Source organism: Lytechinus variegatus, chromosome 9 (genome assembly GCF_018143015.1).
Source record: "Lytechinus variegatus isolate NC3 chromosome 9, Lvar_3.0, whole genome shotgun sequence".
NCBI classification, from domain to species: domain Eukaryota; kingdom Metazoa; phylum Echinodermata; class Echinoidea; order Temnopleuroida; family Toxopneustidae; genus Lytechinus; species Lytechinus variegatus.
Window position 1 is genome coordinate 8,931,145 of NC_054748.1, and position 131,769 is coordinate 9,062,913.

Here is a 131,769-nt window from a genome sequence, read left to right on the forward strand (position 1 = left end):
AAAGTTGGTGATGAGGTACTGGTTCTTCTTCCGACTGACCATAACAAACTTCTCATGCACTGGAAGGGTCCCTTCCGCATTGTCCAGACCCAAGGACCCTTTGATTACAGAGTTGATCTAGGCAAGAGAGTGGCAACCCTCCATGCCAACCTCCTCAAGCAGTATCTAAGACGTGAAGCTGAGGAACCAGAGCAGACGAATGCGGCTGTGGTGGACTTGGTTGCGACCTCAGTTATTGAGGACGAGGATGACTCAGAGGTTGCTGGGAACGACAACGGCAAAGGTACTAGCAAGATTATATCCTCGCCTAGCCCTCTTCTACACCTTCCTAGTTTGCACAGAACGCAAACATACTCAGATGTTCAGGTATCCAAGGAACTTTCTGATGAGCAGCACAGACAAGTGTCCTCCCTTCTGCGAGAATTTGATGACATACTCACTGATGTCCCAAGTCTCAGTACAGCTGGACATCATGACATCCAGCTCATTCATGACGTGCCAGTGAAAAGCCGACCCTATCCACTGCCTCATGCTAAAAGGCAAACCGTCAAAGATGAGATAAGGGAGATGATGGCTCTCGGAGTGATTGAACCATCCTGCTCTCCTTACGCTTCTCCAATTGTCTTGATAAGCAAAAAGGATGGTAGTATTAGGTTTTGTTGCGATTTTAGGAAGATAAACGCCATCACTGTTCCAGATGCAGAGCCCATTCCGGACCAGGAGGAAATATTCGCCAAACTTGCAAACGACAACTTCTTTACAAAGGTCGATCTCACAAAGGGGTATTGGCAAGTGCCGCTAACGGAGCAGGCAAAGCCAATAACTGCCTTTGTAACCCCCGATGGACTTTATCAGTTTACGTCCATGCCATTCGGGTTGATGAATGCACCCGCCAGCTTCAGTCGCTTGATGAGAACAGTCCTCAGGGGTCTTGAATTTGTCGACAATTTCATTGACGACATCCTCGTGCACACACCTACCTGGGATCAACACATAGAAGCTCTACGATCTCTGATGGTAAGACTGAGGGAGTCGAACCTCAAGGCAAAACCCAAGAAGTGTTTTGTTGGATTTGCAAAAGTCGACTTTTTAGGTCACCAGCTGAGCAGAGGGTATCTTCGACCACTCCACAGCAAAGTAGAAGACATTCAGACGGCTCCAAGACCAACCACCAAGAAAGAGCTACGTTCGTTTTTGGGATTGGCCGGCTACTACAGGAAGTTTGTTCCCCACTTCGCTACAACTGCTGTCCCTCTAACTGACCTACTGAAGAAGGGGAAACCAAACATGCTTGACTGGGACGAGGTACATGAGAACGCATTTACCAGTCTGAAAGTGATGTTGACCAAAGAACCCATTCTTCACTTGCCTGATGTGAACAGACAGTTCATCTTGAGGACGGATGCATCAAACAAAGGGGTCGGAGCAGTTCTCCTACAAGAATTTGATGGAGAGAAGTTCCCGATAGCATATGCTAGTAAGAAGTTACTAGTTCGGGAACAAGCCTATTCAACCATCGAGAAAGAATGTCTTGCGGTTGTTTGGGCTGTGCACAAATTCGAGACCTTTCTCTTTGGTCGAGAGTTCATACTCGAAGTCGACCACCAGCCCTTGTTGGCAGTTCAGAAATCTAAAGTAGCTAATGGGCGAATCCTTCGTTGGGCATTGGCTCTCCAACAGTACAAGTTCAGAGTCGAAGCCATCAAGGGGCAAGAAAATGTTGGCGCAGACTATCTGAGTAGGGTGTAGGATGCAGTGTCTCAATAGTAGAAACTTCAGGAGTTAAGGTTTATGTTTTGCTATAGTTCCATGTCCCCTGCTTAAAAACTATATACTTCAGGAAATTTTACCTTTGAAAAATTATCTTAAGGGAGGGGTAAATTGTCAAAGTTCGCCCCTGCGCGCGTTTAATCGCATTCCAGTACTAGTGTCCTACACTATTATTAGAATTCGATGCGTCCAAGCGTACAATTATTCGGTGTCGCTACGTCAGGGTGAGCATTTATCGCGCCACGTATGCAGAATGCTAAAAAGCCGTGTACAGGAAAGGCCGTACGTGTGTGTGCAGGGCAAGTGAGACCTGGGCGTGGTGTAGTGGGAAGTGAGGTAAAGAGGCTATGGAGATTTTTGGTCAGAATCTAATGTTTTCCCATTTATTTAGCCGTCAGAACCAAGTCACTTCAAGGACCACGCCAACGCTGTTCTGCAGGGTTTTTATACTTTAATTTCGCCGAGATAAACTCTCATTCCTTGGTAAGTTGAACTGGCCTATCATTTAATCTATATCATGTACATGAATTTGCTGTTAAAAGGTTGGATGCATTTATCCTGAATGGTAACTTAAATGCTCATTTGTTATTTAAACACGCCAGGATTTTCGAAAACTTATCAGTCCTGTAATTTTTGTCCAAATGTGCCGAATGAGGTGTATTACTGACTGTTAGAGTGTGACGTACGTAATAATATTACTACTAATAATCATGATAATAGGCATTTAATTAGCGCCATTTATCTAGAAATATTCTATTCCGTGGCACGTTGTGGAACGTAGGACAAATATTGATTACTTCTGTCATAAAAACCCATAATATGGGATATTTAGTTTCCTATGTATCAGTGGATTGAGTATGAAGTATGTATACCACATTGATTGTGATTCTTTGTTGTAAATTTTTTTTTTATTTTTTTTTTTTAGAGAAATCAATTCAAGAAGTATATATTTTTTTTCTTAACTGACAGATAAAAGGATTATAGAATATTTATGTAAAAGAAGAATTAACAGAAACAGTAATTCCCATTTCCACAGTCTCATTCCTTGGTAAGCCTGTGATACTAGGCCGCCATTTGTGGAACCAGTTCCGTCTGCATGGTGAATGACTGGAGGAAATCTTTCTCGGATCTGCGAGTGAGATAATTCGACCACCCCTTGACATGCGTGAAGACGTCTTAGTCCACAATTTGCTTGACAAGATCGACGTCATGCTTACAGCTCAAAGATAATTACAGTATATTGAATCATCTACAGACTGCTAACCTGTATGTATTTATCGCGAATGTGACTCTTTAATTCTTTTTTTTACATAAATATTCTATAATCCTTTTATCTGTCAGTTAAGAAAAAAAAAATATACTTCTTGAATTGATTTCTCTAAAAAAAAAAAATAAAAAAAATTTTACAACAAAGAATCACAATCAATGTGGTATACATACTTCATACTCAATCCACTGATACATAGGAAACTAAATATCCCATATTATGGGTTTTTATGACAGAAGTAATCAATATTTGTCCTACGTTCCACAACGTGCCACGGAATAGAATATTTCTAGATAAATGGCGCTAATTAAATGCCTATTATCATGATTATTAGTAGTAATATTATTACGTACGTCACACTCTAACAGTCAGTAATACACCTCATTCGGCACATTTGGACAAAAATTACAGGACTGATAAGTTTTCGAAAATCCTGGTGTGTATAAATAACAAATGAGCATTTAGGTTACCATTCAGGATAAATGCATCCAACCTTTTAACAGCAAATTCATGTACATGATATAGATTAAATGATAGGCCAGTTCAACTTACGTTTATCTCGGCGAAATTAAAGTATAAAAACCCTGCAGAACAGCGTTGGCGTGGTCCTTGAAGTGACTTGGTTCTGACGGCTAAATAAATGGGAAAACATTAGATTCTGACCAAAAATCTCCATAGCCTCTTTACCTCACTTCCCACTACACCACGCCCAGGTCTCACTTGCCCTGCACACACACGTACGGCCTTTCCTGTACACGGCTTTTTAGCATTCTGCATACGTGGCGCGATAAATGCTCACCCTGACGTAGCGACACCGAATAATTGTACGCTTGGACGCATCGAATTCTAATAATAGTGTAGGACACTAGTACTGGAATGCGATTAAACGCGCGCAGGGGCGAACTTTGACAATGACCATTTCGTCTCATAACCAGTTGGTCTATATTTCCATTCATTCTGCCCAATTAACACTTAGTCTAATTAGACTAAATGGTATATGGACTAAATGGCTATTGGACCAACTGGTTATTAGACGAAATGGTGAGTGAACAAAATGGCAACTAGACCATGTGGATAATGGACAAACTAATGGTAGACCAAATGCTAGTAGACGATTTGGCAATTGGACGAATTGGCATTGGAATCATTGGACCAAATGAAGATGAACCAATATGTAAAGTACATTCGCAACATCAATAAAACTGACAATAGTAAGAATGTGATATAGGAAGGCCTATTTTCCAATCCTATATTGATCGTAAGTCCTCTGGGATTATATATCCAAATTGCTTCTCACTTACAAACTCATTGTAGAACATTCTTTTATTCATCTTAATACCCTTTTTTCTCCGCTTCGGCAAATTGTTGAAATGAATTGAAAAACATTCGTTAATTCGAATGGGAGCTAGAAAGCGGAAGACCAAAAAGGTATTTGAAATCAATGAATTACTTCTGGCCGGAAACGTTTCCAGTTCTATTTCAAACATTACACAGGAATCGGGAAACCTCCAATTTAGATTGATGTCGTTTACACGTAAAAGCGTAATTTTCTTGAGTTTTTTTTTATTGTGCGCGAATGTAATTGTGAAGCTTTATTGATTGCTTGACTCCGTGGGGACAGGGCTACGCTTATCCGAATTTCTGGAGCTAATCGCCTTATTATGCATTTATCTGATCCCACCTAAAAAAAAGAGAAAAATACGAACTGGGATTAAATAAAGATACATTTGACTCCAATACGTGGAAATGACGAAAGTAAGCCTGCCTTGGTTTGCATTTTCATTCATAACGGAATAGTTTTCTAGGATGGTAATTGCATTAATTTGTAATAATCCACCTAATCTCTTTATATTTTTTCTTTTACAGAAAGGTTTACGCAAACAACATTCTCCGTAATAGAGTGATTTCAAACTATGTAACATTACTGGCGATATTGACATGTTGACAAGTGTGTTTTAAAACGTTAAGATGCACGCGTATAGTTGCCGAAAGTGTCTCTCAACGTTATCATTTATAATCCAGATAAGGAAATGGAACTCTTCAAAACACGTTATTTTCACTAAAGAGAGTTTCTTGATAAAGTATTACCTAATATAGAAGGCCTTTTAAATATTTACCTCCGAAAAGCCACAAACTTTCAAAGTAAGGATAGAAGATAAATAGGTCGGATAAGTCGTAATAACGTATACTGCTGTTACCATGTAATATCCTTCTCATTCGTTGTTGATTTTAAAAGCAAGGTATGATGAGTTTATACCACTTGACGTACAAATTTCCTTTACATCAAGCAGACGACATAGGAACGGAAGATAGGTTTGTTGTCGGATTCATTGGCGGGAATAATTTCTTGGTTCCGAAGCGCGCTTCGCTGCCTCCACGTACTTCGCAAGATAACGTGCGATAAGGCACTTGGCCTGGGACCGGCGAACTGTCAAGGTGAGGACACTTGTTGCACTTTTGATTCAACCTTAGCCTGATGTCAAGGCCATTGAATTTTATCTTCCCTCATTGCACAGCAGATGTCTGGAAGTGGAGGGATGATGTCTTTATTTTCATAGAGTTTGACCTATTTCTTTATTTTAGTAGAATCTTGTATCATTTCGTCGTGGTCTAGTGATTCTGACTCTCGCCTTTCAAACAGAGAGTCGTGGGTTCGAATCCTAGCCACGGGGTCCTTTCCTTCAGCAGGAAATGTTTCCACACCGTGCTGCACTCGACCCAGGTGAGGTGAATGGGTACCCGGCAGGATTATTTCCTTGACTGCACCGAGCGCCGGTGATGGTAGCTCGAGCTAAAGCCGGGGTAATAATAGCAGCGCTTTGTATCCTCAGGCAAAAAGCGCTTTATAAATCCAGCTATTATTATTATTAATATTTCAAATGAAATGAACTCGGGATGTGACTGAAGAAAAAATGAAATCCTTTCATGGCCGAGTGGTCTTACTTTTTCGTTTTAGCCGTCTGACTATACACTTCAAATTCTGAGGTTCGAATCTTTCAGATGTTGACGTAAATGATAATTGGCGCGCGTCTACAAAAGCCTAAAATGCAAACACATCCATTCAGGCGCGTAGCCAGGTACGATGGGTACCCCCCCCCAAAAAAAAAGAAGAAAATGGAGAGAAAAGAAAAGCGAAGGAACACTAAAGAAGAAAGGCAGCTTCGTGCTTCTTTTCTTTTTCATTTTCTTCTTCTTTTTCTTCTTCTTCCTCTTCTTCCTCCTCTTCTTCTTTTTTTACCTTTTCTTCTCATTCTTCAGAGTGAAAGCCTAAACCTTAATAAAAAAATTAAAAAAATTCTCTTGAATTCCATGAGTCGCAGAATTTCTGCGCTTCGCGCGAGCAGGGAAGATCTTCTTCCAAACATTGTCTCTCCTACCCATTTTTGTGTACTCGTTATCATTTTTTTTCTAACCTTAGAAAACTCAATTGAATTAGATTTAGGTAATAGAAATATTCTAAGTATATTTGGTTGAATTTGATAAAATATCAACTGGTCAATGATGAAACATCCTCCCATGAAACCTATGGTGGATTTGGGTTGTTGCTCTCGACCTTTTTTCTCTCTGCCTCACTGCATAATCTCTTTACCAAATGAATAATTAATTGTGAGACTTAAAGGTCAAGTCCACCTCAGAAAAATGTTGATTTGAATCAATTCTTTCTTTCTTCCTTCCTTTCTTTTTTCTTTTTCCTTTTCTTTTTTTTTCTTTTCTTTATTGCGCCATGAGCATCTTTTTATGATGGATACCGGCGCATTACAAATGTTCATATTATTATTATTAAAATCAGACAAGCACAATGCTGAAAATTTCATCAAAATTGGATGTAAAATAAGAAAGTTATGACGTAACTGGCTCGTTCATATAACTATTTTGCTGAAAATAAGCGACACTTTAAAATGCCATAACTTTCTTATTTTACATCCGATTTTGATGAAATTTTCATTGTTGTGCTTGTTGAATTTTTCTCTTTTTATTCAAATCAATTTTTAGTTGGGGTGGACTTGTCCTTTAAATATTTTGCTTATATTTCAAAAACAGTGAGAGGCCTATACACAACACATTCACAGTGATATGCAAATGAGAGAGTTGATGAAGTCACTCACTCACCCTTTCTTTCTATAATCATTATACAAAATTTCAGTTTTTGCAGATTTGACAATAAGGAATATTTTCATCGAATCGCAGTAAGTAACAATAATCATGATAATCATGAATATGGCAATTCCAAGTTTCAAGTTGGAATCAACTTTGCTTCTAAATTTAAAATATTTGAATCATATTTGTGATAATGATATACTGAAGAAAAGTGAGTGAGTGGCGTCATCATCGGGTCGCTCGTTAGCGTACCTACCAGGATGTAACTGTTTTTTAGAATTCGGTGAAACTTGAAAATGTCATAGAATTAGGTGGAAATTTAAAATGTCATAACATTCTTACTTTACAAGATATTTTGATGCCAATGAAACTATAGCCATCTAGCCTTTTATATTGTATATGCACAATTTGATGGCTGATCTTCTTGATCAGATCGATTTTCAGTCGAGAGTGAAGTGTAGATACTGGTATGGACGAGTCCGGTACCCCCGTTTCTGTGGACCCCATTGATACCACGGGTCATTCCCGCCGAGCTCCGGGCGCTAAGAATCCCGTTCCCTGTTACGATACTCGGGCTTAAAACATTTGCTCACTGAAACTCAGAAGTGGTTTTTGTTTGCATTGTTTATGCATGGAGCTCGCTATACTATCGCAGCTCCATGGCTAATGCCACGATCGTTGCTTCATGTAATGATGTAGCATAATTATATTATTAAAGATTTTAAACGTTCCTTCTAGTTCTGAAGGGAATGATTTTTGCACAATTTGATAATGTCTCATGTGCCCAGAAAGTCCTGAGCAGAGGTCGTGATGCACAGACAGACTGAAGACATGACGAATATTTTACAATCATGAAAGAAGTTATTTGGAGCTAGTTGGAGTTATTCTTGAAACTCCTTAGAATCCTTGGAATAATAGCGTAACCATGGCAACCAAATTGACATTACTATTAAAACCTGAATCAGGGTTCCAGAGAAAAAACATCCTTCATTTATATTAGTTACATCAATATGACTTATATTATGGACACTATTAATGTTAATGTGATAAAAGGAGACTTCGCATAGCCCGAATTATTTGGAATTATTAGATTTTATATCATGAAACTGGAAAAAAAAATATGGCAAAATGCAGGTATATAGGCCCAGGGCCCCTAGTGATCCTCCAAATTGCATGTCTCACGTCACAGATGCATTGATATACATATCGTCATCACATTCTCAATCAATGCATCGTGACAAAAAAAGTGTGTTCTCTTTCAAAGTATAGCTTGAGTTGTTCCAAGAATGCATGGCATATATGGACATACACACATATATCTTACAAGACAAACTTCCAGGCTGAGGTTATTAACCTAAACTAAAGGCTACAGATTTCAGTGTATTTATTTAGATTTTTATATATGCAATTCAACGAAGTGTAGCTATTCTTCCAGATAATGGATACGGAATTATTTGTCTGTAAATATTGAATAATGAACCAGAAAGAAGAAATGATCAAAGTGGAATAAAGTTAAGTATGATGAAACTTGTGAACTTACCGATGATTGACGACCGTCCTGATCCACTGAAGACAAGCTGATTATTCCAAATGTATAGCGATGATGCCCTTATTCAAACTTAAAATCAAAGTGATGTAAATGACCTCGTTCAAGTTTTTAAACTGTACAATGGTTCTACCACTAAAAACAAAATCGATGATTTAACATTTGCTTAATAAACCGTGTTGATGGTGATTTCAAAACGTCGAAGTACTTCAAACGCAAAATAGTGAAACTTTATAAAAAGTATATATATTCAAATGCGAGTGTTCAAGATGAAATTATTCATTTACCATAACAGCGTGAAGAGACCACGAAATAAATCTCCCAAAGAAATTGAAGATGGTGTCCAAATCTGTGCCAAACTTGAATTCCTACGACTGACGTGAGTTCTGAAATAATCCGATGGTCCAACAAATGCTTTCGTGCGATAAATCAATCAAACGGATGATTTGGTAAATTCTTTTTTGATAATTGCCAATACCATCCAGCCCAGCGAAACTTCCAAACTTATCGCTCCCGAAGTTCCCCGAGAAAGGACTTCAGTGTACGCCTCCTTCCACACGAGTGCTCAGACCAAAGTTCGTGGGTGACGACTTTCTTCGTACCTCGTCGCTCTGTGCAATGGGCGTTACAGCTGCGTGCATTGCCTGCAAGATGCGTGGGGGATTTTTTGGCAGTGACTGTTTATACGCCGAGCCTCGCACTCAATCAATGTTTAGAAACTTCCTCAGCTCTGCTTGGTTTGGGCCTGGTTGACTTGTTCGATTTTCACAGTTCATTAGCGCTCGGCAAAGGATAACTTTGTCCGATGTCTTTCTGCTGTTTGCACTTTTTCTCCGCATACCACCATGTCTGGGATTTATATCTCAACCTTTGCTGCCAAAAAAGGAAAGAAGCAAGACATGCTCTTTATTTTTTTCAACATTTGATTCCTTTATACTTACTGTCCCCATTTTTTCGTGTTAAAATATTGGTAGGATGACCATATTTGAATTATGTCATTTCTAAACCTTGGTAGTTTTCCATTGATGAATCATGATAATGACTTAAAACTTAAAAACTCTGTATGAACATAAAATTATACAAATCGCCATCATTTGCTCATCATTTGAAGTAAATTGATTCGAGGGCTTGTGTTACAGGGAAAATGTCCCAGATAAAAAAAAAATGTCTACGCTTTCAAATTTCGAGACATTTGGACTGGAGAGGAATTAAAGTTGATATCTTACAAGGTGGCGTTATCCCACCGCTGCCGTCAAAAACCTAACCCTCAATTTTCAACACAACTTCTACTTAGTCATTTAGTTGTAGGTCTTACTTCATCAGTATATGATTAAGCCTACACCATGAACATGGATCTTCTATTCTAAAGACCTTTTGTGGGGAAGAAACAATGGCCGGGCATCGAACCCATGACCTTGGTATAATATGTATGGGTTCCAACAGTCTTTTTTCTGTAGTATAACCAAAAGCCCAAAATTGCTGTTCGCTGTCAATGCAGTTTTCAAAACCTAGGTCTACTTTTAATGTTAAGCGTGACAAGGGTTGACCCAATGAATTCCGGATCCTTTACTTCCAACCTCAAAATACATTGCCCTCGTATGAGCTCGATCCCTTCGCTCTGTCGCTTATATGCATTTCGATCATTTTAGGTACCTCCTCGGTTATGAAAAAAAACATGCGTGCAATACATAGTCATGATAGAATCATGGTATTGTATTTCTGCCTACAAGGTTGTAAACTAATTGTCAAGATTGATCAATGTAGGTTATGAATAAATACAAATAAATTACTAAGGCAAACATTTCCATATTTCTCTATTTCAAATATAAGTAAAGTTGTAACCAAGTGTTTTTCTTTTAATACCTGCACTACTCTGTTTAAGCAAATTATTTGTTTAAATGGACACAGTTTAAAAGTTCAGCAGTGCGTACAGAATTCAAAAGGGAAAGTGTATTGTATGGATTGACCTATACTTCATAATTATATCCTGCATTTTCAAAGACCTCCTATCCGAAAATTCCGATGAATTACTTGGAAATCATGGTGCAGGTTTTCGTTTGCACAATTCTCCCTCTGCATAATGAATTAAGACACTATTTCTTCAAGTTATACCGTTGCACTCGTGATGTCATAAAGGAGATTAACAACACGAGAGACCTCAAGAATAAGTAATCTACGTTATTAATGTCGGTAAATAATCATGATAATACACTTACCACGTTCACCAAACGCATTGAGAGTGGTGATCAGTGATAAAGCCTAGAAAGTTAAATAAATCCGTCTACGGAATGGATTATAACAGTCTCCAACACATAAAACATCCGCGGTGCATTTTGACCGTGATCTCGCAGACTGTCAAAAGTTCTCCTGGAGTGATGACGAGGGAAAAGATGGTAATGACATCGATGATTACAGTATTAAATGTCGCAAACCACTTCGCTTCACCGCTCGGAGTAACCCCACACGCAAGCGAGACCCGCCTACCTCATCATCGGGCTACGGCCCGTCTGCGCTCGGCGTGGAGGTCCGCTAATTAATTCACGGGGTTGGGTTACGAGCCGCGAGGCATGGAACGATTTCGAGAGATGAATGAATGGTCCAACAATATTACCCTTTTTGTGGGGTGTGCGTGGATGAAAGGGGGTAGCTTGCTGGTATAAACACGTTTTTTGTGTCCTCTTTTAATGTATTCACATAGTCCCTTTGTAGCAAATCAATGAATTGTGAAATTTGAACAAATTACGGGAACAAAGTTATAGATGTTAATTTTTGCCGGATTTTTTGGTCTGGTTTGGATTTGAAGAGTACGAAGTTGGTCAAAACTCTATATAAAGTGAGTCATGGAAATATCAATGCAGACATTCAAAAAGTGCACCATCAATTCGTCATTTGGTCATATTGTTGTGGAAATATAAGATCATTAATATCTCCATGATCAGACCACTATAGGAACCCCACAGTAATGATCTCTACATAACCATTACACTCGCCACACAATCCATCATCGTCGTCGTTGTCATCATTGTCAACATTATTCATGACCACTGGCAATCTCCGACCTTTTCATTAATTTTCTTCTTTTCATGTAGTATTCTGGAACCAATGATTTCATTGTTGTCTCACCACGATCGTGACCACCAGCACAGTCACTAATCAATGTCGTTACGAATCGTACCACATTTGGCGTTGCAACATCTAAACAAGACATTACCACCATCGGCATGGCACCATGATGACTCCTGTAGTCATTTACACTGCTAGGCTATCATATAATTCACTATACCATGTCCATAACTAATATCACCACAACCGTCATCATCATCAACTTCATCACTGGAGGTACAACCATCTCAACCACCACAATTACCATCACCACCATCACCACCACCACCATCATCATAATCATCATCATCACCATCACCACCATCACCACCACCATCATCATCATCTAAATCATCGTCATCATCATCACCACTACCACCAACACCACCACCATCATCAGTCATCATCGCAATTACTATCATCACCTGAACCAACACCACCACCACCTCCACTTCCGTCATCATCATTACCATCGCCATGTCTGTCATCATGATTATCATGTCTATCATTATCATCATCGTCACCATCATCATCATTACCATCAACAACTTCATCATCTCCATCACCACCACCACCATCATCAGCACCATCGTCATAACTACCATTACAAAATTACCATCACTACATATTAAACGAAAAAGGACATTATCACATCAGGGAATTGTCCCTGATCACATCTTAAATATCATATTATTTCGTTATTCCTTTAGTCCCAAAAAGGTGAAACACAAGCATATGTACTTAGAACCTATTTCCTAAAAGTTTTCATTTTCTTTTATTTCGTTTTTTTAATTATTGTTTCTTTTTTGTTGCCCAAATGCCCTATTCTTTGGTAAAGCATCGACGAAAGTGTGAAATAACGCTTTTTCTTGGTTTTCTCATGGACCTACTACTGCTTTCTCAAACCTTGGTTTTCTATTCATAATAGCAATTGATGAGGAGAGATACACGTTTTCAATGTATAGGGTATATCAAGATGACAGCTGGCCATTTTACCTCTAGGGGTAGATGTTTGGATTTTTCGCCGCCGAAACCCAGGCGAGATGGTGACAGTGATCCCATATATTAGCGTCTCCAGGCGTTCGTCGCGAGATAAAATTGTCTCCTTCTGTTATCTTCTCGAAGTAAATAGACTTGTTTATGAATCTCACCTTCCGTGATATGGTATTATTCCCAAATCTATAATTCAACCATAGGATTGATTTGGCAATTGCTTAGGTGGTACCAACTACCATTTTCGCATATTGTCTACACCATGGAAGGTGTGACGCGATGGTGGTTACACCATTACACCATGGTTCCACCATCAACCATATTCATTATGGTTCAACCAGGGAATTGCTGGTACGATCAATGGTGCAACAATTTCAATTCTTTTATTTTTCATTTCCATTCAAAACATAATACAAAGTAACATAAGACAATACAAATCAAGTACAATTTTACAGAAGGGCATTCTTACTTCGCAAAACAATCGGTGGTACCATTAATGAACCTCTCCATGGTTTCAATATTTCGATATTTGGATGTATACACTGGAATACACTGCAAGACCAATTGGTATGAATACGCTGATGAAGGTTTTTTTGTGGTGCATGACATTGGCAACAATTTAATGGTTCCAACAAGGAGCCACACCATGGTTTCCATCCTCATCATGCCCATGATGACATCATGGTGTTGGTTTTGTGGTGCATGACACGGATGTGTCACCATTCATGGTTGTAATGGTGCTCCGGTGGTATACGGTGTGCTATGGTTATTCCATGAAGCTATTAATAGCTCCATGGTTATTCTAATGGTGCAATACGGTACCAATGGTACCAAATCATGGTTATGCATGATTAGTGGATAAGAGTGGAATCAGGGTCTTGCTCTGGCTCGGTTGTGGTTGCAGTATTGTGACGTCATGTTGATCTAGCTTTCTGTGTCGGGAGTTCTGTTTTTTTTTCGTTTTACTAGAAATCTGACTTTTTCTGGCTTCAAATCATAATGGCACACAGGTGTTACATATTGGAGGTATAAACATCAGTTTTCAAGCGGGCCTATCCGTTCAGAATCAACAATTGGTTACTTGAAAAAAGTACAAACTTAAAGTTCACTCCCGGCTAGATATGAGCCAGATCAAAACACAGATACGCGAGACATATCTCTCTCTCTCCCTTCAGTTTGTAAGAAGAATGTAGAGATAAAATGGGGGGGGTATGAATAAAGAGACAAAGATAGAGAGAAGCTAATCGCATAACAAATGGTAGAAATGAAAATACAAGATGAATGCATCTCTTTAAAAGGTCGGCAGATGAATAGGCTCTCATTGAAGTCGAGCCGAAGAGTGGCACAATCAGATTTTCACAATGCGCTCTTGATTACCTCAAAACGGTGTGCAGAAGAATGGCAGCAGTGGGATGTGCGCGTTCACATGGCCATTGTCTTGAGAAATATACACCCATCGATGCGCCTCTTCTCTGTGTTTCCATAGCGCGCATCGGCGTTAGATTGGTCTTCGACTGGCAGTCTAGACGGGCCGGTCTGAAGCGGTTGTGTTGGAGCTGTGAAAGAGCGTGTTTAGCGGAAAGTTGTGAAAAAAGGAAGTGGTACTTGAAATGCAAAGGTTGACATAGCTTTAACACTTTATCTCTTTAATAAACCCATGGTAGGTGCATGATTAACCAGACCGAATGAATCCCTCTTGATTCGAACATTAGATGATTAAATACCTATACTTATTTCGAGGAGTTGCATATTCTGTGTCATTTGTGATGCGAAAACATTCCAAGGTGTATGGAGAGTCTTTGGAATATATGGCGGTGATGGTGGTGGTGGTGATGGTGATGGCAATGATAATAGATAGGCCTATTGATAATACTACCAATAATTGTCGCAACAGTTACAATGATATTAGTGCCAAGAATGATAATACTAACGCAGTGGTAACGATAATCATAATCGCTATCATTATTCTTTTCACACTGTAAAAAATGAAGTGCTAATTTAGCACTTAAAGTGCAGTCACTATACAAGCACTGTAAGTGCTACATTAGCACTTCACCGGCACAGAAGTTTTTGAAAGAACGTCATAAATCTCACAAAGACAGATGTTCGTTACGTGGTTAGGTGAATGTCACTGGGAACTAGAAAGACTATCAATATGTGTTTTCTTTACATCACATCTTTTTGAAGATTTTTTCCACCACAAAATATATTGAAATCAAACCTGTAGGGGCAACACATCATCACCACACTGCAAAAATGCCGGTGTCAATAACACCAGCCGGGTATTTATATCGGTCCACACCAAAGAGGACTGGTGTTGAAACAACAACAGTTTAGCGTTAGGCTGACACCAATTAGTGTTAAGCCCATATCGGTTTGATTCTTATTTGGTGCTGTTTTAACACATCTCTGGTGTGGACTGATATACAGGCTGGTATTAAATTAAAACCGGCGTTTTTGCAGTGCACCAAGAAAAAAAACCGTACAGCTAATGTACATAAAAACGTCAAACAAACCCAAGTTCTGTCAGTCACGGTGATTTATTTACCCCTTTCTACCAGGGGGTATCGCGTGTTGACAGGCGCCACACCCCTTCCCAGTCAGAAAAGATTAACTAAAATATGTAGAAACAAAACCCCCGTGGTTATTACAAGACGGTGTAGATAACGGTCAACGCATTGCGTCTACCGATTGCGTAACACCAGGTCTCGTGTCATCAGTAATAGGCTCCCCACAGGATTTGTTTAATTTATTTTTTTTTATATAGTTTCAAAGTTTCACAACAGTGTTTTGTTTCACGCGTGCATAAAACCATGGACCTACTATCCTTTTTGTTTTTACCTCCATTATAAATAGATCCATGATATGAATAAAAAAGCATTCCGTTGTCGAATTACACATACAAAGTGTTTTCCTATCTCTCTTTTCAAATGAAGGTGTAATGGCGATATCATGGGGCGTAATGAGGCGACAAAATAATGCGAGGTTGTGGTTGGGTGCAGTGCAAAACTTCTGAAAATCTGCAATTTGCAGACGAGCGATGCGAACGAGCAAAAATTTAACATTTCGAAGTGTTGTTATTGGGACCTGTATAAACGCATGAATAGGTTAACGAACACATCGATGGAACGATTTGGGGTCTGTCTCCTCTAACATACAACAAGAGGATAGAATGAGCTGATATGTTGTTATAATTGTCACCAAAATAATTGAAATCTTATGTTTGTGTCAGTGTTCTAATTCATCATCACCTTCATCTTCACAGTTGCGACCGTCGATATCATCTCCATCTTCATTACTCACATTCTGAACTGATATTTTTCCTTGAAAAACTATCCCCATTCTGCTTTAATATATCTAGTAAATCAGTGAGTTTTCCTCCCGGGTTAAAATTTTCAAGTTCAGCTTACAATGATGACATTCCATTAGGCGAATTGCGAATGGTGTAATATACATTTTGATCTATATTCATGTCAATAAGGTAATAACCCTATTATATTGCTTATATAGTAAAAATGTATTGTGAGCGAAAAAAGGCAAATATAAAAATCGAATCAAATGAATGAAGAAACGCTCTTTCGTAAATGCAGATAATTAGTCTAAAAACATACAATTCATTGTAATTTTCTCACATTTTCAACCACATGTATCATATTGATGTTTTCGTCTCTTTTTTAACATCTCGTCCGCCCAACGCACCCCCCCCCCCCCTCCCTCGTTTCCTTTTCTATCCTCTCTCTCTCTCTCTTACCAAATGAGTTGTGTTTATCGCCTGTAGGAGCAAGAAAAGACTCCAAAACAAAGGGTGTTTTTACTGCCTATTGTCCGCCATTCAAAGTTCGCGCAATGTAGCCAAGAAGGGCATGGCTAGCCCGCCCGTGCCCCGACGGAAAACGGAAGCACCTCGTATAACCTTACGCTCCTTCGCCCGGGGCTCGAGAGAAGCGTGTATGAATGAAGGCCTTTTCTTTTTATCCCATTTCTCCTTGCTATTTTCCTCTCCTTTTTAACTTCCTCTTCATTGGCAATGAATAGTTAAAAACATACCCCATTTATGAAATCCTACACAAGTGCCAAGTAAAGTTAGGCCTATACGATAAAAATATTAATATATTAATTCATAGAGACACATCTGGTCCGTTGCTAAGAGAGCAGTTGATGGTATGAGCATGGAGCTATTACAGAGATATTTTTTTGAAGCCGATCAACATTTGGAATAATGATGATGATGTTGGTAATAATAGTAATAATGATGATAATAATAATAATAACAAACAAAAATAATAATAATAATGACAGTGATGATGATGATCTAATTAAGATGGAAAGTACGCTATTGTTTTATTATTACTATCATCATCATCATCATGATAAAACAATAGCGCACTTTCCATCTTAATTAGATGCTCAAGGCGCTTCAGAGCAAATCACATAAGGGAAAAACGATATATTGCAAGTGCGAACTATACACTGATACAAGGATAGCCTTCAAAACATTTGTCCATCAAAAAAGCACAATTTCACAGGTATGCTGCAGTACAGTGCAAGTCTACCCCAACAGCAAGAAGAAATCAAAGAAGTGTGTGTATTTGAGTTTTGTCAGACGTGTATCAATCAGATATGATTATTTACGTCTGGGACCGACCTTTAACGTCACCATCCGAAAGACGTGACCAGGGCTCGAACCTCGAACCTCTGCATCAATTTGTAACTTCCCCACAGCTTGGATTACAGGCGCACGCCACAACGCCCACAACGCCCAGAAGCATAACGAGGAAATTGTTATGAAGTTTGGACGTAAATTTTTTTTAAAAGTTGACATATATATTATTCAAATTTCGCTTAATTTTCACATAACTTATATGAATAAGAGAGTCCACGATGCCATTCACTCTCTCTTTCCTTTAATATATTAATTATAATTGTTTTAATTTTTTAATTAAACAAAAATATATTTTTGAACGATTCGACAATTATAAGAAGACTCTTGACATTTGTCTGCTCAGTTGCTAAATTGAGCGCAGTTCTTGTAGGCCTATATAAATAGTAAAGGCTCTATTATTCCAAGCCGACACGCATGTATTTATTTTCATTCTTGACTTAATTACAAATGTCAAACTAAATAACACTTTGCATTCAAAGATCTCACGTGTGGGTATTTACAGGCACTCTGAATGTATTTCTAAATGTAGGCCTATTTATTATCATCAAAATTGCAACCATTTCATATCATTGCCATTGATTAGCATCACTCTTTTATTTCTATTTTTTTTAACAAATGCACAAATAGTTACCAATAATGCATATAGCATTTCCATTCATTTGAAAGCAGGAAAAATAGCATTGTAGATTAAATGCCTTGCTCACGGGCATAGGTGCCGCGGCCGGTGATCGAACCCCGGACTTTCCATGTATAGCCAGGCGCCTTATACCACCTATCCACGGCACCTCCACCGTTTTTGCTGTTTGTAGTTTTTTTTGTTTTGTTGTTGATAATGATTGTCAAAATCATTTTTATTGTCGGTGAATTCATGCAGGCGCGTACAAAATATTCAAATATAATTAATTACTTGGGTACCGAAATAAATTTTCTTTAATAGAGCAAATCTGTCGAACACTTGTGGGCTCACAAAATTGTTAAGGACATAATCATTCATAAAATATGATTTTGGTTTGATTTGACTGTTTTCTTCTGGATTCATATTTTTATGATAGGCCTGCATTTTTCCATAACATAGCAAACGTATATATTAAAAACAAAGTATTCTGGGGCATGCATCATAGAGAAAAATATATCGTTCTAAATAAAATATGATCTACAGTAAAATTATTAGAACAAACACAATTTGCAGGAGACGGGTTGCCATGGTAAGCAGATTGCTTGAAAGAAATAGCTGTTCCTGAATGGGAATAGTGACAATGGAATTTTAAGAATTTAGGTAATTTATTTTTAGAAGATATTGATGACGATTATTTGATGGAATCTGAAACAAAGTCCAGATGATTACGTAATCATACGGACTGCACACAATCAACACTTTCACGCAGCCCTCGTAGCGGCTTTTAAGTGACAGCGATCCGTCAATCCTCAATCAACAATGCTCAATAAACGCCCCTATTGTGTCGTCACAATTAATCTTATTAACTACCGAATCAAGTAGTATAAACTTATGTACCACACACACAAACATAACATACACTAGTTTTTGTCCCACACAGCACACAAATCACACTTGTGTGGTAATATTGGCGACAAGCTTACTACGTGTTGATACCCAAGTGGACAAAGGGATCAACTATTCATTGTCTATTAGCGCTGGTTAATTACCCGTGAAATCGATTGTGTTATGTTAACGGCGTCGATACAATTAGCTGAAGAACACTTGTAAGAGAAGGCATTATATTATGAGAAAGTTTCCGACCTACGATAAATACATGTATTGGTAAGCACTTATGAAGGGGGTTTGAGGGCAATACCCCTCCCCCAAAAGTTCAACTACCAGTAAAGGAAAAAAAAGGAAGGGAGAGGAAAAATGGGTAATGATGCTATTTCCTGAATATAACAAAATATACCACAAAATTAGATTTTCACTTATATAAAAAGGTCAACATTTTTGCTTGCTCGTTTCGCTCGCTCTAGACTTAAAAACATTAGGCCTGTGCACCACTCGCGCCCTTTCTAGCCCTCAATTTCTGGTATTATTACTGTCAGGAAAAAGATAGCAAAGCAAGGAGCTAGAGAGAGCTAAATGCATGGGGGATAAACGATTTGAAGGGAACGGAAAGGAAATAAGATCGAGGGAGAGAGAGTGGTGGGGGGGGGGGGGGAGACGCAGACAGAGAGGGAAAGCGTAGAGAGAATGTGAAAAGGAAGGTATACAAATACAGATTCAGGGGGCATGATGGGGAGGGGAGGGAAATGGGATACCGCCTACAAGAATGTTCGAGGGGGTAAGAAAGAGAGAGAATGGGGGGGGGGGGGGAGGAGGGGGGAGAATTTTCTAAATCAAATAATACTTGTTCGCACATTTTCAACAACAACACTTGGGATTGACAGGGGTCTTTCATCGAAGCAACACGCCTCTATTTTCCACCCTATTCAGCTCTAGTCAGACGCTTAAAGTTAAAACTTCCTGCCCCCTCGGCGGATTTCTTGCACAAACTGTCAACTTTGTTCAAGTTTAATGCTAAACTCGAGATGCTGAGCCGATGAAACAGAAAACCCAACTCCATCCCCGGGACCGTAAAATGAGAACAACCCATTTGGAGCTCTGCATCAAACGGCGTTAAAGGGAAAGTAGATTCATATTTTTATAAACAATGTTATGGATGTTACACACAGCAAGAAACTGTGGTATGAACCGATGTCCATGGAGGACTACGCCACTATAATTTACTGCAATGTTAAATTACAGTGTTCATTCAACACCAATAGATGTTATTACAACACCTGCGGTTGTTAAATTTACAGATTTGGTGTTCATTTAACACCCATAGATGTTATCACAACACCTGTGGTTGTTAATGGACAAGTCCACTCCAACAAAAACTTGATTTGAATAAAAAGAGAAAAATTCAACAAGCATAACACTGAAAACTTCATCAAAATCGGATGTAAAATAAGAAAATTATGGCATTTTAAAGTTTCGCTTGATTTCACAAAACAATTATATGCACATTTCGGTCTGTATGCAAATGAGGAAATGATGACATCACTCACTCTCTTTTTCTTTTGTATTTTATTATATGAAATATGAAATATTTTTATTTTCTCGTCATTGTAATGTGAAATGAAGTTTCATTCCTCCCTGAACACGTGGAATTCCATTATTTTAACATTTTTTTGCTTCAGGCAAGGAGATCCAAATCGTCAAATTCGTAAAATTCGAAATATTGTATAATGCAAACAATAAAAAACAAAAGAAATAGTGAGTGAGTGACATCATCAACTCACTCATTTGGATGTAACTGGCTCGTTCATATAACTATTTTGTTAAAAATAAGCGAAACTTTGAAATGTCATAACTTTCTTATTTTACATCCGATTTTGATGAAATTTTCAGCATTGTGCTTGTCTGATTTTTCTCTATTGATTCAAATCAACATTTTTCTGAGGTGGACCTTTAGACTTACAGTGTTGGTGTTCATTTAACGCCCATAGGTGTTATAACAACACATTTGGTTAAATTTACAGTGTTAGTGTTCATTCAACACCCATAGATGTTATTACAACACCAGTGGTTGTTAGTGTTCATTTAACACCATAGGTGTTATTACAACACCTTTGATTGTGTTACTTTAACCTCGACTTTAACACTCTTTGGTCTGCCTCTTTAGATGCAGACTACTATACCCCTTTCCAGAATATGTTGCACTCTCTGAAATTATAATGGTTTATAATAAGAGTGAATTATAACTACCAATTACTTACGTATGAAACGGTCTTGCTCCTTGCAACAACATACCAATAAATTATTCAATAATTATCCAATAATCAATCAATCAAATCAACCACTCAATCAATACACTGAAAATCCTGAATATTATTGTTCTTCGGTATTTAGATCACCGAAGAACATTATTGCCTTTCCAGAAAACGGGAAGCTGGGCCTCGATGTAAAAAAGAGTTCCTCATAGGCCTAATGCAAGATCGTTAAGTGGGTGAGAGCATGGACTCTCTACCTATTTCCATGCAATGTTATAAATACTTCACATTTTAAAATACCCAGATTTTGTCATTTGCATCCGATTTTGAAGGAGTTTCCAGTGATAGACCCACATATATTTAAAGGACAAGTCCACCTCAACAAAAACTTGATTTGAATAAAAAGAGAAAAATTCAACAAGCATAACACTGAAAATTTCATCAAAATCGGATGTAAAATAAGAGAGCTATGACATTTTAAAGTTTCGCTTCATTTCACAAAACATTTATATCTTGGTCGGTATGCAAATGAGGGAAATGATGACATCACTCACTCACTATTTCTTTTGTATTTTATTATATGAAATATGAAATATTTTATTTTCTCGTCATTGTAATGTGAAATGAAGTTTCATTCCTCCCTGAATGTCGATTTCCAATATTTTAACATTTTGTGCTTCAGGCAAGGAGATCCAAATCGTCATATCCGTAAAATTCGAAATATTGTATAATGCAAACAATAAAAAACAAAAGAAATAGTGAGTGAGTGACATCATCAACTCACTCATCTGGATGTAACTGGCTCGTTCATATAACTATTTTGTTAAAAATAAGCGAAACTTTGAAATGTCATAACTTTCTTATATTACATCCGATTTTGATGAAATTTTCAGCATTGTGCTAGTCTGATTTTTCTCTATTGATTCAAATCAACATTTTTCTGAGGTGGACTTGACATTTAAACTTACAGTGTTGGTGTTCATTTAACGCCCATAGGTGTTATAACAACACATTTGGTTAAATTTACAGTGTTAGTGTTCATTTAACACCCATAGGTGTTATTACAACACCTTTGATTGTGTTACTTTAACCTCGACTTTAACACTCTTTGGTCTGCCTCTTTAGATGCAGACTACTATACCCCTTTCCAGAATATGTTGCACTCTCTGAAATTATAATGGTTTATAATAAGAGTGAATTATAACTACCAATTACTTACGTATGAAACGGTCTTGCTCCTTGCAACAACATACCAATAAATTATTCAATAATTATCCAATAATCATTCAATCAATCAATCAAATCAACCACTCAATCAATACACTGAAAATCCTGAATATTATTGTTCTTCGGTATTTAGATCACCGAAGAACATTATTGCCTTTCCAGAAAACGGGAAGCTGGGCCTCGATGTAAAAAAGAGTTCCTCATAGGCCTAATGCAAGATCGTTAAGTGGGTGAGAGCATGGACTCTCTACCTATTTCCATGCAATGTTATAAATACTTCACATTTTAAAATACCCAGATTTTGTCATTTGCATCCGATTTTGAAGGAATTTCCATGCAGTGATAGACCCACATATATGTAAAGGACAAGTCCACCCCAACAAAAACTTGATTTGAATAAAAAGAGAAAAATTCAACAAGCATAACACTGAAAATTTCATCAAAATCGGACGTAAAATAAGAGTTATGACATTTTAAAGTTTCGCTTCATTTCACAAAACAGTTACATCTTGGTCGGCATGCAAATGAGGGAACTGATGACATCACTCACTCACTATTTCTTTTGTATTTTATTATATGAAATATTTTTATTTTCTCGTCATTGTCATGTGAAATAAAGTTTCATTCCTCCATGAACACGTGGAATTCCATTATTTTAACATTTTGTGCTTCAGGCAAGGAGGTCCTATTCATCAAATTCGTAAAAATTGAAATATTGTATGATTCAAACAATAAAAAACAAAAGAAACAGTGAGTGAGTGACATCATCAACTCACTCATTTGGATATCTCGTTCATATAAATATTTTGTTAAAAATAAGCGAAACTTTGAAATGTCATAACTTTCTTATTTTACATCCGATTTTGATGAAATTTTCAGCATTGTGCTTGTCTGATTTTTCTCTAATGATTCAAATCAACATTTTTCTGAGTTCGACTTGACCTTTAATTTGTATCTGCATTCAATGTTAGGATGTAAATCGCCTTTAAAGCTAAAGACGAATTTAAGAAAATGAAGCTGGAAAACAGGGAATTTAACGAACATTCGGAATCCCTCATTGTACGTTATCCCCTGTCAGAAAAGGTCCTTGCTTTTTTACCACATTTTGAAATTCCATGTTTTTATTTTACAGAGAACATTAACTATTTCACCTTGTCTTCGAGTTTAGTTTATTGACACCAGCATTAAAAGTGCAAATACCTTTCATCTTTATACCAAAGCTGCTGGATACACGCAAATACGCAAGGTGCCCGTCTTGATAAATTAAACGCGTCCATACATTAATAAGTGTGTCCATACATAAACTTCAATCCCATTAGCCTGCTTGGTTATCATTCTTCCATCCCCATGCGCTGGCTTTCTTACTACTATACTTCAGAATGGAAAGTAGCGTATGGACACGCGAAAAAATTAAACTAAGAATTATGATCGAAGTTCAAATTATTATGCCCGTGTATAGCTATAGCCTACACTCTTAAAGGGGAATGAAACCTTTGGAACAAATAGGCTTGTGTAGAAACAGAAAAATCAAAGAATGAGAATAAAGAAAGTTTGAGAAAAATCGGACAAATAATGAGAAAGTTATGAGCATTTGGATATTGCAATCACTAATGCAAAGGAGATCCTCACACTGGCAATGCGACAAGGATGTGTGATGTCACTGATGAACAACTTTCCCTTTGGTGGACTATAAAATACCCTCAAAATGTATCTTTTTGCTTTTTCTTATGATGATACAAACTCTTTATCCATTATGTATTCTTAAAAACATGTATTACATGCCCTCGTGTAGAAAGAACAGTATGAGTTATGGATAGATGCGATAAAAGAGGCAATTCAAGTGAAATATATACTGAAGTAATGGGGAGAGTTGTTCACAAGTGACATCACACATCTTTGTCGCATTGCTCATCTGCTATCTCCATAGCATTAGTGATCGCAATATTCAAATGCTCATAACTTTCTCATTATTTGTCCGATTTTTCTTAAACTTTCGTTGATCTGTTTCTTTGATTTTTCTGTTTTCACACAAGCTATCTTGTTCCAATGGTTTCATTCTCCTTTAAACACAGTAAAATTTTACCCAATATTGTGTAGAAAGGGAAAGTGCATGTTTGCTGTATCTTTTTTTCACCCCATATTGGGCTATTTCAACGCAACATTTACAAAATATTGGGTATCTTTTTACCGATCCAACATGCATGTTCCCATTTTACCCAATATTTGGCAACCCCTTTTTTAGAGTGTGTTACACCTTAATCCCATACACCCTTCCGATCCATAATTAACTGCAGGCCTACATGCTTTCCATTTTGTTATTCATGCATGCTGACCGGAAAACTCGACATTTTAGCCTCCCCCTTTTTTATCGTCAACAGAGAACATCCCTCTTCAATACAATATGAGCGCGAAGCGCGATCTTAAAGGTTTTATACGAGGGTGACCCGAAAGCGTTATTTAAACATCTTTGTAGGGAACATGTAAAGATGAGTACGATACGTAACTCAGTGTCCAAAAAGTACGTATGAATACGCCTAGAAATGAAGGGGTACTAATGATTGATCCAAGTTAAACTTAAACAATGAAATCGGCCGTCTGGCTTGTCAAGGGGTGGACGGTCGGTGGGTATAAAAGGGGGATGACCGTTCCGGTGCGTGGGTTGATGGGTGAACACGGCATCGGGATGACAGCATCTATTATGAGTGGGACTAAACAGCATTAGCCGAAGGTCTCCATGCATCCTCTGGATTGAGACGGATGAAGGCCCGAGAAAGGGAGGGGGGGGGGGGGTGCGGTTGGAATTGGGCAGATGTATTTACATGGCTATACAATTCAATTCAAAATCAAAAGTTTATTGATGTAAAATCCGGACATTGAAGGATCATCATCAAAACAAAGAAACATGAGAAAAAACATCAATATACCATACGCATAACATAGTAACAACGAGGGATTAAAAAAATGCCAATCTTGGATAAAGTGTTAGATGCGAGATACATATCAATGCATAAATATACACACACATACATAATATACCTAAACATAATACACCCATACCTATACAAATACTTAAACATATATATTATCTTTTTCTTTCAAGCATCCTCAATCTCTCCACGTACATGTAGCTTATTCTTACATATTTTGTTGATATCCATGTCATTGCTCCCTAATATCAATTGGAATTTGCTTTTGTTCGTTATACTTGTTTGGCTAGAGACCTATATGTATATTGGTTGGCACACTGCATGATCAGAGTGAAACTTTGTAAAATTGCAATTAAGAAAATATTTTTTTAAAGTTTCTTGTCATATTCCAGCAAATTAAGCCATTTTCATGGATTTTTTTTATTGATAAGAGCTTCCAATTCAAGCTCTCCATAACAAAAGTTCAAATTATCACTTTCAGTAATGCCACACCAAGGCCACCTTTTACGGGTGCAATTTTGCACCTTTCTGGCGTGAGGGGTGCAACATTGGACCTTTCAACAGATAAATGTGCTTCAAACCCACATTTTCAAAATGACATCTTTGAAGGATGCTCCCACTGTGGCATTGGATTGCACTTTTCCAAATTCAATGTTGAAACTTTTTTTTCCTCTTGAATGACATCCAGTAGCAATACCGAAGAGTTTTCCCCTTTCATGGAACAGCCAAACCATGCTCTATGATATTTTTTTTACTATGATCTTTGAGAAACGAAGAGAATTTTCATATCATGACAAATAAACAAAATCGTGTATTAATAAAATGAAATAAAAAATATCCTAAATAATACATTCATATAACGCCCATCTCATCAGTGCGTGCGTCGTGAAACTATATATTTGACATTTAATGAAAGCTTCTGCGTTCTTGTTTGATTTTCAGATATTTTTGTATGATAGTGAAGACAACAGCTTCGATTGGAGCAAAGAATTTGTTATATGTTTATTTTGTATTCTGATTTAAAAGGCATTTAATTTTTTTCAAAGAGACAAGCAGTCTCCCCAAAATAAATAAATAAAATTATAGATAAGAACGAGTTCTTATATGGGCACACAGACACTTCATTACCATTCGAGCCAATCGGTCAATTAATTCCTTAACTGTAATCTTCAAAGGCTTCTATATAACTGTTAATGTTTGTTTAGTTTTGTGTGACGATCTAAAAACATCAATTGAAAAATCTAAAAAGAGAAGTCGACTCTCAAGCCTTCGGCGGGTTTTTGTCTGACCGGTATCACCGCCCCTCTGTCCCGGGATGAGGGACAAAGGAAAAGAAGCTCAGGATTCGATGATACCCTTAAAAGCATCTTCTTTCTTCACGGGAGCCCGCAAATGAATAGTATAAGCTACAGTATCACATACTGGCAGACACTGCGACGACCCGCTTAAGAAAATCCGCCGGAGTACTCCATTCTCAAACCCTTGTAGTAAAAGAAACTCCTGATGAGCTATTGTCTCTTAATCTAAAACGGAGTCGCGCGCGGGAGAAAAGAAAATAGATTTTTCTTTCTGTATTATTTGTTTTGCGTATTGTTCAACCGATCTCGATGGCTTATATGTTTTGATAGCAAGGCTAAGAGATGAGTGTGAGATAACTGTTTTTCTCTTTTGAAGTGGACATCATTTAACATTTCCTCTCCTGGCAGGGAGTGGGGAGAGGGGGGGGGGAGCTATCAGACAGATGAATGAATTTTTTTGACGAAAGTGGGAGGGAAACAAATGAAAATGGTTTCCATGGTTTTGGTACATGAATGTAGAGGGCACTTTTAATTTCTCATAACGTGCATGAAATATTGTCCTCCGAGCTGTTCGACGTTTTGTGGAGAAATAGGAAAAAGAGGGATGGGGTGCAGGAGAAGGAGCAGAGGAGAAGGGGAATGAGTAGAAGAAGAAGAAAAGAAGAAGAAGCAGAAGAAGGAGTAGGAGAAGAAAAAAATAAGAAGAAGTTAAAAAAAATGAATGAAGAAACTAATTAGGCCTTTGGTCTATGTTTTATATTTTTGCAATTGATGACTCTTATGCTAAATTGATACCTTTGTAATTTATATTATTTTCTCTTCTTACTGTTGTTTAGTTAAACATCCCGTCTTCCGTCTTCCTTTTGAAGATAAATTGCTGAGTCTAACATATCTCCTATATTATGATTACCGTCTTTTATTCATTGTATACCTCCCATATTTTCCCTCCGGACTGAAGAGCTATAATTAAAGTGAGTGGACAACTATTTGATCATAATTGAAAACAAATAACCGTTATAAAGATGACCAGCCAGGTTTCCTGAAGTTAAAATAAGTTCGAGATCAGCCAAGCGCGTCGCAGCCGTGTACCCATCATTACCCAGCTTTTCAGCGTCTCAAACTCGTGGATAATTGTCCAATTGTCCCGTTTGAAGTATAAATCCAATGCGCTAAATATTAGCCGGACGTTTTAAGACGCTTTTGTCCAATTCCGTTCTTCAAAGCGATCCTCTCACAGAAATCTATAAGAACTACTAAAAGGCGATATTCGATCCATCCTCGATACTTTAGGTCTTCCTGTTTGTTTACTTGAATCTCTTTTCTCATTCTCCAATCGGAAATCGATCTTTATGTCTGCGAAGCGATGGGGTATGACGATTTATAGTATGCCGTCTCCCCCCTCTCCCGAAACGTGTTAAAGGTGTTTTGTGAATAACGAATAATATCATTTTATAATGACATTTATCAAATAGACAATTACTTTTGATATACAGTACAATATACCCCATTATTATTGTCACCTAAAGAAATGGCGTACCGTGGGTCATAGATTGGGGGGCACCAGCAAAAATATTGAGTCACTTATTTGGGAGCGCGAAGCGCGCTCAATTACCAGGTATGCCGACTTAATAGAGTCATTTTTAGGACTGTGCCATGAAACTGATATGTATCTCACTGATCATATAGTGAAAGCGCGAAGCGCGAGTTGATTTTTTTATATTCAGACCTAAAGAATGGGATATCATAACCAGACTTTTTTTATCGCGATACGTACCTGTCTCACTAAATATACAATGCAAGCGCGAAGCGCGAGCTGAAATTTTTGTATGTAATGTATATTACAGGGTTTAGGAATTCATTTCATGAAGAGCATACATACCTCATAATCTCAACACAGTGCTGATTTTGTTAGAATTTCAACGAAACACATGAAGGACTTTTTGAAGTCATTGTAATCATTACATTTCATTTATTTCTATTTCCAACAAACATTTTTATTCGTACAATTATACAGATATATATTTACGTACAAAAAAAGTTACGATAATCTATCAGCAGGATGGAAATAAACCCCCCCAAAAAAAAACACAAATGACGACCAAAGCATTAAAAGATAAGAATTCGGAAAAATTAAGAGGGAACTAAAAAAAAATGATAAAGAGAGAGATTAAAGGTCTCCAGAAATTTGCCCCGGTACTCACAACGAATCCCTCTGACCAACAGAAATTTACAGGAAAACGAAAGGAATGCATATTGTACGATAAGATTATCCATGTTTCATAAAAAAATATATCGTAAACATGATATATATCTCTCTAATCAAATTTCGCGAGCGTGCAGCGCGAGGGGCTTTTAAAAAAATAATTCACTAATACCATACGTACCTCACCGAGCGAATATTGCGAGCGCGAAGCGTGAGCTGAAATTTTTTAATATTCAGACCAGAAAAAAGGGAATTTGAGGACTGTTTTTTAGGAATTCATGAAGAGCAGACATATCTCACCAAGCCACTATGCGAACATAAGCGGACTGAATATGTTTTATATTCTGACCTAATGAGATGACAAGGTATGCATTTATTGGGCGAAACATCAATTTTTTAATAATATAATAAATAATATCGCACGTATCCACCTTGCTAGGTGCTCAAGGCGCTCCTATATTAACCCGGCTAAGCTAGTCTACCGATTCTGGTTGACACAGCTTTTAAGGTATTACTTCCTGTCGGTACCCATTTACCTCACCTGGGTAGAGTGCAGCACAGTGTAGATAAATTTCTTGCTGAAGGAAAACACGCAACGAACCCACGACCCTCTGTTTGAAAGGCGAGAGTCAGAACCACTAAACCACGGCGCACCCACGATTAAGATTGAGGGACTCATTTATTACTTTAAAAAAACAACGACCATAATTGATGTAAAATTTTCAATCTTGACAAGAAATTATTGATACAAATATTATACCTTATGAAATGAGTTATTAATAACGCAGGCGCCCGTGCAATAACATACAAATTAATATAAGGTACCCATTTTCTGTAAAGTGACAATATTACATAATTCTGTTGGGAAAGGAGTCATTCGCTCCGGTGTTAACTTGTTGGTGTTATTTCAACACATATGGGTGTTATTAAAACACTTTGATTTTTACTATGACACCCTCTGTGTTTTGTGTTAAATCTCTAGGATGTCATTTTAACACCTCCAGTGTCTCTCGCAGAAAAGACGCCATACCTTCAAATATACATATGACCTATTATTCTGGTCCTCTAGGGGGACCTACTAGCGTCAGTTTCAACACCAAATTTTTAGAGTGCAGTGTATTTGTACGGTCTAAATGAAATCAAAGGAAAACGCTATAAATATATATCAAAATGTTTAAAGCAAAAATACGCTGAAATAAAGCCAAAATAGTCGCAATTAAATTCAAGTTGGCTTCAAATTCGGTATTATAATCATGATAACAATATTTTAAAGATGACGGGTCAGAGTGATAATGATGATGTCAATGATGGTGATGATGATGGTGATGATGATGACGGTGATGATGAAGATGATGATGATGATAGTGATGATGATAGTGATGATGATGATAGTGATGATGATTATACTGATGATGATGTTGATGATGATGCATGTGATGATGATGACGGTGATGATGATGATGATGAAGGTGATAGTGATGATGACAATGATGATAGTGATGATGATGTTGATGATGATGGTGATGATGATGATGATAATGATGACGGTGATGATGATGATAGTGATGATGATGATGGTGATGATGATGGTGATGATGATGGTGATGATGATGATGATAATGATGACGGTGATGATGATGATGATAGTGATGATGATGATGATGGTGATGATGATGGTGATGATGGTGATGATGATGATGATAGTGATGATGATGATGATAGTGATGATGATGATGTTGATGATGGTGATGTTGATGATTATGATAATGATGATGGTAATTAAGATGATGGTGGTGGTGATGATGATGAGGCGCGATTGCTCAGTCGGTATACAGAGCGGGGGGTTCGGATTCAGGGGACCCGGGTTCGATTCTTACTTGGTGTGCTATAGGGCCATTGGTTAAGTCATTAATCCTCATTACCAGGTCCCTCGGAGAGGACCTTAAGACGTATGTCCTCTCTCCAATCATGTAAAAAAAATCAATACCACCATGATGATGATGATGATGACGAGGGTGATGATGTTCATGATGATGATGAGGGTGATGATGATGACGAGGGTAATGATGATGATGAGGGTGATGATGATGATGACAAAAATTGTAGTGGAGGGGATGATGATGATGACGACGAAGACTTTGGTGTTGGTGGTTATGATGGTGATGATTATAAAATATAGCATCAGGTACTCATAAAAAATAATAATTATCATTAGCGACATTAATAAAAATAATACAAACTCATCACGAGAACAATTTCTAAAGAGTTATTAATTTTTTTTATTCAAACAAAGAAAAAAAGGTCATTTTATAGTAAAACTACCACCATATCACACCCATCCACCCAGTATATCAGCGCCGTATGTTATGTTTATATAGCAGACATGTGCTGTTTTACTATGCTCATTGCTATTATCTAATTCAAGAGCTGAGATAGAAAGAAACAAATAGTATCATCTGTAACAGATTTCTACTCGGCAGATAAAACGCACAAAGTAGGCCGCTATTCAGATATGGGACATGAATAAACAAGCAATGCTTGGTAATTAACAATCGGTGGGCACTCATTGTGAAGAAGCCCTATTCGAATTAAATTTTAGCGGGAGCTTTAACCTCGGAGATATGTACGTTATCTGATTCGCCTTTTTGTTTAGGTCTCTCCCCTTTTCTCCTTCTGCAATCTGCTTTATCTTCCATCCCTTCCATACACACTTAAAATGTTGGGTAACATATTGTCCAATGTGTTGGGTAATGCATGTTGGTAAAAAAATATTCTGGGCAATTATTATTTCATTGAGCAAATTATTCCCAATCATTAGTTATAGCAAATTTGGGCTGATTTATCCATTGTGTGAACAACATGTTACTCAGGGTTGGTCAAGAGTTGGGCATTTTTTTGCCCAACTATTTTAAGAGTAGAACATTCCCTCTCATATCCACCGCATTCATTTTCCTCGAAATTCCCTCCATTTTACGTACTTTCCCAACAAAATAAGGAATTGCATAATATGTTTTATTTATTTCAAGACAACCCAATAACATTTTTTTTAAATATCACTCTCTATTACAATTTTCGTTTTACTATTATTATTGAAATATTATTGAAATTTTCCCTACATGCTCCATACAAACCAGCACCATGAATTATGGATTACAAACAACATACGCTATGATTCAAAGTCTATCCATGATATTGGCGGCGGAAGCCAAAAAAATTAGGGGGGGGGTCCACCTGAAAAAAAATCATCAACATAAAATTTAGGGGGACTGTACCCCCACCTCAAATTTAGGGGGGACAGGTCCCCCGTCTCCCCGCTTCCGCCGCCTATGATACTGCCCCCCCCCTCTGTCTCTTATCTGTCCTTTTTGCCTCTCCCGTTTTCTTCCTTCAAGAAATTATGCATGTATATAGGTAAAATTATTTCCCTATCTCCCATATTCAACGAATTTGAAAAAAGCAGTGAAATTTCATTTTATTTCAATATCAACTCCTCTTCATTATTTCTTTTCTCTCTCACTGTTAAAAAAAAACGTGATTTTACAGAAAATAAACAGAAGATTTTGCAGAAAGCAATAACAGAATCATTCTGTAAATTCATAAAACAGGAATTTTTCTGTAATTTAACAGAACAGGTCTGTTTAAAAAGGGAAAGGATGTTTTATTCAAGGAAATTTGTAAGATTCCATACTCCAAATACCAATTTCTTGTAAGATTACGCAAATCGGTAAGATTACAGGTGTTCTCGAGACTCTGCTGCAGGAACTTCTTTTATTTTGAGGATAAATTTTCTAACAGTGCTCTTTCCTTCTTTTTCTTTATTTTACTTTCTTTTTTTCTTGTCTTTTCTTTCTTTCTTTCTTTCTTTCTTTCTTTCTTTCTTTCTTTCTTTGTTTCTTTCTTTCTTTCTTTCTTTCTTAGTTTCTTTCTCTCTCTCTCTCTCTCCCCTCTATTTGTTTTGATTCTTTCATCCCCTTTTCTATCTTTCTTTCTTTTTCTATTTAATTTTTAGTCCCTTCCTTTCTCTTTCACTCTCCTATCGCCCGTCTTTTTTTCATTTTCTTTTTTTCATTTTATCTTTCTTCCTTTCTTTCTACCTTCTCTCTTTAATTCTTTTTTCTTCAATTTCTTATTTTTCTTTTCTTTCTTTCTTTCTTTCTTTCCTCCTTTCTCTCTTTCTTCATTTCTTTCTCAGTTCTTTCTGGCCTTCTTCTCCCTTTTCTCTTTCTTTTCTCTCCTTCTTTCTTTTCTTCAGTGTTCTTTCTTTCTTTTTTTTCTTTTATTATTTCTTTCATCATTTTTATTTTTCTGTCGTCCTGTCATTTTCATCGTCTATCTGTAATTCCTCCCTTTCTCTTTTTGTATCCCTATACTAGTTTCTCCCAATATTGTTGAAATGTGTTTTCTCTATAGTAAAACAGTCAATTAATGACAAAAATACCAGAAATGAAGCCAAGTGTTGATCCTGTAAGAATGAATATTGAGAGAAATACTAATGAGTTATTTGCTGACAAATGGGTAACAACACAAAACATATGGGAGCTAATGGAAACAGGATTGTTCCCATTGCCGATAATAATGAAACCAATAACATCAATCGTGATAACGTTCGCTGTGTATCATTGTAAAACGAAATAAAACTAAAATAAATGATTATTATTTCTTTATTGATATGGGGGAGTTATGGAACAGAATGAAATGGGGGTGGGGATGAAAGTCTTCTCAATTCTCATTAGGGGTCATTGAGAACAGTTTAACAACCAATGGGGGCATTCGATGAAATTTTTATAAAATACAAAATACAAAGTATGGAAATTTGCAACTAACAAGGCCTGTATAGGCCATTATATTTTGAATAATTAAGAATCATGTAAGAGAACATTGGGAGACATGGGACACAACGAGATGAAGAGGGGTGGAGGGCGACATATTAAGAAGAGAGACAGATATAGAAATAAAGAGAGAAAAGAAGAGAGAGATAGAGAGAGAGTGCACTCTAGTGCCAATTCAGCTCTTAAAGAGCGTGTATAGTGACTACACTTCGGAGTGCTGATTTTTCTCGTTCAAATTTGAACTAGACAAATCAGCACTCCGAAGTGCAGTCACTATACACGCTCTTTAAGAGCTGAATTAGCACTTCATTTTTTAGAGTGTGGGAGAAATAGCGGGGAAGCAAGAGTGAAGGGGGGGGGGGGAGAGATGGGACATGAGAAAACTGAAATATAAAAACGTAAAGAACGCTTTACACACATAATCGTTAATTAATTTACTAATTAATTAATTTTATTGATTAATCAATTTTTTTAAATAAGATAAAATATCTGAATTTAATACCATCATAGAGCAGAAGGGGACTGTGACAAACCAATGACTATTTAAAAAAAAATAGAAACTTTGCCAAATCAATAACAGTATTTTTTCCGCCACTGGCGGATCAAGGAGGGGGGGGGGGGGCAGCCGGCCCGTGCCTCCCTTTTGAGATGCACAATTTTAAATATTGTAATGTAAAAATGCCGTTAAAACAGAAGTGTGCCCCCGCCCTTTGAAAGTGAGGACTTTTTTTTGTACTTGTCAATTTTTTTTTTCGTGGACGAAATACCCTTAATTTTTGTTTAAAACTTTTTTTTCCTTGTTAATTTTTTCGTGGACGAAATTCCCTTAATTTTTTTGTTAAAATCTTTTTTTTTTACAAGTTTTCCTCTGGAAAATGTGCCCCCCCCCTTTGAAAAATCCTGGATCCGCCCCTGAATGTAGCAATTTCGTTTTCAATTCAATTTATTAATGATTTATTTTGCGCGCAATGTTAACAGACCTCCAAAGCGAGCGCAGATGACATTAATGAAGATGATGATGGTATTAATGTGATTGCGGGGATAGGATCAAGTCCTTTGATGGTTGCCGGGGCCAGCCTGGCCGGATTAAAAGACTGTCAGTACTTTGGACTCTCCCTCAATCAAAAGAGACAACGAGGTGCTTATTAGCTCTTCTTGGATATAAGAAGTAAAGGGGGAGAAAATAGATGATTTGTTTTCTAAAAGAATATGTTTGGTATTAAAGCAAAACGGAAACCAGATAATGCTGGAAATGGCGATCGTCGTTTAGGCTTCACGCTCGCCCGGTCGAAAAAGCGAACGTTGGGATAATTAGCAGTATAATATGGGCGGTCATTATGACAAAAATCAAGGGAACATTATGACCAAAGAATGACCGAATAACTAAATCAACTGCGTTATAGAGGGTGCTTACTCTAGATGCTGGGCCCCGCCCACTATCCATCCACTCCACTGATATTGTCGATTGATTGTCGTTTCTATATTGTAAGTGAATAATAACGCGGTTGATTTTTGATTATTTAATTATCAGTCGTCACTATAGAATCGGCGTTATTATTCCCATGATTCTTCATCATTGTTATCGTTATGTTGAACAATTAATAAAATCCATGTGGAAGGGAAAATATATAAAGAAAATATCACAATTAATTTCATTCTGTTATTATTACCATTCATTAATGAAGTTAAGCAATTAGTATTATAAGCTATATATAACAAACAAATGGAAACGCCGATCGGAAGCCGTTTACATTGATCACTATAATAATAGGCATTTATATAGCGCCATCTATCTAGAATTAATATTCTATTTCGAGGCGCGTTGTTATCATTATTATCATTACCCCGGCTTTAGCTCGAGCTGCCTTTCAGCGCTCATGCATTCAAGGAATTAATCCTACTGGGTACCCATTCACCTCACCTGGGTCGAGTGCAGCACAATGTGGATAAATTTCTTGCTGAAGGAAATTACGCCATAGCTGGGATTCGAACCCACGACCCTCTGTTTCAAAGTCAGAAGACTTATCCACTGGGCCACAACGCTCCACATTATTGGTTTCCATTATTGATATATTTGTTTTCTCAAATTTCTTCCATTATGACCGCCCATATAAAGATTTGGTTGATAAATGAGAAAGAAAAAAGTAGAGAAGGGAAAGGGGGGAAATTGAAAAGTGCGACAATTAGGGGTTTCTAGAGCTTGGAATCAATAACAATATTGCATTCACATGGGGAAACAAGGAGGTGAATAAGAGGTGATGGATGGAGGGAGAGAGAGAGAGTTGGGGATGAGAGAGGTGCAGGGAGAGGGGGAGGGGTCCCTAAAATTGCCATTTAAGATTCCTTCACATATATCAAACTGCAGAACGAAATCAGACGTTTTCAACCAAATCATTATATGGGCGGTCATAATGGAAGAAATTGGAGAAATCAGAAATCAGACGTTTTCAACCAAATCATTATATGGGCTGTCATAATGGAAGAAATTGGAGAAAACAAATATATCAATAATGGAAACCAATAATAAATAATATATATATATATATATATATATTTATATATATAATTCTCTTTTTTGTCACATCATGGGCACTGACGAAGAGTGTGTCTTTACCTTTCATTTTTTAGAGCTATGCTCCTTTTAAAATCTATGATTTTATTTCTACGGCATTTACTATACCTTTTATGATTATTTTATTCCATATGCCGAAGCAGACTTTCTCTCTCTCTCTCTCCCTCTCCCCCCCCCTCTCTCTCTATATATATATTTATTTATTTATGTATTCATGTATTTATCTATTTGATTAATTAATTATTTATTATTCATTCATTTATTTATTCATATATTTATTTATTCATTTATTTATTTATTTATTCATGTATTTATCTATTCAATTATTTATTCATTCATTTATTCATATATTTATCTACCTATTCATGTTTATTTATACCAAATGATAAAATAAAATAAGGTGGAGAGCAGTCCGGTTCAGTTATCTGCTTTGAAACGAAGCCATCCTCTCTTTCCCATTTTCCTTTATCTTCCTTAATTCCAATTCATCACCTTCCTCCCTTCCCCCCCTTTTTTTATATTCCATTCCATTCCCCTTTACCTCTTCAATTTGTCCATTTTCATTTCCCGCCTTATCTATCCTTCCCTCTTTCTTTTCTTTCCTCCCCTTTCAGCTTCCCTTATATTTCTCCCCTCCTCTCTCTCCCCCTTTCCTTTCATTTTACCCATGTCGACCTTCTCCTTTTCCCTCTTTGAGTTTCTTCCTCTATCTATCCATTCCCCCTCTCTCTCAAGTTCTATTTCTGTTCACCTTCCCCGAATGCTCCCCCCCTCTCTCTCTCGTTATCTCTCTGTCTGTTTGTCTCGATGTCCATCTGTCTTTCAACCCTTCTCTGTCCTGTCTCACACCTACCTCTCTCTAATTAATCTTAAAAAATGTCTTATTTTATCGATTTTTTATTTATTAAATCATATAAACATTTAGTTTCATTTTCAATAGATTGTCATTTTTAACATGAAATATATACAAAATCATTTGTCATAAAAGAATTAATTAAAACTGATTTATTAAAAAAAAATGATTCCCTAAAAGCAATCGCCTGGATGGTTAAACAGGGTACTTGTTTACTCCTAAATATGAAGCATTTGTTATTACCCCATTTTCCCATAATTATTTCACGCTTTCCTTTTCATTTCATTTCTCTCTCCCCAATCACAAGCGCGAAAATGGGAGAAAATCACAAAAGAAGTATTCGTCAAAAAGTCCGACTGTTTTCTTCGAAGCCAGCGTACAACGCACTTTATTGTATTGTTCGTGCGACTAATCAATTACACAAAAGACCGATTTCCTGTTTCAAAACCATGAAAAATTGTTAGAATTGATGGAACTGCCCCCCCCCCAAACAAAAAAAAAACGAAAGAAAAAAAATTGTGGTCAACACTATTGTCATAATATACTAAGTGGCTTGTTTCCATTGAATGAAGTATTATTTAAACACCATTTTGAGTGATTTGCTGCACTGTAAAAAATGAAGTGCTGATTTAGCACTTCTAGTGCTTGTAAAGAGACTTCACTACGAGTGCTGATTTTCTAGTTTAGATTTGAACTAGAAAATTAGCACCAGTAGTGCAGTCACTATACAATCACTTTAAGTGCTAAATTAGCACTGTGTGTGTGTGGGTGTGTGTGTCAGGAGGGGTACCACTATTTGTAAAATACCCCAAATATACTAACTCTTTTTTCATTCATTAATGTTGGGATGAGAAAATTTGCAATTACAATTGATGAACATCAAAATTATGCATTGAAATGAGGTCATGCATGCTGAAAAAAACTCACCATGTACATGTAAATAAACGATAATGTTAAAATGAAAGGAAAGTACCTCAGTTGTCGCAAAGGAATATATAAATATAAACTAGAAATCGTATAATTTATTATTGATTAAAAACATTAAGAATAGAATGGAAGAAATGAAACAAGTAAGGGGCGAGATTTCTTGGGATTATATGTTTTGAATGAATTGAGTAGTTATTTATAAACCCGGGGGCCACTTCCATTCACGAGTGGATACCATGCGCGACCATGGGGTCTCGAAAAGCACCCTAAACACGTAATTTCCATATTCTGAAAATGTACCCCTTAACAAGTATTGGCATGTGAAACCCTACCCTTAACAAGTATTGGAAACAAAACGATACTCTTGGCAAATATTCCCTGAAATGAACCCCTAAACAAGTATATGAATGTTTTATTGTTAGGGGTCCTTCGGTCGTCAGCTTTACCTTATTTGGTTTAGTACGACCCCACCTTCTACAGCTCGCGGAAATCGGACTCTAAACACGAAGTGTTAGGGCAAAAAGGACATTCTTTATAAAACATTTTAATTTTGTTTTATCATCCCCGAAAATTCGACCCTGTGTTTTTGACACCCTTATCACGTTACGTACGTAACGTGCCTTATCGTGAAAAAGACATCCTTTTTACGTGTTTTTTGGTCGCGCATGGTATCCACTCGTCAATGTAAGTGGCCCCCGGGTTTATAAAACAATTCTGATGGGTTCCTAGTAAGTCTACTTAGCAAAAAAAAAGCGTCCAATGATGATCTTGACAGGCTATTTCTTCTAGCGATTAATCGCTAACCTTTGTCTATACGGGGCCCAGAAAATACATGTAGACCATCCCCAGAAACATTTCATATGCAACGTAAAGCAAACACGTTTACATGAAAAAAAAAATTATTTTGCATTCTATCATAAACCACATTTTATTGGTCTTTATATGAAATTAGAATGAAAAATTAACTTTGAGGTCTCAGAATTACCCCCCCCCCAAAAAAAAAATCCTTGGGCGGATGGGGGGAAGCGGGGGTGCTACTTCCTTGGGCGTGCTGCATCTATTATTCTCCTTAGGGAGCAACCCTAGGAATTGTGCAAGATGTGTAAAAATTAAAAAGTAATCAAAATGACCTTCATTTTGTAGTGAAACATTTTTTTTTTCTTTTGCTTTGCTTTTCAAGTTGCTCGGAACTTATTGGACCTCGTTTTTGTTCATTTTTTTTCTTTCTTTTCAAATTTCTGGGGACCAGTTTGATCTGCATTTTGTAGTGAAAGCCTTATTCTTTTAAATTTACATCAGCACCCCCAGTAAAAAAAGAAAATCGTTCCTAGGGTCCTATGGGACATGCATGTAACTCTGTATAATTCATTTAGAAAAATATGCCGTCAAACGATTCAAAGTGAACCTAATCATATTTGTCAAAAGAGGGAGACATTTCACAATTCATTCAAGGGAATATTTATTTACTTTTTTTCCCGGAAGGAACGGAGTGGGTGGGGTGCAATGTAATCATTTGGTCTGTCAGGCGATGATGACCAAAGAGCTACTATAGGAGCTCCATGTGATGAAATATGCAATAATTATGACTTTGTGATGGTGATATAATTGTTGATGATGATGATAATGGCCATGATCTCTCTCTCTCTCTTAGGTGATCCCTCCACTGTTCTGGAGATTCTAAGATACAAATAGAACAATTCCCAGTCAAGTAAATCACAGGTTCAGCAACAGGTTGGAACGGTAGCCATGCATTTTATGTAGAAAAAAGAGATCATGATGCCGAATGATGATATGATTATAATGGTGATGTTCTTGTTGATAGTGGTGATGGTGATGATCGGCTCTGACGACCACGGGTGGTAACTGGTGCGACAAAGACAGCGACTTAACAATGATGATAATGAGTGGTGAAGATGGTACCGTGAGTGGTGGTGATAACGATGACTGATAATGATGGTGAAGCTATAGTATGATGGTGGTGGTGGTGCTGATGATAATGATGGTGGTAATGATAAATCACAACTTAATAAACAGCTGATGAAGATGATAATAATGATGATACTGACTAGTGATGATGCCGATGGTGGTCATGAGGATTATGCTGATGGTAATGATGCTGCTGCTGCTACTGATGATGATATGGTGGTGGTGATGATGATGATATATGGTGGTGGTGGTGATGATGACGATGATGATGATGATGATTTGGTGGTGGTGGTGGTGGTGATAATAATAATAATAATATTAAAAATGAGACTTGTAAAGCGCCAAATCCACTCTGTAGAGTGCTCAAGGCGCATAAAGAGCTGAGTTAAATAGCAAAGTTTTTATAAGATTTTTGAAAGTTTCGAGTCAGAGGTACATTCTTTTATGTCTTCAGGAAGGCTATTCCACATGATGATGATGATATGGTGGTGATGGTGGTGGTGGTGATGACGACGACGACGATGATGATATGGTGGTGAAGGTGGTGGTATGGTGATGATAGTGATGATGATGGTAGTCACGGTGGTGTGGACTGGCAAAAAAAAAAAAAATGGGTCTGTGAACGGGCATTATGCATGATCCCGGAATTGACAATCATTGGCGGCGGAAGCCAAAACAATTAGGGGGATGGACACAGGTAAAAAATTCGACAAGCTAAAAAAAAATTGTTATTAACTGTTGTTTTAGGCGGGAGGGTTCAGTCCCCCACCTCAAATTTAGGGGGGGGGGGCGGGACAGGACCCCCCCCCCCCCCCCCCGCTTAATATTCCGCCACCTTTGAGCACAAGTCAAATATGAGAGTAACTCATGAGTAACAATTCTATAAACAGCTTAAGAGAGGTAATTACTCTATTATGTTCTTACACCCCCCCCCCCTCGCGACCCAATTCTGTTTCAACGATATGCCAAGCCAGGCAGCAATACGCCCTGTCTTATAGAACCCCCTAAGTTTGTAAAAAATAACCCTTTCGTATCCTCGTTGAATGTCCCATACTTATTCGACCAAAAACAAATCGACTCGCACTAATGAGCGTACAGTTGTATGAGAGATGTAAGTGGAAATACTGAATAAAATAAGGGCGAGATGGGATTTTGCAGGCTATTGGGATCATCGGTGGATCGGAACTCGAGAACTTTAGCTTGAGCAGCCGACGATTGTCTGGGGTAAATGAAAGAATAAAACCACTTTCTTTGAGAAGAGACGAGGCAAGACTTATTGACAGATAAGAGTGTGGAAGATCTAACTTAGATGGCAATGATTGGTATGTAACAAGCTAACGACAGCGTTTACTTTTTGTGTTAGTGTTTCGGAAGTCGGATTTTTTTTTCTCCAATTGTGTTCGGATCCGGCCGGGGATGTTGACTGTTGTTAATGTTTAACGGGGTCCGGACAGCCCGACCACCAGACAGCCCGACCCTGGACAGCCCGACCGCTGCCCTGGACAACTCGTCCCGGTCGAGTTGTCCAGGGTTGGCTCTGAATCGGACAACTCGACCACTTGAATTCTTCTTCAAAATTTCATTAAATAAAATTTCAAACTTTACTTCAATAGTATTTTCCCGCATAATCCATGTTTCTTCAATACATTCTCGACAGAAAAATTGACATTTCAGTGCGTTTTGAGCTATTTTGAAAGAAAATATAGCGAGTTCCCTTGCAACGAGAATAATCCGATACCGCCGGCGAGCCGTGTTCATTAATCTTACAACTTGCAAATTTGAGTTGATTTTTTCCGTCACTTTACATATTTTGATGGTGAGTGTGTGCTATTTTGTATTTTCATATTCCATTTTCACATTTCCTGTACTTATTTAAAGTTATTGCATTTTACAAAACTGATAATTAATGCAAACTTTTTGAGATAGTTCACCTGGAAAGGACACCGATGCGGTGCTTCGCCTCGCCGGCCGGCCAGCTGGACGACCGGCTGTGCTGTGATTGTGACTGAGTGAGGCAGTCGGCTCAACTAGAGCGAAGTCAACTTACTTATTTTTAGTTAATATTTCCCATTTTCCAATGGCGAGAGTGTGCTATTTTTGTATTTTTACACTTCTACTTATTAAAAAGTGTTTTAATATCACTAAGCTGATTATCATTAGGACAGTGACTGCGTGGTCTGAGAATGCGCTTCCCAATTAAAGTAACCAGCCTTGACGCCCTTCAGGCCGCGGGGGGGGGGGGGGGTGGTGCTTCCAACCAACATCTAAACCAATTAAGGAAATACATTTGTAAGTTATGAAGTTTACGATATGGAATAGTTTATTGAAAAAATGTATTGTACCGAAATTGAAAAACTTGTTTTTATAAAAATCTAAATTTTAAAACTTGCTTTTTCTTATCGAAAAACATGTCTCTTATTTTTTTACCTGTCATTATCTGTCACAGCTTTTTAAAATGCAAATTCCACTGGAAACAACGGGTCTTCTGGAGGATACAAGCACTTGGGCTGGTCCCAACCACCTACACCCGGGATGAGAAGAGATTTCATACTCGACAAGCGATGGCCTTTCCATTTCTTTCACGAGCAGAAATGATACCGAGTTCCAATGACTTGGGCATCAGAGCAGCAGTCCCTTGATCGATGAGGTAAGTACAGCTTCTTAGATAATAATCAAATTTGTGCACTTCATGCAGGCATATCAAATTTCTATTTTTATTTCTTGGTATTTTCAAATTCTTTAAATGGAAGAAAGAACAATTGAATTGAACATTTACTTATTATTTCTTTTATACATTGTTTGAATTGAAAAAAAAATTAACTTTTTTTATATATATGCATTGTATTCATAAAAATTCAAAATTGCTTCTTAAAAATGTGAGTAACTACTACATGTTTAGGTTAAGTAGAAGTTGTAACATTCTAAATTAATTTTGGGTATGTAGGGGTTATGCTTAATTCATGAGGAACATTTATGTCATACACATATAGATGATACCAAGTATCGTTCAAGTGAGCTTGAAGGGAAAGTTCACCCTGACAAAAAGTTAATTGTAAAAACAGCAGAAAAAATAATAAAAAAATATTGACAAAGGTTTGAGGAAAATCCATCAAAGAATTGAAGTTATTAGAATTTCAATTATTGGATTTGTGATGTCATGTGCGAGCAGCATTTCTGCATAATAAATGGTAAAAAGTCAAGAAATTGTAATTTTCTAAGAAAATTGAAACTGGTTTTACTATTCCTTTTGTATATATTCAAAGACAAAACATTTCACACCCAAACATGAAAAGAAAACAAAAATAAGTCATCAGGAACCATTGAAAAAAATTGAATTCATGAATTTTATATTACAAAACATATGGGGCAGCTGCTCATTTATGACGCCACAAATCTAATACTTAAAATTCAAATAACGTTTTGAAACTTTTCCTCATACATTCACCAATATTTTTTTTGGTATTACTTTTCTGCTATTTTTACGACCAACTTTTTTTCAGAGTGAACTTTCCCTTTATGATATTGAATTAGTTGCAATTAATTTAACTTTAATATATTTAAAAGTATTTGCTTCTAAACTGAAGGTTGAAATGATTTGATTTGTTTCAGTAGCAAAAGAGGTGCAGAGCTTCAAATAGTTGAAATTACTTTATTTTATTTCTATCTTTCCAGCTCTTTGAGACCACCTGAATTGCAAGCTCTGTATGGCCAGTTTTTGTGTGACAAAATAAAAGATAAGGGTTGAAAATCCCTCCAGCTAAGTTAGGGATCATGTAATTGCCATGGAAACCAAATATAGTAATGTATAACAGGTTGTATATTCATGAAAGTGCAATTGTTGGATAAATGTTAATTTATATTGGCACTAATGTAATTTTAAGATTGTCCTTATTTTTAGCTTTACATAAACACCAAAAGCAGAGAATATTGTTCCCAGTTGGAATTGTGTCATATTTATTATCATAATAGTATTATCATAATTGTGGTAATGTAATCCTATTTGAAATTATGAACCAGTATTTATTTTGTGTGGGATATATGTTTTATATACACTGAAGTTCAATATGTGTTACTATGTAATTTTAGATCTGATCAAGTTTACCTTAATGTTACTTAATAAAACCCACTTAAATCCAAAGAAGTATTTTGAATATTTGGTTCTTGCACTATTTTGTATCCCTTTTCTCGCTAAATATTTACCTTTTATTGAGAGCTGTGTTGACGGGTTCCATGACATTTGCTCTGGCAAATTCCACACCATAATCTTATGAACAGCTTCAACCAGTAAGGTCTAAACCTAACTTAAAACCATATTGCAACCCTGAACCTCTATCTTAAGGGGCTTTCACAATTGCTCGTGTGATTGTTTGCGATCACTTGGTCACAATATATGTTGCACAGAATTGCAACGGTGAAGGGTCGTAAGTAGTCACGCAACCAATTGTGAAAGGGGCTTTAGACAAAATTAAGCCTGGGTTAATTGTCGCAGGAGCAAATGTTGTGTCACATGGTAATCAGATGGAGATGATTTGAGAGATGAAGATGGGGGGGGGGGGGAGGATGAAGATGGTGAAAGGTGGGATGGCCATGATGAGGAGTGATGGAGTTGAGAGGGGTGTGGATGGAGATGATGAGAGGAGGGATGGGGATGATGCAAGGATGGATGGAGATGATGCGGGGAGGGATTGAGATAAGGTTTAGAGATGAGGATGGAGATGGTGAGGAGTGGTGGAGATGGTGAGAGGATCGAGTAGAGATGATGAGGTGAATGGAGATGATGTGGAAGGGTTGACAGGAGTAGGGGGTGGAGATGAGAGAGATTGAAATGAAATGGGGATGGAGATGCGAAAATGGTTGGAGAAGACGGGAATGGAGATAATGGGGGTGGAGATGTCAGGAGGCGTGTTGATAACGGGAGAAGAAAGATAAAGGGCAGGGGGGATCATCATCACAAACATTATTGCCTCCACCAACTTCATCATCATCAATATCATTACCGTCATCGTCATTATGACATCATCACCACAAACTTCATCATTATCATTGGCGCAATGAGTGAAAGATTTTGAGGGGTAAGATGTGGCCCATCATGCCAAAGTTATTTTTTTTTAATTGTGAATGAGTAAAATTTTTGACATTTTTATTAGACAAACTCATTTTTTTATTATAACATCATACTAAAACTTTTCTCTTTTCGTTTCTCTTTCATTCATTTTTTGGGGGGTATTTTATCTTCTTTTTTTTTGAGGGGGGTGCTCTTGCCCCCAAGACCATGATCCCCCACCACCTGTATTCCACTGTTCATTACCAACATCATCTACTATCGTCATAATCATCATCAACACCACTAGCTTCATTACCATCATCGTCATCACAACATCACCACCATCATCGACATCACTATCATCACCACCTCCCATCTCATAACAATCACCAGTCCATAATTATCTTCATCACATCATCATTATCCTCATCACCACATCATCTTGATCGTCATCATGATTATTTTATCTGTGATTTCATACACAGATACTAGTACTTATGTCACATTATTCATCTCTTACTGTAAGATGGACTTTACATATCACCCAAAAATGACATTTCAATCATTGTTAGTAAAAATCAATGAATAGGATTTATATCTCCCTTATCAAATCAGCGCGTGTTGAAAACGCTTTGAAAAGGGAACCAGATAAATAATAATGTATTCATAACTATTAATGAGAATTAATGAAAAGTAAAATTTCAAGATTCAAACTCGCAGCTAAAGAAGTCATATTTGCGATTGACAAATGGAATATTTCAAGCTAAAGCTGTTTGTTGGAATTCTTGTAGAGAGTTGATATGATTATCATTAAAGGGGTGGTCCAGGCTGAAAATATATCTTAATACACAGAGTAGAATTCACTGAGCAAAACGCTGAAAATTTCATCAAAATCGGATAACAAATCATAAAGTTATTGAAGTTTAAAGTTTAGCAATATTCTGTGAAAACAGTCGTCATGAATATTCATTAGGCGAGCTGATGTCACATCTCCACTTCCTGTTTTCTTATATTATTATATAAAATCATATTTTTTTCATACTTGTGAAAATAATATGTCTCCCTTATGATGAAATAAGTTGCAGCAATAAATATCTAATGTACTAAATCAGTAACTGTTGTCAATCCAGTTTTTCTAGTTCTTGGAGGAAAAAATTTGAATAAACCTAATTTCATATAATAAAATACAAAGAACAAGTGGAGATGTGACATCATCAGCCCACCTAATGAATATTCATGATGACTATTTTTTACAAAATATTACTAAACTTTAAAATTCAATAACTTTGCTATCTGTTGTCCGATTTTGATGAAATTGACGGCATTTTGCTCAGTGCAGTGAATTCTACTCTATTTATTAAGCTATAAATACTTTCAGCCTGGACCACCCCTTTATTCAAAAAGTGGCACGAATATTCATCTTTGGATAAAGACATGCAAGATTCATTTTAAATGTGTTGGAAACGGCATTACCATGGGAATAACAAAAGCCGGGGTATTAATTTCCTTCAGTTCAGTGGTATCCCTTTTCTGCACTTTTATTCCTTTGCATTATTTTTTCCTTTCTTTATTTGCGCCCTCTGAATGTGCCCCCTAGATACGACCCTGACTGACCTGGGTACAATACTAGTTTTATCTACTTGATGGTAGCTCCCCAAAATCTATCAACTTTTGACATGGCTGCCGAATAAAAAATATATCACTTTGGGGGGGGGGGGGGACCTACATATATAATAAAGCCAACTTTCAAATGACACCAAAATGTGTTGAGCGAGCACTTCCCATTTAAACAAAGGGTATGAAAATTAGGCTGGGCAGGAAATAGCCTTCCAATTTCAGTCAGTTTTTGATAGGCAAATCCGTTAGAACCTGCAAAGTTAAGGGTGTTGTGATAAATTAATGATCAATCGTGGCCAGTTTTGGTTGTTAAAGCAAATTCCATAAATTAATAAATTGAACTTTAATGCATGAGTGAAGTTCAACACACATTGCATTTTGGGGGGCAGCATTTTAACTTTATTATGTGGATCTCAGCAATGTGTTCATGGGAGTCGGGAGAATAGAGGGTGAGATGGAACTTGGAAGTGGGAAAAGTAGGTTGATGGAATAAGGTTCAACAGAACATTTAGCCCCCCCCAAAAAAAAAAAAAAAAAAAAAAAACCCTCTCACCCGCCCTCCCCTTCTGTTGAGAGACTGATTGCTCTTACATGTACGTATGAAGTCCAGAGCAGAATTTTCGGAATTTAAAGGACAAGTCCACCCCAACAAAAACTTGACTTGAATAAAAAGAGAAAAATCAACAAGCATAACACTGAAAATTTCATCAAAATCGGATGTAAAATAAGAAAGTTATGACATTTTAAAGTTTCGCTTCATTTCACAAAACAGTTATATGCACATCTCGGTCGGTATGCAAATGAGGGAACTGATGACATCACTCACTCACTTATTTCTTTTGTATTTTATTATATGAAATATGAATATTTTTATTTTCTCGACATTTCATGTGAAATGAAGTTTCATTCCTCCCTGAACACGTGGAATTCCATTATTTTAACATTTGTGCTTCAGGCAAGGAGGTCCTAATCATTAAATTTGTAAAAACGGAAATATTGTATAATTCAAACGATAAAAAACAAGAGAAGTAGTGAGTGGGTGACATCATCGACTCTCTCATTTGGATGTAACTGGCTCGTTCATATAACTATTTTGTTAAAAATAAGCGAAACTTTGAAATGTCATAACTTTCTTATTCTACATCCGATTTTAATGAAGTGTCAGCATTGTGCTTGTCTGATTTTTCTCTATTGATTCTAATCAAAATTTTCTGAGTTGGGACTTGACCTTTAATGATAAGTTCCGAAAATTGGGGCATCAAGTTTTACCCATCAATCCTTCTGTCAAAAATTTATCAATAAATCAACTCAATCAATGTGCAATATGCTTGATCAAACATTCATTTTTTTCAATAAATTATTTAATAAATCATCATCGGCCTTATCAGTCAATTTCTTGGTAATCATTTGGCACCCCCTAGTTCAAGTATCAACCCCCCCCCCCTTAGTTCAAACATCAATTTTGCACTCCTACATGGATAGAACATGGCAGCGGATAAGGTTTTAATATCAATGACACCCTTAAAATTGTTATGAGGGAATGTGGTGACCGGGGATAAAATCTTTGAAGAATTTGAATAGTAAAAACTTAGTTGATTCTAGAGCAAATTGATGACATGAATGAAATAGTACATTAATACATAATATGGCCCACATATATAGCGATTATTTTTCTTTGTGGTCGAAAAAACTTGGTAGGGCTTGAGCGATTTTTTTTTGGGAAGGGGGGCTTTAATCCCCCCCCAAAAAAAAAAACGCACCTGAAGAAGAGCAAAAGGGAGGGAAAGAAGAAGAGAAAAAGTGGAAAGACAGAGCGAATGAAACAGTGGAATGGGGGATAAAGGAAAGAGGAAAAAGAAAAAAAAAACAGAAAAAGCGAGAGAAGAGGGGAAGAGAGTGACGGTCCAACTTTAGGCCTTTTGAGATAACCTAATCCTGTTTTTTAGAATGAAATTATGATTTTCTTAAACTTTGGTCTGCAGGATTATCCCCACAACATATTTATCTTGGTGCCCCCTACAAAAGTTCAAGGCCCCCAGTGCACCCAAAGCTGAATAAACCCAGCTACTTCATGCACTGATGAGATCGAGTCAATGGATTGCATCATTTCCAAGAGGTTCTCAATAATATTCCTGAGATGATGAAAAGGATGTTGGTGGCGATGGTGATGATAATGATGAACATTGGTGATGACGGTGACAATGGTGGTGATGATGATATTGGTGATCATGATGATGATGATTATGATGGCGATTATACTGGTGATACGATGACAATAATGGATGATGTTGTGATGATGGTGGTGATGGTGGCGATGATGGTGATGTGATGAAGATTATGGTGATAATAATGATGGCGATGATTATGATGATGATGGATGAGAATGATATTGGTGGTGATGATAATGATGTTGGTGTGATGATGGTGGTGATGGCAATAATTGTGATATTGATGGTGGCGATGATAGAGACGATGATGTTGGTGATGATGTTGAATGATAATATGAAGATGATGATGATGACAGCGATAGTGATTATGGTGATGATGATAAGTGGTGATAATGATGGCGATGAAAATAGCGATAACGATTGTGGTGATGATGATGATAATTAAGATAATGGTGATGATAATGATGGCGATGATAATAGCATAGTGATTTGGTGGTGATGATGATGATGGTGGTGGTGATGGCAATGATTGTGACGATCGTGGTGGCGATGATAGAGATGATGTTGGTGGTGAACTGGTGATGATGTTCCATTCCTCCTCTACATCCCCTCATCTCCATCGCCTCCTCATCTCTGCTCCTCTCAGCTTCATCTCTCATCCTCTCAGCTTCATCTCTCATCGTCATCCCCTCCATCCTTTCCCTCATAATTTCAATCCGTCCTCTCATCATCTTTTCCTCTCATCTCCATCCTTCCTTTCATCTCCATGCCTCCTCTCATCATCTCTATCCCTCTCATCTCCATCCTTCTTCTCATCTCCAACCCACTTTTCATTACCATCCTTTTCACTTCACCGTCTCCATCCCTCCAATTTCAACTTCATCTCTCCCAAAATGTCCACCTGATCACCACAGCACTTAACAGTGAAATGTTCAGCAGAAAAAAATACATGGGAGTAATAGAACCCAATATTCACAATACTTTTTAGTAGACTCTTTATTTTCTATGTAACAATGTGATAAACTTGATCACAACTAAAATTACTAAGTAACACATAATTTTCTGTTATATCTTACAAACAGTAGGGGAAGGCGGGGTAAGTTGTGATAGTTTTTGCTTTTTGCATGTTAAAATTGATATGATTAATAATCTTGTCGAAATAAGTACCTTGCCTTTAAATTTAATTCTTCTGAAATATTTTCCACCTATATATAACTTTCTATCCCCACACTGAAAGTCATCGTGACCTTTAAAAAAAAACAATGTCAAATGGCTCAACTTGCCCCATATATGGGGTAAGTTTGAGCCATCTTCTGGGGTATGTTGAGCCTCAAAAACTATGTACAAAGTGTATGAGGGGGGAACCAGCATGTCAATTTTTTGTTTAGTCTTTTCACTTGCTAATTCTCTATAAATACTAACATCCTTTAAAAGGAAAAGAGCAGTCATGTAAATTTGCTCCTTTCAGCCGGCATTTCAATCAATTTTTATGGTTTGTTTGTTTTTTAAGATACATTACCATAGGAATTACCATGGCTCAACTTGCCACATGCTGTTCGGCTCAACTTACCCCAGTCCGAACTAAGTGCGATAATTTTGTATCCACACATTTATTATGCATCCATCATATAAAAGACTATGACAAGAATGAAGATCTACCGGTATACCTGGACTAACAATGTTGTTATCATGTCTTTATTATATTTAAAGACGTGTGTGTTTATAAAGCACTTATTTATTTCACACTCTTTTTTTACTTTGGCTGAAATTCATATTTTTCCCTCTAAAAAACTACTTTTTGTTTCAAAGTTGAAAACATTGTGGTGGGGTTAGGGGTTATGCTATGGGTCATCAATACATGACACCACCACAGTGTCTGACTCATTCATTATTGGCCTGGGGCTGGTGGCTCAACTTGCCCCTATGCTCAACTTACCCCGCCTTCCCCTATAGCATAACAAAACATGGTCTTGTTATGCTGTTGAAAAAAAAACATACATAAAGAAAATCAAATAGTGCACCATTCCTGGTATATTTGTTTATTATTTATATATTCACAAATTCATGTGTGCCCAGTCATACTTTTGCCTCTTAGTATAAAAAGCAATTGCCAGTCCAACTTCAGACAAATAATTCCTGCTATACTTCCTTAAACTTAAAGCCTGCTATATTTGTATACTATTTGTGCATATTCACATATTCATGTGTGCCCATACTATATTTGTTGATTTGTAACTCTGATTGAGAACAATATCCTCTGCTTTGGGTGCGAATGTAACAATATAGACAATCTTAAAACTACAATAGTAACCATACACATTAACATGTAAAAATTAATTGCCCCTTTTGGTTTAAGAATATACATTTCAAAATTTATTGCATGATTACCATGACAACTAACTTAACCCTAACTTATGTAGAGGGCTCTTTCAAGGTTAATTAAGTCCACCCCAGAAAAATGCTAACTTGTATACATAGAGAAAATCAAACTAGTATAGTGCTAAAACTCATCAAAATCGGATTTAAAATAAAGTTATGACATTTTAAATTTTCGCTTATTTTTCGTAAAACAGTGATATGCACAAATAGGTACCGATAAGTAAGTCGATGATGCCCATCACTCACTATTTCTCCTTTTTTTATTGTTTGAATAATAAATATTTCATCTTTTTAAATAGATCTGATTTGACAATAAGGACTAATTTGACTGAACCATATTAGCATTAAACAATGATAATTCCACATGTTCAGGGAGGAATTAATCGTTGTATCACTTGACAATGAGGAGAAAATTAGAATATTTCATACAATAAAATACAAAAGAAATAGTGAGTGGATAACGTCATAGTCTCCTCATTTGCATACCAGCCAGGATTTGCAGATAACTGTTTTGTGAAATTAAGCGAAACTTTAAAATGTCAAGACTTTCTAATTTTACATCCGACTTTGATGAAATTTTCAGTGTTATGCTTGTTGGATTTCTCTCTTTTTATTCAAATCAATTTTTTGTTAGAGTGGACTTGTCCTTTCAGCACTTCCTTACAATTTTGTTTTATAAATAAAAACAAGCTAAGTACGGTTTGCAATCCATGTTGTCTCAACTAAGTCAAACAGCTGAAAAGATGAAATGAAGTATGAAATGAATTATTGACAAAATTATTGTAATTTCAAATATTTGAAGATCTGCAGTCTGCACCTCTTGATAATAAAAGAAATTAGACCATTTTCAATCGTCACCTTGTCTTGAACAATTTAGAAGCAAATACAAGTTTAATATATCAAAGTTAAGTTAATTTGCTAAACACACTAGAACTATACCTGTTATATTCTGGAATAATTACATAACATAAAGGATCCACATAAATTTCGCATTACCATACCCAAAAATTAATTTGAAATGTTACAACTTCTACGAAACCTATAAGTAATTTTTTTGTTCAATTCAAACAATGTATAAAGAAAAAAAGTAAATTCATTTATATTCAATTGTCCATTCTTTCTTTTAAAGAATTTGAAAATACAAAAAAAAATTAAATTTCTCTTTGATATGCCTGCATGAAGTGCGCAAAAATTGATTTATTGTATCTATAAAGCTGTATTTACCTCATCGATCAGGGGACTGCCGCTCTGATGCCCAAGTCACTGGAACTCGGTAATATTTCTGCTCGTGAAAGAAATGGAAAGGCCATCGCTTACAAGTCGAGTATGAAACCTCTTCTCCTCATTCCTGGTACAGCCCAAGTGCTTGTATCCTCCAGAAGACCCACTGTTACCAATGGAAGTTGCATTAAAAAAAGCTGCGACAGTAATCGATAACGAAAAAGCAAGTTTTTAGATTTTGATAAAAAGTTAAGTTTTTCAATTTCGGCAGAGTACATTTCATTTTTCAATAAATTATTCAATTTTGATAATTATAAATACCCAATATATTGTCAGTTGTTTACCCCTGCCCTTCAAAACTTCGAAAACAATAAAAAAATTATAGTTATTTAAGAAAAAAAAATAAACAATGACACTTTCCTACAAAAATTGTAAACTTCATATCTACATGTAGTTACATGTACATATGCCGGCTACGAAGACATTTTCAAATCTATTTCCCTTTTTTAGTTAGAGACATTAAAATTTAAAAAAAAAACCTTTTCAATAAGTGGAAGAAGCGTAAAAATACAAAAATAGCACACTCTCGCCACTGGAAAATGAGCAATATGTCAAGAGACGGAAAATTAACTGAAATAAGTAAGTTGACCTCGCATAGCATAGAGGGGACTGCCTCACTCAGTCACAATCACAGCACAGCCGGTCGCCCAGCCGGCCGGCGAGGCGAAGCACCGTACCGTATCGGTGTCCTTTCCAGGTGAACTATCTCACAAAGTTTGCATTAAGTATCAGTTTTGTGAAATGCAATAACTTTAAATAAGTAAAGGAAATGTGAAAATGGAATATGAAAATACAAAATAGCACACACTCACCATTAAAATATGTAAAGTGACGGAAAAATCAACTCAAATTTGCAAGTTGTAAGTTGAATGAACACAGCTCGCCGGCGGTATCGGATTTTTCTCGTTGCAAGGAAACTCGCTTTATTTTCTTTCAAAATAGCTCAAAATGCACTGAAATGTCAATTTTTCTGTCGGGAATATATAAAAGAAACATAGATTATGCGGGAAAATACTTTTGAAGTAAATTTTGAAATTTAATTTAATGAAATTTTGAAGAAGAATTCAAGTGGTCGAGTTGTCCGATTCAGAGCCAACCCTGGACAACTCGACCGGGACGAGTTGTCCAGGGCAGCGGGTCGGGCTGTCCAGGGTCGGGCTGTCCGGTGGTCGGGCTGTCCCGGAACCGTTAATGTTAACTCATTCATTTCACTTTTCAGTATTTTGTTCAGTGTTAACTTCATTATATGCATGTTCAGGTTCATATGTTGATTGCTAAAAAAAGAACTTTAGCGACATGAATAAGAGAAATTTTTGTCGTTATACTCTCTAATTCATGTCCTGATGAACTGAGATTGAGTGACAAACCAAACCATTGCCACTGGCAGTGTGGCACTGACCCAGAGTCAGACTGGGCACTCACTGTTCAAACTGAGTTAACTGTCTTCAGAACTGACAAAAGGTATAAAAAGTATAGAGTCAGTGACACTGACTAACATCGTTAGATCTAATACTAATATGACTAAAGTATGGGTCTAACGTAGATGAATAAGATGTAGGCCTAGACCAAAATCAGTCCATTTCGATACATGTATATGCTCTGGCTCTGCTGAGCCTGAGAAGCTTTCTCTGGGTTAGACAGCTGGCAGCCGTCTGTTTCGAGGAGTTTTTAACATTTTTTTTTTTTAATTTCTCCTCGTACACAGACGGCTCGCTATCGTGCAGCCACCATTAGGGGACTTGCAATGCAAAATCCCCCTGTCGGGGCTTTTCAATTTTTGTCTTTAATGAATAAAAATTTTGAAAATTATAGTGACCAGAGTGCAAATTTATATTCCCTCTTGGCATCAATTGCCAAAAAACGGAGAAAAATGAAGTTAAAAGGAACAAAAACAGTAGGTGGTTTCAGACCGCCTCGAAGTTCGCCAGTTCCAGGTATTCTCTGATCGGGAAATTTACCCCGATCAGAAAATACCAGGTATTTTGGTAATGTGAAAGCAAACTACGCGTAATTTCCCCGAAAGAAAATACCCGCTAAATAGTAGGTACTTGGCGAAATTACGAGAACTTTCGTGGGGATTTTCCAAGGTCGCAGGTATTTTGGCGATGTGAAAGCAAATTACGGGAACTTTTAGCCCAGCGTGTTGTTGGGCGCGGCGGCGTGGGTGGCTGCTGGGCTAGTGATTTTGAATTTCGCGCCTTGCCTGCTTATCAGACCATAATGCGCATGCTCGTAACTTCGGGAACTTATCCCGAAGGATGTGTTTCGGGGCGGTGTGAATGCAGGAATAATTAACGGGTATTTTTTAGCCGAAAACAGTTCCCGTAATTTAACGGGGATTCTTGTGATCGAGGCGGTTTGAAACCGCCTAGTGACTAACCTCGGCTGTCGCGCAAATTCACTTCCCCGTTTTATCCGATCTTAAGTACATAAACATATGGCCACTGAGTCCCCTGTACAGATCGCACTAGAACTTCGGTCTCTGTATTTGGTGAGTGAAGCCAACGAAGTTCAGCTGAACAACCAACAAAACAGAGACCGAAGCTTTTGGTCTATCTCTGGGTTTGTCTTTTAAATGCTTTGGCCTTTGCAGTTTGCACTATCCCCCCTCCCTCAAATAGACCGATGACGGTCTATTTAACAACAACAACAACAAGATGACGCCCACTCGGCCAGGCATGCCAATGGCCGTATAGGACTCGTAGTAGTGACGGTGGTTGGCTTGACGTTTAGACCTAACGAAGCATATGTCTTTTTTAGGATGTTTGTCTACAGTGGAAACGTTTCCACTTATCATTTTCTCCAATGAACTTTAAAGTTGCGGATGATAACTTTATTAATTTGGCAAAGCTATATCTGGACAACATGATGATGTGGATGTTGATTCCCTTTGGCTTTTCAGTCATTTGTTCTTTGTAAAAATGCTGCAACTTTTGTTTTAAACAAATTTTATATTGCTATCATTTCTCAGTTTACACATTTTTTTTCTTGGAATGTAGATTTTCTTCCATTTCACAACAGCTTTAATAGACAAAGTCAACAGTTTCGAAGAATGATCAGGAGCTTCTATAATATAAAAATGTCCTTTATTTCAACTGCCGAATTCTGGCTAGATTATAATTTCAAGAATCGAATGTAAATTATTTGATATTAGATCTAAAAGATTTTTTATACAATCCTTATCGATTTGGTTTGTGATTGAAAAGTAATGAATTTTAAATCAAGTCTTCATAGCATGCCCGGCTTGCCCGCTACTGTTGATTAACATCGATGAAGACAAACATCCTGATAAAAGAAAATACGACCTTGTGGACCCTTGGCTTTGTGGGAAGAACCTGCTCAAAGGGGCCAGCCAATCACCTCCGTGTTTCAGTTCACTGAAAATGAAAACACGAACATGATTGGCTGGTGTGTTTGTATGCTAAATTCAATAGCACTTATGATGAACGTTTTTGTGGTCTTCAATATTGAATTTTACAAAACCAGACTTAATTCTTACACAAATCTTTGTAGAGTCTATATGAGACGAAACTTTGTATCCACATATCCTCTCAAATATGAAAAACGAATTCTCCTGAAATTGCCCAATTTTTAAGTGAAAATGTCATGAATTCATTTTCTGAATGGCAAAGTAATGAATTGTATGTGGCCGATTACGCAGCCTTTATATCCCGAATATCCGCGCAAATACCTGCCAATCGTCACACAAAAATTTGTGGACTCGGCTTTGTTCTCAAACTTTAAAGCCTCTCTGTGCTCTGGGATCTACATGTATGTCACAGGCAGGCGCCACCCTCTTATTTTGGTATTACAATTAGCACCCCCACATTCAAAATGGGATGTTGGGAGCAATTTTCACGAAAGTAGTTTATGGTGTAAAAAAGTCCTAGAAAGGACTGATATTGAAGGGGATAGAGGTCGAAGTGAAATACATATATGTAGATAGATAGGCAAGACAATGGGTGATTTCAAGTCCGGTGTTGGCCTTGGTGTTGGTGTTGAAATTTAGATTGCTTCCCCTAGCTCAAAAACCTATTCAGAGTTTGTAAAAACTGATCCAGATCACATTATTGACATCTCAACAACTCTAGGTGTAATGAGTGACTTTTCGAGACCATCTTCATGTTATGTTTGGTGTTTGTGTAAAAATTGACCTAACACCAACACCAAAAGGTCAACACTGAACTTGAAATCACCCAGTGGAGGTTAAACAGAAGAGTATCATTCGTAATTGAGTGTAGGCCTACAGTATAAATTATACTTGCTTATATAGCACTTAATACTTACTTTGTCAGAAGTCTCTAAGCGCTCTACGGTATATGCAGCTTAATTACCCTGGCTTTAGCAGTGCAGCTTTTACGCGCGCTGCGTTTCAAGGAATAAATTCCTGCCAGGTACCCATTTACCTCACCTGGGTTGAGTGCAGCACATTGTGGATCAATTTCTTGCTGAAGGAAATTACGCCATGGCTGGGATTCGAACACATGACCTTCTGTTTCAGAGTCCGGAGACTACATGTAATCCACTGGGCCACAACGCTCCACATAAGGAGGACTCTAACGCTCCATAAAGAGGACTTGAAACGAGAAGAGTTGAGAAGCTGGAGTAGTTGGAGAGATGACAGGTGCATGAGCAGTTGATGGAAGGCTGGATTGAGTCGGTGAGTGGAGTTGTAGAACAGGAGAAAGAAGATGGACAGTCAACCTGCCCAAAATGTTGAGTCGTCTCTCCTACTCCTGCTCTACAATTTCGCAGTGATAAAAAAATATACAATGTTGTTTAACAAAATTTACAGAGCTACCAAGTCTCACGCATTATGCGTGAGACTCAAGCATTTTGGACTCTCGTTCATTCCCTCAAATCTCTGTCTCACACAACTTTCACAGCCTATCCCCATATACATTGTACACAATGTCTGTGGTCTCACTCAGATTCACAGAAAATCTCATGCATAGCTGGTCTTTGAACTTGGCATGTCTGAATTTAAACATTTTGGACTTCCCATAATTTTAGCACAGAGTTTATTAGAGATCATCATGGCCCAAGTTACATGTAAAATAGAGTTTTGGGATGATTTGGGAGACAAGGTATTAATATGGTATACAAACTGCATTGTTTGTGTGATACATTTTTAATTACCCGGTACAAAGTGACCCTTTTGCAAACAATTTTTTTTTCACTTGCTGCCCTCACTTGTACAAGTTGAGAAACAGTTTACAATTACATTAGGAAAGTAAAGAAGTATCAGTAAATGGTGTGCATAAACCTCGTAGTTGTGTTGTTACCACATTACATGTATACCAAAAAGGATATGAACTTTACATGGGACTTCCTACATGTATATGCAGTAGAACTGATCGTACATACAGTAGTGTAGAAGATAATTATACATGTTTGGGGTAGTCCCATGTGTGTAGTTAATCTAATTGTCTTTTTGATGCCCTGGATCGATGCCCTTTTCATAAGGTTTGATCCTCATGTAATACAAGGGAGCTGACAGAATTTTATGAAATTACTTGTCAGACATTTTATCTGACAAGTCCTGTGTTATCTGACAGTTACCATATCAACAGTACAGTGCTTCTCAGCTAATCAGAATTGAGGAAAGTTGTGAGACAAAAAATGGTGATGAAACGCTCCCTTGGACTCAACAGCTCTGTCGACAGAGCCTAGTGTATTTTTTAACAGGGTGTATATTTTTACCTGGGGGCCGTTTCATAAAGCTGTTCGTAAGATAAGAGCGACTTTAAGAACGACTGGTGAACCTTTCTTACGCGTTAAACCATCGCCAATAAATATACCAATTACCACAAGAAAGGATCACCAGTCGTTCTTAAAGTCGCTCTTAACTTACGACCAGCTTTATGAAACACCCCCCAGGGATGGTTTAATTGAGGATTAAATTTCAGGGGGATTCTACCAGCATTTCACTTTTGATTTCACTTTGTACAATTTTACCTTGACTGGTGTTCATTACAGGTACATGTACATTGAAAATCAAAACAAAACACAAAAAAGTAACAATTCTGGGAAATGGCACTCAAGGGTGAATATTTCTATATGTAGTGTCATAAAAGTCAACTATTGTTGATTTGAAAGGATTTTTTTTGAATGGGTAATCCAGGCTAATAATGATAATAATAATAGGCATTTATATAGCGCCATCTATCTAGAAATTTTCTATTCCGAGGCGCATTGTTATTATTATTACCCCGGCTTTAGCTCGAGCTGCCTCTCAGCGCTCATGCATTCAAGGAATTAATCCTGCCGGGTACCCATTCACCTCACCTGGGTCGAGTGCAGCACAGTGGATAAATTTCTTGCTGAAGGAAATTACGCCATGGCTGGGATTCGAACCCACGACCCTCTGTTTCAAAGTCAGAAGACTTATCCACTGGGCCACAACGCTCCACATATGACTTGAACAGATAATGAAATATCATGTACACTGAAAATTTGATCAAAATTAGACAAGGATTACATAGAGTTATAATAATAATAATAATACATGTACATAAGATTTATATAGCGCACTTTCCATCTTGATTAGATGCTCAAGGCGCTTCAGAGCAGAACAACAAAAACTATTTACATATACATGTAATACATGTCTGAACAATAAGTCAATGTCTATCAAAAAACACTTTCATACAGGTAAGTTTTCAGGTTGCCCTTGAAGGTGGTCGCTGAAGTCTGGGTTTTCAAACTGTCTGGGAGAGACATTATAAAGAGTTTGATGAAAACGTGTGTGTTCATGAATATTCAATGAGCAAACTGATGATGTCATATCCCCACAATAGTATTTTGTTACATGAAATGATGTTTATTAAAATTTTGTCCTCAAAGATCTAAAAAACAAATGGATTGACAAATGATAATTAATGCATTAGATATTCATTGCCGCAACTGGTAAGGGAGACGTACATGTACAAGTTACACCTACATGAATACATGTATGAAAACATAAAACAATAATTATATTCATGTACAGAATAAAAGGGAAGGGGGAAGTGACATCAGCTCACCGAATGAATATTCATGACAACATGCATAAACTGTTAAAAAAAATCAATTATTTGCCATCAGATTTTTATGAAATTTTCATCGTTTTGCTTGAGGAATTTTACTCTACATGTATTTATTTAGATACAATTATTTTCAGCCTGGAGTACCCCTTTAACATTCTCCATTGTAGAGATTTAAACTGCAGTGTTTAAAGAAGGAAAAAATGGTTCATGTTTTTAGCGACTACATTGTTGCGAAACGGTGAAAGGCATTAAAACTTAAGTTTAAGCTGGATAACATTTAATACTGTTTTAGATAGTGTGTAGTTACAGAAAATAAAAACAGTCTATAATTACTGCAGACAATTTTAGCTAGATGATTGACGTACGCCTACATTTTTAATTCTTTAAAGCACTGAATTATAATTTAAGGTGCGTTTTATAATCGGGGTTTCATTATATCACAGACATTCAGACACAAATGGGACCTGAAACCCCAAACTTTTACATTAAAAGTAATGTTTAACAAATGCCTTTAAGGAGGAAATAATGGTTCATTTACAGTAAGACGGTAGGAAAAGCGACTGTTATTGCTAAAAGGTTGGGAGAGAGTTGTTGGCTTGTAGACGAGTTCCTTTCAACTCAACCAAGCTAATTTCCTTATTTAGAAGATTAATACCTTACTTCCTTCCAGGGGAGCATTTCAAGAAACAAATCGTGACTGAGAGATGTTATAAGCTACTGTGAAGCCTTGCATCTGATTGGCTCAGAGCAAAAATAGTCAGGGGAAATCACCAACCACTTGTTTCATGAAATGCTTCCCTGAACAACTTCACTAGACTTGAACAAATGAAACATGTATGTTTGTGCACAGACAGACTCTGTATTAACTTTCCTGACCCACATGTATGGAAAGGAGGGCGGGGGTTGTCTGATGATTTGGGCGTTGATGGTGGAATTCACAATTTAAAGGTGGACGAAAGTTTTGGTTATTAAAAGAGATTTGGGAGAAATCAAAACGGTTTGGGAAATGTTGATCCCTTTATTTATCCCTTTTTATTTATGTATGAAGCGCAATGATTTATTTGGGTAGGCCTAGCTACGCACATGCAGTTAATGTGGAGGTGCAGGCCATGGTATGAGCACTTATTGAGTTTGAACTGCCTGCTCTCTCGCTCGAGCCTGCAATAGTTGACTATTACACAGCTGGCTCTCTTCAGCTGGAGCATGCAATAGTCGACTATTGCATGGATGTCAATGTTTTGGCATGCTATATAGCTCATTCCACTGAATGTCATGTGATGCGTATGCATCAGCTGCCAAGGATCTAGATTTGTTGTATAAAAAACAATACATATTTTTTTTTCTTAAAATAGTACAGTACATGAAAAGCAATAAATTCCCACTGTAACATGAAATGTAAATGCTACATTATACATGTACATGCACCTCCAAGCTCAATGAGCTATTTTCACATTACAACTACATTGCAAGTCATCCCCCAAATTGTGCTCTTCTGACATTAATTTTATTTTGAGATTATACTGGTATTACCCCCATTTGTACATGTAAATGTACATGCATTTACAGTGTACATGTACAATAAAATAATTTTGTTTATAAATATTTATTTGCATATTTGTCAGAGTCCAAGGTTGAAAATAATGTACATAATAATAGAGTACATGTAAATACCAAATGAAAATTGACATAGAGCTTGTTGGTATACAGTGAGGAGATTTAAACAGAATATTGTTTCTTTTGTGGGCAAAGTGCGATCATGCTTTTAACCACGCAGTGTATTGTTCCATATTTAAAGGTAAATGCTAGTTTTGGTAACGATATCAAAATGAGTTCGTACAGAATCCAATGAAATGACCACTGAAGTGTCTGTTTGTATAAATAAAACGCATGTGCCAAAGAATTCTGGAAGAAATTGTGTAATCGCTGAGAAATCAGCAAATAAGCACAGGAATTGGGTAGGGCGTCGGGCCCGACGCTCTAAGCAATAATTATACATTGTCCCACATGCGCTTATCCGTGTTGGGGATCTTCGGTGTGAACATTTTTCGGCGTAGATTTCAAGATTTCACAAAGTTCAGTTAATGTAACTGTACCAGATCTAGATCCTCGATGATATACTGACAAGCCTTGTTTTACAGACTCTCATGAAATCAATGTTTACTGCAACTACTGGAATTTCTCTTTAAACCATGCAAGTCACAAACGTGTATCCTTACGTAGCTTTTGTAATGACTAATAGTATTAGTAGTGTATTTGACTATTTGTACACATAATCCTAATGTCCATTTTGACATTACAATTTGTTGTGCAAACACTGAAAACAATCCCACATATTTGAGGTTTTGTAAAGGTTACCCCACAGTTTGCTCAACATTCTTTTGAACAGGAAGGAATTCAGGATGTGTTTTGTGTACTTTACATGTTGTGAACCTTTGTTCATTTCATTTAAGTATGGGAATTGCATGATCCGGGGGGGGAGGGGGGGCCACTTCCATTCACAAGTGGATACCATGCGCGACCATGGGGTCTCGAAAAGCACCCTAAACACGTAATTTCCATATTCTGAAAATGCACCCCTTAACAAGTATTGGCGTGTGAAACCCTGCCCTTAACAAGTATCGGAAACAAAACGATACTCTTGGCAAATATTCCCTGAAATGAACCCCTAAACAAGTACAGGAATGTTTTGTTGTTACGGGTCGTTCGGTCGTCGGCTTTGCCTTATTTGGTCTAGTATGACCCCAGCTTCTACACCTTTGTTCATTTTATTTAAAGGTATTGTTTAACTTTGTGAGCAGCCGATTTAAAAAATTCTCAAACCAAGATGAAACATGTGTACAAGTGCATGTATTAGAACTAATAAACCCTGAAAACAACCATTATTGAGAATGAAAAGCTAAAACTACAAGGCAAACCTCGATTTTGTAAATAGGCGTCTTATAGACACCTAAATAGTACACATAAGTGTATGGGATGAAATTAAGATGGTGTTTCTGGTCACTTTATATTTCAATTTTTGAAGCACTAAATAATCATTTTCGAACACAATTTTTTCTGGGCTTCATTTTTGGAACATATCACAGACACAGGTGACAAGTGTGACCTTCTAGCTCAGATTTTTTAAAAGTCAAACCAATGTTAACCAATCACTTTAAGTATGGGAATTGCATGATCCTCATATTTTTAAAATATATCTTCATTTGTCTAAATGTACATGTACATGTACATGTCGATCCACGCCAAACAAACCCTTTTAATACACGACATGCTTTATTGGTGATGAAAATTCACTATGATTACATAGATCACTGCTCTCATTAATGTACTGTTCGTTCCAGATTATTCAAAGCTTGTTGAATGAAACATTTCTCCACAATCAAGCAAACATTCTTGTTTTTGTAAAAAAAAAGGGTAATAATGAAGAGAGATAGTGGCTGGTACATGTACATTGTAAAGGTTAAAAACAGGTCAGTTATTGATAAAGATATTTCTTCCTCACTCACTCACTGGAATGCTCGCTGCATTGTACACCCAATGATAAACCCTACATAATCAAGATTGTACATGTAGATCATGATAGACATTTATCACGACCATTTCCTATTCATTGTTTCCGGTACTAATTGCTTTCAGTTCAAGTTTCATATTTCCCTCAATTGGTGATTTATTCTCTCTTATGTATTTTCTTTCTTTGTTCTTGCAGATCCTCTTTGGTTGTGGGTCAAACCCTTGACAGCTACGAGTATGTGAGCTGAGAGACTCATAAAGTATCAATTAAGAACTTTGATTACATGCTCATTCAACATGGAGAAGTAGCTATCAAGCAGTGCTAAATCAAGTCCTGGTTTCAAGGAACGCATCTGGTGTGATTGATTTTACAATTTTACTGAATATGAATTGACTTGAACAGATGAATTGATCGGGAAACTCAAGAGGACAGAGTTCTTGAAGTAGAATTACGAATGCTGTATCCTAATGTTGGTTACATCTTTATAAATTATATGAAATTCTAGAAACCAACAGTCTGGAGTTCTTGAACGTTGTTTAGTGGAGTGCTACATGTACACTCTGGATCTCTTCTGATGCCTTTGATACAGTCTTGTGTGGAGGAGAAGTGATAAGGCACTGGTCAGGATGAGTACCACTAGTGATGGAATGCGCCATGGAGGTCAAGGGGTCGGTAGCAGCAGTCAAGACGATCAGCTTGAAGCTGATATTCAGAGGGCAATGGCTCTCAGTTTGGAGACGGAACGCTTGGATGAGCTCAGAAGGAAACGCCTTGGCATCCCTTCTTTGCCAAAGAAGTCTGTGAGTGACAGGAAACCTGTAGCAGTTACCAAATCTTGCTCGTCTGCATTGCCAAGGGGTGTGAAAACTTCATCAGTCCAACAGCAGACTACATGTACTTTGTCATCATCTGCACCAAAGGGAGGTGATTCCTCAGGAGGCTCTTCGAGCACAAGCAGTGCTGCAGAGTTGGACCTCATGTCATTTGGATTTGATCATGTAATGAAGAACTATAGTGGGCCTCCAGCAGGAGGTGCTGCAAGTGCTACAACAAGACCACCTGGTCCAGGGCCATTGCCAAGTCCTGTCCAGAGTGGAATGCCTTTGAAGAATCCTCACAGTTTTGGTATGGGACAGGGATTGACTAGGTCTAGCCAGTCTATGAGACAACCCACAAATGTTAGCATGATATCACCTAACATGGAAACAGTTTCTAAGAATCCCTTTGCACCTTCATATTTACCCTTGAACAGTCAGGCTTCATCCCTGTCAAGATTTCATCAAACGAGGGGCAGCTTTGCAGCACCGAGTAGCAGTGCAGATAAATTTGGCCCTGTGCTTGGCATTTCACATCCTCAGAAGCACATGAGTCGATCTTCACCTTCAAGTCCAGAAACTAGACACCGCTTGACATCAAAGTCGGCGTCGACAACTCCAGCTGAAGGCAACACCGTCAATCAGGAGACGTTTTCTGACCTTTTGTCGTCTCTTGGAGTGGAGATAGGAGGTTCAAAACCAACCATTAATATTGAGAAAGACTCAACAACTTCAAACAAATCAACAGCAGACGATGTAAGCTTAATAAACCTTGCTCCCTCATTTGAGCAAATTACATCCATCCATAAGAGCAGTTCTGCATCAGGATTATCAGAACAGCCTCCTCCTCTCCCTCCAAAAGCTCGCAAGAATCCGCAAAGCCATGTGGGCTCCCACCTCGAGGCGACGACCTCTTCCAGCATACGTCGCATCCATAGCAATCCAAGCTTTGGGACAATGGAAGCAAGTACATCCTTCTCACAAAACATCTCTAGCTTTGGCTTTGCCTCACAGCCAAGTTCACAAACCATACCCCAACAAGGAGAACTACTTTCATTTCCGCCTGCTACAACTCCCAGTGAATCTACAGACTCCAGTGACCTGATGCTCTTCCGTTCCAGTCTTGCCGACAGAGCCGACTTCTTTGATTTTAGCTACTTTGATCCTCTGCAGCCACAAACTCCTGAGCCAGCTCCAGAAGCAGCCACGACATCAGTTCCTAGTGAACCCCAAAGTCAACAGGCAGGGACTTCAACGGGAGCCCTGGGCAGCTCTGAGTCAAGGTCTGAAGATCTGGAAGTAAGACCCCGCAGGACTAAACCATCTGAGGATGGACAGAGACCGGCGTCTATCGAAGTTGAGGAATCAGAGCAGGCAGGGAAGAGACCAAGAAGCTTGTATGGAGCTAAAGGTGCAGCTGTTGAGGTGGCTGAACCTGAGCCGTGGATACCTAAATCAGCAGTCACTACTGCATCAGCAAAGAAATCTAAGGTAAGGATCTATTGACTTGACACACGTCTGATGATGGTTCCTATACAGGTACAGGTAATATGTTCATCATTGTTGTCATCATTATTGTTGTCATCATTATAATCATCATCATCATCATCATCATCATTATTATCATCATCATTATCATCATCATCATCATCATCACCACCATTATCATCTTTATCATCATCATCATCATCTTTATCACCATCACCATCATCATCACCATCATTAGTATCAGTAGCATCATCATCATCATCATCATCATGATCATCATCATCATAACCATCATCATCATCACCATTATCATCATTATCATCACCATTATCATCATTATCATCATCATCACCACCAACACCATCATCAGTATTATTATCATCATCGTCATCGTCGTCATCATCATCACCATCATCATCATTACACTCTTACACCACTCACGACTCGACTAAAATTGATTTTGAAGTCATCAGGTATGAATTCCTTATTTTTTAATATAAGTATGTTTGAGATGAAGATTTCAGTAATGCCTCAGCTGATTATTCAAAAAGCACTTTCAAAAAGGTTGCAGCTCCCTCAATGACCATTCAGTTTCCTTTCATTTCACCCATTTTACCAAAACTAGGAAAGAAATATAATCAGTTCTTGTATTGCACATAACACATTATACATGTATATAACGTCCCTATGCACTTCCAAAGGACTTGGATATTATTACCCTGGCTTTAGCCCAGCAGCCTTTTTACAGTGCGGTGGCATTTCAAGGAATAAATTCCTGCCGGGTAGCCATTCATCTCACCTGGGTTGAGTGCAGCACAATGTGGATAAATTTCTTGCTGAAGGAGATTACGCCATAGCTGGGATCCGAACCAACAGCCCTCTGTTTCAAATTCAGAAGACATATTCACTGGGCCACAATGCTCCATATGATATCAGTGGTATACATGCATTAAAGTTAGATATCAATATAAAGATGAGGACTGGCTACATGTATTTTAGCTTGAATATGGTATTGTAAAATTATATTCAATAATTATTTCATATACAGTGTTCTAGCTGTCTAAATTTGGTTTAATGGTATTTTTGCATGCACACCTACATGTACTGTATGCCCTGTCTTTAGTAGTCGTATCTGATCAACCACAAGTATGGAAAGCCAGCATCGTCAACATCTAAAATGCATATTCAATATAGTTGGATCAATTGTAACTGAAACTCTTTGTAAGACCCTTGGCCCATTGCAGAAAGAGTTGCAATCAATCGCAACTCTAAAAACCATGCGCAACTTGATACTCAACCAATCAACAGCGCGCATTTGGGACTTGCGATTGATTTGTTGACTTGCGTTTAAATGCAACTCTTTCTGCAACGGACCCCCTGTCTTACAAAGGGTTGTGATTGATCCAATCAACTACATTGTATAAATATGGAAAGCCAGCATCGCCAACATCTATTATGCTTGTTTTTTAGTTCAACACATGTTTTCTAGATATGCTCTTACATGTGCATTCATTGTTCTTTTGACAATTCAGTGTGCTTTCTCTTTGTTTACAAAGGACATTGTGCAAATTTCCTGCAGGAAAAAGTACATGTACGACACTGATCGATTTCCATAGAGTTACGATTGATTGGATCAATCGTACCTGAAACACTTTGCAAGACAGGGCCCAGGACCCTGTCTTACAAAGGGTTGTCATTGATTCGATCAACTATAAATATGGAAGGCCAGCATTGCCAACCTCTATTACATGTATGCTTGTTAGTTCAACATGTTTTCTAGTTATGCTGTATATTCATACATTGACTTGACAGTTCAGTGTGTTTTCCTCTTTCTTTGCAAAGGACATTGCGCAAATTTCCTGCAGGAAAAATTGTGACAATGATGGATTTCCATAGAGTTGAGGTTGATGGGATCAATCGCAACCCTTTGTATTAAAGATGGGACCGTGTTTGATTGTATTTATTGTTATTGCAACTATTTCATTTACAGCCAGAGAAGGTATTCTTCGGAGATGGATTATTTGATCTGGCCTCTCAACGCGATGAAGAGGGTGAAACATTCGCTCAGACAGTCAGCAGGTCGGTATCCAAATTCAATCAATCAAGATTTATTGCAAGAACCTAATTGGAAGTCACAGACCAGGGACCCTGATTCATAAAACTTGTTATAAGTTAAAAGCTACTGAAATCTTTCAATCTGATTGGCTGATGGTAAACTTGTTATATGAATCGTGTATTTGGTGTTCAGGGCGGTGTTTCACAAAGATTTAAGTATGACTTAGAGTCGCACTTAAATACCGAGTTGCGTACGGTATGAAAGGATTGACCGCATTGGTCAGATCGTGTCAAGAGGACGCGCACTACTGCGTATCTATCAATAAGATCGCGCGTTGCATACATGTATCATGTACGCGTCGGCATTTAAGTGCGACTTAAGTCATACTTAAATCTTTGTGAAACACCCCCCAGGTCTTTATGGAAAGGGGCCCTGAATTGAACATGTTAGACAGTGCCAGTATGACATTTAAAAAGAAAATTATTGAGATCAATGTAAACATACACGAGTATACATACTGTAGATTATTAATAGGCATCTACATGTACATGTATTTGTATGTGCAGTTAAAGATACATGTAGAGATAAAAAGAGATAAAAAGATAAATAATACAGTTATTGCACAGCTGTCATACCATTATGAACTTTCATATTTGCTTAGTGTTTGTTTAGAAATTGTGTTAGACTCGGTTACAGCACCTTTCTGAAATCTTTCTTGAAAATATATAATTTTAACATTGTGTATTGTGTCCATTATGGACAAATAAATCACTCTTGATAAATTGTTTCTTCCTGAAAAAGTGTCAATATAGTTTGTTTATATTTGGTACAATAGAAAGTTTTGGTCTAAAATCAAATTTTCCTTAAAAAAAAATGACGGTAGTGCATATTTTGACTGCATGCACGTGCATCTACATGTACATGTATATGTTCATATAGCTTTTCCTCGAAGAATGTAACTGTGATGTCACAAAGGAATTCACTACTTTATCACTGCATGTGATGAAAATATAGGACAAAATGGAACTAAAATCTTATTATAATGCGCAATGTACTCTTATTTTGTGTGTATTCAACATAACTGATAACATAAAATGGCTATGTACATGTAGGTGGAAGTGATAAGTGAAATATCATTATTGTTCAAATGGAATAATCAATTTATTGGGTGATGAGACAAGAAATAAGATACTGGTCTAGTAGTAGTAATCCAGAGGACAGTCGTGGGCTTGAATGCTGCCTGGTCTGCTTGTGATTTTTTTTCACAGCAGCTGAGCTCAACTTCACACAGCAGTTTTACGCTTGTGGTATTGTTGGAGACAAATCACATACTAATATCTAGTTATAATAGTTATTGTTTATTTTGTCATTAGGTTACGTAAGAATTATCCCAGTATCGACACCCTGACAAATCGAGGCTTTGTGAGTTCTCTCATCTTCTCTAAGAGAATGCAAGAGGACATGGAAATGAGTGTGAAGGTTGTACTTCTCAGACCAAATGATAGCGGACCAATTACTTTCACGTGTGATGGTGAGTCTCTAATAATGGTGATAATGATAGTTGGATTTATATTGCATTTTTGCCAGTGGATGCAAAGAATATTAGGGAGGCAACGTAGCTCAGTCGCTTAGAGCGCATGTTTTGGATAAGATCGTAGATCTCAACGTGAGGGGTTCGAGTCCCGCTCATGCCGAAACGCGTCTAACAAAAAATCTGATGCTATAGCAGTGTGTGTTAGCGTGCCTCACCACTGTATTCAGGGCAGGTGTGAATGCAGTTGGAAAACACTCCGTCCATCGGAAAGGACGCAAATGTTGGTCCCGTGTATAGGAGAGTCACAACCTATGCACGTTAAAACCAATACACTATTCGTCAAAGAGTAGGGTGTTCACCCGGTGTATTGCACCTGCCGGTCCCGACAAAATTCAGGTCAAGTCAATCTTGACGTTCATATGCCATAATAATCAATATAATGATTGTGGGCATTAACAGAAAGACAAGATTATACATGTATGTATATATTGCCCTGGCTTTAGCATTAATTACAGTACCACTTCATCAGCAGACTTTATTAACCAACAAAAAGAGAGTCAGAACCACTATGAGGAGCCCACAGGGACATCTTGTTCAAAATGAATTCAATCAATCTTGTGACCGAAGAATGATAAGTATACAAATGTAAATTTGATATTGCTAAAAGGGTTTATTTCTAGATTTTCAAAGTCGACTTTCAAAGAGATAACTGTGGAATGTGATATTCATTCTACTTTATTTTCTTCTTGTGCACTCTCTCTTTCAGTAAACACATCAATTCAACATGTGATCAGTCAAGCACTTTGCTACGTAGAGGGCGATATTGATATATCAAGTGATTCCTTTGTTCTCAAAGTACCCGGGCATTCTGAATATATGTACAAGTAAGTGATCATTTATCAGTTATTAGTACCTCGGTCACATTTGCTTTACGCCGGCCGTATGGCGAGTTGAAAACAGCCATTTTATTCATTTTTATTCAAACCACCTATGTATACATGTAGCTGGTACAAAAAAATGTACAGCCGCCGCCGTAGAGTAAATGTGACTGAGGTATGAAAGACATGGGCCTGTATTCTGAAAACTGGTTTATTTAATAGGCAATAGTCTATAAAATCTGTGCTAAATTATTAGAAGCCAAACATGTTTTCTTTGTACTGTATTCTTCATATGTTCACTGCTCTTCCCTAAGTCTTTAAGTTGTGAAGACAACTATCTTTATATTCATTCTTCCTAGACAGTTCAGAATGATTTGAGAGTCAAATGAGCTGATTTGTTGATTCTGTTGGTGATATGCATGTACTTGCATGTCACAATTGGCTATCCATAATTAAAAAAAAATTGCATTAGATTTGTACATGAATTCACGTTTTTGAGCAGTTTTGGGCTCTGACACACACTAACTAATGTTGCATAATTTGGTAACCGTGTATCGCAAATTTGGTCTTAAAAGTTGTACGAGATTTGAAAGTAAAAAGTCAGCGAGCGGCGTGGTTCAAAAATTTCACGCGGCGGATTTATTGTGAAAAATGTAGAGAGGGGGGGCGGAGATCCCCCCCTGGCCTTTGAGGGTTAAAGGGGGAGGGAACCACCCAACACTTTGTGCAGTCTGTCATTGACTGTGTTTTATAAATAACTAGTCTTCAAAACATACATTTTGAGAAAACCATCAATAATACAGAGAATGAATAAGCCTGTAATTTCATTGAAAATATTACAACACAATATACAATACAATATAAGTTTTTATATAGTGCTCTTCACAATGATTGTATTACAGCGCTTTACAAAATGAGCAAAATCAAAATTGTGAAAGAGAGAAAAAGAAAAAAAAACATACAGGCATAACAAGTAAATCAACTATTGAAAAGAAATGTCTTTAATGACCGCTGAAATGCTCCCAGAGATGACGATTCACGGATGCAGCGGGGAGCTGGTTCCAGAGGCGTGGCGCAGCAGCAGCGAGCAATCGGTCCCCTGAGGAGGTAGTAGTTTTGGTGTTGCCAACAGAGTGGTATCGTTACCCGATCGTAGTTCACGCCTTTCACTCTGGTACAGAGTGAACTTGGTCATTAAGATAGAATGGAGCACAATTATGGATGTATTTAAAGGTTTGACAGTGATACAGTACAGAAGTTGCTTTGAATATTGGTGTAAAAAAATTGTGTAAGTTTTGTGTCCACCATAGAAAATATTGGCATTATGATTTATTGTTTTGCATTGAATTCAACTGAATATTGAATATTAAAAAGAAATGAAATTAATTGAAATGAATTGAATTAAAATGATTGGGAATGAAATTGATTGCATTGAATTGATTGAATGATATTGAATTCATATCAATTGCATTGGAAATGAATTGAATTGTTGAATTATATTTAGATTGAATTAGTTTGAATTGAATTACATTGTATTAATTTAATTCACAGTGAGACCAGCCTAGCAAATTATGAATATGTGCAAGAATGCTACAAGTTTGACCAAGATGTCCGCCTTACACTCGTTAGACGGGAGAAAATGGATCTGTCTTTGGCAAGAACGGTAAGTGCATTTAGCAAATAATCATCGTCGGTGAAGCCGATGGGCAAACTATCACTTTTGAAGCGAGCTGGGTGTTGCTATGTTTCTGAAGCGAAGCCGAGGAAAGATAGCAAGGACATCCAGGGTGGACTTTACCTTTAAATATTGTATTATCAAGATATTGTCTGTGCAAGTTGGACAATGGTATATTTCTTCAAAAAGTTAAAAGAATGTGATAGGCCAGGGCCCCATAGCATAGAAGTTATTCATATGGTAACTTTGCCATCTAATTGTAATACCAGGGTACCGATGATCAACAGCCAATCGGAATCAAGGATTCCATGCTAGTTACCAATCGATGGCATGCGTCAAGTTAGCATAATGGTAACTTATTTGCAACTATGCCAATATCTTTCTTTCGTCGTCCTTGGCAGCAAAGTCTTGTATCTCTTGCTTCTCCAACAATATTATGTCTCTTGGCTTTTTATATAAAACGCTGCTTCAAAATGAGATCTATGGCCTGAATTCAGAAAGGTAGTTTTGAAAACCCAAGGTTGAATCCATGGTTTATGCAGATTTCCTGTATAAATTATGCTTAATTTACTGTGTATGGAGCGCGTGTATAAAAAATTCCAATGCTGATGCGCGCTCTCGTCACATTGCGTCAAATTGACTCCTGTTACTACGGTTAGATACGGTATTTTATTCATTAGTCCACTGTTTGAAGAGTGGACTCATGAATAAAAACAGTGGACTCATAAATAAAATAGCGTGGATAACCACGGCAACAGGCGTCAGCACTGGACATATTTGATATACGCGGTCAAAATAAGTATAATTTACACAGGAAATCTGCATAAAACATGGACTCAACCATGGGTTTTCAAAACCAACTGTGTGAATTTGGGCCTATACGTTATGATTTTATTCCACAGAGTGCTGATGATGAAGGTGATGTAGGAATGAGTACATTCTCCAATCTCTTTGATAGACCAGTCACTACATCAGTTTCAAAGTGAGTATCATCACATCTTTAATATTCCATATTACATGTGTATATGCGACCTGCCAGACAGAAACTAGCAATAAATCGCCAGGGAAGGGTCTCTGTGAATGGCCAAGATGGTAAATTTGGTATTCAAAAGTAAAAATTATAAAATAAGCTCGTCTCAAAAAATAATTTATTTTCTTAATAATATCAAATGAGAATATGAGAAAGGTTGCCCCGTTTGTTTTGAAATAAAAACATTTATAAACATATTTTCCTTGTCCAGAAAGTTGAGAAATTAGGTACATATACTCTGATACATACATGTATAGTTCAAGGCTCTTGTATGAAGATAAATTCAAGTGTTACTGTGTACATGTATGTTCATTTGATTCCAAATTCAAATACTGATGTTATTTTTTGTTTAATTCTATGTCATTTGGAATTATAATAATGTTTTGTTTTTTCAGGATGGGAATCAATGTCTTAATGGATGCCTTCACAACAGAGTCTGAGAAACTCAAGAAAGCAGTTGAGGTATGTTTACAGATTTAACTCTTAAAAATAACTAAAAGTAGGGCAAGTTCCCCAAGTCTGCGCAGTCCCCCTTGTCCGCGCATACGCGTATCTGCGCGATTCTAGTAAAAGAAGATACACAATGAACATAAACACGCAATACATAGAAAGATATTCCTTAAAAATCTGACTCAAAATCAAAATTCCTGAATCGCATGCAAAGTAAATGGGTGCATAGACATGGGGCACCATGATTTTGTTCAATCTGAAAATGACTGCCCGAGGTTTTATCAGAGCAGCAGTTGGTGCAGGAGCAGATGTTTTAATTATCCACTTTGAGACATTATTTTCAAATTGAATCTTGTGATTATAACTTAACTTACATTGTACAGTGTTGCTCAAAAGATAGTGAACCCCTCCGGAAAAGTTCTGCCATGTGTTTAATATTCAGCTGTGAAGTCGGGGGATAGAATATTGCATTCAATGAAGTTCATTTCTCTGGGCTCGCCAAACATTGTAGTGTTGTCTACATTCAACTCTTGGCATGAAGGATTGCATTTTGTGGTGGGGTTCACTTGAGCCAACTGCACTTGCAACCCTGGTAGAATAAAGCAGTGATAATTCAATGTTCTTGTTTCAGGCTAAGGTCCATCAACCCTACGTGGGTCCTCTCGTCCAAACGGTCAAAGCCATTTGCGCCACTCTGGCCTCCGTAGAATCCAACAGTGTGACCATGGCAGTCAAGATCCTTCAGACCGGTCACTCACCTCTCCTAGCCCTGGAGCGACTGACCGATGCCGTCCTTCAGCTTGTTGATATCTACTGCCAGGCCTTCGATACCGATCTTGGACCGGAGCTTTCACCGGGTGTGGCATCCAAGAGGGGGACGATCGAGGCCGGTCTGGAAGACATCACCACCCTTGGACAGTGCTTAAGGGTCAAGATTGCTTCGGCACATAGGCTTCCTCTGCAGTGGAAAAATGCGTAAGAACTAAAATCTTTTAAGATTCATGATAGTGTTTTAACGAATTGATGAGTAGTGGTACTGGTTAGGCCAAATAAATCCTGCACAAAAAGATGTGTGTTGGTGTGTGAATTTGTATGACATTCCTTCTTTTAATTCTGGCAAACAGATTTCTGTTTTCCCAAAAGCATTTGATTTGACCTGGACAAATTTTCCTTTATATTCACTTCAATTTCATGCATCTCTCCAAACATTTCTCACTTTTTGAACCTTGTCTCTCTTTTTGTATGAATTCATTTGGGCCCCCATGCTTCAATGAAATATCTGGGGGAGGTTTCATGTAACCTTTTATAATAACTTATTTGCAGTAACATCTAAAGTTACCCAAATCATTCAGTTTATTTGGCTTGTCGACACCATTCTCATAACAAACCTAAAAACCAGTTTAGAAGATCGCTTTGCTAGCATTCCCATTTGATCACCCGTAAGTGGTATCCAAAACCCCATCACAGGAAGCGATGGGTACGCTCTCAGCCTCGCGCAAAATTTGAAAATGCAGCGTAGGCATTCTCCACACGCCGCGGTGCGAAGATTGCATCCTGAAGAACGGTTGTGTCCTCACTTTACGCTAAAACCAGTTAAACGAGGCAAAGCTATCTTGAAAACTACATCGCCAGGTTGTTTTATGAACCAGTTTGGAAGATTGTTCCAAGATCGCTTTGACTGTTCTCATTACACGTTAAAATAGTTTCCACTAAACTAGTTTCCAGTAAACTAGTTTGAGGAAGGTAGTGAGAACGGTGTCTAAGTAAATTTGCCATAGATATTATGCATTTCTTATTATAACAGGAACCCGTCTTACAAAGAGTTGCGATTGATCCGATCAACCACACTATGGAAAGCCAGCAGTGTCAACATCTAAAATGCATGTTTATTCAAAATGTTTTCTAGATGTGATGTATGATTGTACATTAATTGTTTTCTTCAAAATTCAGTGTGCTTCTTTTTGTTCACAAAGTACATTGTGCAAATTTCTTGTAGAAAAAAATTATGACATTGATAGACTTCCATATACTTGAGATTGATTGGATCAATCGTAACTCTTTGTTAGACTGGGGTTGGTCTCTATGTAACAGAACCCTGACGAGAATAAACTAACTCTCACTTTTTTTCAACTTTCTCTTCTTTCCTTTTTTTTGTTCAATCGGTCATGACATGTTTGCAGTAACCTGTCAGGCTACTAACTCTCTAATAAACTAATTCTCACTTTTTTCAACTTTCTCTTTCCTTTTTGTCCATTCAGTCATGACATGTTTGCAGTAACCTGCCAGGTGTTTTATGGCGGTCAGCCGGTCCACACCCAGGTTGAGACATGGCCGTCCAGAATCTCAAACGGATTCTTTGATAAAGTCACATGGCATGAAGAGTAAGTATTTATACTTCCTAGGTTCATACTTCAGGCTGAAAATAACATAATAAGAAAGATTATAATAATATGTCCACTTAACAATTGGGGAAGTTACTATGTGCATATACTCAACAGATATGTGGCATCATATTATTACCCCGGCTGTGGCTGAGCCGCCATATCAGTGCTAAAGCATCAAAGAATAAATCCTACTGGGTACCCATTCGCCTCATCTGGGTCAAGTGCATTACTATGTATGTAAATTTCTTTCTTGGATGTCTTTCAGCAGTGAGGTGTGTGGAGCTTGGCTGTTTGTGCTTCACAGTCAATCGGCAACATTTTGATGTGCTCTGCCAAACAAGTTTGATGGTGGTGTATATTCAATGTGAATCTAATCTATTTATGCCTTTCTTTGTTACCTGTTTGACCCACCTCTTACTAATTCTCTTGTTATTCTTCTCTTCCTCATACCCTCTATCACTGTTTTGTTCTAGATCCTGTTTGATGTTGCCTGCCTCACATCTTAAAGGGGAAGTTCACCCTGACAAAAAGTTTATTGTAAAATAGCAGAAAAAATAATGAAAAATATTGCCGAAGGTTTGAGCAAAATTCATCAAATAATTAAAAAGTTATTAGAATTTCAATTATTTGATTTGTGACGTCATATGCGAGCAGCATTCCTACATAGCGAATGGTAAAAAATCAATGAAATATAATTTTCTCAGAAAATTGAAAATGGTTTTTTACTGTACCTTATCAATAGACAAATCATTTCACACCCGACCATGAATAGAAAACAAAATTTAGTCATCAGGAACCATGCAAAATTTGAAATTCATGCATTTTATATTACATAACACATGGCGCAACTGCTCGTTTATGACGTCACAAATCCAAAACTTTGAACTCTAATAACTTTCTTACTCTTTAACAGATTTTCCTCAAACCTTCACCAATATTTTTTACTATTTTTTCTGCTATTTTTGCAACAAAGTTTTCTTCAGGGTGAACTTCCCCTTTAATTCCTCCCCACTTGAGGTCTTTCTTTGGCCTTACTCGCACCAACTTCCCTTTGTGTCTTCTCCACTTCTTTTCTTTCATCCCCTTCATTAACCTGATTGGTCATCTTTTCTCACTAATGCCCCTTTTGTCTCCTTGTTTCCAGTGTTGCTGTTGAATGTCTGTAGTCTACATTATGGTTGTTCCACCTTATATGTTTGTCATTTTGCCTCCGAAGAAGATTCTGCTAGGATCGAAAGCTTAGGCCCCTTTTAACTCTCCTATTTATGTCTCCTATTTTTTACAGTGTGGAGCTTCCGATACCAATCAGCAGATTGCCAAGGGAAGCCAGAATCTGTCTCACGTTATGTGGAGTGGATATGAACAGTGGAGAGAGAACGGTGCTGGGATGGGTAGCTGTTCCACTGTTCAACTTTAGAAGGTATCCCAATGATGAAGATCATGATGATGATAGTGATGATGATGGTAATGATGGTAATGATGATATTGGTGGTGGTAGTGATGCATGATAATTATGAGGTTACGATGATGATAATGAACATGGTGTGAGAGAAGATGATGAGGATAATGACGATGATGATGTTAGGATGATGATGATGTTGATGATGATGATGATGTTGATGATGATGATGGTGATGATGATGTTGATGATGATGATGGTGATGATGATGATGGTGATGATGATGTTGATGATGGTGATGATGATGGTGGTTTATTTGGGTGATGATGATGATAATCATTGAGATAGTGATGATGATGGTGAGGATTATGGTGAGGATGATGGTAATGGCGAGAATGATTGTGGTGATTATAATGGTAGTGGACGGAGAATGAAGGTGGTAATGATGAAGAATATTCATAAGACTGCTGAGATGCAAAGCCATCACACAAATGTAGGTTATATTGATGGCGAATCACCATTAGAGTCATATTTATGCATCAATTCTGTAATTTGTTCTTTCCTGTGCAGTGTTCTTCTGACAGGAAGTCAGTTGCTTGGCTTATGGCCTGAGAGTCGTGCTAACCCTATTGGAACTTGTGCTTCCAACCTTCTCAGTCCAAACAGTGCTATTCTCCAGGTTCGTACAAAGTATATCATTTTTTTTGTTTTTTTTGCCAACAATCTTGATCTGTTTGACTTCCCACCCAACTTGATTAAATAAAATGAAATGATTTGTGAGCAAATGATCTGCTGTACAGTTAAGCTCAAAAGTAGTAAAGTGAACCTCACCATGAAATGCATTCCTTCATGCTGAGTGTTGAATGTACATGTAGACAACAACATTAAAATATTCGTTACGAACCCACTGCACTATTCATATAAGAGTAGGGGGAAACCCTGGTGTAGTGGTCGACCTGCATTCCCCCAATCAAGTATATTCGGAGGAGAGACCTGCGGGTCACAGTGGTTCAGTTCGCTTTTCGCCTGCCAGGCACAGGTGACGCCAAACAAATAATTATGATAATAATCAGCGAGCCCAGTGAAGCAAACTTGATTGAATGTACTATTTTATCAACTGACTTAGCAATAAAATATCTAAAACATGCCAGAACTTGAACACTTTGAATATGTTCATTTTCTGGTGGGTTCACTAACTTGTGACGACCACTGTAAGTTGACTTCCCACCAAGTATGATATATTTTATCACTCGATTTTCTTACTACATGTAGGTTGACTTCCCGACGTTCAAGCATGTTGTGATCTTTCCTCCCATCGAGCCTAAGAAAGCGGTCAATCGTCCCACCAGTTTCACAGCATTAGAAGAGCATGAGCAGTATCGGCTTCATGGTATCCTCAAGAAAGACTCGTTATCACCGTAAGTTACTCCTCATTCATTAATCTTCTTCATCATCGTCTTTATCGTCATTGTCTACCTCATCATCATCATTGTAACTATCATCATCATCATCACCTTTACCATCGCATTTTCGTCATCACCATTATTGTATTCTTTATCATGATGATGATGATGATCACCACCACCACCATCATCATGATTTTCAAGTAGCTTCAAGATTTTTAGTAGCTTACAACATTAACAAGCAGAATGAATAGGGCCTTTGCTCTTGTCTGACACCTTTAACTTTTGAAAGTGTTGCCATTGGAAGTTTGATACTTCATGTCCCAAAAAATTTCTTCTTTGAAAGATGTTATTGCTTTTTACTTTAAAGATATTCCTAGAAAATCAATGGATAATGTAGAAATTTGGCAAGAAGACAGAATGTTATGTGCTTGATTTTTTTTTTTTTTCTGTTTTTCTAGATGGTTCAAAGAGGGTTAAAATGGAGAATGAATGGGGGGGGGGGGTAACAGCGATTCTTGTGAGTGTGGGTAAAAGTGGCCACCTTTTAACAGGTACAAATTAGGATTAATGTTTGGACTTCTAAAGGACTTTAGGATATTCTATAATTAAGATTTTCTCTGATCTTATTGTTGCAGGTTGAGGGAGGATGACGCTACGTTCCTGTGGAACAAACGTCATTTCTGCACCCGTATCAGCTGGGCTTTAGCCAGGATCTTACAGGTAGCACCCAGCTGGGATTGGGCCTGTCTGGCTGATGTCTATGCTCTTATGGAGGAATGGATTCCATTAGATCCCCTAGACGCACTTCAGCTTCTCCACCCAAGGTACGTTACAAATTTGTCGCGTCGGTGCAAGAACGCCCTTAACACCATTCTTTCGTGCATTGCATGTGTGCAACAAAGCCTTAGCTGCATGCACAAGGGCATTGCATAAGAGCATTTCTGTTCCGATGGGGTGTGCGAAAATGTTTTGCTATTGAAGGGCATTCTTGCTCTGATGTGACAAATTACAAATTGAATGTGGAGGGAATACCAAAACCTTATTGGGCTTATGGAGGATATTCCCAAATTACAATAAAAATGAAAAGATGAAAAGATGTAAAGACAAGGAAGAGAGAGAAATAGAAATGAGAGTAACAGATTCAAACTGAAATTGAGATTGGATGGTAGACAGAAAGAGGGATGGACAAGGAGCAATACTTCTATAATTTTGTATTTTGTATCAATTTGTATGTATGACCTACATGTACATGTGGGTATGCTGATCAACGTGTCAAAAGTTTTTTTTTAAATTGATTAATTGACCTTTGTATATTTGACCTAGATTTGCTGATCAACATGTAAGGTCAGAGTTCTTTCAAATTTGACCTAGGTCTGCTGTAAGGTTGAGGTTTTTTGTCTCACCTGCATTGCAGAGTGAGACTATAAGCGCCGCTTTTCCGACGGCGGCGACGGCGTCAACATCAAATCTTAACCTAGGGTTAAGTTTTTGAAATGACATCATAACTTAGAAAGTATATGGACCTAGTTCATGAAACTTGGTCATAAGGTTAATCAAGTATTACTGAACATCCTATTAGAGTTTCATGTCACATGACCAAGGTCAAAGGTCATTTAGGGTCAATGAACTTAGACCATGTTGGGGGAATCAACATCAAAATCTTAACCTGAGGTTAAGTTTTTGAAATGTCATCATTACTTAGAAAATATATGGACCTAGTTCATGAAACTTGGACATAAGATTGATTAAGTATCACCAAACATCCTGCATGAGTTTCACGTCACATGACCAAGGTCAAAGGTCATTTAGGGTCAATGAACTTTGGCCGATTTGGGGGTATTTGTTGAATTACCATCATAACTTTGAAAGTATGTTGGTCTAGTTCATGAAACTTGGACATAAGAGTAATCAAGTATCACTGAACATGCTGTGCGCATTTTAGGTCACATGACCAAGGTCAAGGGTCAATGAACTTTGGCCGATTTGGGGGTATCTGTTGAATTACCATCATAACTTTGCATGTTTATTGATCTGACTTTTGAAACTTGGACATAAGAGTAATCAAGTGTCACTGAATATCCTGTGCAAGTTTCAGGTCACATGATCAAGGTCAAAGGTCATGTGAGGTCAATGAATTTTGGCCACATTGGGGGTATTTGTTGAATTACCATCCTATCTCTGTAAGTGTATTGGTCTAGTTCATAAAACGTGGAAATAAGAGTAACCAAGTATCACTGAACATCTTGTGCGAGTTAATAGTGGTTTTCAAAGTCAGCACTGCTGCTATGTTGAATCGCGTGATGCAGGTGAGACGGCCAGAGGCATTCCACTTGTTCAAATTATTTATTTGACCTTGATTTGCTGATCAACATGTAAGGTCAACGGTCTTTCAAAATTAATGATCTGAACTGTATATTTGATCTAGGTTTGCTGATCAACATGTAAGGTCAAAGGCTGTTCAGTGGATCCAACCTCTGGAAGACGATGAACTATGTGATTACTTGCCACAACTTGTACAGGTAAAGTATTGTCTGCTACAGGTTGAAGGAATTGCCCCTCCTCCATTGTAATAATCTATCTTTGCTTGTTTGATCACATCAAACATTGTCTCAATGATGAAGAAAAAAAATAGAAAAAAAAAGCGATTAACCTGAATGGCTGCAGTTCCTCTAATCAAGCAATATCTCTCATCTCTTTCTTGCCTTTCAAGTTAATAATGCTATTAATAATAATGATAACAGCATATTTACTCAGGGTAGCCACTTCAGTTCTGAAAACTGTTCTCCCAGCGGGCCCTGTTACTATTATCACCCCGGCTTTAGCTGGGCTGCCTTGTTCCTCTCAATGTGGAAGCGTCGTGGTGTTGTGGTTCTAACTCTCGCCTTATAATCATAGGGTCGTGTGTTCGAATCCAACCATAGCTATAGCGTCTTTTGGCAGGGCATCAATCCAAAATTTGCTACTCTCCAGCACACAGGTGTTAAATGGGTACCTGGTAGGGTGCGAAAGCCTATTTAGTATTCCTAGAATGGAATGCTCTCCAGGGAGTGGAGAAGGTGCATACATTGTATGCAGGCATGCCAGGATCTGATGACCGGGGTGATAATATATCTGTAAAATGCTTAGAGATGTTGTGCCGATATATTTTCTTTTTTCATCAACTTCTCTTCATTCCACTGTCCATCTGTCCTTTTCAGGACTTATCACATGGTGAACTGTAAGCCTCTTCTGCAATAAATTAAATTATCAATTGGTTATAAATCAAAACCCTCAACTATGCACTCAATTATGAATACTTCCAGAAAATTAAGTGTTATTGATTTTTGATGTGTATTTTTAAAGTCAAGAATATTTTGCTAAATGTAAGAGGTGGAGTGACTGATGATCAATTTATTTTCGACTATTTTTCTTTTCATTCTCAAACAGGCACTGAAATATGAGAGTTATCACGACTCTGCCCTTGCTAGTTTCCTCATTGAACGTGCTCTAAGCAGCATACGAATAGCACAGTACCTCTACTGGTGAGTTGAATAAATAAATTTCTCTCCGAAACATCTCTTTTGTATAGCTCTTCAAAAACATCGTTAAAAACGCTTGTATACATGTAGCTGTAAACTGTAACTTGTCGTATGCCATGAATGGCGCTTTTGCATCCTCTGGAAAAAGCGCTATATAAAACAAATTATTATTAGTATTATTTATTTGAATTTTTATTACGCCCAGTGTAAAACACTAACCATCAATACCTGAACTCAAGTAAGAGGACTCTCCCCAAAGTTTTGGTGGAAAGAGTGGAGTAATGTGTGTAGGAAAATTGGCATTTCAAATAGAAAGTACACTGATACCAGACTACCAAAAATAATTGCTGAATTGCTCTTCTTGTTTACTGCACACAATAATTCGGGGAAAAGATATACATGTAGCACCCTTATTAACAGTGTAGGGGAACCCAGATTAGTGACTGCTGTAATAAGCATAGCGATTTCATTGTCCACACATTTAACGGGTGTTGCACAAAAATATTTGCAATCAATTGCCAATTTAAGATACAAATTTACAAGTGATGACATCAACTATAACAAAAATATAAAGCAAATCAATTCATACTTGTTGATGTAAGAGGCACATTATCAATCAATTGTTAATTTGCCATGAAGTGACTTGGGACCTAAAATTGACTTGCGATCGATTGCAAGTGTCTTTCATCGCCCCACTAGTGTCACAGAATGTGAGCTGAAAGAGATGTCATTCTCTGGCCTGTTGTAGAAAGAATTGCAGTCATTCACAGATGTTTTGGTGATTTGGTGGTGATTTTTTACCTGATTGCTAAGAAAGCATGAATGCTTGTAAGCAAGCAACCAGAGGACTGACGGCTTTAGGTCCTCTGAGGATTAATGCCTTACCAAAGGGCTCGAGCGCACCAAGTGGGAATCGAACTCGGGTCACCGGAATATGAATTCCCCGCTCTACCGACTGAGCTATCGCGCCTCCACTGAGCTATCGTGCTGGTAATTGTTGAAAATCAAGTTAAAATTTAATTTTGAAGTTACGTTTGATCGCAACTATTCCACCTAATGATGTGATATTAAATCTGGATGTACAAAATTGAATTAAGTTATCAGTCTGACCTTTCAAGTAATAGTAGTAATACAATGTACATGTTTCAAATCTTGGGAGCATTTCATGAAAGCACTTTCCAGCCTTTGTATCCAACAAGACATGTTTTATCCGACAGTTACCATAGGAAATGTGCTTCTCAGTCAATCAAAATGAAAGGAATGTTGTCACATCTGACAACTTGTCAGACAAAAATGTTTATGAAATTCTCCCCTAGTCCAAAAGTTTATGAGGGTAGATTTCTCTCGTAAATATGGCTCTTCTTGACTATGATATTTCTTTTTTTATTTGTTATTTGTAGGTACCTTCATGATAGCAAGCATGATCATAAGTTTAGTCAGAGGGCTGAGATGGTATTGTGTGCCCTACTCAGCGTCTGTGGACGAGCTCTGCGTCAACAGTTCAGGAAGCAAGATGCTCTGATGCTGAATCTGAGCAACATCGCTGAACAGGTCAAAGCCGCTAAAGACTCAGTGAGACCGGTAAGCTATTTTAAGGAATTAAAAGCACTCTAAGAACTAACTTCGGTTAGATATCTGGGCAATAATCTGTGTCATGTCGTTTATTAGGAATGGTGCTTTAGAGGTACTTTATGGCCCGTATTCTGAAGTCAGGTTTAACTTAAACTTGGGTTTAACGTTGTGGTTTAAGTATGGATCTCCAATTGTTACATAAATCACTAACAGTAGAGATATATTTCAGGTCATTTGGCTCTCAAATCATTCATAATTATCTAGGAAGTATAAATAGATGATTGTCTTCACCATCGATGAATCAGGAATAAGCACAGTAAACATAAGAAACCTAAAACTTAATAAAAATGTTGACACTTTTGGCTTCCCATAAATTTGGCACAGAGTTAGACCATGGTCTAAGTTAAACCTGACTTCAGAATACGAGCCTATGTGTTTTATTAGCAGTCATCCCGTGTAGTTCATTGTCTTGTCTATGATGAAATATGAGGATAGGTAATGAAAAGTTGCTTGCGGGAAAGATATGGCGTTTACTTTTGCAGAGGTGCATTAATCCAATGGGTTGGACGGGAGAAAAACAGCATAAACTGTATTGTGATGTCAGGAATATGGACATGTAAACAAACAAATATATGTAATTCTCTGTTGCACCGTTTGATCCCAAACACTAATATAGCAATGCCAGATTTTTCTGTAGACCCATGTACTTGTTTCTCTGCTGTGCATTTTTTGGATTCCAAACATCCCTGTCCATACACTGTATCACCATCCTTTTCATATCCAGGCTCTTCTTCACAAGGCTCTAGGAACTCTTCCTGCGGACCTGTCACAGAAGGTTCGTCTACCAACCAACCCAAGCTTGGAAATCAACGGCATTGATGTACAGGTATGTCTTGATTTCCTATCAGGGTGGTGTTTCATAAAGCTGTTCGTAAAGTTACTCACAACTTTACGCACGACTGAAACGTGATCTTAAGATGCAAAATGAGCTACATAGGGATATCATTAAGCACAAGAAATGGTCATTCATAACTTACGAACAGCATTATGAAACAGGTCCCTGGAACGTTTGCATCTAATCTCTACAGTTTTCATCTAGGAATTAATGATTGTTTCTTAGATATTTTGGGGTAGAGGCTGTGCACACCATTTCGGTCAATCTCTGTGGAATAATCTCCCTATGATTATAGGAGACTGGACTTCTGTTGATAGATTCAAAGTTACCTTTAATTAAATTTATTGAATCTAGTTGTAGCAAGTAATTATTTCACAAGAAAGTCTTAAAATCAAGGCTGTTACCCTATTCTCTTCTATTTTATCCAGCTATTTTCATACTTTATATGTTTCGTGTTCATGTGATATGATTATATCTCATTTCTATTTTATCTAGGTGTGTTCATACTTTTCATCCTCCATGTTCAAGTTATATGATTCTTTGTTCTATTTTTCTCAAGGTGTGTTCACACTTTTCATCATTCATGTTCAAGTATTATGATACTTTTTCTGTTCTATTTGGTCTAGAAATCCAAATGATATAATTCTTTTTATCTTCTATTCCATCTAGGCATGTTCATACTTCACACCCTTCACGTTCAAGTGACGATTCTTTTTCTCTTTTGTCGTTTTTTATCTAGGCATGTTCATACTTTACGTCTTTCACTGTTCCTCTGAAGCTTCATTGCCGTAATATAGATCCAATGGGAGAAGACATAGTCATCATGTTTAAGGTTTGTGCAGACTGGGTTTAAATCTTGTTGATTTATTAGGCTACTTGTCAAAAGTATGTGCCACTACTTTTAGCTTGAATCCCGCTAGAAAGCCGTTGTGTGTATTTTCATAGGGGCTTTCCAGCGGACTATTTCATAAAGATTTACGACTGTCGTAAACAAAGTATGGAGTGGTTTGTGTAGAAACCAGTGTGCAGTGTGCAAATCGTGCAGATCCATCTACTTCCTCAGTTTTCATCCAGTGCTCATGAAACTTCTACACACATTGTTCTGGGATCAAACACATGTGAGGCACATATTTTAGATGTGTTGGATATTTCACCACCATGGTTACAAAGTATTTTGAAAATAAATTGGGGTTAAATTGAATAGTGTGCTATGTACATGTTGCATACTATTATTGTTATACATATAAATGTTATTGCTGCTGCACTGATAAAACCTTGTATCTCAAAATTTAGATATTTTGATGACAGCTCAGTATAAGCTGGATTTGAGAGTTATAACATGGAAAGCAACCTTCTTTGTCTCAAAAGAGTTCTTCACAGGTATCAGGAGACAATATGAGATTGCCACCATTACTATATTTTTAAACTGCAGCCTTTTCAAGCTGCCCTTAAAATTTTGTATGTATGTATGTTTTTTTTTCAAATAAGGTTGTAATGATAAGGTCTAGAGCGATATTTCTTGTATTTGCTTGGGCATGTTTTTATGTTTGTCTTTTCTTTTCTTTTTTGCTCAGGCCGGGGAGGATATGAGACAAGATATGTTGACAATGCAGATGATACGGATCATGGATAAACTCTGGCTAGCTGATGGTCTAGATCTAAGGATGGTCACGTTCAGATGCATGACGACAGGAGCACATAGAGGTAAGGAGTAGACGGTATCATTACCCTTGAATTTCAGCAGAAAGTATGACAATAGATCAATTTTTAGGTGTCAAATAAACAAAATAATGATTTTTTTTCATTTGTGCAATGGACAGAATACTTCATTCGGTGAATGGATCATTTCATCTTTCACCTCATGAAGTATTCCGTCCATTGCACTAAAAAAATTCATTATTTGTAAAATGCTCTTAAATTAGAGTTTAAGTATGTATTTTCTACTCAAGATTTTTACTACATTGGAAGAGCTGTGGTCTAGTGGTACTGACTTTTGCCATGTCATCAGAGGCTTGTGTGTTCAAATCCCACTGCAGCCTAGCGTCCTTTGGTAAGGCGTTAATTCACACTTTGCCACTCTCCACCTGGGTGCTAAATGGTAACCTGCTAGGATGTGAAAGTCTTTCTACCTTGTCCAGTATTATGTGCGCCTCATAATGCGACTGGCTGGAATACATGTACTACCCAGGGAGTGGATGATGTGCACATATTTGTGTGGCAATGACTGATAACCTCGATGACCGGGGTAATAATAAATCTCAAAGCGTTTAGATACAAACAACGTATGTCTTAAGCTAATTATAAGTAACCAGATTATTTTTATTTTCATTATTTCACAATCTTTGGCCTGTTTTAACAATGTCAGAGCTTTATTATCTTGATTTTAAGGATTTTCGATAAAGTATTACTCATTGCAACTATTCTTTAAAGTTTAGTTTCAAAGCAAGCTTCTCACTTTGTATACGCCCTCTAGGTCTTGTGGAGTTGGTTCCTGAATCGGAAACCCTGCGGAAGATACAGGTGGAGCATGGGGTGACCGGATCCTTCAAGGACAAGGTCCTAGCAGAATGGCTCCAGAAACATAACCCAACGGAACTCAACTATCAGAAAGTAAGAATCAAGATTATGATGATAGTGATGGTGATTACGTTGATGAGGATAATGGTGATGATGATGGTGATGATGATGATGATGATGGTGATGATGATGATGATGATAATGATGATGATGGTGGTGATGATGATGATGATGATGATGATGGTGATGATGATGATGATGATGATACTGATGATGATGGTGGTGATGATGATGATGGTGATGATGATGATGATGATAATGATGATGGTGGTGGTGGTGATGATGATGATGATGATGATGATGATGGTGGTGGTGATAATGATGATGATGATGAACATGATCATGGCGATGATGATGATAATGATGATAGTGATGATAAGCGATTATGACGAAAATGATAGAGATGATGATGGTGATGATGTTGATGGTGATGATGATGTTGATGATGGTGATGATGATGATGATGATGATGGTGATAATGATGATGATGATGAACATGATCATGGTGGTGATGATGATGATGGTGATGGTGATGATGTTGATAATGATGATGGTGATGATGTTGATAATGGTGATGATGTTGATGATGGGGATGATGATTATGATGATGTTAATGGTGGTGGTGGTGATGTTGATGTTGATGATGATGATGGTGGTAATATATTCTGATTCACAATTGCAAGAATTTTTTTTCTAAGTACACAGAAATGTCACTTGTGGATTCTTTTCTTTCTCAGGCCGTGGAGAACTTCACCTACTCCTGTGCTGGGTACTGTGTCGCTACCTACGTTCTCGGCATCGGTGATCGTCATAACGACAACATCATGGTCACAAAGACTGGTCACATGTTCCATGTGGACTTTGGTAAATTCCTTGGGAATGCCCAGATGTTTGGCAACGTCAAGAGGTGTGTATGGATGAAATCATGAAGCCCAAATTCACAAACTTTATGGTTTCAATTGTACCCTCGTACAAAATCATGTAGACTATGCAGGTTCCTAATATAAGCCATTCCTTAGTTTCAGTGAGATTTATTATGTTGCAGAATCTGTCCCCTTTGCAATTGTGCAAACCCAGTACTTATTTTACTGTTTGAAAGGATTCCTGTTGCTCTTTACACTCGATGAAATTATGAATAAAGTTCAAAAGTTAATTACAATTTTGCAATGATGAATTCCAATTCCCAAAGTAAGGGCCTTGAATATTCTAATTTTGAAAATGCCATGTTTCAACTTCTCAATTATTTTTATTTGGTTGCCATAGAGACCGAACGCCATTCGTATTGACCTCTGACATGGCGTATGTCATTAACGGAGGAGAGAAGTCAAGCAGTCGATTCCAAGAGTTTATTGACCTTTGTTGTGAAGGGTTTAATCTCGTCAGGAGGCATGCTAACCTCTTCTTTAATCTCTTTGGCTTGGTAAGTACTTTACACTTTCAGGGGGATGTTTTATAAAGATTTAAGTAAGACTTAAGTCGCACTTAAATGCCGACGCGTACATGATATGCTATGTGCGATGTTATTGATAGATACGCATGAGTGTGCATCCTCATGACACGATCTGACCAATGCAGGCAAGCTTTTTATGCTGTACGCAACTCGGGATGTAAGTGTGACTCTATGTCATACTTAAAGCTTTGTGAAACACCCCCCAGGGTTAAATGATTATGATAGTGATGGATAGTTTGTTGTAACTTCTGAAGGTTTCCATGGTAACAGAGAAAGAGTGTAGTGGTTTTGCAATATACCATGTAGTCTTTCCTGATCGGATGCATTTAGCTGTTTTCACAACATTTGCTAAATTGTCAAATTCAATAATTTTGTAATTTGTCATCACATATTGGTGAAATTTCCTGTGACATGCTCTGTGAATTTTTCTTTAATTAAAAATATTATTTTCAGCCAGGTGGCTGTTTCATAAAGTTGTTTGTAAGTTAAGAGTGACTTTAAGAATGACTGGTGATCCTTGTGGTAATTAATATGTTCATTGGTGATTACTTAGTGTGTAAGAAATGTTCACCAGCCGTTCTTACAGTCACTCTTAAGTTATAAACAGTTTTATGAAAAACACACCTGGACTTCCCCTTTATTAGGATGTATTATAACATTTTATTCTTGTCCTTGTAGATGCTGAATACTGGTATCTCCCAGTTGTCTAAGGCTGAAGACCTGAAGTATGTCCAGAATGCTCTCAAGCCACAGGCCAGCGATGTTGAAGCTACTGCTATGTTTACAAGGTAACAGACATGCCTATCTTAACCCTCCCTTATTGGTCAAGTCCACCCCAAAGAAAAGTTGATTCTTCTTCCTGTTACTGCAAAACAAACCCCAAAAGCAGGATATACTTGCTGCAGGCATGTGTGGCTAGTGATGAATTTGAATTAATGATGTGCCCCCGGATGAAAGTAGACATTGGAATTTTACATAACCTTGTTCCATTTTTTTAAATTTCTATTTAGTAGGATTTTTAAGGGAAAAGTGAGACTAAATAGGATTTTCCCCCTAAAGATAGAATATTTGAAACTTATAAGAATGATGATTTTTGGTATGTTTGTCTAAATCTTCAAGAAAAATAGGATTTTAGGCTTAACCCTATCTAGGCCGGGGGGGGGGGGGCCTCGGAGGCCCCCCCCCCTCAACGAATCGCGCGATATTTTCGCTGTGCTGACTTTTTACTTTCAAGTCTTGCGCAACTTTTGAGACCAATTTTGCGTCACCCGGGTACGTGGTTCCGAAATTACGCAACATTATGTAAGTGCATGTCAGACCGAAAATTGCTCAAAAACGTGATTTTGTGTACAAAGTCAATGCAAATTGTGTTTTCAACCAAAATTCATAAATGTATGATTATTTTTAGTTTTGCTAGTCTATATGTAATAATTTTATGCTTTTGATGATCACAGAAGAGTCCCCAACAAATTTCATTGAAAAAACAATGAAAAACAAAAGGTCCAAAAAACAAAGAAATACATAAGAAATTGCAAAAAACAATATAATACATAAGAAAATGATTTGATATCACAATTTTTTTCATGTACACTTGCTAAGGACACCACAAAGAGTTTCTATACCAAAAATTAGTACATTTGGAGCTTTATTAAGGGAGTTAGAGGAAAAAGTATGATTTCGCATACTAATTACGCATAAATTAGCATAATCACTTAATAGCGATTTGCATGAAATAAATTACTATACAATCTTGTAGATTATGCCCCAGGCAACCCGCGTGCCAATTTTCGGCGCGATCGCGCGGTCGACGGCCGAGATCTTAGGGGGGGCCTGGGAGGCCCCCCCTGCCATAGGAACTCCCAAAATACCCCGGCCTGGATAGGCTTGAAAAATGGGATAAAAAGAAATGAGTAATAAATAGGATATTTTCACATTTAAGGTTTGCAGCTCTGTGTGTTGTTCTTGAAAGTTGCTTAAATGTAATTTATCTAATTTTTATTTTAAATTCCTTGTGGTTTTAGGATGATAGAAGCAAGTCTTGGAGCCAAGTCGACTCAGATCAACTTCTTCTTTCATAACTTGGCTCAGATGAGTTTCTCAGCGTCCAGTAGCACAGAACTGTCCTTCGCACCAAAGAGATACACGTAAGCATGCTATAGATCCCGAGGGTGTTTCACCAAGAGTTAAGCGTGACTAATGGGGCGTTGCAAGAAACTTGCGATCAATTGCAGGTCTATTTTTGGTCCCTAAATCAATCACATGTCTTGAAATTAATTGCAATTTTTTGTGATCGATTGCTAATCTGCTTCTCGGCACAAGCAGTGTATAATCTGATTTGCTATGGTTAAAATTGATCTATCAATTGTAAAATTACAACCAGGCATGAAGTTCTCCCGATGAAAGTCGGATTTAAATTTTTTTGAAAACTTTTTTTCAGATAAAAAAAAATATTAAATTTTTTTAAATTTAATTTATTTTTGTATGTGAATTCCTTTGCGCAAGAACATTCTTTTGCTGTTTTTTAATGTTTTTCTTAAGTCAAATGATAAAACTATCATACAGACTCCCCTTAAAAAATCACTTTCGATTTATTTGCTATTCAAGAGCTTGTAACACCGACTGGGGCGCCTTAGACTTCGGCGGTGGCTTAGCGACCCTTTGCTATTTTTCAGATTCTATTTCAGAGAAGAATATCATGCCTGAGTACAACAATATTTTTACAAATATTTTCTTTCAACACCCCCTTAAAGAGAAATGCCAGATGTAGTAATGATCTCAAAAGATTTTGAATAGAACCCATAAAATGACCAAAATGGCTATTGGTCCAATGGGTTATTAGAGGAAATGGTGAGTGGACGAAATGGCATTTAGACCTTGTGGATAGTGGACGAACCGATGGTAGACCAAATGATAGTAGACCAGTTGGTTATTGGTAAAATTAGACCAATAAAAAAATAAACCAATGTGAATGTTCCTTTGTTTCTCTTTTGATTGACAGTCTTGCCACTGATGGGAAAATCCAAGAGGCTTCAGTCTTTGGTATACAGAAGAGATACGAGACCGAAAAGTATTATGTGAGTATATCATCTAGACCTTCAGTCATTCCTAAACCAACACTAAGTCACCAAAAATTAATTTTGAGATATTTGCTTAGCTTGGAAAAGCACATACTACGCTTTAACCCTAATTTAACTGGTCTGTATAGTCGCTGACGAGACTATACAGTAATATTTTTGAAAAGTTAATTGGTTATATTTTTAATTAATTAATTATGCAAATGAGTGTATGAAATTTTTCCTAAATGTGTTTTTGCCTTTAAGTCACTTTGTATAGTTACTTGTACTAGAATGCTTAATTTGTGAGAAAAATATCAATTATTACATTCCTTACAAGCCTCCTGTTGGGTCCCACATGCTATAAATGGACCAATGCATGTTTTTACTCGCACCCCTGCATGCTCATTTTTATTGTATATATGTGAGCCAACCCAAATCCTGCACCTTGTCACCTCCATTGGCACATGACATTATTGACATCCCAGTATAGCTTCCAAGGAGCTGCGTTTTGGGATTATTGCGACAAGTAACAAGTAACTAACACATACATGTACGTATCTACAAAAAAGTTGCAAAAAAATTACTAATTTCTTATGTATTTTATTGTTTTTGTCTCGCCTGCTTTTCCAATGGTGGTGACTGCGGCAGTGTCAACTGTAAAATCTGAACCAAGTGACAATATTTGATATGATAAAACCAAATATGTCTTTCATCTGTCTGTAGGTATACATCGTAAGGCTTCTGCGAGTTGGTTCAACCGTCCCCACTTTCATCTTCCGTCGATACAGCGAGTTTGAAGAGCTCCACGACAAGCTTGGTCTCCTTTACCCCCAGCATGGGCTGCCTCCTCTTCTATCCCATAGAAGGGTCGGAAGGACGCATGTCAAGCAGGTCGCCGAACGCAGGAAGAAGGAGCTGGAACGATACCTCAGGTGGCTCTTCACCATGCCTCCAGAAGTGTCCCAGGTGAGTTTCATTTTCCGGTAGGAAACAACCGTCATTGTGGTTGGTTTAGCAAGTGTGCACCGTACAGGCTGCTCGAAATGCTATGAATCCAGTGACCGGGTAATGATAATTGTGAAGCGATTTGAACAGTCATAGATTGATAAAGTGCTATATAAATGCCAATTATTATTATTATTATTCAGATCTTGAGTCGGATGTGTACACACTGTTTGTGTACATGGTGGGCAAAGAGTTAAAATAATCACTATTAAGCAAAACCGTTTGGCCATTTTTGTCAACCGTTTGACCGTATGAAAAAACAAGAAACCAGCAGAAGGTGCTTGACAATTCACATTTCTTATTTTACATCCACGAAATGCCTATCCGGCGACCATTAACACAAAGCTTAGCGATTATCGTAGAAGAATGTCTTTACGATTGATGACAGTGTTCAATCAATCATAAGAATCATGTCTATGATCAATTGCTAACCTTTGTGTTACGGGACCCTGGTGTCCTTATCTCTTCAGAAGTATGTATTTAATGAGGAGAGAGAGATAAAAAAGGGGGAAGCAGAGACATAGGCAGTAAATAGGGAGAAAGAAAGAGGCAGAAAGAAAGGAAGGAAGGAAGGAAGGCAGAAAGAAAGAACAAAGAAAGAAAGAAAAAAGAAAGAAGAAAGAAAGAAAGAGGCAGAAAGAAAGGAAGGAAGGAAGGAAGGCAGAAAGAAAGAACAAAGAAAGAAATAAAAAAGAAAGAAGGAAGGAAGGAAGGTAGGAAGGAAGGAAGGAGGTTGGCAGGGAGGGAGGTAACCCCCACCACCTTACCTGATAACTTGTAGGTTTAAAGCAGGTGACACAACATTTCCTACAACTGTACATGATATATTGCACTATTCAATACACATGTGTACATTACATGTATGTATCAAGAGTCTGAGGATTCTGTGTTTTAATGAACGCATGAGTTATAAAATAAATTTTATTGATTTTTTTTCTACCATGCAGTGTGATTTGGTCTACACGTTCTTTCATCCATCCTTGAGGGATGAGAAAGATGCTGGTCAAGCAACAAGTGACAAGGTCAAAGGTGAGAGGTCAATGAACTTTTTACCATTGTCCAGTGTTACTAGGGTCGGATGACAGGCAGAGGTGCAGTGCAAATATTATGTGATATGATAAGTTATTTTAAATCATTTCAATGAACAAGTAGCGAAAAAAAAATTGGACAAATCCATTTCACGAATTTGATAACAAATAGTAAATGCGAGCCAAATACTTGGCTACACAGGTAGCTCTGCTGAAGTCGACCTTCCATAAGTCGAATAATCACCAAAGTCAAAGCAATTCTTCATCAGACCAAATTATTCAAAACATGTGTTATAATACCTCTTTTAAGTCGTATTTTGTCGAACAGATTTCTCTGATCCCAAGAGATTCAACTTAGGCAGAGTTACCTGCATTCTGTTTCTGTTGAGGTAACTCCAGTAGGAACTCAGCAAAGCAGCTATCTGCTGCATCAACGCCAAGCTGGTATATAACCAATCTAATCAGATATCAATTTCTAATTTGAATAACAGCGAGCACGAATGAAGAGGAAGAAGAGAGTGTGATCCATACCAAAGGAGGTCAGGTCGGAGGTCAGGTCAAACTTGCCATTCAGTACAGACAGGGGGCGCTCTTCATTATGGTCATTCATGCAAAGGACTTGGTAAGATTTTTTTATTAAGTTCATTTCTTGTGTATAGAGAAAAAAGATTTATCCTTTAAATGGATACACTAAACAAGATGAATTAGATATGGCATTTATCTTCCAATCTATTTGTAGTTGTGTCTTGATTGAAGACTATCTCTGCAACTTTGATAAATTTAACCCTAAAATGGGTGGGAAGGGGGGTGAATCAACCCCCCAACATTTTCTGTGATCATTCTGCCACGCGAAATTTTTTGACCACGCCACTCACAGAGTTTATACTTTTAAGTCTCACGCATGTTTTGATACCAAATTTACAACACCCGGATACGCAAAAGGTTGAAGAACAAAGAAATACATAAGAAATTCATTAAACATTAAAATACATAAGAAATTGATTTCCAAAGTTTTTTCAATTGCGATTGTTAAGAATGCTACAAAGAATATTTTCACAAAAAATTAGCATTCTAAGAGCTTTATTTAGTGAATTAGAGCAAAAAGTATGATTTATGCATAAATTATCATAATTAATTCATAAAATATAATTTCATTATTTTGGAAATTTTATCACACAGCCTTTTAGATTACATCGCACACTACCAGCGTGCAAATTTTTGCGGCGCTCACGCGATCGGTGGCCGAGATCTCAGGGGGGGTTGAATCAACCCCCCCCTCCGGCCACAGAACAGCAAATAAAGCCAGGCCTAGTTAGGGTTAAATAACTAAATATGAATCAAAATGAATATATTTCAATAATTGCCTTTACCTATTGATGCCATATTTATTAGATATAAAGAGAGGGATCACATTACACTTTGATGTTAAAAAAAAATTGAGCAATTATACTTTTAGAGTATTTTTATATTAAAAACAATTCTTTAACCCTAAATCTCCCGGGGTATTTTAATTCTTGTCATTCCTGGGGGGGAACCATTATGGCCCCCCCTTAAGATCTCGGCTGCCGATCGCGCGAGCGACGCAAAAATTTGCACGCTGGTAGTGTGCGATGTAATCTACAAGGCTGTATGGTAAAATTTTCCAAAATAATGAGATTTTATTTTATATGAATTAATTATGCTAATTTATGCATAAATCATACTTTTTGCTCTAATTCACTAAATAAAGCTCCTAGAATGCTAATTTTTGGTAAAAATTTTCTTTGTAGCATTCTTAACAATCGTAATACAAAAAAACTTTGGTTTGGAAATAAATTTCTTATGTATTTTATTGTTTTATGAATTTCTTATGTATTTCTTTGTTTTTTTACTTTTTGTTTTTTATTGTTTTTTCAATGGAAATTGTTTCAGACATAATTCTGATCATAAACAAGGCAAAATTAATTAAGTTTAATCAGTAAAAGTAGAAGTAATGATACATTTATGAATTTTGGCTAAATTGTGTTTCGTTCGCATTTTTGCACAACCACACATTTCCCATAGACGTCCCCTGTCCCATTGTTTTTCGAACAATTGGATGCCCCCGATCGTGCCTAGCTACAATGTATAGCCTGGCGTTTTTGTATACCGTACGTGTACCGATCAATCGCTCGTGCGACAAGAGTTTAGCGTTCGACGGATTATCGCAGTTTACAAATTACAGAATCGTTGAGTTTTCCCAAAAAATCAATACATCCTGATCACAGCCAGGAAGTTCATTGAAAAAGGAGAGGAGAAAATCAATAAAACCCTCCTCACAAACAATACCATGGCCAGGTTTATTGTTAGGAGTCTGTGACTCATGGCACGAATGTGAATGAGACCCTTTCAATGGAGTGACCTTGATCAGGCAAAAATTTACTCTCTTTTATTTTCCACTATATATGGGCTATTTTTTATCAGATTATCATGATTTTGGTATCAATACAAATCTTATGTAATGAACAGTCCAAGTGGAAAAATAAAAATCATGCCACTAACACAAGAACCAAAGTAAAAGGGGGGCTTAATTTTGTGGAAATATTAGGAGAAAGCATTTAGGAAATGTAATTTACTATACATTTTTCCTAATTAATCCAATGAATTTATATACGATAAGAAAGCAAGTTTGCTACACAACATTTTCTTTCAAAATGATCAGATAAAAAGTTATGGCACTCTAAATAACAGAGTGTATTATACTGCGTAGAGGGGATCACTGCTAAAATAATGCAACACACAGGGGGTTTACAGGTGAACGCATGAAGAGTTAAAGGAGAATGGAACCATTGAAACCAGTTGAATTATATATAAAAGAGAAAAATCAAAGAAATGGATTAAAAAAAGGTTTGAGAAATATTGAATACATCATAAAAAAGTTAGGAGCATTAGAATATTGAGATCACTAACACTAGATATATCCTCCAATTGGCAATGCGACCAAGATCTGTGATCAATGTTCTCAACATTCTAATGCACACAACTTTCTTATTGTTTGTCTAAAGTTACTCAAACCTTTGTTGATCCTATTCTTTGATTTTTTCTGCTTTTACTCAAACTCACATGTTCTGAGGGTTTAATTGTCCACCCCAGCAAAAAGCTGATCTGAATAAAAAGAGAAAAATCCAACAAGCATAACACTGAAAATTTCATCAAAATTGGATGTAAAATAAGAAAGTTATGATATTTCAAAGTTTCGCTTTTTAATTTCACAAAATAGTTATAAGCACTTCCCGGTTGGTATGTAAATGAGGAAACTGATGACATCACTCACAATTAATGTTTTATTTTATTATATGAAATCTGAAATATTCAAATTTTCTCCTCATTGTCCTGTAAAACAAAGTTTTATTTCTCCCTGAACATGTTGAATTACCATTCATTGAATTTATGGTTCAGTCAAGTTGGTCTTTATTGTCAAACCTGTAAAAGTTGAAATACTGTTTAATTCAAAAAATAAAAAACAAATGAAATAGTGAGGGACATCATCAACTCATTTGTATGTGACTAAATTATGCATATAACTATTTTGTGAAAAAAAAGCGAAACTTTAAAATGTCATAACTTTTTTACTTTACACATGTACATCCAATTTTGAAGAAATTGTCAGCATTATGCTTGTCTGATTTTTTTCTTTATTGAATCAAATCAACTGTCTATGGGGTGGACTTGACCTTTAAAGATAAATTCCAGTTCTGGTAACGATCTCTAAATGACTTTTTACAGAATCCAATATAATGATCACCCAAGTGTCTGTTTGTATGAATAAAAAATCTGTGCCAAAGGATTCTGGAAGAAATTGCGTAATTGCTGAGAAATAAGCAAAATAAGCGCGGATTCGGTCACTTCCGACCGGTCTTTATTCCAGCAATAATAATACAGTGTCCCACGTGTGCCTATCTGTGTTGGCGATCTTCAGTCTGAACATTTTTCAGCGTAAATTTCAAGATTTTACAAAGTTCAGTTTATGTAACTGTACCAGATCTAGATCCTCAATGATATACTGACAATTAAGCTTTGTTTTACACACTTCTCATGAAATTAGGGCTTACTGCAACTACTGGAATTTCTCTTTAAACATGGCTTCTCTATTATCTTCTCTATATTTTGTGATTATTATTCATTGATTCTGTTTGTAATTACTGTTTCTTTTGTATTGTCAAATTCCTAGGGGTCAACAGACGGTGGTGACCCTGACCCCTATGTCAAGACGTATTTGACCCCTGACCCTCAGAAGACCACGAAGAGAAAGACAAGAGTTGTCCGCAAGACGCGTAACCCAACATACAATGAAATGGTAAGTTTGACTTATTTATTTATTATGTATTGGTAAAGTGGGAATCCCGCAAGCAGCCTTTCGTTACCAACTTCCCACACTTCATCATAGACAAAACTGTTGGGAATACAGGGGTCCCGTCTTACAAAGAGTTTAATACCATTGATCCAATAATTGTAACTCTATGGAAATCCATCAGTGTCATAATTTTTTCTGCAGGAAATTTGCAAAATGTCCTTTGCAAACAAAGGAGAACGCAATCAAATAATCAAGAAATCACTGAATTTATGGATATACATTTATACCTAGAATTTTTTTTGAACAAACATGCATTTTATATGTTGACTTTGCTGGCTTTCCATTGGATCAATCGCAAATCTTTGTAAGACGGGGCCCAGGAAAGCGACTATAAAAAGATGCATGGAGCCTTTATTGTGGGTTCCCTGCTAAATGGATGCTGTACAGCCTTGTGACAAGGATAAGTATCAGTTTGATGCAACAACTATTTTGTCCGACCAACATGTGGTCTAATACTCACATTTTTGTCTCACCTGAATGAAGTTCGGCAGAGACTATAAAGTAATCACTATAGTCTGTTGGTCCATTACAATAATGTTGCAGTTCTTTGTTTCTGCATCAATTTTGATCACACTTGGTTAAAATGATCCTTTGGTAATACCACATGTATGTTTCATATGATGATGGGGTCAAAGGTCAAGTGATATGATGTCATGTCCATCATTTTGAAGTTTTTCTTCAAAGTGCTCTCATTTCTTTATCCATTGTGTTCATTCTCAGTACAAGTAATTGTGGGTAGTACTGCATATGTGTTCTTAAGTATGATAAGGTCAAAGGCCATACTAGGGGTCAAAAGATCATAATTATTGCATAATGTATTGATCTTGATATCAGGCAAGAATCGTGGTTCATTAACCACCTTGTTTTACCATGTAATGCCCAGATGGTCCGATATCCACTTCCTTTACTTATTATTTTACACTTTGTCAAGTGGAAATTTGGTTTATAAATAGATCATCTGTTCATCAATTTGTGTGTAGTTGTCAATGGAATCTGGTTTAGCCTAAGTGGTAATAAGACAAAATGGTAAATTGGCTAAATTGAAATGAGACCAAATGGTTCGTAGATGAACTGAATGTACATGAACTAGTACCCCGCTCACACTGGTTTTCAAACTTATCCTGGTGCTAGCGGGGGACGGCGACACGGCTATTAATGCATTCACAGTAGAAAAGTTATCCTGGCACAGTCCCGGGATAAAAATTCATTGTATCCATTCGCACTGCAGCAAGCGATTTTTATAACCTCCCTAACAAAACATGTGTACAACATGTAGGCTTGTGACCCCATGAGTGACCTGACTCTGATACACCAGAAATACTTGACGGCGGGGAATGAAACCCACGTCCTTCAGATCGGTAGACAGGAGTCTTAACCACTGGACCATGACGTCCCCACATTATAGTAAACATATCACAAGTGGTTTGTCTCAGTATAGTAGCGGTGTGCCTTCACACTGAATAGAAGGGACACCGCAACAGTCGCGGGGCTGCCCCTCTGCTATTACTATGGCTTGCCTAGTGATAGTTTGTTGCAGAGTTATTGCGATGCAAGGTTATCCAGGAGTAGTTTATTGCGGGTTCGAGAATTCACACTGAAGGCAACACCGCTACAGTCTCGGTACAGTCCCGGGGTAGTTTATGACGGGTTCGAAAATTCACACTGAAGGCAACACCGCTACAGTCTCGGTACAGTCCCGGGGTAGTTTATTACGGGTTCGAGAATTCACACTGAAGGCATCACCGCTACAGTCTCGGTACAGTCCCGGGGTAGTTTATTGCGGTAATGAGAATTCACACTGAAGGCAACACTGCAACAGTCTCGGTACAGTCCCGGGGTAGTTTATTCCGGGTCCGAGAATTCACACTGAAGGCAACACCGCTGCAGTCTCGGGACAGTCCCGGTACTGTAGCGGTATTCGTTGCTAGTGTGAAGAGGGTATGGGATTAGACCAAACAGAAAATAGACGAATGGGGTGTAGACCAAGTGGCAAATATACTGAGATGGTAATTTACTGGAAGTCTAGTCTGCTGGCACAGACCCATGGTTTTGCAATTTGCAGAGTGCATAATGCAGAGTCTGAATTATTGAGACTAGATTTATGATGTACTGTGGCAGACATAAACAGAGTTTGGACATCTAGTCTTTACTCTATACATGTTGTTTATTGGTTAAAGTGTCAAATATGAGTCTGTTCTTGCAAACTAGTAGAGGTCTGCATCTTATGCTACTCACATTGATTAGAATAGATAGCTTTGAGCATGGAAGGTGCTATTTTTTGGTTGATTACATATATAAAAGGTCAAGACCACCCCAGAAAAACATTTTTTTTTTAATAAGAAATGAAACAAGCATTATGCTATAAATTTCGTCCATAAATCAGACATAAAATGAGAGAGTTATGACATTTTAAAGTTTCCTTTTTTTGTCCATAAGTGTCATGAAACAGCTTAAAAAGGAAAATCTTGATGAATGGGATGTAGGATTGAAAATAACTGCAACATCGTTTAACAATCTGTGGATGCATCAAAAGGATCCTACAATGTATATGTCATATCAACTCTCTTATTTTCATCTCTGAGTTGTCCATATATCTATTTGGGAAAAATAAGCAAAGCTCTAAAATGTCACAACTTTCTTATTTTTCATCCGATTTTCATCAAATTTTCAGCATTATGCTTGTTTGATTTTTCTCTATTGATTCAAATCAACATTTTCTCTGATGTACATGTACTTGACCTTTAATGGTACTTTGGTCTAGTTTCAAGGGTGTTGCCTGGTTTCACCCTGTAAAAACAAACCACAGAAATATCCCACAAAACAGTAGGCGGTTTCAGACCGCCTTGAAGTTCATCAGTTCTAGATATTTTCTTATCGGGAAATTTGCCCAGATCTACCCTGATAAAAAAATACCATGTAATTTTGGCAGTGTGAAAGCATATTACACGTAATCTCCCCGAAAGAAAATACCCACTAAATAGTAGGTACTCGTCAAAGTCACGAGAACTTTCACAGGATTTTTCCAAGGTCGCAGGTATTTTGGCAGTGGGAAAGCAAATTACTGAACCTTTTTAGCCCAGTGTGTAGTTAGGTGCGGGTGCCGTAGGTGGCTGCGGAGCTAGCGATTTTGAATCTTGCACCTTGCTTGCTTATCAGACCATACTGTGCATGCTCGTAACTTCAGGAACTTATCTTGAAGAGTATGTGCCTTTGAATGTCGTTGACAGATATATGGCGCTATACAAATGCTGTGCATCATCATCATGTTTTTGGGGCAGTGTGAAATGGTTCGTAATTTAAAGGTCAAGTCCACCCCAGAAAATTGTTGATTTGAATCGATAGAGAAAAATCAAACAAACACAACTCTGCAAATTTCATCGAAATTGGATGTAAAATAAGAAAGTTATGACATTTCAAGTTTTGCTTATTTTTCACAAAACAGTTACATGCACAACTCAGTGATATGCAAATGAGAGAATCGATGATGTCCATCACTCACTATTTCTTTTGTTTTTATTTTGTAAATAATATAATATTTCAATTTTTAGAGATTTGACAATAAGGACCATCTTAACCCAACCATAAACTGTTAAAATAATGGTAATTCCACATGTTCAGGGAGAAATAAAACTTTTTCCACTTGACAAGGAGGAGAAAATTATAATATTTCATATTTATATAATAAAATACAAAAGAAAGGATGTGCTTATATAGTTTAAATTAAGCGAAACTTTAAGATGTCATAACTTTCTTATTTTACATCCGATTTTGATGAAATTTTCAGTGTTTTGCTTGTTGGATTTTTTCTTTTCAAATCAACTCTTTGTTGGGGTGGACTTGTCAATTAAGTGGTTTTTATATTGCCTGAATAATTTCTTGTAATTCAACAGGGATTCTTGTTATCAAGGCGGTTTGAAACCACCTATAATCAGCATGAAATATCTCTACTCTTCTCGTTAGAACAACTAAAATAGTACACCGAGCTGGTTATTATTGTGTATTTCATTTTTTTTCTTACTTGCATTGTCGAACAGTGGTATTCATCAATGCTTGATCTAAGAAACATCCTCCAACCTATGTTTGGAATGTTATTAGTTGTACTTTTGAGTGTTATCTATTAGATCGCGAAATTGAACGCTTTTCTTGTTATTATGAATCATTCATGAGATCATGAATATTCCATACCAACCCTTCCAAAGTGCAATTTCATATTAAAAAACATGGTTTGATCTGAGAGGATTGGAGTTGTGTGTACCTATGATACACCTTATTATTGTACAAGTAAGGGCTGATACAAGAAAGTTACAATCAATATGAAAATCTGCAATTAATAAGCAATTTCAGTTACTGAAAATATATTTGTTTCTGTTGGAAGAATAAGAAGGATAATTCAATCTATATAATTTTTGCAATATATTGAAATATTTATACTAATTAGTAATTGATTTTAGGAGCTAAAATTGAGCTTCGGTCACTTTTATATTGGTAGCAATTCTACAATTGATCACCAATGTTTGATCAGTCAGTCTGTTACAAGGAGATCTTCAAATTATAGAATTGCAAAATTTTGTAAGAGTTATTTTAGAGCTGAAATTGACTTATTGCCATCAATTTCAAATAGCAAATCTGCAGTTACTATGCATATTTTTAAAGCAAAGTAATTATTTTAGGGAAAAGGAGATCTCAAATCAATCACACATTAAATCTTGATTTGTTTTAAACCTGAAAATGAAGTGCAATTATTCACAAGTTTCTTGGAATGCATTGTGAAGAAATCTTAAACTGATGATTTGGATTTTTTTTATTTATAAGATAGCAAAACTATTCAGATTTTGACTGAAATGACTGTTTTATGTACTACACATGTATCAGTCCCCAGTGGCTCATTATACTGTAATGAGACATACGTATAACAGACCCCCAAAAGTACACACCTCTGTTGGAAATTAGCTTGATTTAATCCCACTAGCCTTAATTATAGAGGTTTATGCAAGATTCCAGTTTTAATTATTCCCCAGGAATTATTCAACAGTTGAATAAAAAAAAAACAACAGTGGAATTTTTATTTGTCATTATGTCACCCCTGCCATTATAAATCCACCACATAAAACATTATACTGATGATTTAGAAACGTGCATGAAGGATAAGATTAGAAGAAAAAAGATGAGAAGAGGGAGATGGAGAGGGGAAAGGGGATGTAGAATGAGAAGGAGGAGGAGAAGAAGAAGCAGAAAATAGAAGAAGAAGAACTGATGTATGTTTTGATTCATCCAGGAAAGTCAAATATCGATGGAAAAAATAAATCTATTCATCTGGACTTACTTGTTCAAGCAGAGGACAGTTTCATGTCCGATCCGGGACGCTTCTTCAGCTCTTCTGAATCTTCCGGATCAGACGTGAAACTGTCCTCTGCTTCAACAAGTAAGTCCAGATGAATAGATTTATTTTTTCCATCGATAGAAGAAGAAGAAAAAAAAAGAAGAAAGAAGAGAGGGAGGAGGAGAAGAGGAAGAAGGAGAAGAAGAAGAAGGAAGAGGAGGAGGAGAAGGGGAAGAAGAAGAAGAAGAAAGAAGAAAAACAAAAGAAGAAGAAAGAAGGAGAAGAATGAAGAAGAAGAAAAAGTAAAGAAGAAGAAGGAGAAGAAAGAAGAAGACGAAGAAAAAGTAAAGAAGAAGGAGAAGAAAAAGAAAAGTAGAAGAAGGATGAGGAAGAAGAAGAAGGAGGAGGAGGAGAAGAAGAGGAAGAAGAAAAAGAGAAGGAGAAGAAAGAAGAAGAACACATAAAGAAGGAGGAGGAGAAGGGGAAGAAGAAGAGGAAGAAGAAAAAGTAAAGAAGAAGAAGGAGAAGAAAGAAGAAAAAGAAAAGAAGAAAGAAGAAGAAGGAGGAAGAATAAGAACAAGAAGGAGGAGGAGGAGGAGAAGAAAAAGAGAAGGAGAAGAAAGAAGAAGAAAACATAAGAAGAAGAAAGAAGAATAAGAAAAAGAAAGGAAGAAGAAGAAGGAGAAGATGAAGAAGAAGAAGGAGGGGAAGAAGAAAAGAAGAAGATGAAAGAAAGAAAAAAGAACGGGAGAGATGAAGAAGAGGAATAAGAAGAGAATAACAAGGAGAAAGAAAAGAAGAACACGAAGAAGGAATGGAAGAAGAAAGAGAATATGAAGGAGAAGGAGATGAAGATACAAAGGAGAAGGAGGAGGAGTGGGAAAGTAAAACAGGAGGATCTACAGGAGGATTAGAAAAAAAGAACAAGAAGAAAACAGAAGAAAAATTGAGAGAGAGAGAAAGAGAGATGAGATAAAAGAAGAAGATAATTAGGAGGAGGAGAAGAAGAATAATACCAATAAGTGAAACAAGTGGAGGGTTTGTATTGGTGTTAAAGCAGTTTAACTGGTTTCAATTTACTATTTTTTTTAGCTAAAAAAATCCAGTATCAGAAAGATATAAATCATAATTGCATTAAAAAAATATATGAGTCATATTCATAATTGCATTCTATGAAAAAAATATAATTATGATATATATTGGATGTACATGGTTAGGCTGCCAAACATTTAGCAAAATGAACTGAATATGAGGGGTTTCACACATTTGAATTTTGCGTCTTTTGAATTGTAATGACGCTCAAATTTTCTTCTGTTCACATGGCTGAGGAGGCTGCGCAAATTCTGTGGTTCTTACATTTTGCACCGATTAGACCCGATGTTGCTTCTTTTGGGTACCCCGTCAATCACTCATGGATAGCCAGAATTGGCCAACCAAGCAAAAAATAACATTTTTTTTCTGCGGCAGTGGTTGAAAGGTCACTGTGAGCTTGCCACCAGACTTACACTTTGGAGATTTAAGCATTCACCAGGGGGGGGGGGGGCACTTACATTGACGAGTGGATACCTTGCACGACCATAAAACATGTAAAAACAATGTCTTTTTCTAGATAGGGCACGTTACGTACGTAATGTGATAAGGGTGTCAAAAACACGAAAATGATGAAAAAAGGGCATCCATTTCACTAGGAAAGCTACGTGTTTAGGGTCAAATTTTCGAGGGTAAAAAAAAGATGAAAATATTTTATAAAGGATGTACTTTTTGCCCCAACAGTCTCATGTTTAGAGTCCGATTTGTGGGAGGTGGGGCCATACTAAAACCAAATGATGTACATGTTAGTTATTGGTAAAAGCGACGTCCGTTAACATATTGCTGTACTTGTTTAGGGGTTCATTTCAGGGAATACTTGCCAAGGGTATCGTTTTGTTTCCAATACTTGTTAAAGCTAGGGTTTCACACGCCAATGCTCGTTAAGGGGTGCATTTTCAGAATATGGGAGATACTTGTTTAGGGTGCTTTTCAAGACCCCATGGTATCCACTCGTCAATGGAAGTGCCCCCCCCCCCATTCACACAGTTTCACTCCGTCATTCTCGAATATCGTCACTGGAAGCTCATTTGAAGGATGCAAAATGCGAACTACAAATGCTGCAGGTCAGTTTTCTTTATGAAAAAAGCACACTGTTGATTTGAGTCAAGGGACCTATTAGCCCATCCATTGTCTCCCTCAGTGGAATTAGGAACATTTGCCCTTTCCTCCCTCTTTCCCCTTGTGATTTTCATTAATATTTACCACAGGTATATGCTGAGATAATTAAAAACCATAGACAAAATACTTGAAAACCGCTTCTTGTTTCTCTTTTCTCTATTCATTCGGATCGGCCTGTCGCTGAGGTTGACTGGGACTTTTTTCTTACGTTGTGAGTTTAGTTAACAGTTTTGAACCATGTCTCATACTTAATATCGTTGATCAATGCTCTACTTAGTTTTTCAAACTGCTTAATCAACCTCATACCGTACCACCAATCAAACGTTTCCTCTTTTTTTTTTTTTCTTTGCAAGGTTGGATGGAGTCAGCCCTTTCTTGTGTATATTGATTAATCATATTTAGATATATGTATATATATATATTCTGTCATATTTATTTGTGAATGTTTTTACCATATACAAACATTTATAATTCAGCCATTGGCTGCCAAGAATGTTTTGATGTCTAATAAAGACCATTATTTTTCACTTTTGAAAATGCATTATTTCAACATAAAGCACCCAGAAAAGTAGAAGCAGGTTGTTACACAATACCCTCCCTTCTCATTTAACTTTTACTTGCTCTGCCTATAAGTAACTGTATTGTGTCTGTTCCCTGTGTCGTAAACAATTCAAACATTTTTTTTTCATTTCTAGGCATGGATTATCCGTTTTAAAACAATCACATTTCAATAATGAATTCTCATTTAAAAACTGATGCCTAATTTGATATCGAGGAGCGAGAGACAAAGATGGTATCCTAGAACATTCACCCTTGTCCATGCATTGGAATAGGTTTTTTTGTATGATGATAGACAGCATATGTATAGCGCATTTTGGAGGAGCCAGCCAGTCTGGGTTGCCAAGAAGGGCGCACATACAGAACTGTGACCCGCCGGTCTCTCCCGATATGTTGGGGGAATGCAGGTGGACCACTACACCGGGGTTTCCCCCTTCTCTTAGTCAAATAGTGCAATGGGATCTTAATGTGCGAAGGTGGTGACTCTCCTCTACACAGGGCCTTAATTTAACGTCCTATCCGAGGGACAGAGTGTTTTCCATTGTAAGATAGCCTGCATCTGTGAAACAGGGGAGAGATGTTTATACACAACGCACTGGCTTCAGTCATCCGCCTGGGGTGGACTCAAACCCAAAATCTTGGTTCGACAGGCAGACACTTTAATACGGACTGCGCCAACTTTGATTTTTCTGAAATAGAAAAAACACAGATCCTGATAAGGCAGCCAATCAAAATACATTTTCAAGTAAAATTGCTGAATTCATCATCTGATCACTTTTTTATTTTGTATCCTCTACAAAACTGTTTTAGGGCATACATATCGTCGCACGCACCATGAACCGTCCTCTCTGCGCAGATACAGTGCGCTATCGCGCCTCGCGATTTCACCACGAACCGTCCTCTCTGTTACGATGCCCACTGTGGCGTAAATAATTCACTTCAAGAAAATGTAAAGATACGGAATGAAACTTTGGAACCTGAACTATAGAACAAAGACACCGGTAAATAATTTGCTCTCCTTGTAGGTGCACTTATTGCTGGTTTTAAAAAAGCTTTTCTTTAAATGCGTTTTCTGCAAAATTAACTTTCGCAGCGAAGTGCGCAGAGAGGACGGTTCGTTGTGCGTGCGACGATATATAATTTAGTAAGCAAAGAATTTGAATAGCAATAGCCATATTTTTAGGGATTTTTACCAAACCTAAAGATAAGCTCTAATTGGTAGATATTTCTTTTTTTTGTTTGTTGATTAACAGCTAGTGTACAAGTACTCCAAACAAGAGATTGAGAGACGGACTCTACATCTGACTGTGTGGAACTCGGACTTACTCAAAGAAAATGCCTTCCTGGGTGCCACAAACATCCCTCTCAACAAAATGGACCTGTCCAAAGAAACCACTAAGTGGCACCATTTGGGAGATCTCACCTGAGTGTAACAGGGGTGCACAGAACTCGATCTCGCAGAGAATTGATTTAATTTTTTTCTCCAGATTCTGTAAATGATCTGCCATATACTGAATTGAGTGTGTATTTCATGTGTAAGAAAACATGCTTCATAATGATAATGATTTCCTTCTTTCTCTCTATTTTGGTCTTATTATATATATATTCTTACTGTTGACAACTAATGATAGTTGAAGAATGTTTGACATGTACCCCCCATAGATATTCAGGGGAAGTTCACCTCAACAATATAACTGGTTTTAGTAAAAGAATTAGAATTAGAAACAGAAAAAAAATATTGGAGAAAGTTTGATGACAATCAGTCAATGATAACAGATATAAGAACTTTTTAAAATTTGATTTGATGACGTCACAGGTCAGCAATTCCTTCCGATTTCATATAAGTCACTATGTGATAAATGTGATTTGAATTTAGAAAAATGCCATTTTGTACAAAAATGTGAAAGGGTTCTTATTTGTGCAGTGGATTTATCATCAGACGCATCATGTTCCATTAAAATAATTGAATTTATTGAAAGTACATGTATATAATCCGATATATTGGGAGCAGCTTATATTAGGACATCACAAATTAAAAAAAGACAAAAAAAATGTTTCTCATACTCTCTTAGGCCGTTTTCATACTGAAGGCGAAGTGAAGTTTCAGGACTAGCTCCAGATTGAGTTGATACGCTTGTACTGCGGTTCAACATTAAAACCCTTTCAAACTGGCAAGTTCCGCAGCAGTGTATCCATAGTCTTTCCGTGGTTTCCAAGCGAGTTCGCGCCGTATGTGTGGTGCGCAGAAACTCGCCATGCGGAAATGAATGAAGTTATGCATGAGATAGGCAATACCGCACTGGTGTGGACTTTATATTCCGTTTGTATTGTAACCCTATTCTCAATGTGGGTTGAGTACTCAGCTTTTGAATCTGGATCAAAATTATCCTAGAATTTTCATACTGCCCTCCAAAGTAGCGTAACTCCTTCTGGACTCTGGAGTAACTCCACTTTGAAAGTCAGTAATATGAAAGTGGTATGATAGACTTCCATCAAACATTCACCAATATTTTTATCTATTTTTTTCTGTTTTAAAAAGGAACCACTCATGGTCAGTGTGAACTTCCCGTTTTATTGTACAGACTGGCATGTAATTAGTCTCAAAACTATAATGAACATAAACATAAACTGCCTTCATAATTTGTATGTTAGTAATTCTTTGCTTGAAATTGTTGTTGCGGTTAGGTCATAATGGTGTCTTATTGGCCTATATTCTGGACCTCAGTTTAATTCGATCTCTGGGCGTCTTCTTACACAGAGTTGCGATTGATCTGATCAACCACAGCTATGGAAAGCCAGCAATGTCAACATCTAGAATGCATGTTAAACCACAACTTAAGACCGGAGTCTAGAATTAAACCCGACTTCAGAATAAAGGCCATAGAGATTAAATAGCATTATTTTTGAAGAACTGGGCTCCATAACACGAAGCATAACAATTGATCGTACGCTTGATTTTACGATTGATTGTACACTGTAGTCAATGCAATCAATCATGAAAATTTGTTCTAAAATCATTGCTCAGCTTGGTGTTACAGGCTCCTGACTATGAATTGTATTAAAATATCGTTTGAAATGATGCAGCCACACCAGCGAAATCTACTGTGAATTGACCAATGGAATGTCATTAAAAATAACATGAGAGATTTTGGTGGTGTGACTGTAACCATATTGAAAGTACAGTGGACAGCAGGTCCTGTTCATATTGTATTAACATTATGTACGTTTTGTTTTTGATTGAAAACGTTTCTGTATCATTCACTTCCTATATTAAGAATGAACAATGGAGAGATGTGCTGCTGAACTTCAGAAAATTTCCCAGAGGTGTCAATTCTTCTTTTTTTATTTCCAATTTCTTTTTCCTCCACAGTAGGATGTTTTATTCATTTAAGCTTCAGTTTACATTTGTTTTCAGTCAATGTACAAAAATAATCAGATAGTGAGTGTTTAATAGTAATGCAACAATAACAGATAATATACAATCTAATCATGAAATAAATCATTTACAGTACCAAAAAAACATAATTATAATCTACATGTATGTAGAGAACCAGAGATAAATATGCAAAACTGTATCTAGCAAACCAATTAAACTTTTCAACAGTAGACAAAAAGATTAATGAAATTTGGCCAACATTTTTCAAAAGATACTTGCTTCATATTTTCACAAGAAATAGCTTTTTCATACAAAAAATAATTCTTTCCTTTGTTGAGGATTTTCTGTGGCATAAGACGAATTCCAGCCAATTTAATTTTATATATCATCCATTTTATTTTAAAAGTGTAATTCTTCTTTCTTTATTGTTTTTTGGGGATATACAGTGTACATTGAGATGAATGTTGCCATATATATTTTCCTTTGGTTCAATCACATGCTTGTGTCATATGCAGGAAAATGCAGTAAACACAATTTCTCAAATTTCTCTACTGCATTTTTTAACAGGAATCCAGTTATAAAGGCACTTTTGCTCTCTTAACAGCTATTCCTGATTACATGTTTACCTACATGTAGGATGAAATGCGAGGATTGATTTGAAAAAAAGGCTGTTTGCGAGATTCGACTTTAAATTTTGACAAGGTGCCTGAAACTGCCGTCTATGATACACTTCTCAATCACTGTGGAAGAGCCGTGGTGTAGTGGTTCTGACTCTCGCCTTGCAAACGGAGGGTCATGTGCTCGAATCCCACAGTGGTCTAGCATCGTTTGGCGAGGCGTGAGTCCACAATTTGCCACTCTCGACCCAGGTGCTAAATGGTTACATGGTAGGATGCGAAACTTAATTGTATGTTTGAATTTGCCAGCACCACTATGAGGCTGCGATGAATGCAAGAAATGCTACCCAGGGAATAGAAATTGTGCACTTTTCATGCAGGATTGAAATGAATCCAATGACAAAGGTGGGGTAATATGCTGTAAACTGCTATATGAAAACAAGCTATTATTATTATTATTTATTACTGTTTAGAATTACTTGTTTCATTCTCATGTGGAAATTTGATCATGCCTGATAAATTCAAGATTTTAAAATCATGTCTTTGGGACTTTAAAGAGAAATGCCGGTAGTTGCAGTAAACCCTGATTTCATGAGAAATTCTGTAACACCAGGCTTGGTTGTCAGTATATCATCGAGGATCTAGATCTGGTACAGTTACATAAACTGAAGTTGATAAAATCTTGAAATCTACGCTGAAAAATGTTCACACCGAAGATCACCATCACAGATAAGCACACGTGGGACAGTGTATAATTATTGCTCTGAATGTCGGGCCCGACGCTTGACCCGAATCCTGTGCTTATTTGTTGATTTCTCAGCAATTACACAATTTTCTTCCAGAATCCTTTGGCACATACATGTATGTTTTATTTATACAAACAGACAATTTGGTGGTCATTTCATTGGATTCTGTATGAACTCATTTTGATATCGTTACCAAAACTAGCATTTACCTTTAATAGTACAATTCCTATGAAATGCTGTTCTCGAGAAACATGGATTTATTCATGGACATGTACTCACGGGAGGGGGACGATTGAGTTTCACAGGGAGATAAGTCTGACTAAACTTAATGCTTAAGTGCCAACACGCGTTTTATTTAAAGCATAATCTTGTTTGAGTAATATGATGTAGCATATGTTCCATAAGCATGGTATGACCAAAGCATTGTTGCATTATATACCACACACATAGGTAACTTAATGTTATATGGGAATCGGCTTTTGTGGATTAATTTTTATTTATTGATGACCCAAGATATTGCTAAAAGCAATGAAAATACAGAGGTTCCATGACATTTGCTCCAACAATTGCTCTGAAAAATCTGCATGTTAAAGCCAAACATAAAATACATCTCCAAAGCTAAATAAACCCGAATCCTTTCTTTGTTACTTTCAATGTTATGAATAGTATGCAAATTATTATTGACTATGCTGATATCCAAAGCTTAGCATTATTTGGGTTGCAATAGGGACTCTAATATAGTAAGTTATATATTTTGTAATATCTTTGTGTACAGGTATATTTTAAATTGGAAAATATATCCAAGCATTTAGTTGTATCATAGATCTAAAGAACTTTGTTTTGTATACTTGCTTTTGTGAGATGCTACATGTATGTGTGATTGGAGAAGTGCAGACAACTTTTGCAAAGTAAATTATTAAGAATATGGATACTGACAATATAAAATGCTGTTGCACAGAGTTGTTTTTTTTTAGTTTATCTTTTAGAATCTATTAGTATCATTGAACATGAGTCAGGCTAGATATTGATACAGCAAATTATTTTTTTTTAACTTTTTAGTGTCAAGTACCTGATGTAGCAAATATTGATTGATGAAAAAGTCTTTAAATTCATGGTTAATTTAACTCTGAAATTATATGACATCTAAGCTGTAAAATTAACCATTCTGGAGATCACCAACACAGATAAGCACATGTGGGGTAGGGTGTTATTACTTGGAAAGAGATGAGACATTTGACTGAAATACCATGCTGGTTTGGTCAGTTTCTCAGCAGTTACACATTATCTACCCAATTCATTTATCATATATTCCTTTACTTATACATATTAAAGTTTTGTAGATCATTTTACTGGATTCCGTCGGATCTCATTTTGAGAGTGCTATCAATGCTGGCATTTATGTAGTAAATCTAATACATGTTGATGTATACTTTGATGTTTTCAATCATCTTTCATTAGTCCGTATTAAGCCAGGCGCACATTAGCTACACCACTGGCAGATCCAGGGGGGGGGCACAGCCGGCCCGTGCCCCCTCTTTTGAGAGGCACAATTCAAGTTTGTAATGTAAAAATGAAATTACAAATAGGAATAAATCTGATCATCTGGAGTTTCACGTCCAATCCGGGACACTTTTTCAGCTCCTGGATGAATCAAAACATACATCAGTTTAATGTAAAAATGCTGTTAAGTGTGCCCCTTTTTTTCACAGTGAAGATCTTTTATTTTTATTTATTTGGGATTTTTTTTTGCTTGTCAAATTTGTCCTCGGCAAAATGTGCCCCCCCCCCCTTTTGGAAAATCCTGGATCCGCCCCTGAGCTACACTATCCATCTGTGATCCAATTTTTATATGTTTTTTTTTCAATGTCATCAATGGGAAAGATCAGATAACTAATATTTGATTAAAAAAAAGATCTTTTTACACTGTAAATTATCCGATGACTTCCTATTTATGCTGAAAATTGGACAAGCTCTTGTTCTGTGGTAAAATGATAATGATGATAATAACCACATTCATAATGCACACTTATCCTCTCTGAGGAATGCTTAAGGCACCTACACTGCAAAAACTCCAGTGTTGATTTAACACCAGCCCTGAATCTATATATGTCCACACAAGAGGAGTATTGAAACAACACCAGTTTGGAATCAAAACAATGGTCTTTTAATACTAATTGGGGTTGTATAAACACCTATCTGGTGTTAGACCAATACCAAACCGGTGTTGTTTAACACTTCTCTGGTGTGGACATATATAGATTCTGGGCTGGTGTTAAATCAACACTAGAGAGTTTGCAGTGTATATGAATATGTTATTAGCCATGCTGCCAGCAGGTGCTCAAGCATTCAATAAATTTCTTTCTAACAGGTACCCACTCATCTCACCAGGGTTGAGTGCAGCACAATGTGGGTAAATTTCTTGCTGAAGGAAAACAAGCCATGGCTGGGTATCGAACCAACGTCCCTCATATTGAACGACAAGAGTCATAACCACTGGACCACGATGCCCCCAGTGGTACAGTCTCTCATTACTTGCCGCCATTTCACACAGTAAAAAAAAATCATAATTGAATGATTCCAGTGAAAAATAAGGCTAATGACAAATCTGTAGCACGTGTGAAACCATACGAGAATCACGAACGCTAATAATCACAATCACGAATTCAAATTCTACTCTGGAGGTGAATTACAGTTAAGTTTCACTCAAATTAAGGTACAAATTTTCTGTGTGAAAGGTCTGATGATTCTAAAGACGAATTGCAATCACTACAATGTTTCAAGATTCACGTGTAAAAAGCCCCTTGGTAAAATGGAGTTATTAGTGTCCCTGGTAGTAGAGTTAACCTTTATTGCCTTCAAAGCAAATTATTCTACTTTTGACATTTATTACGTTTATTTAATCCCATTGAATTATTCTAAATTTGTTTTACTACAAAGTATATCATCATTGTAAGGAAATCATGGTCTAGTGGTTATGACTCTCGTCTTTCAATTGGAGGGACGTGGGTTCGATTCCTAGCCATGGCATGTTCTCCTTCCACAAGAAATTTACTCAAATTTTGCTGCGCCTAACCCAGGTGAGGTGAATCGGTATCCGGCAGGAAGAAATTCCTTGAATGCTTGAGCATCTATATAGGCAGCACAGCAAAAGCTGGGGTAAAATGGCAGCGCTTTGTATCTTCCGGCAAAAAGTGCTTTATAAATCCAGCTATTATTTTTTTCGTTATCATCCGCAATTTGGATGGCAGTGGAACAAAAGACTCAAATTTGTTTAAATACCTGGGAAAATATAAACTGACTTTTTTTATATACAACTTGCAGTGGAGTAAGGCTTAGATGGACTATTCCCAATTGAACTGTTTAAACTTGAATTAATTATTACACATTTTGAATTGGCAACATAGTGGTAAATGAAAAAAAATCAGTGCATAATGCAAATTTAGCAAATTTTTTAGTGGAATCTTGCTGAACTCGCTGTTATTTTGTTGTTTTCTGATGTTGAGGGGGGGGGCTAATGTGACTTGAAATGAATAAATGAAGATAGTCGTTGGTTTGTTGCACCATTCACCATTACTGAACTTTAATGATGCAGATTTTTTTTTTTTTGATTGGTTGCCACTTAAAATGAGAACATTCTTTAATCTGTAGAGACTTTGGCCTTATTGCACGTGTTCTTAAAAAGGGCATGTGGGCTAAATACCTTATTTTATTTTGTTTAAACTTCAAGTTGTCTTTAAATCTGACTCTATTTCATTATGTGTTATAAATCTTCTTTGTGACTGATGTTTATAGAATGCATATATTGTGTATGAGTATGTTAACTTGTCAAAGGCGAAAATTAATAAAGCAATTTATCTGATCTAAAGCGGCAGTATACAGTGTAATAATTAGTTCAGTAGTTCAGAATCCCATAGATTTTGTGTAGCATAGGACATGTTTGGTGTTTGAATAAATTTGGCTAACACTTTACATGTACATACCAGTGCTGGGAGGGGGGTGTTTCACAAAGATTTAATTATGACTTAGAGTCGCACTTAAATGCTGATGCGTATATGATATGAAAAGCGCAATGTTATTGTTAGATACGCATTAGTGTACGTCCTCTTTGCATGATGTGACCAATGCGGTCATGCTTTTTATGATGCACGCAACCAGGCCTTCAGGTGAGACTCTAAGTCATACTTAAATCTTTGTGAAACACCCCCAGGTCATTTTTGTCTCACCTGCATAGCAGAGTGAGACCATAAGCACCGCTTTTCTGATGGCGACGGTGGCGACGTCGACACCAAATCTTAACTGAAGATGAAGTTTTTGAAATGACAGCATAACTAAAAAAAGTTTAGGGACCTTGTTCTTGAAACTTGTCCAAAAGGTTAATCAAGTATTACTGAACATTCTGCCTTAGTTTACGGTCACATGACCAAGGTCAAAGGTCATTTAGGGTCAATGAACTTAGACCATGTTAAGGGAATCAACATCAAAATTTTTACCTAAGGTTAAGTTTTTGAAATGTCATCATAACTTAGAAATTATATGGACCTAATTCATGTAAGGCGGACATAAGATTAATCAAGTATTACTGAACATCCTGTACAGATTTCAGGTCACATAACCAACGTCAAAGGTCAATGAACTTTGGCCATGTTTGGGGGGGTATCTGTTGAATTACCATAATTTTGAAAGTTTATGGATCTGATTCATGAAACTTGGACATAAGAGTAATCAATTATCTTTGAACATCCCGTCCGAGTTTCAGGTCATATGTCAAAGGTCAATGAACTTTGGTCATGTTGGAGGTATTTGTTGAAGTACCATCATATCTCTGTAAGTGTATTGGTCTAGACCATAAAACGTGGACATAAGAGTAACCAAGTATCACTGAACATTTTGTGTGAGTTTCAGGCCACATGACCAAGGTCAAAGGTCAATGGACTTTGGTCATGTTGGAGGTATTTGTTGAAGTACCATCATAACTCTGTTAGTACATTGGTCTAGTTCATAAAACTTAGACATGAGAGTCATCTTAGAGGTAATTATTAGATTGCTGTCATAACTTTCAAAGTTTATGGACACATAAAATGTGGATATAGGGGTAATTAAGTATCACTGAAAAGTTTTAGGTCACATGATCATTTTATTTGACCTTGATCATGTGACCTAAAACTTGTCAGTGATACTTAATTACCCCTATATCCACATTTTATATGTCCATAAACGAAAGCTGAAATAATTAGATCTATGAAAAGTCAATAACTTCATCTCCAAATAATGAATCTGAGAATCCATAACATAATTATAAGAATTTCCCGCCTATTTTTGTGATTATTTTGGTGGAAAAACTGTTTATCATGTGAGATTGTTTGCACCATTGAGAATTTGCTCCGATTCTACATGCCTAGCAACAGCCCGGCTGCCACACACGGAGGCCAGTTCGTTTGCAATGTAGGTTATTAGCAAGAAAATGTATAGCTATCGATTTAATTGTTTCTGCTTCGTCATCTGTTGGTTATTTAATAAAAATTCGTCACTGTTAAATGTTCTGAAATAATAATATTCTGAAATACGGGACAAATAGGCGTCCCGGGAAGGGTTTGTCGGGACGCCGGGACAAAGGAGCAAAATACGGGACAGTCCCGGGAAATACGGGACGTCTGGTCACCCTGTTAACATGCCATACAGATCTGCTTTTCGTGTACAAAATTCTTTACCGCGACACCCGCACCATACATGCATGTACATTACGACTGATGGCTGGAGATATTCGAAATGCAGGACCTACAATAGATTATGACATGGATCAGAAAGTGGTTTTTCAAACAAATCGAGTACATATTGAGTGAGGAAAAAGTTACTGAATTAAGGCTTAGATAAAGATCATTACAGTCCATCGAATCGATATCGCATTTAATGTGGATCATTGATTGGTGGATTTCTGGCAATATCCATGGGTCAAATCACCTCTCCAGCGCAAACCATTTCGCATGCATCATGTGTACGTCTGAACACGTACCAGCCGAATTTGCGGGGGTTTTTTTCTTTTGTTTACTCCTACACAAACGATACACTTCTAGCACACAGTGTAATGGGCATTATGTTTTACTTTTACCAAGAAATGGGGATTAGATTCGAATTCCCGGGGGGAGGGGCAATTCCATTGATGAGTGCATACCAGGCACGACAATGCGGTTTCGAAAAGCACCCTAAAGAAGGGAAGCAAGGCTTTTCCAGATTATAAAAATGCATCTCTTGACAAGTATTTAGCTTGTGAAACCCTACAAGTATTGAAAACATCCTCCTTTTCGGTATTTTAAACGTAACGTACTTGCCTACTCTTTCCCTTTTCACGCGTGGTCGCGCCTGGTATCCACTCTTCAATGGAAGTGCCCCCCCCCCCCGGACGTCCTCTCGAGCTCTGGGAGGAACCAAATGTGGCTTTGGAAAGTCGTCCTAAATATATCGCTGTTACCATAGTAGCAACCAGATTTTGCACACGAAACGCAGATTGAATGTGTCCGTTCCAGATGCAAAACGAAAAAAAAAATCTCATGGCACACAATTTGCATTACAGGACAGGGAATTACGACCATGAGGACGGGCCCAAAAGTCTCTTCCAAAATCAACTACCGTCGTTCTCCAACGAAAGGTCGGGATTATCTCACTTCCTCAGGAAGGGATTGAGCACAGGATCTTTTCGAGTGTTGTTTGTCAGGAGCCTACTATTTATACCATTAAAGTCCTCAAGGTTCTTCTAGACAAGTACAATCGTCCATCTCTACTGATCTCCTGCAGCAAGGTTGCTCGTATTTTACATGAAGAAGAGAGTAGCAAATTTGATTATTTGATTTTCTTATGCTTTGCCATACTTTCCCATTTTTTATATTGCTTAATATTTCTGTTACACATAAATTAATTACTTTTCTCAATTTTATATAGTAGCTTAAATTCAGTCGATAAGAAGTCGTTTCCTTGAATATACCGTGGGTATGAATCTTGATATATTTGTTGTATACTCACTTTGCTGTTTTCGATTTGGTTAAACCCGCACATAACCGTGACTAATGTCATTTAAAACAATTCATTTCAGACTTTCAAAATTCAAGCTATTGAACCTACAATCTTTGTTTTTAATTTGATAAATGACTAATTGGTGATTTGACCCAATCTGCATTCTTTCTTTAAGTATCAATTCGATAACCTTTTTTTTTTCTCTTTTCATATTACGATGAAGGTTCATTTATATACAGAAGTATTGTATTTACATGTTCAAATGTATTGCTATAATTGTGACGGAATCGGCGGCGGGATGGGTGGTTCGGTCCGCCGGCAGCTCGCTCTTGTCAGGATGCCTGCAGCCGGCAGGTGTTTCGCCACGTCGATGTCCAAACTTTTAGTCGCGGAACCGTTTGGCAGCTATGCCGCAGTTGACATTTGCACACGCCTCGATCCTGTCAGTACCACCACCAGGCAACCTCCAAACGGCTATACACTTGTCAGCTCCAACAGCTCACCAGACCATATGCATCTAGCTTGTGTATAGTTAAGCACTCTCGACCATATATGCATCTGATTCCTGTAGTTAAGCTCATACGACCATATGCATCTGATTCCTGTAGTTATAAGCTCTATCGACCATAGGTATGGGTTCTTCTGTGGTCAAGCTCCCACGACCATACCCATGGACGCTGGTAATTTCCTCCGTCGTCTGCTTCAGACCAGTTATCACGTCAGTTCAGTACTGCAACCAAGTCTGCTCCGTACTGCAACCACGTCTGATTTCCGTACTGCAACCAAGTCTGTTCAGTACCGCAAGCACGCTGGATTCCGTACTGCAACCACGTCTGTTCAGTACCGCAAGCACGTCTGAGTCCATACTGCAACCACGTCTGTTCAGTACCGCGACCACGTCTGATTCCGTACTGCAACCACGTCTGTTCAGTACCGCAACCACGTCTGTTCAGTACCGCGACCACGTCCGAGTCCGTACTGCAACCACCCGTGGGCGCAGTATTTCAACAGATCATCGGCAAATTAATTAGCCTCACGAGTACACAAACTTACTGTACTTGTGCATTAATTATACGATATCTGTTACAGTTAACCTCTCTAACAATCTTAAAACAGCTATAACTTTGCTCTCCGAAATCGGATATGCATGAATGGCATATCAAATTAAAGCATTTACTTACATCATGCAACTCTTAGGAAGTGTCTACATATTTCAACTGTTACCGGCGATCTCCGACCTTAACGGAGGAAGGATACAAGAGAGCTCGTGATAACCAAAAACATCTTCAGGAAATTGTTATTCCACAAAAACGATTCAAAGCATGCATAACTTTCATGTTCCTATCTACGTCATTATTAGGGGGAAACATGCATGCAATATCGCCAGCTACGACAAAATCATTATAAATAAACCAAATATAATTTTCTAACACGAAATAAAACCCATTTCGTGATACTATTTTGTGTTATTCCATGTAGGCACCAGCCAGTGAGGAGAACCTCTCGACAGAATTTTCAATTCTTTTAGGTGATCCCCAGGCATTGGCTGGTGCTCAATTTTACATTTCTTTTGTTTCTATTGCTGTCATGCTTTCTTGCCTTGCAATGAGATAAATAAATAAATAAAAATAATGGTATAATAATAATTAAAAATAATCAATGTTTGATGATGAATATATAAAGAGGAACAAGAATGACATGGTATAGTTTTATAATGTGACACTTAATGAACTGCTGATACCGTAGGAACTTTGAAGAGAAAGTAACAATAATAAGAATTATTTTCTCTTTCACAACAAGGCCCCTTCTAGGAACTATACCCCTCCCCCTGGGATTTTTTAAATGTTATATGTTTTATCCCCCCCCATTACATTCCTTGATCCAGCAATTTCTATCATTTCATTAAAAATGTGCCTGTAAGCGGTTGCTATCCGGGGGGGGGGGCACTTCCATTGACGAGTGGATACCATGCGCGACCAAGGGGTCTCGAAAATCACCCTAAACGCGTGTTTTCTAAAGTCAGAAAATGCACCCCTTAACAAGAACTGGCGTGTGAAACCCTACCCTTAACAAGTACTGGAAACAAAACGTTACAATTGGCAAGTATTCCCTGAATTAATACGGTACAGCGATATTTCAATTTTTTGTCACGGACGTCGGTCGTCGGTTTTACCTTCACCTTTACCTGTAAAGGTTTTACCTTTATCATTGGGTATACAGCCCCAGCTCCCACACCTCGCGCAGTTGGTACTCTAAAGACGTAGTGTTGCCTTGGGGCAAAAAGTACATCCTTTATAAAACATTTTAGTCATAATTTCTGTACCATCGCAGATTTGACCCTAAACACGTAGCTTTCCTAGCGAAATAGATTTTTTTCATTATTTTAGTGCTTTTGATACCCTTATTACGTTACGTACATGACGTGTCCTATCTTGAAAAAGACATCCTTTTTAGGTGTTTTGTTGGTCGCGGACCGTCGCGTATGGAAGCTTAAAAGTGCCACCGAGATGTTGAGATAATCATCTTGGGAAGTTGACATCTTGATAGGAAAAAGATAAGATGACAAGATCCCGGATCTCATCATGTCGACATCTCGCAGGTGAGATGATGAGATGACAAGATCCCGGATCTCATCATGTCGACATCTTTTAGAAGAGATGATGAGATGACAAGATCCCGGATCTCATCATGTCAACATCTTTTAGAAGAGATGATGAGATGACAAGATCCCGGATCTCATCATGTTGACATCTTGTAGAAGAGAAGATGAGATGACAAGATCCCAGATCTCATCATGTTGACATCTTGTAGAAGAGATGATGAGATGACAAGATCCCGGATCTCATCATGTTGACATCTTGTAGAAGAGATGATGAGATGACAAGATCCCGGATCTCATCATGTTGACATCTTGTAGAAGAGATGATCAGATGACAAGATCTTGGATCTCGGCATGTCTACATCCATTGGAAGAGATGATCAGATGTCATGATCTCGTAACTCGTCATGTCTACATCTTTAAGAAGAGATGATTAGATGACATGATCATGGATCGAAGATCTTGTCATCTGACCATTTCTTCTAAAAGATGTCGACATGACGAGATCCGGGATCTTGTCATCTGATCATCTCTTCTACAAGATGTTGACATGATGAGATCCGGGATCTTGTCATCTCATCATCTCTTCTAAAAGATGACGACATGACGAGATCCGGGATCTTGTCATCTCATCATCTCTTCTAAAAGATGTTGACATGATGAGATCCGGGATCTTGTCATCTCAACATCTCTTCTAAAAGATGTCAACATGATGAGATCCGGGATCTTGTCATCTCATCATCTCTTCCAAAAGATGTTGACATGATGAGATTTGGGATCTTGTCATCTCTTCATCTCTTCTAAAAGATGGTGACATGATGAGATCCGGGATCTTGTCATCTCATCATCTCTTCTAAAAGATGTTGACATGATGAGATCCGGAATCTTGTCATCTCATCATCTCTTCTAAAAGATATCGACATGATGAGATCCAGGATCTCGTCATCTGATCTTTTGCTATCAAGATATCGACTTCCCAAGATAATTATCTCAACATCTCGGTGGCACTTTTAAGCTTCCATAGTCGCGCATGGTGTCCACTCGTCAAAGTAAGTGACCCCCAGGGTTGTTATGAAAGGCTTTGAGCAAGCATGTCTGATAATGGATTATCAGACATTTCCGGTAATACGACTCGGCTTTCGTTTTGCCAGTTTTATAGATCCTGCTTGAATTATGGAATTTTTAAATAAACATCGTAAATACAGATTACATTCGCGTTTTATTATAGTATAAAACGCGAATGTAATCTGTATTTACGATGTTTATTTAAAAATTCCATAATTCAAGCAGGATCTATAAAGTCGACACACCCAGGCTATAACATTCAATATAATTTTTATGGAGCACATCTGTCTAGGGACGGTTCATCTCTGGATATCTTGAAAGGTATAGTGTAAGTAAAAAAAAACTTTGTATTTTTCTTCGCATTGTTCTGTTTTCACTAGTAAAATACTGCGTAGAAACGATTCAAAATTTGCTTTGTACCTGATTTTTTTTTTCCACAAGATGATTATTAATTTTTCTTAATTATGGAAAATATGTGTTTTCTGCACTGACCAAGTAATATAATTTGGAATTTTGCTTCATATCAACACTAAATTGCATAGTTTTACTTCCGAGACCGAGAAATTATAATGGATGAGACGTAGTTCTTCCAGGTAATGTTTCATCTTTAATTCCGGCAAGCATTTTGCCATATCGACGGCCTTCATCACCATCACGCCTACAAATAACGAAATAGAAGGGGTTACCCGCGAGCGATGTACGCAAGGTCATCAAGTTGGCACCCTAAAAGCTCTTCAGGAGAGATATATCGTCAAAACACTTAAAGGGGAATGAAACCTTAGTTGGGCTAGTGTCGAAACAGGAAAATCATAGAAACAGATTAATAAAGATTTGAGAAAAATCGGATAAACGAGAAAGTTATGAGCATGTGTGATGTCACATGTGAACAACTTTCCCTTTGATGGACTATGAAATACCCCCAAAATGTCTCTTTCAGCTTTTATGGTGATACAAACTATCCATGATGTATTCTTTAAAAATGTGTATTACATGGCCTCCTATAGAAAGAATTCATGATCTACAAATAGACGTGATCAAATAGGCAATTTTAGTGAAATATATACTTATCAATGGGAGAGTTGTTCACAAGTGACATCATACATCTTTGCATTGCCAATGTGAGGATCTCCATATAGCAATGGTGATGGCTATATTCAAATTCTCAAACTTTTGTTGATATGTTTCTTTGATTTTCTGTTTTCACACAAGCTATCTTGTTCTAAAGATTTCATTCTCCTTTAACGGGCACAGCGATGGCTTAATTAGCACCACGCAACAGCCAAACTCGTCCCCAATGTCACGAGCAACACCTCTATCCTTGAAAGAAACCCGGGAATGAAGAGAATATTCAATGAGACACACATTGTTGCCTACAAAAAGGACAAGAGTTTGATGGACCGGAATGAAACCACTTGCAACTTCAGCCAGGAACAACATTTTGCAAGAGAAGGGAGGAGCAACACCTGCCCTTGTGTTTCTGACTCCACTCGGTTGAAGGGGCCAAACGAACTTGGCACATCGTATGAAGAGAATAATTCACCTGCACCTCTTGCTACCTCATACATGTCATATACATGAATGGCATTGTCTGCTGTCAATGCAACTTAATCTACTTTTGGTAAACCAAACGACTTTCTAGAGTGTGAGATCCATATATACCTGCATAAACATCCAAAGCCTTGAAGGTTACACTTCGTAATTCTGAATACGTAAATTGCCTATACCTTAATGTTCGTTAATCCGAACATTTGTGGCGTTATTCCGAAAGTTCAATAATTCGAAAACGAAATAAAGTTCGATATTCCGAAGGTTCGTTAATCCGAAAACGAAATAAGGTTATTTGTTCCGAAGGTTTGTTAGTCCGAAAACGAAATAAGGTTCATTAATCATTTCGTTTCCGGACTAACGAACCTTCGGAATTACGAACCTTCGGAAATACAAACATTCGGAATAACGAATATTCGGAATATTCGAACCTTCGGAATAACGAATGCATGCAAAGCGTTGAAAGGGTTCAGCGCAGAGCTGTGAGGTTTATCACAGGAGACTACACATCTCGCAAACCAGGCAGCATTACCAACATGAGAGGAAAGCTAAATCTGCCAACACTATATCCTCAAGATGACAGGTCCTGAAGCTGAATCTTCCTTCTTCAATGTGGTCAGGTATACCAGCTCTTCCTATATAGAAATTCTTGATTCAAGTTCAAAATATTATAGAAAGACAAGCAGTGAACCACAACAAAATGTTACACTATTCGTCCAACTAAAACTGAGCAATTTTTTTTGGTGTGGGTAGCTGGGTACCCTAGCTTGGGCTTGGAACCATCTCCCATCAGAGGTAGTGAAAAGAGCCACCTACGATACGACTAGATATTATGGCGCGTACAATCTGGAGGGATTGAAGAGCACCATCATATTCAACAACAACAGCCCTCTCTCACCAGCTGCATTCATACCAATTTTGGTCCTACCTCGGGTTGGGGGGAGGGGGGGTGTCAAATGTATTGCTGTACACATGCGTGACCAAATTATTTCCAAACGCCCCTAATGAGTTTTTTTCTCTTTGTGCAAAATAGACCCCCTTAACAAGTTTTTCGCGGGCGTCAATTCACACATTTTGGCCCCTAAACAAGTTGTCGCCAGAATATGACCCCGGGGAAAAAACTTTGGGAAAAAACATACCCCACACAAGTTTGGCTAGTCTTAAAAAAAAAAGCTTTGGAAAAAACACAACATTAATACGTTTGACACCGCGATTGACCATTGACCAGTCTTTCAAAACCACCTTTTTTGTTAATTGGCTAGCGTTTAAAGGTAAAAAAATACCATTCCCTTTTTTCTTTGCAGTTGAGGGGGGGGGGGTGTGGTTACGCATGTGTACAACAATATATGTGACTGCCCCCAGGGGGTCCTATACATCCAGAAGCAAAGAATACCTGATAGAGCATATAAGATCAATTAAGTATAACATACAGGGTCTTCCTGTCAGTGGCACTCCACTTTAATTTGCCAGGACAACATGAAAGATTTAAAGATCTGCGCAATTCTTGCGAAGGAGAAGATGAGGACAGAAAGCGCTTGGAAGAGATTATCCATCGCCCTTGGATGTCTCCAACCCCATGGACTAAATCACTCAACTCCTTCCCTCTGACGTACATATGCTTTTTATTTTTCTTATCTTCTTCTCCTACATGTAAGTTATCATTCACTACATATCTTTCTTTTCCCATTTATGAGGTATCCCCTTCATCATCATTTGTTGGCTTTTGCTCACCTTTTTTTGGATACGCGCATCTATATGATGAATCATTTTGACGCAGGCTTCCGATAATAATAATGATAATCCGCTTTTATATGGCGTTTAAAACATCGGAAGGACGTGTCTAAGCGCTTTACAGATATATCATCACCCCGGTCATCGGATTCAATCAGTCCTCCACTCCCTGGGGAGTATTCCAGTCAGTCGCCTGTGAGGCGCACACAGGACAAGCTACAATGACTTTCACATCCTACCGGGTACCCATTTAGCACCTGGGTCGAGAGTGGCAAAGTGTGGATTAACGCCTTGCCAAAGGACGCCAGACCGCGGTGGGATTCGAACACACGACCCTCTGTTTACAAGGCGAGAATCTGAACCACTACACCACAGCTCTTCCACCACACCATGACTTCCGAAGTAGTCATAACTTGACAAAGACCGAAAGACGTAAATTTGTTAAAAATCATTGTCTGGAGGAGACGGTTCGGTCTGAAGCGGATGGATGCTGGTCTGAAGCAGACAACGGTGAACTAAATGGGTATGGTCGTAATAGCCTGACTGCAGTAGGGCCCATGCATATGGTCGAGGGATCTTAACCACAGGGACCAGACGTCGTTGCGGTACTGAATAGACGCATTTGCTGTACACTGAATTCAGACGTGGTGGCAGTACACGGAGCAGACGTGGTTGTGGTATCGAACAGGCGTGGTTACAGCATTTGCTGGTAGGTCCATGGTTACAGTACTGGTCTGAAGCAGGCGGACGGAATCTGGAGCAGACGACGGTGGAAGACTACAGAAGGACCCAAATACACCTATGGTCGAAAGAGCTTAAAGGACAAGTCCACCCCAACAAAAAGCTGATTAGAATAAAAAGAGAAAAATTCAACAAACATAACACTAAAAATTTCATCAAAATCGGATGTAAAATAAGAAAGTTATGACATTTTAAACTTTCACTTAATTTCACAAAACAGTACAATGCACATCTCGGTCGGTATGCAAATGAGGAACTGATGACATCACTCACTCACTATTTCTTTTGTATTTTATTATTTGAAATATGAAATATTTTTATTTTCTCGTCATTGTCATGTGAAATGAAGTTTAATTCCTCCCTGAAAACGTGGAATTCCATTTTTTTTAACATGTTGTGCTTCAGGCAAGGATGTCCTAATCGTCAAATTCGTAAAAATTGAAATATTGTATAATTCAAACAATAAAAAACAAAAGAAATAGTGAATGACATAATCGACTCTCTCATTTGGATGCAACTGGCTCGTTCACATAACTATTTTGTTAAAAATAAGCGAAACTTTGAAATTTCATAACTTTTTTTATTTTACATCCGCTTTTGATAAGATTTTCAGCATTGTGCTTGTCTGATTTTTCTCTATTGATTCAAATCAACATTTTTCTGAGGTGGACTTGACCTTTAACTACACAAGCCAGTTATGCTATGGGCGGATGTGCTGCTTGAGCTGACATCAGAGACCGTTTGATTGTCTGGTGGTGGTACTGGCAGGATCGATGCTTGTGCAATCTGAGTCAACCACGGCGGTATATCTCTGCCACACGGATCCTCGACTAAAGTTTGGAAATCGACGTGGCAAAACCTGCCAGCAGGAGGCATCCTGACAAGAGTAAGCTGTTGGCAGACCCCGGTGCCGTCACGCGTGGTGTCAGGAGTGGGATCCGTGACAGTGGTATAACAAGGAATTTTTTTATGCAGATGTTTCATTCCCTTCGAACGATTTTGTAACGAAATTATTACAGGGTATGATACAAAATCATTGATTTTGAAACAGAAAAATACGTCGCTTTTTACATTTGGCGCCCAATAGCCGGTTTACATGGTCGGCACAACGCAGTTTCGTGCGTGCTATCATGACTTGGCGTTCTGTAGCTCATTTTAACCACCTCTGTGGGAGAAAGTATAGCACGTGAACTTGTAGGGTGGCTACTGGAGTTAGACTGCTACTTTTGGGATTCAACTACACATGCGTTATTTTAAAGGACAAGTCCACCCCAACAAAACCTTGATTTGAATAAAAAGAGAAAATTCCAACAAGCATAACGCTGAAATTTTCATCAAAATCGGGTGTAAAATAAGAAAGTTACGACATTTTAAAGATTCGCTTCATTTCACAAAACAGTGATATGCACATCTTGGTCGGCATGCAAATGAGGGAACTGATGACATCACTCACTCACTATTTCGTTTGTATTTTTGTTATATGAAATACGAAATATTTTGATTTTCTCGTCATTGTAATGTGAAATGAAGTTTCATTCCTCCCTGAACACGTAAAATTCCATTATTTTAACATTTTGTGGTTCAGGCAAGGAGGTCCTAGTGTCAAATTCGTAAAAATAAAAAATTGTATAATTCAAACAATAAAAACAAAAGAAATAGTGAGTGAGTGACATCATCGACTCTCTCATTTGGATGCAACTGGCTCGTTCACATAACTATTTTGTTAAAAATAAGCGAAACTTTGAAATGTCATAACTTTTCTTATTTTACATCCGCTTTTGATAAGATTTTCAGCATTGTGCTTGTCTGATTTTTCTCTATTGATTCAAATCAACATTTCTCTGAGGTGGACTTGACCTTTAACAAATCAAAACATAACTCTCTTGGTGCAAGGAGGGTAGAACCGCCCAAGAGCACATCGCCCTCTTTGATTATTCCTCTCTCATTTCCAAAACCCTCTGATCAATTATCATAATCATTGACCAATCAGCAAAGATTGTGTATCCTCTGAGTGCAGACATGCACATTGCATCCACATTACACAATACACAATGCATTAAAGAGTAGGACAAGTCCACCCCAACAAAACGTTGATTTGAATGAAAAGAGAAAAATTCAGCAAGCATAACACTGAAAATTTCATCAGAATCGAATGTAAAACAAGAAAGTTATGACATTTTTAAGTTTCGCTTAATTTCACAAAACAGCCATATGTACACCCCGGTCGATATGCAAATGAGGGAACCGATGACATCACTCACTTACTATTTCTTTTGTATTTTATTATTTGAAATATGAAATGTCCTAATTTTCTTCCCATTGTCCTTTGAAACAATGTTTTACTTCTCCCTGAACATGTGGAATTACCACTGTTTAACATTTCATGGTTCAGTTAAGTTGGTCCTTTTTGTCAAATCTATAAAATACGAAATATTGTATAATTCAAACATAAAAAACAAAAGAAATAGTGAGTGAGGGACATCGATTCTCTCATTTGCACGTGCCTAAATTGTGCATATAACTATTTTGTGAAAAATAAGCGAAACTCTAAAATGTCATAACTTTCGTATTTCAAATCCGATTTTGATGAAGTTTTCAGCATTATGCTTGTCTGATTTTATTTCATCAAAATCGGATGTAAAATAAGAAAGTTATGACATTCTAAAATTTCGCTTATTTTTAATAAAACAGTGATATGCACAACCCAGTGACAAGCAAATCAGACAGTCGATGATGCCCCTCGCTCACTATTTCTTTGGGTTTTTTTATTTGAATTATACGATATTTCATACAATACAATATTTTTTACAGATTGACAATAAGGACCAACTTGATTGAAGATATAGTAATTGCATAAGTTCAGGGAGGAATTAATTGTTGTTTCACACGACAACAGGGAGAAAATTTGAATATTTCATATTTCACATAATAAAATACTAAAGAAATAGTGAGTGAGTGATGTCATCAGTCCCCTCATTTGCATACCGAACAGGATGTGCATATAACTGTTTTGTAAAATTAAGTGAAACTTCAAAATGTCATTTCTTATTTTATAACCGATTTTGATGAAATTTTCAGTGTTATACTCGTTAGATTTTCTCTTTTTATTCAAGTAAACTCTTTTTGGGGGTGGACTTGTCCTTTAAAGCGTACTGTTAAAATTCATAGGCAGGGCAGTGTATTCATGTGGTCCTCATGGTTATCATGCAGAGTACATGTCTGCACAGAGAACAAAGTAATGACATTTACAATGACAGAACTGGGCCCCGTCTTACAAGCTAGGAGTTACGATTGATCCGATCAATCGTAACTATGGATGGCCAGCAACGTTAACACCTATTATTCACGTTTCTTCAAAATGTGTTCTAGCTATTATGTATATTCATGCATTCATTGTTTTCTTGAAAATTCACTGCGCTTCTCTTTGTACACAAAGGACATTAATGCTAGTTTGTCGTAGAAAAAAATATGATACTAATGGATTTAGTTGACAGTTGGTCCAATTCCCACTTGGTCTGATAACCGTTTCTGGGGCAAACGCGGACCAAGAGATTAAATGGGTCCCCCCCGGAAAACAAAATGTTGGCAGAAAAAGAAACACACCAAAATATTGCATGAATAACTATCATTTAGATTAACGATTAGCCTAATAAAATTGCAGATTTCTATGGCATTTACTAAACCATTTGTGATTATTTTATTCCATATGCCGAACGGAAGCACTATTGTATTATATAATAACATCAAAGAATCTTCTTTCAAATATAAGTTTAAAAAATTTCTCCAAGATAACCACTGAATTTAACTCTTCATCACTCAAACTTGTATTTTTTAATCAAACATGTTTATCATGCCACGTACACTTTTCCATCTCTTTCGTTTTCCTGTTGATCGGCGAGGTCCGTCTGTGAGTGCTGGGGCTGAATTCTGGAGACCTTTAATCTCTCTTTTTCTTATTTCCTTTTCTATTTTTATTTTCTCTTATTTCCTTTTAATTTAACTGGTTCATGCTCAAGTTTTTATTTTGATTTTTATATGCTAAACAACTGCAAGAATATTTATTAGAAGGCTGCACTCTACAATCTCCGCTTTTTAGCAGCCTCCTCCATTTCAAACCTGATATGTAATATATATATATATATATATATATATATATATATATATATATATATATATATACACTCCCCTCCAAAAGTTTGGGAACACCTGCATTCAGTGTTTGTTTTTCTATACTTGGTAGACTTTATTGATATTCAGGCTCATTGCACAGGCGAATTTTTGTTGTAAAGTGAAGATTATACAGCAGTGTAAATTTTGTTATTGATTCAAACAAATTTATACTCTCTTAAATGGCTGGCTACCAGTCAAGATGGCATTCTCTCAAAATGCTAACTTCTTTTATTACATGCAGTTATTGCAGTTATTCAGAGCTTTTACACTAATACATGTGCAACTTCATTCATTTTTCCTTTTCCTAGTCAGAAGTAAGACACAAAAATGAAATTAAACAATACTCAGAACTTGTGTCAGTGATATGGAAAACTTTTTTAACAAATTCTATTGAATAAACATAAAAGACAATAAATCATATATTTCTTTTAAATAACCACAATAACAATCAAAAGGGCATCAGTTTTTTTTTCTTGATCATGGAAACTCATTTATTGCAAAAAGACTACAGTTTATTATTTGTTTTTGTGATACTGTAACAAACAAAATAAAATCTAGAATGAAATTCAACTTAAAGGCATGTCTTTCTTTTTCAAAGTGTTCCAATTAGATTGCCTTCTTATCAAAGAAGCCTCCTTTGACAGCAATAACAGCACGACACACTCCCGGCATCCTGTTGGTCAACTTCTTGAGGGAGTCACTTGAAATACCCTGCCATGCCTTCTGTAGTATCTCCCTCGTACAGATGAGTCTCACTTGTTGGGCGAGTTTCTCGAACCTTCCTGTCTATATTTCCAAAAGCAGCTCAATGGGATTGAGATCTGGGGACTGGGGCGGCCAATCCATGATTTCCAGGACTTGTTTCTCTTCCTTTTTCTTCAAGTAGTCTTTGCATAGTCTTGACGTGTGTTTTGGGTAATTGTCCTGCTGGAAAACGAACCCTTCTCCGATCAGGCGTTTCCCTGAAGGGATGGCCTCCTGCTGTAGGATTGAATGATAGCCATGCTGGTTGAGGATACCCGAGTCTACTCTGTGCGAGCTGCCTACATTTCCTGCATCAAAGCAACCCCAAACCATGACATTACCACCACCATGTTTCACAGTTGGCTTGATGCACTGGGGTAGCATCTTTTCTCCCTTTCGCCGTCTCACATAGGTATGTCGCTTGCTGCCGAACATCTTAAACTTTGATTCGTCAGGCCAAAGAACCTTCTGCCACTGCTCCAAAGACCAAGCAAGCCTTTTCTTCCGGTTCTTTTCTTTGAAGAGTGGTTCCTTGAAGCCACACGGCCCATCAGCCCTGCTCCACAGAGACGTCATCTAACAGTTGAAGAACATACATGTACAGGCATCTCATGGGTGTTGTTGAGGTCAGCTGTAATCTGTGGGCAAGTCAGACAACGGTTGCGCAGACTGCTCACCCAAATGTATTTATCTTCAGCAGGAGATGTTGTTTTTGGCCTACCACTTCGTCTCCTGTCCCCATTAGACCCAGTGGCCTCTTAATTTGCGTTTCAGGCTGTAGTGAACAGCATGGACACTGATCTGGAGTTTCCTGGCTATTTATCGCATGGAGTAGCCTTCTTTCCTCAAAACTACAATTGACTGACGGGTTTCCAAAGAAAACTGTCTTGTATTAGCCATTTTGATTTTGTGACTGACTTCTGACTTAGAAAAACTGAATAGGCAAAATGAATGAAGGTGCACTGGAATAAGTGTAAAAAAACTCTGAATAACTTTTGAATTCATGAATTTCAAATTGCACTGATGTCTACTCCACTTCCATGCATTTTCTTTAAAGAAGGATTAGGCATTTGTCAAGTTCAGATGTTTTCCAGAATAAAAAAATCAGATTGCCATAATTTAACTGTCTTATGAACAATACTGAGCAACAAATTCTGTGGACATCTGCTGTAACATTCACAAAATAATGGGAAGAATTTCAGAATAGAACCACAAACAGAACAATGTTAAAGGAAGTTAGCATTTTTTTAGAGAATGCCATCTTGACTGGTAGCCTGCCCTCTTTGGCAGCTGCACATCTCTTAAGACCTTTGAATTTGTTTGAATCAATGATAAAATGTACGTTGGTGTATAGCCTTCACTTTAAAACAAAAATACAGCTGTACTATGAGGCTTAACTTCAGTAAAGTCTACCAAAGTTTGAAAAACACACACTGAAGGCAGGTGTTCCCAAACTTTTGTATATATATGTATATATATATATATATACATATATATATATATGTATATATATATATATAGTAAAGAAATAGATGAAGAGAACAATGGTAGGCGTAGCTTAAATCAAGGTTCCCAGAGCTATCTACCCTTTGGAAAAATTGGTGATGCCGAAAAAATGTCTCTGCTGGGAAGCGAACCCGGGCCCCAAAAAAGGTTCGATTCCCCGGCAGACACATTTTTTCGGCATCACCAATTTTTCCAAAGGGTAGATAGCTCTGGGGAACCTTGATCTAAGCTACGCCTACCATTGTTCTCTTCATCCATTTCT

General features: G+C 37.4%; 1 protein-coding gene and 1 long non-coding RNA gene across 2 annotated transcripts; one reads left to right on the forward strand and one right to left on the reverse strand.

The window, feature by feature from the left end:
* Positions 1 to 41,106: 41,106 nt before the first annotated feature.
* On the forward strand, positions 41,107 to 109,180 carry LOC121421518 (phosphatidylinositol 4-phosphate 3-kinase C2 domain-containing subunit beta-like). The gene is made up of 31 exons (XM_041616262.1): positions 41,107 to 41,285; positions 63,184 to 65,294; positions 67,282 to 67,370; positions 68,721 to 68,878; positions 69,648 to 69,765; positions 71,311 to 71,422; positions 72,337 to 72,416; positions 72,860 to 72,926; positions 73,546 to 73,889; positions 75,173 to 75,295; positions 76,584 to 76,718; positions 77,268 to 77,376; positions 77,970 to 78,115; positions 78,739 to 78,927; positions 80,529 to 80,622; positions 81,530 to 81,624; positions 83,022 to 83,202; positions 83,978 to 84,079; positions 84,828 to 84,920; positions 85,663 to 85,792; positions 86,562 to 86,698; positions 87,403 to 87,572; positions 87,929 to 88,085; positions 88,794 to 88,903; positions 90,137 to 90,259; positions 91,114 to 91,189; positions 91,895 to 92,137; positions 93,124 to 93,205; positions 93,696 to 93,826; positions 97,394 to 97,519; positions 106,916 to 109,180. The coding sequence occupies exons 2-31, from the start codon at positions 63,615 to 63,617 to the stop codon at positions 107,087 to 107,089; spliced, it is 5,574 nt and encodes a 1,857-aa protein (XP_041472196.1). The 5' UTR covers positions 41,107 to 41,285; positions 63,184 to 63,614; the 3' UTR covers positions 107,090 to 109,180.
* LOC121421519 lies at positions 51,786 to 53,441 on the reverse strand. The gene is made up of 3 exons (XR_005970985.1): positions 53,265 to 53,441; positions 52,396 to 52,589; positions 51,786 to 51,906 (listed from the first exon to the last, which is right to left on the reverse strand). It is a non-coding gene; the product is annotated as an uncharacterized LOC121421519 (long non-coding RNA).
* Positions 109,181 to 131,769: the final 22,589 nt, after the last annotated feature.

Coding starts and splice junctions, on each gene's coding strand:
- LOC121421518 (XM_041616262.1), top strand. CDS start 63,615: ATGAGTACCACTAGTGATGGAATGCGCCATGGAGGTCAAGGGGTCGGT. Junction 65,295..67,281: donor CATCAGCAAAGAAATCTAAG/GTAAGGATCTAT, acceptor TTTCATTTACAG/CCAGAGAAGGTATTCTTCGG. Junction 91,190..91,894: donor ACGAGACCGAAAAGTATTAT/GTGAGTATATCA, acceptor ATCTGTCTGTAG/GTATACATCGTAAGGCTTCT.